The 108,677-nt window shown below is 39.3% G+C and overlaps 2 protein-coding genes across 2 annotated transcripts; one reads left to right on the top strand and one right to left on the bottom strand.

Annotated features, from left to right (window-relative positions):
- Window positions 1-25,639: 25,639 nt before the first annotated feature.
- On the bottom strand, window positions 25,640-58,671 carry OTC (ornithine transcarbamylase). Its single transcript, XM_064646867.1, has 10 exons — window positions 54,490-58,671; window positions 50,230-50,368; window positions 49,567-49,648; window positions 43,273-43,360; window positions 37,834-37,987; window positions 30,715-30,837; window positions 29,980-30,033; window positions 29,725-29,874; window positions 28,554-28,691; window positions 25,640-26,549 (listed from the first exon to the last, which is right to left on the bottom strand). Exons 1-10 carry the CDS (start codon window positions 54,564-54,566, stop codon window positions 26,490-26,492), a joined length of 1,065 nt encoding a protein of 354 aa, XP_064502937.1. The 5' UTR covers window positions 54,567-58,671; the 3' UTR covers window positions 25,640-26,489.
- A 55-nt stretch (window positions 58,672-58,726) lies between these two features.
- On the top strand, window positions 58,727-98,383 carry RPGR (retinitis pigmentosa GTPase regulator). Its single transcript, XM_064646866.1, is given in 17 exon segments — window positions 58,727-58,793; window positions 60,928-61,053; window positions 68,197-68,289; window positions 70,256-70,318; window positions 71,881-72,039; window positions 73,420-73,569; window positions 79,541-79,699; window positions 86,992-87,147; window positions 87,682-87,806; window positions 88,863-89,045; window positions 89,935-90,100; window positions 91,321-91,427; window positions 93,163-93,228; window positions 93,837-93,875; window positions 93,878-93,892; window positions 94,254-95,866; window positions 96,071-98,383. Coding segments are annotated over 17 exon segments (4,104 nt in total). The 5' UTR covers window positions 58,727-58,753; the 3' UTR covers window positions 96,915-98,383.
- The last annotated feature ends 10,294 nt before the right edge of the window (window positions 98,384-108,677 follow it).

Genomic DNA, 108,677 nt, shown 5'->3' with positions numbered 1-108,677 from the left:
TGAACCATATTTCCTTTGCAGAAGAGTGATGCTTGGGGATGTTATTATGTAAACCTGGGACCAGGAGGCAAAGAATCCACCACTCCTGCAGCCATTTAAAGCAGTATGTGCAATGTTCCCCTATTCCCCACCAGTGATAGTCTGTGCTCACCTTCCAGTGGTGTGAAGAACAGCCCATTTTGCTGACCAGTGGAGACAAGTTCCACAGATACCCACTTTCTGATCTTGCCTCTTCTAATGACTCCTCAGTAGCCTTGACTCCTCAGAGTCTTCCCTTTTTCTTATGTTTATAAATCAGGGATAATATTTATACACTCTTTCACCTGTTATGATGACTATTAATTGCTGTTCAGGCCCTACTCTGAAGTTAATGTACTGTGCAAGTACTAAGTGTAATTTAACTACTGAATATTTAAATTATTTGACTCTATAGACTATTTTTAACTCTTGTTTCTTAGTCTGTACAGAAAATTTACCTATTTCTTTCAGTCTGCAGGAGTCTGTGTTAATTGCAACAGATATATATGTCTTGAAGATGGCTGTTACAGAAATATGAGACTCTAGATGCCTAGAAAACAGAGAAATAGTTGTAACATCTTCTATAACCACTAATGCACCTTCTTTCTTCCTGTCACCTCCCTTCCTTTTTTCACACTGCATGATGTGATTTTCCCACCAGTTGCTACAATAAACCTACCTGGTGGTTCTGCCTATCTGGGAACATCTTTGTCTTAAGATTAACCTGTCCCTAGTCTTACTTTCAGAGCTCATTTCATTTCTATCTTCTAATCTTGTGCCAGTCTCCTAATTCCTTTCAAGGAAAGGAATTAAGGAAAATAAATTCTCTCTTTTTAATGATTTATGACTGAAAATCATCAAGGATTTGGCTGAACTCTATGTGCAGGGCTCAGATAGACTGTTTCTATGTTGTCAGTTATGTCAGTCATGGTTGGGCTGGATGGATGTTGCTCAGTCCCTGGCTGTCTGTGCTGATTCATGACATTGAGTGTGTGTGTGTGTGTGTGTATGTGTGTGTGTGTGTGTGCATACACGGGTGGAAACAGGCAGAGAGCTGCACTTTTCCATTTCATGCTGACCTGATTCCCAGGAAAATTGAGAAAAACAGTGTCTGTGCTGTGAGGGCCCTGGGGACCACCACTAAGAGAACTGTATTTACTTATTGAGCAGATTATTGTCATTATCGTGCCTCTTCTCTCTGATGTCTGCTGAGTTGTTTCCACGGTCTAGAGAAGAGCAGCACTTACTCTGTGAAGAATTCAGAAGGCCCTCCTTCCTCATGTCTATAGCAGTCAGGAAGAACAGGGTCCTGATATTTGTAGCCAGATAAAAGGAAAAAAAAGTCATACTCCAAAAGCCACAGTGAGGATTTAAGGGAATGGGTGAGAGTTGCATGCTCAGCTGCTTGTCTTTATGACCAAAGAGGATAAATGTTCAGACGGAAAAAAGTTGTAATAAATTTCTCTAATGGATATTTCTCTTCAACAGACACTTTTGGTGAGTTTACAGACACTAACTCAAGATATGTCCATAATTTCTCAAATTCTCAAATCTGTGCACTGCCAATAACTCTATTCAGGGAGCACCATATAAAATCCGAAAGACTCAATGACCATCCTCTGCCAGACAAATAGCACAACTGCTGCAAATGAACCTGGGGAGAAGGAGACCAGTGTTTATGCAGGAGTGGAAAGAGGACCAGGAGTCTTCTCAGGCAGTCTCCTAACCTAGCTGTTGCCCTTGAGATCCCCCTGCCTCAGGTAAGGCGTGGTTCGGGATGATATAGAGCCTTCAGTGCCTCAGGCAGTATCTTTTTCTGGAGGAACTGTAGGAAGAAAGCACACATGCAGTAAGTTAGAAAGCAATACAGAGCCATCAGCTGGTTCCTCTGGCCTAGTCCCTGAGGTAGAGGCCAGAGAGGCAGACCAAGATAAACGGCCATCCCTCCACCCTTGTCTTGATTCATGCACAAAGCCAAAAGTCAGCTATTTTTCTGGGAAAAAAAGTAAGCTGTACAATATTTTTTGTCCCAGAAAAGACAAAATATCTGGAAAGGGGTTTCTTCTCTTCATTGAGGGGTGTTTTGAGCAGACTGAGAATTGCAAGACTGGGGAGAGGAGAAGCCTGTAACAGGGGGATCATACTAGTTTGAAATACTCCATATGTGTCTTTTTCTGGGCCAGGTTAGTGGGTTCACCAAGGCTCTCCTGGATAAAAAGGGACATTGTAGTGGAGCCTCTGGGGAGGGATGTCAGCTCTCTCCTGTGCTAAAGGAGATTAAGACTCAAAAGGGACTTGAGTGAGGGGGAGGTAATTTCTCCTGTAATAACAACAGGGTAGTGGTGTGCCTGTGCAAACTGGCACTGCAACAGGTTGGACTCGGCAGCAGGGACAGGGACAGCACTGACTGTGCTGATGGTGCTGTTGAACATGGGTTTGTGTGTGTGTGTACAGACATATTCATGTCTTCCCTAAAACCAGAGTGGCTGGGCTGAGGATGAATATGTCTGAGGAAGGATAACCACACACTAAGGGTGAGGAGGGGAGGTCAGCAAGCAAGGCTCCTACTAAGGGAGCAGCAAGTGAAGGGCAAGTCAGCTGTGGAGAGGGGCAGCCCTGCACCCAGGAAAGGTGGTGTTTAGAAACTCATGGAGGCAGCTATGAATGGAGCCTCAAAATAGCAAAAACCTGTTATATAATAATGCATATCCACATGCTACTATGGCATGGAAGGTGTGAGACCCTCATACTGGATGAATAGTGCCAATTTAGGAGTAAAAACATGGAGAACTGACAGCAGACAGCGTGGGTCTATGCTATAAGGAGAAATGCATGGAAAGGACAGGAACAAAATAGGAGACAGAAATAGCTGTGTACTGTACCCAGTAGCTACAGAAAAGAAACAATACTTCGAAAAAGCAAAGCTTCTGTCTCGCTGGGAAGAGAAAACTGAGCAAAAGGGTTTTCCACTAGAAAAGGAAGAGAGAACCTGTTCAGAAAAGGGTATCTTCAATGCCATCTTTTTCTTGATATGACAGTTACTGTGTTGAGTTTTGAGGTAGGAATCATGCTACAGTAGGACAAATAGTTAAATGTGCCTGAATAACTAAGCACATCTTAACAGAAAGGAAAGAGTACTGGAGACTGGAAAATGGGAAATTGTCATTCCACAGAGAAAAGGGGTTGAGTAACAGTCAGAATGACTCTTTGCATATTCCCAGCATGTCCATACAGCAGCTACAGCAGTCATGTAGTAATCAGTTAGAGTCAGGGTGCATTTGAGCTGTTACAAAATACATGGTTTGATTTGGTTCCATGCCACAGCTCTTCTGCTATTGCTGTTATGGTTTTCCATCAGTATATAATACTCTGCCTAACTGTATTTTAATAGCACGCTATGGGCAGCTCTCTGCTCTGCTGAAAACACAGTATTTAAACAAAGAACTGTGAATTTTTAACCCCCTCATATTTTATGACTAAGATTATTGAATTTCTTATAGCACTCCAGTGTTTTTCTGCAGAGGTCACAGTGGCCTTTCACTAATAGGCAGTATAACTTGTTGCTCCATTATAACATGGCCTCATCTTCCAAAGTTTGAAACTTGACAGATGAGAAATAGAAAGGAAGACAATACCAGGGACTCTCCCAGAGGCTTCTTGAAGGGTCAGACATTAATTACAACACGGGTAGAAATGTGTAGGGGTTATTGTTTCAGGACATACACCAGAAAAATGTCCATCAGGAAAGCTGATGTGATCTCAAATGAGACTCTATAAAAGCCTGAACTCACAGGCTTTTAGGACGTTTGGACATTGGCTGAGCCTGGAGGAAGAATTCACAGGAGCAGTTAATGCAAGCAGAGATACCAGTCCTCCTGCTGGTGCCTGACTGGGCTCATTCACTCTTTGTCCTCAGCCCCAGCTTGAGTTCAGCATCATATAGAGACAGATTCATGGGTCATTCCAGCTGGATCAAATTGTCCAGCCTACCTCTCAGACACCTCTGAATTGCTTTCCAGCCCTGAGCATGTAGAGGCTACACATGAAGAAAAATAAAGCCATCCATACCTGGCATGCTGAGGGAGCTTGGAAGACACACTCTCTGACTCAGGCTGGTCTGCCACTGCCATGGCAGAGCCACAAGTCTGTTCCAGCTCCTGCACAGCCGCTGATACAAATGCCCAGCAATGAGGGTACCAAAAGCTCATTAGTAGCTCTAAACACAGAGGTTTGGAAGCATCATAGAAAACACAAAACCTCTGATTGCAGGAAACTAGGATGAAGTCCTAACACCCTGGGAGAAAGGAAAAGCCATGTTCTAACATCCCTTTCAGAACAAGTCACAGAGGCTTTCAGCTGCTGTGATCGTGTCTGGCTGAGGGTGCCATTAATAGAGAGGGTGCAACACCTCCCTGAAGTCACATCTCCAAACTGAACATAACTAGGTGACCATGTCATCTGCAGTAAAACAGGATACAAGCAAGAGTTTGTGTCAGGATATGTTTCTGAATGACACAGTCATGGAAATGACCACCTGTCAGCACATTTTGGGAACACAGCACCAGGTCTTCATCAGCCAAGAAGACATGTGACAGAACATCAAACTGTGTGATGCTATAGACATGCCTGTAGCATGATTGAGAAGGGATATCCATACACAAAGCTGGTATATATTAATTCAGGACAGGACCAGATTTGTATCAAGTCAGGTGGTGCCCCATTTAGATTAATTTTGATCCAATTTTTTTTCTCTAGGTAAACTTGAACTTCTGGTTTATGTAAATGTGGTTATAATTTTGCGAGACAGCAATTGTCTCTTCTATCCTCCTTGGGCTTTCCATTTTGTAATGATAATCCCAAAGCAAAATCTCATTAATGTCTTCTGAAAAGAGTTCACAGAGTTGTGGTTTTCATCAGAGCAGCTGATTTCTCATTCCAGACTCGGTGAGCATCACAGAAGCCAATGCAGGGACTTGGCACAGCAGTACTCACCAGTTCTGGGATGATTGGCCTGTCAGGCACGCATGTAAACAGCATCGTGTCTGTGATAAGCAACTTCATCCTCATTATCCTCTCTTAAAAGCCTATACCACTTGCTGATTGCTTTCAGAGGAGTGGGTAAGGGTCCTGTCATTTTGCATTGCTTAATGCTTTCCATTACAAAAGACCATCCTGGGGTTTCACCAGAAACTTTCGTATATTCAGTGTTTTTCCATGGGGTGGGTGGAGCTGGATTTTCAGCAGCAGCAAAGCCTTTTGTCTGGAAGAGTGGAATTCTTGTTAGGTTTCTGTGAAAAAGTATATCGTCCTCAAAAAATCACCCTTAATTTTAATCTTTGGGAAAAACTTGCTTCCTTGCCAGCATCAGCTTTCTGAGGATGGGCTGTGGCTGTAGCAAAACTATTCATCTTACTTCTCTTGGGATGCCTCGGTATCTCTGATGAAGCAATCAGTGATGGGAAGAGAAACAGGCCAGGGGCCTTCCCTCTCCCTGTACAATCAGACATTGTTCTGAGCCCTGTACACAGCAGCAGAGCACCTTCTCTTCGGGGACACCATGTTAAACACCAATATTCCCCCTCCTCCCTTCAGATCCTCGTTCCCCACACGTGCTGCAGGGACCTCCTATCTCCAGAAAATAAGTAAAGGAGCATTCTGAGCACGGCAGTCCTGGATATATCCATCCCCCAGCCTGGAGGGGCTCAGTTCAATTGTCCAAACACAACTGTCTTGTGCTATTTCAGCCACCCTCTCCTCTCCTGCAGATTTCTGTGGGGCTGAAGGAAAAGCAGGAGACCTGCAATCTTCTGGGGAAGTAGCTGGAGAGTAAATTGGATTCCCTAGAGTATTTAATGCAGCAACAGAAGTCCATGATCAGAGAACAGATTAAGATGCTCCTATTCATCCTCACTTTCAGACACCTACACATAGTTGTCCTCAGTATGGGTACCTGCAGGAGGAGTAAGTGTCTTACCTGTTATTGCTCTCACAGGAGAACCATTTAATACGACTGAAGAGCTGTGAATGCACCAGAAATCCCATTCTAGGGAAGCACAGTAGACCCAAATGACTACAGTGGTGGGATAGGTAAGTGGTTCATGTGTAGACAGATATTCCAGCAACACCCAAACTAGGGGTCTGGATCTGGAGCTGAGTCCCATCCTCCATGTCTGTGGCTTGAGTTCAAGTCCTTCTCACAATGTCGGCAGGTTGCTACACTTATGTATAATTTGTTCTTCAACATTCACCACTGTAGGATTAAAAATGGGGAATTACATTTAAAAAAACCAAAACATGCAAAAAAATGTATGTTAAGCAACAATATTCAAATTGCAAAGTCAGACACTTGAAAATTAAAAGTTCTGTATGTAATTACCCCTGCAACACCTAATTCAATTATCTTATGAATATATTGCAATTTTCTATATTTTATTTTCTATAAATTTTAATTTATATTTAAATTTTTTTCATATCCACCTCTCTCTTAATTTTGCATTTCAAATTACTTTCTTGCAATGTTTCATGATGCATTATTAATATAAATATAGCAATACAAATATATTACAAATACCTCTATACAAAACCTGTATTTATTTAGGTGGCAAAGTCAAGAGCTTGAGAGTTAGGAAATGCCAGATGTACACACCGCAAGCACAGCGAGAGACATTCCCTATCCCAGAAATCTTGTGAATCAAATTAACACATGATGAACCATCTGCTACAGGGATAGGATGGGAAGACAAAAATAATAGTGACCAGGACAAGTTATATAACCTAGGTATGAGCACTAAGAGAAAATGAGTGATTGCCTTTGTTTTCTTCTAAGTGGTTTCAGGAGACCTCTTGGCCCTGGTGCTGTTGACATTCCTGGAATAATATTCTGCATATTGCACTGATCCCTGGATCTTCTGAAATAGCATCTTCAGAAGCAGTGTGCCTGTGGGGACTCACAGATGCCTTCCTCAAATACTTGTCGACAGACACATTCCTGGTGTTAGGAACCTATGGTATTAAGTAGGAGTTTCTTTAGCAAAAGTACTGCAAGTAAAAAAAAAAGAAAGGGTATTTCATGTTACAGAACAAGACTAGGCTCCAGTGTAAGGGCAGCCCACCCTGAGTCCACAATCCCAAAAAGTCAGTGCTTTGCAGTGCAGATCCTGCCATGAGTGGCCTCACATCACTGTGAGCTGGCACAGGCTTGGATTAATCTTCTTCTTCATTCTGAGTGTTATTTTCAGGGGTGGATGTCTGAGCACGGGTGTGTGCACACAACAATGAGCATTGTATGCAGGGTTGTGATACCAATCTCTGGGTCTCTGTCTGTAAGTACCTCCTGCAGGGTCTAGTGACAGAGACGTTGACACTGCCTAGGACTCCACATGGATTACTTTAGACATCGAGGATGGAAAAAAAGGATATAAAATAGGATTAGGTTCTCAATTCCATTCCCTTACCAGTTGTTCCACCAGATCTAACACGAGTCCTGATATCTGTGTGATGCCTCTGTTTTCATGTTCATGCACTAACATCTTGACAATGGGAATGTAGAAAGAGACAGTAATGTGATTCCCTGTCCCTTTTGCTAGACTGGATGAAAGCCATTCTTTTGCCTCCAATGCATCTTTTCTCCAGCAGGCTCTGCAGGGCATCCCAAGCTGCTCTGTGCTACAGGTTTCTCAAGAAGGTACTGGTGGAAAAGTAGACTCCTGAGAACACTGGCTTTTCAAAAACTGTCAGAATTACTGGTTCATCAATCCACCTACTGATTTCAGTTTCAGATTTGTGCCTTTAAGGGGGGACCCAGGGGTATTTCCCAGCTTCTGGATCTGTGTGTGTGCCTTCTTCCCACCTCCAGACCTGGGTATACATCAGCCTCCCGCTCCCGCAGCCCAAATTCCAAAAGCCTGCATGAGCTCACTGCTGAGAGGAGCAGTGACGCCCTTTGCCTGTTTTACTCACTGAAAGGAGAGCAGGTGTGCAGGGCTCACCACAGTGCCAGCATGGCCTATGCTACCTTATCACTGCCCAGTCATAAAGACTTCACACTCTACCGCAATCTGTTCTCAATTTCTGGTGCATCAGATGATTCATAACACAGAGAAGAACGAGAGCTAAATATAAATGGCAACTCTCATCATGCAACTATTAATCATCTCAAGAGTATTATTGTCCCACCACATTCCTCCTACCAACTGATACCCCTCCAGAGTGTTTGCATCTCATATGCTTGTGCAGCAAAAGGTGGCTAAACACACGCGAAGCCCTGCCTGTACACATTTGCAGTTCTAATAACCAGTGATTCCCCTTTGTTACTCCTGGAATCTCAGCAATCCACTCCCCACCCACGTGCCTGCCATCTGCTTCAGGCGTTTTGGTGGTGTCACTGTACCCGTGTGAGAACAACTGCACACAGCTCGTCCTCAGAGACATGTCAAATGTTGCTTTCTTCCCAGTCTGGAAGGAGGAACTGTGGGAAGGATATGGAGATCCTCCCTTCCCTGGTTTCTGAGAGTTTTGAAAAAATGTCTTTTTTGTAATGATCACAACAAAATGCTCTTCTTCTTCCTCTCTTCCATACACACTTCAAAGTGCACCCCTTGTCCTGATCTTTCCTTGGAGCATGCAGTCTCTTGTTAGTGCTCTTTGTTAGTATTGATCATTATAGAGTTTCCAAAGTTTCCTTGTTCCAATAGGTGGAAAAAAATCACCACTTCTCTGACCTTTTGAAATGTTTGTTTTTCTTAACTATCAGCATAGGTTGATGTGCAAGACCTAAAAAGGGGTGGAAGAATATACATCTCTGCTGGTTTGTAAATGGGATCAAGTGGGTGGAAGAAAGAAATTATATGAATAGAGATGTATGGATGTATCTTCCTTATGCTGTTTCCTGCATGTATTCCACCCTGTTTCTTGTCCTGCACAGGAGCAGGCAGGTCCACACTTACCCTACATGGTGCTCTTAGCACTGGAAGGTTCTCTGAAAACTTTAGTTATGCTGATGACTTGAATCCAAGCTACCAAAGAGAGCTTGTTTCTGTAACTGGGGAATTTTTGTCTAGCTTAACTGACGCTACTTTTAAAACCACCCCTAAACCACCCCAAAATGTGCTTAGTTAAAAGTGTGATTTTTCTGTGTTTGGCACAAAAATGGAGAAAGGCGTGTTGTCACTGCAGGTGTGTTGGAGCTCATCTGTGGCACCTTCCATTACATCAGTCACTAGGAAACTGCACATTTCCACATAGCAAAAGGCTACATCGTTGTCACTGCTGAAACAAAATGGGAGGGGAAGGAAGAAACAGCTTTCTTTTAAAACATGTGTAATAGTTCAACTGGCTAAAATGGCTTTTGAGAACAATTGAGAACAATTCCCTTCCTCCTGAGGCTAAGTTAGAGGAATTGCTGAGAGAATTCATCTGAAAGTTTAGAACTGAATTCACAAATTGCACAGAATACCTCCCAGATACTTTGCAATGGAAATATTGGCCCCATGAGTGCTAATAAAATTTTTGCCATTGCTTTCTGCGCAGGCCAAAGAAAAGAGTAGGGAATAAAAAGAGGGATTGAGAATAGAAGGCTAAATGCTTCTGTGTAATGCAGTGTTGTGATGTCTCTCTTAGCTGCCAACAAAAGCAACACTTTGAATTTTGGCTGATAATTCAACTGGGAGAATTTCAAAGCAGTTTATGGATTAGCAGAAGAGCAACTCTAACAAGAGTAGTAACACAGGCTAAGCAGAACAATAGAAATAGAAAATGCAAGATCTCCATGAGAAAACACTGTGCATCTCGCTGGCAGTTAAGTCTCTGAAGTATAACGCGCCTGCCCCTACCTTTGCTGCCACCACACCAAGAAACACAAGCTTTGGGAAAGTGAAACAAGATGTGAACTGAGTTGACCATTGACATCCTGAGATTAGCTCAGTTGGTCAGTGCCTGGTGCTAATAACACCAAGGTTGTGGATTCAATCCCCTTATGGGCCAGTCATTTAAGAGCTGGACTTGAAGATCCTTGTGGGTCCCTTCCAACTCAGAATATTCTGTGATTCTGTGATCCCAATTTTTCTGGCAACACTTGGAAGTGACTTCCTCTGACCTCCGAACTTGCGTTGCCGAGCAGCAGGTTGTTATCCTTTTGTGATGCCTCATATGTATTATGAGATCTCCTTTCTGTATTTATTAATTTATGCCTGTATTTTTTGCTTGCATCATCCTTATCCTACCTACAGCACCCAAACAGATCATGTCCCCGTGGCTCCCTGGCTAAAAGTCTTCGGGTGAAACTGTTTGTGAGAAATGTTTTTCTGACGATACTCTATCCTGCAAGGGAGGGATGGAGGGAGGAAAGATAATGCAATACATTTTCTCTTTTGTTTCTTTTGCAACCCATTCATCATCTTTAATATCTCTGATATGTTGGGTTTTTTTTCCATTAGATAAGTTGTTGGTGTCCAGAAAAGAATATGCATGTATCATAAACTTGGAGATGTGAGAGACATGAAGGACTTAGTGGTCCCTAAGACTGTCTCTTGAGAAAGCACTCCTTAAAATCCATTATTCTTTCCAGCTAGTGAGCCTTCTGCTCTACCTTAAAAAAATAAATAAATAAATGCTCAGTGATATTTACTTTCTTTCCTAAAGGTAACAGCAGTTGGAGACCCAGACTGTTTTCAGCCCATGCCTAATATGGGAAAAATCGGATGGCTCCAGAGATTTCACCAGAGCAGTTTTCTCTCAGCTCTAATCAGTAAGAATGAGAAAAGGAGGTACAGCTTTGCCATTGCCTGCTGGGCCCATCGTTTTTCTTTGTTAGTGAACTATAGTATCTGTGTTCATAGCACAAGAATGCAGCCAACAGATCCTAGACATGCCATATATTTCTAGGGTTTAGAAACCCATAAAAGTTGAGAGTAGCATCTGATTTATCTCAGCAAATGGTTCCAGCTGTTCTCAGGAACATATTTTTTTCATCAAGGGAGGTGTTCCCTAATTCAAGTCTTGATTTGAATCTCCTTGCCCAGGGATATGTTTACAGAACTATTTGTAAAATGTTATCTACTTTGTAAAAGCATTTTGAATGCTTTGTTAATGTTGTGTGGTGTTATTTTCTGTAATCATTGTTTCTTCCGGAAGGAAACTAGCAGGATTATTAGTAATTGCTCAGTTATCAAACAGTGATAATTTAGGCTCATTTTCTGGCCTAAGCAAGTCATTAGAGTTTCATAAATGCTCAGTCACAAACATTATTCTATGTTGCTGACCTGAAGAGACCACCAAGGAGAGGACAAAGGACCCACTGAGGGAAAGAGAAATATTTACTTTCCTGAATGATCTGGGATTTTATTTGTTTGCTGCCTATGGTGTTTCTTCTTTCAGGTGTGAATGTTGTGGATGCCTGGCCCCAATGTCCCCCAACATATTGATAAGAGAATGATGACAAGGGATAATGTTAAAAAATATCTGACATTTAGCCTGGATTCATTTTAAATAGTGAGACAACCTTTGCTCATCTGTGACCTTCCAGCATGGCTATTTTACAGTCCCTCACTGCTCACTCCCCCACCAACTTTCCTTTTTGTCCCTGTAGCCTAAATCCTGTTATGACACAGAGATGAAAAATCTTCAGACTGTTCTCCATTGGAAAAAAAGTCTATTGGTCTTCATAGGCCCCCATAAATCATTAGATGTCCTTCTTTCTTCCAGAAAGGAAATCGAAAGAGGAGCATGACAGACACATATTTTTTATTGGTTAACTAGTAGTTGAATGTATTGGAAAGACAAGGCAGAGATATTTTAGAGGCTTTTTTTTTTTTCCAGGTGGAAAATACTGGTTTGAAAAAACTGAATTTTTTTACTGGTACATATGGCTTTCATTTAAATATTTGTAAAATATGTTGAAATATTCTGTTCTTCCCTTTTTGCTACAGCTTTTATGTTACACTGCTATTTTACATAAATGCAAAATGAAATCTAATTTAATAAGCCCAAGGGAAACAATTTGACTTCAGTGTTTGAATATTTCCCTCCATGCAAAAGAAATCATTGACAGCCACTTTTATTTATGATTCAGAATGAAACAAAATTTTGAAGCCCTGAAGCCTTTCTGAGGATGAGATGTCTGGTTTCTGACTACCCCTATTTTTGGTGCAGCTGTGAGACAAGCAGCAATGCTGATCATGGCACAGAAATGGGACCAAAGGGGTGCAGTACATGACATCATCTGAGGTTTCTGCTCTGTACCACAGCTCCAAGTACCCCAAAAGCTCCATTCAGCAGTGTCCCTAGAAAGCTTCCTTTCAATCCTACTCTGCTTGCTTTTTCTTTTCTAATTTATTGGGGTTTTTTCCTTTTCTTTATTTTTTTCCCCCTAGGGATTTTTTTTCACAATCTTGGCTTGCTTTTACTTTTCTCTCTCTTAAATGGTTTGGTGAGTGTAATGCTCTCTGTTGGCGGTCCATATGTAGGTTAGAGAATGAGGAGGAATGCTTTGCCCTTGCCCAGAGGTGGGTAAACTGCCTAAAAATTTCTTCATGGGGGACGTATTCAAATCCCTGCAGGAAGATGGAAACGTGAGTGATATATGACTACACTATTTCATGGTTTATGACTTTTATCAGTATGTAAATGAAAGACAGTGAGTGGCTCTCTCAAATATTCACAGTAAAAGTGTTTATTTGGTCACATTATCAAAAAATAAGCAATGAAAAAGAGATGGGAACATGATAGAGAAAGACAGAGACAGGTATGTGATCAGCATATGAACAGGGTCATCTGAAGCTTCACTGACGACTGTGTTGCAGACTTACTTTTTGACCCAAGGAAAGTAATTTGCACATGTTTTCAAAGCAGCCATTTTAAGTTCAGGAGCCCAAACTGAAACACTGTGAGAGGCATTCCTCTCACTGGAGATGTCTATATGTGAGATGGTCAGGAATAACCTACTCACAGCCAGGAGGAAGAAACAGCTGGGCTTAAGACATGTTATCTCTTGGACTGCTTTGATATCCACATCAGGACAAGATGCATCTCTCAGAAATGCCTGTTTCTACCCCCAGTCAACAAGGGGAGCCAACATGACTAAGCCATCCCCAAAGTATCAGCAGTGCAGAGGTCTGAAGTTAGGTAAGAAGCATCTACCCACTGGCATCTTGTTTGATGCAGATGCTGAGTGGTTGCAAACCTCTAACCTTAGGTGACACCCATATAACGGGTGTCTTGGAAGCAAGCAGCAAGTGTCTTGTGATCCAGCACATGAATCTTGCAAAAAAATTTCAGTCTGACAGCCTGACTTTTTTTTTCCCCAAGGGAAAATATCCTCTCAGGATCATGCTGTTTCTGCTTCAAGGTTCTAGAGAGTCAGGGCCAAATTAAAAAAAACAGAGTGAAAAAGATGCTGTTAGGAAATCACAGATACTGTTAAGGGTCTAAATCACTGCACTGTTCCATTCAGAACATAATTTCTTGAGCAAAAATTGCTTTGTTTTTAGAATTACAGGAAGACCCAGGTAAGAGCAGCATCTAGTGCATCTTACTAATGGAGGTTGGCAGCTTCCGTGCCTCCCCAGCTGCTCTTTCTTGTATTTATGCATAGCCATGAGGCTGTTGCAGATCTTAAATAAGGAACAAGAATCCCTAAAAATGACAAAGTGACAGAACGGAGAAAGAGAGTACAGGGAAAACCCAGACAACACTCCCTACCCATTCTCCCTATCTTTCCTGTGAATTACTAGAGAAGTATAAAAATCTTGAAAATATTAAACAGAAACTTCTAGCTTTCAAATAGCAATCCAGTGTCCTAATGTACTTCCCAGGCCAAATTCAGCCCCCATGTATGTGATTGGAACACTTATGAAGTCAGGAAATTCATGGAGTTAGGCTTATGCCTAAATTTGGCTTCATATTTTGTATAGGGGAGCTTATATGTTTTTTTTTCCCTTGTAGTGAAAATACAATTTTTGACCAGAACGTGATACGTCCCTTCAAAAATAATATACAAATTCCCTGTGACAGAAGCTCGGCCACACCAAATTGAGCTTTGTGTAGCACTCAAAAGAAAAAGAATAAAGAATTACTACAGCCCTAATACAAGCTGGGATGAACATGATGTATACCTGACTTCTGGTTTGAATTCAGCAGGCTTCTCTGTTCTAAAAGAACAAATGGATATTGCTTCCCCAAGCATATGGTAGCAACACATGCCATTTACATCCCATATGGGGTCTCTTCCAGACAACCGTCTGACTATAAAATGTCATGAGAAGTCACTTTAGATCTCCATTTTATATAGTGCAGACACTTACCATTCCTCTTCACTGTCCATAGGTCCAGGAGAGGTGTTTTTATTATAACTTTTATTTGTGCTGCATTACTACCTGTAGGTTAGGGAGCACTGCAACACCTCTGCCATCACACTGTGAAAAATGTAGGATTCCTTTGGATGCCTATGGACTAATTTAGCCACAGATGAAACCAGCTGGTGTGACACATAATGAGAAAGAATTGGACAGGAAAACCAACACTGGTTATTACAGTATACCATATTTTGTCACTTGGTCTCAAAGCATTCAGTAAGCAAGGTAAGTGAAATTATTCCTGTTTCAGAGATGGGGAAACAGAGGCACAAGCAGGTGACTTTTCAGAGCATGCCAAGGCAGTGACAGAGCTGGCATCAAAACCTCAGCCACAGTCCAGCTCTTTATGCACTTGCTCACACTGCCTCCTCCTCACATACTTGGGTCCCTTTTAAATAGGTCACGTAATATCTATGAATAGTTCAGGCACATACATGTAAATGTGGGAGCAAAAACCCACACAGAATAGGCCTTTTTATTTCCTTGGCTGCCTGCACAGTCATGCTTAATTGGCCCTTTTTTGTAGGCAGCACAATGAAAATGCCTGCAAAATGCAGATTTTAAAGACTGGTATCAGAAGGGCCTCCCTTCCACAATGAGGAAAGCACGTGTACACTCAGTGGGAAATTGGATATCCAGGCAAATGAGGCTGGGATTTCTGGCATAGGAGAGGATGCAAATCAACAAGGCATTAAAATAAATAAACAGGTAGAAGTCTGGAAAGGGAAAAGAGAAAATTTGTGCTTGATGTATTTATAAGGAAGTCAGCAGTGGAGAGGGATGAAATAGGGAAGGAAATTACTTTATTAGTGCCAATGCATAAGATTTAATGGTTTTCATACCAAGGCCAAGAGGAGGAAGGATTTATAATTTCCGTCACATTGAACTATTATGAACACCATACTGGGCACAGCAAGTAACTCAGGCTAGGGAATTCACCTTCCAGTGGACCTGAAAGGCAGGGAGAGTGGTCAATAAGAAGCTGTTGAGGTCAAAGAGAATGGTGATGACTAAGAGAAGGGAAGTTAAGATGCAAAGGATGTTGATGTTTTAGCCTAATAACATGACTTCCAGGTTAATGAAACTCTCTTATAACCACATAAGAGTATGTAGTCAGAATGTGGAGGGGATGACCAATGTACTGTGAGATTCTCTTTTCAAAGGGAACAAGAAGAAGAACGGAGGGAACCACTGACAAGAAGCGTTAAAGGAATAAACAGAAGAGAAGAAAGAGAACCTGAGAAGGGCAGAATGGACAAAGTAAAGAAAGAAAAGCTTTGAGCAAGAGGGTAAAACTGATATCACCAAAGCCAGTGAAGAGGTTTAGGACCTAAAAAAGACATTGGTAGTTGGGAAAGAAGAGATGACACCAAAAAGTGCACAAGCACTGGGCCACTGCTTGTCCCATTTCACTTACCCTTGTACAAGAGCATATGAGAGAATTTTAGTTGTGTGGCAAAAACCCTGTCTTGAAGGATCTTGTCTCTTTTCACAAATGCACTTTACATCATATCCTTCGGACATCCTGACAGTGACACCATTGTTAATACTGCCGACCTGACACGGCAGTGCCACAAACCCCAGATCATTGCACCGTGAAAACCCGAGTGTTTCACAGCACATCATGTAGCCAATCTCTCCAGGCAGTAGTTTGCCTGCAACATTGTCCCCTTAGCAAGGATTTGCAAAATCCAGAGAATTTAGGCTGGATAAAAAATATTCAATGCAGCCCTCTAGGTTTCCTGCAGTCATTAATCTGACGTTTTTACCTCTTCTAGTTATCTTGGTCCTTTTTATTGAGACTGTATATTGAGTCACCCTATGCTTTACCTTTAAGTTTGCATGCAGCAAGTTTTTGATGTATGCTTTTAATAAATTTTCTTCGATTTACTCAGGCAACAACTTCCCTGCTGCCAAACGCCCACACCCACCCTGCTGTCTTTCCATTTAGTCCCAGGAACCAGGTCAAGCCCCAGTCAAAGCCTCATTCCTGGGAGGCTCACACTGGGCTATAAAACTGATAATGACACGAGGACAGCAAGCCTAGTGCTCAAACACAGTAATTGCTCAACAGTCCATGAGAGAAATAATCACAGTATACAGACAGCGGCCAACATAGGGAGATTAAAGAGTCCAGAAAGACAAACATATTGTTCTCCAAAAAAGACCTCTAGTTGACTTCTCTCTGCCTTCATCTAGACTGGAATTAACCTTATGAATTCAGGTAATTATTCTCTGTCCTGAGTCTTGTGCAAGTGGCTTCAGAGAGCTGCCTCCCTGCTGTCTCCAGAAACAGCAGTCCACAAGGACATTTCAGATATTAATTGAAAGGGAAATGTTTGCCAAAGGTCAGTCCAAGTGGAAGAAAAGCCCCTTTCATTGTGGCTGGGGGGAGAGCAGAACAAATAAGTATCTCAAGGGAGGCACAGAGAGCCTTTGTGATTTATTTGGTAGAAGGCAGGTGGGAATCAGTGAATTTTCCCCCTCTTAATCATTTTTGCCCAGCCTTTACCAACTCCTCACCTTCTCTAGCCAGGACTTAGATGACCTCAGCACAGTTATCAAGACTGTCCTTTTTTCCCTACACTTATGCACACACATGATAGATCACACTGTTTATGGCTTTGTGTGGATTAGTGCACAGGAATATTTAAATAAATGTTTGGAGTGGCTCATGTCACTTGCTGATGGCCAACAACTAGTTTAATGCAAAATGGCATTCAAAGACCACAAGGGCATTCCTTTTGGATTTCACTGAGATCACAGTGCCATCATGGAAGCAGAGACTGAAGTTTAAGAAAAAAAAAGGATAGGAAATTACAAAGGACATGTTGAAGGCCTCCTGACAGTTCAAGGCAGATGCAGGAAATACATCATAATGATTTTAGCAAGGTCTTCTGCCAAAGTGGACATTTACCTCTTTGCTGTACAGACATTTCTCTACAGACCCAGATATCTCCAGTGTCTCTCATTCTGTTCCAGAATTTTTCATCTCAGACAAATGTAGGATCATTTTTCTCTTATTTTTGTGGTTACAGACAATATGTGACATAAATGGAGCACCACGTTGTATTCATTATTTAAGAGTGCTTTGTTTTTTTTCTCTAAAAAATTTCTCATTTCAGGCCTTTTTTCCATAGTGTTACACTCCTGGGTCCTGAGAAGCTGAGAGATGCATTGAGGATTCTGGGACTGAGAGCTGGGAATGGGCAGAGGAGGGGCAGTCAGTCCATCTCACAGATGAATTTGATAATTCTGTCTGTGCTGAAAGTTTTTGAAAAAGAGAAAGAAGATCCTGGCTACAGGACAGTCCCCTGACAAACACCTCAGTGCCAAACACCAGAGGTGGTTCCAGGGTGTTCAAATCAGGAGCCCAGGGTATCAGGCAGCCATGGACTCAGGTGCTTGGCAAGGAGGATCCCCAAAGTTTGTAGGCATTTGGGTCTCTGTCCCCTTGCCAGGTAAACACCTGGGTTAAAGGACACATATTCTCTTCAGGAGCCTGCTGGAAAAAAAAAAAAAAAAAGAAGTAAAGCATTTCCTATAGAAAAACTGAGATATGCCATGAAAAACTGACTTGGCAAAGTGTTGTGATACTGTCAGAACTGCAGCTGAAGAAATTGCCATCGGTTTTTACAGAGATTTTGCTGTCAAGCATGCCCTCCTGGATGAGCAGGTGCTTAAGCATATACTGTGTTTGCTTCCACAAACAGCCCCTGTAATACAACTTCTCCATCTTTATCATGGTATTAGGCAACCAGGCACCTCTGTGAACAACTGGTTGAAAAAGAGGGCTGCTTCAAGGAAAGGCACTTACTACCTCTTTTGGAGGCAGTCCAGACATTTAGGATGAAGAGGCTAATCCAGTTAAGCCATGTAAGGCAAATACTCTGCAGATTATGTTTTTTAGCTGCCTAGCTAACAGCGTACAAGGACCTTATTTTTTTTTTTTCTGTAATAGCCTTTGACACCTGTTTTTCACAGGCAGCAGTAATCTGGAGACAGGCAGTATGAGCTTGCTTTCAGAGATGCTGAGTGCTTAAGGTCCATGCAATTTCTGTGAATATATTTCTCCCAAAGGTCAGGTCCCATATCTATAAATTAACCTGGCAATTCAGCAGGGCTCTGACTAATGTTGCTTGAACTGTACAGTGTTCAGAACAAATGTGTTTCTGGTCCTTCTTCTGTCCACCTCAGAGATGAGGAAGACTATGAAAACCCACCGTGGTCCTGAGCATTAGCAACAAGCACAGGGAAAGAGCTTTATCCCATTGCAGAATAGGGCAAGTCCTGAAAGTTACAGCTGAAGCAACTGCCCTGTCTAATTATGATGATCTCACCTTTTTGGGAAGGATGTTCCCATAGTCATCCACATTGAAATAGTGGAATTCTCTGTAGCCACAGGGACAAGAACAAGGAACGGGTGACTTCCTCATGAAGTCAGAGTAAAAACCTTCCATGTGGCAATAACTGGCTGCCCCCATAATTCAGAATCCATTCTGCCCTTAGAAAACTCTCATGCAGGTTGGACTTGCTGCCCTCTCAGAACATCACAAAAGCTTTTCCTTGGCGGAACTGTTTATTCCTACTATATGGATACCTAAAAGCAATGTGTGCATAGTCACTATAATAGAGTTTCTCAGAGGAATTTATTTAACATGCTTTCCTGAGCCCTTAATTGCAGTCTTGTGAATCCTAGTTACTACCCTGAGCAAATCAACAGTATTGCAGGGAGAATAACTGTAATCTCCTGGTTTTCTTTTCCCAGGAAGACAACTAGTAAAATATATAGTTCTGCTGTACTGCAACTTCCTATAGGTGTTTTTGATTGCATTTTCCTCCCTAGTGCTACAATAAGAATTAAACTCTCTCTGGTATAGTTTTGAGATGCTCTCCTGCTGTGAAGATGATCTGAGATGCCCAGTGATTCACAGCTCTGATATTTCATATCTAATGGAATTATTTCTGGATGGAATTGTTACCTTTCCTGAGAGAGAGACATTCATAAAGCTGGTAGGAGACAAATTATATACATCTACCCTTGTCTGCTCTGCAGCACTTCTCAAAATCAAATTACTTGGCTACACTTTCAAAAATTCCTCCCATTGTAAGAATGTGTGAGAAATTCAAAGAAAAACACGGGGCATTGTAATTACACAAAACACAGGAAATTTAGGGTTACAAATGGACTTAAGAAAGACCCAGCTGTGTTACAGCACAGAGGATTAAGAGATGGGGATCTGAAAGCTCTCTCTTCTTCCTCTGTAGATCATGCTATCAGTAGGTCTCCATTATAGGATTATATGCCTATAAGGCATATGTATAGATCACCACATGAGGTATGTTCTGTAATTGTTGGATTGGGATTAAGACATTTTATTGCCTGAAGTCAGTCTGAGTTTAAACTGTTTTAGACATTCCTATGGTTGCTGCCTCTGCTCCCTTCAGAGGTGGCTGTGCCCCTTTGCTTGTAGCAGTGCCCCAGAGGAGCCTGCAGGGCTGCCCTGCCACAGGGGAAGCCCCCTGGAGAGGTTTGTGTGTCATTCACCCTCTACTGACCTGTCCTCAGGAATCCCCCAAAACTGCTCTGGGACTGAAGTCAGAAATCTGAGCTGTGGAGTGGGTCTTGTCAGCCTGCTGGTGACTCATGTAGGGATTCTGTGGTGCTGGGAGACATTTCTTTTCAATTAGTTAAATTGCCAAAGTAAGCAAATATCCTTCAAGTGATATCAATTACAAAATATTTTAGTCTGCCCGGGGTAAGTGCAAAGCACCGTCTGTGGGACACCATCCTTGGGGTGTCTCACTTGGCAGGTTTGCAGGACAGGGACAAACCTGTCTTTGCTAAGGCTGCAGTGGGGTGGGGGGCTCAGCCCCACAGCACCAGAAAAGGGGTCCTGGGGGAGCCTGGGACCCCAGCAGTGCAGGAGGTGGTAGGATGTGGATCAGCCCATCAGTGGGACAGCACGAACTGCTGTTGAGCAGAGCAGTTTGCAGAAAGCAGCAAGGGCATTCCTGTGGCTGCAGCCTGCCTGTGGGGAGAGCACGCCCCAGTCATGCAGGGGCTTCCCAGGGGATCAGAGCAGTGCAGATCCCATCCACACACCGCTGGAGAGCATGCCAGGTGCTCTTTGGAGGAGGGGGCATGTGAGTAGAACACTCTTGCACCTGCATTCCTAACCTGGGTTTTGTACAGCTCTGTGGGGACACCTAAGCCAAGGGTTTTGTGGAGCTGCCTGTACTCGGACCCAATACTGCCCTTTTTCTGTGTGCACACTACAGTTTGTCTCATTCCAGGTGCTCAAGGTTTCCTTTTTTTGTTACCCAAGCAGGAACAGCAGCCAGCTGTGAGCACTGTCTCTGTCAGAGAACCCAGGCAGCAGTGGCTGGCAGTTTGTCAAACATAACCCTTTAGCTCAGCAACACCCAGGCCACGTTCAACTGGGCACAGCACAGGGAGCAGGATGGGAAAGTTGGCCTCCGTTTCACACTGCAAACAGAATCTGGTTTCTGCCAGACAGCTTTCTGTGCTCTCTGGACCACCCCAAAAGAGGTGTTTTAACATCACTGAGGTGGTATTACTGTGATCAGCCTAGTCCTTACCTTCAGAAACAGGTGCCCCAAGCTGGAATGTGCAGAGGGGCTGTGGATCACACGGGCCATACGTGGGGGCACGGTGGGGTTCCCACCTTTCAGGGCCGGGACAGCAAACTGACTGCACATCCCACTCTGCTTCCCACTGGAAGGGAATTGGCCATGTGAGCAGCAAGGGAGCCATGGAGTGTTCCTCCTCCAAACTGACCAGGAGTGGGACCATGGCATGTCCCATGGAGAGCATTTACCTCACCTTCAGATAGTGAGTGGGAACACCAGGTGAGGCTGCTGGACAGGACAGAAGTCAGGCAGGTGCAACATTGTTGACCTTGCTGACTATGAGGTGGAGAGGGACCTGGGAAGTTTCATAACTTTGTGGGGCACTGGAACAGTTTCACAGAGAACTTGTAGATGCCCCATCCCCGGAAGATTCAAAACCAGGTTGAATGTGTGGGGTTCTGAGGAACCTGGTGTAGTGGAAGGTGTCCCTGCCCATGGCAGGGGCATTGGAACTAGATGATCTTTAAGATGCCTTCCTACCCAAACCATTCTATAATTCTGTGATTATGAGTAGTTTAGACTTCTCCCTCCAATTAATATTATTTTGTGCTTAAATCACTAAGGATGACCTGCATTTGCCCTGTCAGCTCTTCAGTACTCTTCTCCAGCTATCACTGCTGTCCCCCACAGCTGGAAGTAAGTTTTGGCTAAACTAAGTAAATTTTGATCATCAAAGTTTGCAAATTTTGGTGCTCGTCCCTCTTTCTAGATATATCATGCTTGTGTTGGAGCCTACTTTGCACGAGTGCCAATCCCCTGAAAACAGGCCCATTAGAGAGCAGCAGCATTCATTAATCCTCTAACATATAATGCAGACCACAAGGAGCTTTCCAAGGGATTTGGCAGGGGCAGGCAATGCTTTGACTGTGTTTGTGAAAGATCTGTTGTCTGAATGGAGTCACCTCAGATTTCTTGCCCCTAGAGAAAAAACCTCTACAGTACACACATGGAAGGGATCATCAAGCATTTACAGAGGCCACAAAGGTTTGGGATTTCTTCAAAAAGTTGGTAACGAGATTGTGTAAGAATCAAATAACCTTGCAAATAGCTGTATCCCATTAGTCATGAGAGCAAATGCTGGGCTGAATTAAATGTTTATTGTGTCTTATGAAGTGTCTCTGTACACATAACCTTGGGCAAGACCCAGAAATTCTGGGCTCTGCATTTGAAAGGCAGCTGGCTAAATAGCCATGGCAAAATAATCAAAAGAGCACTGTTTATTTGCTCAATACATTAACCAAGTGATTAGCTGAGAAATGGGAGAACCAGAAGAAAGAAGAAATATTTCCCTTTGTCAATGCAGTCTATTTTTCAGACTTTCCACCAGCATTACACATTCCTGGAAAACAAAACTAAGCTCAAAATACCTCAATTCAATCATAAAAGCTTTCCCCAAACTGAATGATCAGCTCGGTGCATTGCTCAGACCTTCATGTAGCTCTTACTCTCTCTGTCATAAAGTTTGAAAGGCAGTGAGATAATCATGCCTAACTTACAAGCCTGCCTTATGAGAAGCAAACATTAATTCAAGAGTTCTGGAGGACTTCAAGCAACCAAACCTTGGTACCTTCTTGTTATTTAGTTATTCCTGTATCTCTCTTTTAGCATCTGAGACTTCCACAGGTGACTGTACTGATACCAGACAATGAGTAAATCTGCTGTACATTGTGTCATTCTTGATGTAAGCTGGTTCAAATAAAATATTTAATTCTGTTTGAGAATTCTTACTTTCATTTGTTCCCTCCTGGTTGTCCAGGCTCCCCACCCAGTCCTTCCTAAGTTACTGTACCTCATATTCTCAGACACTAATTATTTGCAAATTCTTTCCGCAGACCTCCTACCTGCTGTGGTTACTGTGCTCTTAGCTTTGTAGCACACAGAGAAAGAATGTTGTTCTTCCTCTATAGGACAATTATAGAGAAATATTTTTCACCTGTTTATCTACTGAATCTCTAATTAATGTTATATCACTTTCAGAAGATCACATACAGGTAACCCAGGAATCCCCACACTGCTGGAAACAAGCTGGAAAACAAGTGCTTACAGAGTGTGTGAAATGCTAATAAGCAATCCTGAATTTCTCACTTCAGGTGTAGAACAGGACTGATCCTCTAAGGGCCATGAAGATAGTGAGGGATAGAGGTCAAAGCACTGGACTTAGGGCCATTTGAGGCACCGTAGGATGCCTTTGCTGTCCACCAATTTCTGCTCTCAGTGCTCCATCAGTCCTGTGTCATCTGCCAGGTCTGTGCAGATGTGCCCAAGACTCTCAGCTGTCTAAGTGACATTATAGAGTATCTCTGGGCCTTTACCCCCACCATGGCCTCCACTGGGTTCAAATCCTGATCGTATCAAAGCCAGATTTAGTACTACCTTTGGATCTGCACTTGGGCTTTGGGCACCAAATCAGCATGGATTTACTGTCTTGGGACACAGCACAGCCACAGCGCCTGCCTGTGTGTCAAGTCTGGATGTGCCCATACAAGCAGTAGCACACAACCAGACCTGCAATGAGGAGGGATGGGGCAGGGAGTGTCAGTCCACCCTTTGGGCCTGTAAGCAAGGGATGAATTAGGCTGGCAGCTGCCACCACCTGTGCATGGTCCTGGAGAGGGACCAGAGCACAGCACTGCAGATGTGTGAGGTGCGATATTAGATCAGGGGGTTATTAAATGAGTCAGATGTGGGTAAGACTTGATAGAACTGAACTGACCCAGGGCTGTTCTCTAGATTGAGGAAAAGAGCAGGACTCTTATGGGAAGAAGGTCTAGGCTACCAGGAGCCAGGCAGGAGCATCTCTGTAAAAACATGGAGAAAACAACACCCTATCCTTCAAGTACACTCAGCAATGAAAACAGCACTTCTACTGATTAAAGCATAACAAATGTAATGAAAAACATAGTAAGCTATTAGTGGCTGCTACCTGTTATGCATTTGCTTTAAGCCCTTTGAATGTTGATAACTGTTTTTCCCTTCTAGAAAATCTCTCTACATTATTGCTGTTTCCCTTACTCACCACATTTGCAGTCATCATTTGCAAATTCAAGTAATGAATTCGTGAGGAGTCTGGATGGCATAATAATGCTATCTTGCACACTAACACAGCTACCACCCAGCAATCCCAGGATGCTTAACCTTTGCAAGTGGATTAAGCCTTGCAGTGTTGTTCTGCTTTGTGGCAAGAGAGTGAAAGTCCCTACAGGCAGAACAGAAACCCTTTAGAGTACTGTATTTCTGGGTCTCTGGGGCATGAGTGTACAAGTCTATTTGGTACCAACCCAACGCCTCTAGGAAGTGTCAGATCTGCTCTGCATGACTGTGCAGACAGTCTGCACATGTTCTGTAAATCTGCCCCACCAGGATGTGTTTGGCTCCCAGCACACAGCACACAAACTGGGTGTTGCACACGCAGAAGGGTACAGTAGTTTGTAGTTTCACTGCTTCCACAAAACGGTCCAGTGCTCAGGATATGTGCATAAAGTCCACCCAGTACTTCCAAAAAACATCAGAGCAGCTGATAGGGTGAGCAGTTTGTGCAAGACAAAGCAGGACTATCATCCTTTGCTGTATATGTTCACAGAAGAATAGAACCCTATGAAATTACTCTCCTGGAAATGTTGAACCCCATTGCTCACGTGTTATGCAGCAGATCTATGCATGTGTTATAAAAATGTCAAGGGGATTCAGCTGTCTGGCATCCTGCTCAGATTCCTAAGTACAAAAAGAGCCATCAATAACCAAGATGCACATTAGCTCTAATCAGAGCACAGGGAAGCAAAGGAGGAGCAGGAGATTGTTAAACTGTTCACCATGAAACATTTAACAGTAGAGCTTCGTTATTATAAATCTGCCTGACTTCACTGATAGTACATCAATCAACACAATAAAACTGATATTAATGTGTTTTTTATGAAAGGACTAGCAAAGTGAGTTGTCTTACTCTCAGACAGCACTAAAATCAGGTCAATAAGGATATCTACAATTCTAAGCACTTGAACAGTTCCAAAAGGACCAACCATACTTTTACTTATCTTGCTGAACTGGAACCTAATTCAGAAAGCAGAACCTACTACTACCAGAAATATACAGTATTCTATGCATTTTCCTCCACATACTGAACTGGGAAGCAAAACATTGATTTCTAGCACATACCCTATTCCAACATCACTGATGCATCCAGATGCCTGCTGCAGTGTAAATGTTCACTGAATTATTGAAACCCTTGTAATGTTGTAAAGGAAAATGTTAATCTTAACAAGACCAACACAAATGCCTGCAAACCCAAGAAATCAATTGTAAATAGATAGATAGAAAAAAATGTGTCTTTATTTTCATTTCAGTGATCTGTGTGGCCCTGCAGTGAACTCTAATTTTGAAAGGAATTAAATAATGTTTTGCAGCTGGTCAGAAAACACAAATCCATTTCCAGAATTTTTGAAATATCGCAGATGTTGTCCTGGTATTACAGTGAGAAAAAAGCCAACATATTTTTGAAACTATTTAGAAAAAATAAAGGTGTTTTCTAATAGTACTCAAGGCTTTACCTGAAATATTAAATGCACATACCCAGCCATCACAAAACTTACAAATGTTTTGTGATGAATAATAAACAGATGAATCTGTTTATTACTGAGAAGGATTATCTGAAATGTACGCTGTCTTACAGTGCCAGACAAAATGCAGTAAATTCTTTCTGCAAGGGAGCTGCATAAGTTTCATCATGTGGTGCCCCTCATGTCTGCTTAGGAAAAAAAAAAAAGGAAATAGAAAATTTGCTTCTTTAGCCAGAATTTTGTTTAGGGAATGAGAGTCTAGGGCAGATAGGCAAAGATTGAACCAGTTCCTTCCAGCCATCCATCTCTGCTGTATCCAACTCTGGAAACTGCTGTATTCCAACTCTACAGCAATATCCCCCTGTGCCAGCCCACAGGAATGTCATGGAGGAAGATAATACTCCCAAGGTCTCTATATTTTTGGTGTCAAACAGAAGTGGGGTTTAGAGGTTGGCTGGAGGACAGAAACAGGAGCCAGGGTACCCAGGAAACCAAGGCAAACTGAAGCACTGCTTCTCCTGCACACTTCCCAAAATAGGCAGTGAAAGGCACAGGTTTGGAGAGAAGTTTATGTCTGTCATATCACACCACACAAGTTCAAACACAGCTACGTGTAAACTGTGCCATGCCTATGCTGCCAGTAGACCCAATCATTAAGGTACGACCTTGGAATGTTTTCCGTGATGCTGATCACTAGGACAGCCAGCTTGGAGCATCCAGGTGAAAAGCAGCTTCTGAAATTGTGTCTGTTGTCTTGAACATTTTCACGAATGTAATGCAACGTTATACATCAAACTATGTGGTTTTATTAAAATATCATTCATTGCCTTGATCCTTTCTGAAGAAGGTCTACGTGTTTGAGGACCAAAATATTCTGCCAATGAAGACTATTTTTCTCCTGGTAGGAATCCAAGCATCAAAATGTAGGTTTTTGTAGCTGTGGTGAGTAATCTGTCAGCAGGGAAACCATGGCAGCCTAGAGGAGGAAGAAAAGAAAAAATCCAATCACATTGGAAACAGATACTCCATAAAATAAATAAGGGGAAATATTTTCCAGCTCTGAAACCTTGTGTTGAAAATTATTGTCCTGACAAAAACTGCACACTTAGATTTATTTGCTAGAATTTCTGATGATGAATCAGGAAAGAACTGAAAATCTGTTCAGATGCTAGGTATTGTAGCTGACAGATTTTCTCAGTGTGCATGAAATATATTAATGGACAGCTTAGGAGCAATTCAGACAGGCATTTAGATCAAATGCTGGGGGGTTTTTTGTCATGTTGTGTTGTATTCTCAGTTAGTTCTAGGAGATGCTGTAAGTACCCAGACATCACATGGGCTTGCTTTTGGATTTCAGCAGAGCTTCCATTAGCATCAATGAGAGCCTCATTAGAATAAGGACTTTGAAATTTATCCCGGTTTAGCTATACTTTCTGTGGCAAGACATGGAAAATCCTTGCTGAGGTCGATTGTGTGTCATCTACCCCTCCTGAGCTCCCTGTCCAGCCTTGGGTTTGGCTGTGGAATGAGAGTAATGGGAATGTCAGCTAAGTGAAACATGGTGTTGCAGCAGCTCTGCTGCCCATCCCACACCTGTGTACATAACAAGCCCTGTGCTTGCTTAGCTTTGACAAGGTATTACCTGGTTCACACTGTTGTGATTTCACAGCAGTGTCTGACTGGAGATTGATATTTTGGCCCAGAACTGGATTTGTGAGTGTTCTCCAGGGGTTGTGATCTTGTTGCTTGTCCTGCCTTTCCCTTCAGCACTGCTCAGTGTGACAGGGCATCCCAGGCCCACTGAGGTGACTGAATATACAGCTGTGCAGCCCCTCAGTGCTGACCATGTCACAGCTGCGCTCAGCCCTGCTTGGATCTACAGCCAAGCAAATAATTTATTCTTCAATTTGCTCTCTGAGCTGAAAGTGGTAGAAAATACAATATAAAGAAGACCCATACATTCATTATTTTTATAGCTTGGGAAAAATACAGAGATGACATTTTTCTTACGCCCACAAAAAAAAGTGCATCTGGAACTTAAAGTAAAGGCTTCTTTTTCTTTTTTAAAAAATAATATTTAAAGCAATTAGAAACATTGTAAAATAAAAATGAAAAAATATGAGCATTTTGTTGAATTTGAGACCAAAGATATGAATTTAACACTAATTTGCTAGTAATTTTAACCATGTCCAAAATCTGAGTTTTTAGTAAACACAATGCTCAACCCGTTATTTCTTCCCTTGTAGCATATCTAGAATTCATCTCAGAGCTATGACAATGACATTTCTGGGTTTTTTTCCCTTCTGAAAGTTTTCACTATCTTTTGTCAACATGATGGTTCTAAAGCCAAAAATAAATTACAGGCTACTGAGATCTGGTAGTAATTTTATGAAATTCTAGGAATGCTGACAGGGGAGTTATGGTTTATGTTAATTGCCAAGTGTCCTCTCATGGTTCCCATGGATTACACAGTATTACCCACACTATAACTTTTCAGGGTCTTTCAAACATATGCTCTTCCAGCACTTTCTCAGGGAAAGTTCCCATTGGTGTCAGCAGCAGTTTTTCCTGAGAGAAAATAACTAGCTTTTAAATATATGGGAAACTAGTTTCTAAGGCCAGTCCCTGGGACCTCAGCATTTAACATGTTTTAAAATCGACCATTTGAGTTGGCAGTTAGAGTAAATCCAGTGATTTAAATACCAAAACATTACAGTTTATACTGTAGATTTCACTTAGTGGTAAAAGCTGGGTCAAGCAACAGCAGATCATTATTAAAATAGGTCACATTTGTTTCCAGAAGTATTTGTGCTACAGATAAATATGTTGCCTATAGTCCAAATTGTCATGTGCTCTGGGGTACATTTGAAACATAACTTTTAACATTTACTATTTATCAAGGAATCAAGCTGAATTTAAGCCTGTAATGCAAGGTAGAACAGAAGCTGACCCTCCAACTACTGATATCTTCTGTTTTTACCATAATTGTCCATTTTCTGTTTTCAGCCTCCTGAAAAACCAATGACCGTGGGGAATAAAATACTTCATCATCAACTTCTTCGGGTTTTCTGGGTAAACAATGTAAAAAAGTCCAGTTGGAAGCAGCAGATTTTGCAGTCTGTAGATGAAAAAGCATATAAAAATAAAGACATATGTGAGGACATGAATAAAATCTTTAACATGTAAAAAGGTTAAATTTTGTATTAACTCCCACTCTGGTTATTTGGATGATGAACTAAGAAGAATTCCAGAGACTTCGAAAGAATTCCTCATTTGTGAATAAGATGGGAATATGTCCATTCAAGTTGGTAAGAGTTCAATACTGGCTTGACATAAGTCCGATATTCACTCTTATTTCTTTGGCTTTAGAAGGGGAGTAAAAACTCTGGTGATCTAGAGGATCAATAGAGTGCAATCTTTTTTGAATGCCATACAGTAATATAACACTATTTATAATTGCAACAAGAACATACTAAACAATGATTTAAAAGGCTGTATATTTTTTCATTTTATATTATCACTCATTATGTATTGATCTAATGCCAAGGAAAAATGAATTAAATTTTAGGCCAGAGACATGTCCATCAACAGCATTTAGTGAACTTACGTTAAAGTGCAGACACTTAAACAAGTGATTTTATCAGGAAGGAAAATGTGCTTTTTATCTTGGACAATTAGTAGGTTATGATTTTCTCTAACTGATTTTGTGCTGACAAACATTTCAACTAGATGAATTTAAAGATATATATTTAATATATATATATTTAATGATTTATTCATTGACAGATATAGACAAATGCTATCCAGGCATTTAAGAGTTAATCTGTAAGCTTCTCATTCTAAATAAAATATAAAGGATCATTTCTGGTAACAAAGAGGAGATGCAAAATTAGAAACAGTTTTTAGGCCATAAAGAAATAAAGGATTAGCTCTGCTGCACATGTTCTGGAGCTAGGTCTCATTGGGAAGCTCTGAAAGAGGCCAGGCCTTGTGAAGTGTATAAGATAACTCAAACTTTGTTATCCTTGTGAGTTTTTTAAGCTGGAGGGAGGCCACACTCAAAAAAATACCAAACTCATTCTTTGTTGATGTTGATTCTTATAAATGCAAACTGTAAAAACATAAACAAAAACCTAAATCTCAACTTTTACCTGCATTGTAATTTGATAACCTTGAAAGGCCTTTAGTCTTTCTTTCTTTTCCTCTTCTTGTCCCATACTTATCCATGTGTCTGTAACTAAGACATTAGCACCGTCTGCAGCTTCTAAAGGATCTGTTGTCAGAAGAAACTTGGTACCATACTAATGTGAATAAAATAAAGAAGATCAGCAAGACAAGGAACTTCATTTATAAAGAAAATAAACTCTATTCAAATGATTCTACTAGGTTATTTTTTAGGTTCCTACCTCTTCAGAGTATTGTTCAGTTATTTTAGTTATTCTGAGGTCTGGTTCAAAGCCCTGCCAAAAGAGATAACATACCATGGAACATGTAGAAGATCTTTACTGCTTATTAATGCTGGTTAGAAAAATACTGATCAAACCATTTGCCATGGGAAAAAGAATGTATTTCAGAGCTGTAAAACTTGGGGAAATTATGTTGGTTTTGTTGAAAGTTTATTTTGGAGATAAAGTGGTGGAAAGTGTTCTGATAAGGTAAGAAAAATGTATTTTACTAGTTACAGAATGAAATACTTATACATAATTTAATTTTTTGTACTAAACTGAGTATTTGTTTTGTGTTTTATATTGTATTACAATGCAATACTCTAAGACACTACACCATCCATCTGAACCAAGCAAGATGCAACACTTCCACCAATCTGAAACAAGTTTCAATTTTCTGGGGGAGGACAGAGGGCACTGGATGACTTTGTAACACTTTATCAGATGGAATTTTAATTCATCATTGTTTATGCTGCTGTCATGAATTCCCCTCAGCCTTTCTGAAGTTGGACTTTGTAGAACTACTCCTGCTTTGCATCAAAATAACTGGATCAGGATTTTGAACCTTGGTTCTGAAAACTGGCACTCAAAACAGGTGCAAGCATCACCAGCTGAGGCTCTTGGCAAACACCTGAGTGGCCGAGACAAGAATGGGCAAAGTTTGCCTTCCTGCCTCCATGTGCAGGACTTCCTTACCTTGGGAGTGGCAATACGCAGGTGCATTCCCAGCTTTGCAGCACTTGTCATGATGGAGTGGAGGACATTGTTTCCATCCCCAATCCAGGTGATAGTGAGTCCATTCAGCCCACCATAGTGCTCCTGCCAAAGGAATCAGAAGCTCTGGGGTTATGTTCCAGATGAGCTCAGCAAGATGATGGGTGAGAGGGCTTGATCAGACAGGTCTGGTGCAAAGGCAGCTGGCTACCTTCAAATGCTGCCTGCATGGAACAGTACCTGGAGTTTACTGCACCTACAGGATGGTCAGGGAGGGAAAGCCCCCCATGTTTTACAGGAAGGCCCAAGTGTGGCAGCTTCCTCCAGTACTGGGAGCTGGAACAGGCTCCCCAGGGAAGTGATCACAGCACCCAGCCTGACAGAGTTCAAGAAGCATTTGGATGATACTCTCAGGCACATGGTGTGACTCTTGGGGATGGTCCTGTACAGGGCCAGGAGTTGGACTCAGTGACTCTTTTGGATCCCTTCCAGCTTGGCATATTCTGTAATTCTGTGACATGTTGGCACATATGCCACACAATGAGGGCCAGGCTGAGAGATACAGCACCACACACGCAGTAACTTTAACACCAAAGCTGTACTGCCATTTTTGGTGCTAATAAACATCAGTGAGTGGTAGACATTCCTAATTTAAAGATAGTCCTAATGCCTAGAATAGAACTCCTTCCAGCTTTCCCCCAGACTGTACAAATATCCCTATTCAGGTTTGCTCTGGCTTGGTTGTCTCTACACGATGTTCTCCATGGCCATGGCAGTGGCCTTGCCCTTGGAGTGCATTTTCACCATCACAGCTGCACAGGACAGAAAAGAGCAGCACTCTGAAAGCAGCTGTGCCACTCATGGCCTGCAGGGTTTGTTCTCCGCTGTAAAGCCAAAGAGGGCAGGGTTTTGTTTATAAGTGTGGATTGCCCAAACTTGAAACAGCATTACAGAATTAACTATAGCTTTGCCTGATGGCCATTACAGCCTGTTCATGTGCAGTTACTCTGACCCTCAAGTCCAATAGATAAGGCTTAAGGAGGAACAAGAATAACAGGAGTTTCGTGTTCCGGAGCAGGACAATTTGAGACTCTTTAACAATCTTTGTTTTAAGTATGCATGTTTATAGGTACTTAAGTTGATATCAAAAGGTTTGTGAAGATATAATCAAGTACTTCTATGTGCCTGCTCTGTATAACTCTACCTCATGGCTTGAAGGACTTTCTGGAGAGCCTTTTATTCTTAGTTCAAAACTGGGCCGTGCTACAATTGCATTGTAGTAGCTGGAAGCCAGACAGTGTTTCAACACTTTGTGTGACATGATTCAATGCTTGTCAGAGAGGATAAGCATCCACATTGTAGAGCTGTACTAACTGGCAACCTTGCAGGAGTTGCAGAAAAGATGCCAAAAGACTGAACAGGAAGAGGGCGGGGACTACCCCCTCCTCTCCTGGCAGCAGCTTCTCCTAAACAAATAGTTGTGAAGTCAATCCAGAACAAAGTTCTTGGCATTTCTGCCAGGGACCACAATTTTGAATCAAAAATATTAGTACTTAAGATACTGAATTATACTAAAACACTGTAAAAATCTAAACCTAGTAGAGTCCTAAGCTGACTAGGTATAAGGGTTAAAACTACAGTATTGCAAAACTATCACTTTTTCAGTTGAAGTTTCTTAGCAGCAGACTCATTGGCAAAGGTTTGATGCAAGGGCACTTACAGGAGGCCAAATCAGGACTTTGTGAACATGGAAGTTATTTCAGTATAATGGTTCTTCATGTCTCTAAGGATCTTTCAAAGTCCTTCCACATCTCCTAGCAATGGTACTCCTAGGAGAAGGTCAAACTGAAGCATTTATTTAAGGTGTTGTTTCAATTTAGGGCTCAGTGATAGCTGAGAATGAACCCACAGCCAGGAGCAAATGAGACAGTCCTGAGTTCTTTTCATCTTACTGTTTAAAAATAGACATCACAGCCTGTAATGCTCAAAGCATTGACTAGAGTCACAAATATACTGCTATGTTAAACAACTTCCACCTTATTGCCAGCTGCTACTCTGTATTAAAAGGAGCACAGTGCATGCTAAATACTTTTCTCTGTTTTTCCAAGCTACTAGCTGTTACAGATAAAGTATGAAGTACTGGAGATGTCTGTATAATGATCCTTGATATACATTGCAAATTGCAAAGTCACATCTGCAGTGATTACTGTGTAGAGTGGACGTAGCTGAACTGATCTTAATGAAGATGTTTTGCTAATGGCTGGAGCCACATACAAGGCAGAGTCAAGCTGTGTGTGTGCTAGCAGAGCCTATTTTATATCCTGTGCTTTGTGCCCTGGTGCACTGCTGCCGTAACTCAAACCTCTTTATCTAAGAGAAGCTCACTGTGACTGTGACTGTACTGCTTATATGCACACATCCTCAGATTCTGTGAAAGATGAGATAACTGTGTTGGTCAGAAACAGAAAGCATTGAGGCAATAAAAAGCTATATGAGACATACTTCACACACACCCCCCCCCCATTTTACGGTATGTTCTTATAAAACCACACAGATAAAATCCTGCTAAAAGTGTTTTGCCATGGTGGTAACACTCTAGGTTAAATCAGAACCTTTACAACACCTGCTGCTCACCAAAGCCTCTGAAGATATTTTCCCCCTTCCACCTCCTCCCAGTTTTTCTGAACTCTGTTATGTTGATGTAGGCTTTATACCTGCTTGGGTGTTCTGCAGTTTCTCTTTACACTTGGAAGATGACTTCAAAATATTTACACTCCTTGTAAAGCCATAAGAACTTTAACATATTTAGAAAGCCTAGAGTCCTTCTCCCTTATGGATGCTTCTGTGGCCAAATAGTGATTGCTGCTTAAGTGCCATAAAACATGGCTTTGCTATTCTCATGAAAAATCCCTGTTAAATGATTAATGCTGATTTTACATTCAACTTTCTTATCCTCATGTTGTTTTTACAATATTTCATTCTGTTCTTATCCATGGGTGCAGTGTATCAGTGTATTGAACCCTAGGAAAAAGTAAGCATGCTCAGTGTTTTGGCACTGCTGTATTTATGGAGAAGACTGGGTTAACTAATTAGGGACATTTGTGTCTGTCTCTGCCTGGACTTGCTTCCAGTGAGGCTGAAACTCTGACACCATTATAGATTAATTCTGAATTGTTTGACCACAACTGTCATAACAACCCTCAATTAAAATAAGCTTTTGAATAATGAATCAATAATCTGTCAAATTTTAAAATGGAAAGCTAGGGACTAATCAAAGCTTTAGCCCTTTGGCATACAGTGCAATCCAGCAAAGGAGAAACTGGGCAAACTTGGATCTACAGGCTCTCAAACTGCTTAAGGCAGATGCTAGGCCAGTTATCTTTCATAATCCCACACTGGTTTTTGTCATGGTTGTTGAAACAGTATATACTAGAGGGTCATTCCAAATCTTAGTTGGGATTTCTAATTGTTAGAATAATAATGATGATGATGGTGATGAATTTGAAGACTACAGTAATTTGAGGTCTTTGGATCACACATTGACGAGAAGTTGAGAATATATGGCAGCTCTCTTTAAGCTGGGTACCACTATTTTGTTATGCTGTTTAAAAAGAAAGCTCTGATGCATTTCTTATGCCAACCATTGCTTTCTGAAAAAGCAAATTCCCTCCAGACCAGTGACATAAAAAGCTAGTGGCATATGGATCCACTTTAATTATCAGTCTGGCCATCCTGCAGTCAGCTACAAGTTAGCTGATTTGGCCAGTGACATTAATATCTATTGAATCGATGTCAATACACAGCCTGTGTCTGGAATATAAATTGTGTGATGCTGCCCTCCAGCCAAGCTGAGCAGAGCAGAAGTTGTGAGCCACAGCTTCTGCCTGGGACACTAAGTGGAATCAGCACGTGGCTGTTATGTGTCTTCAGCGCAAGCAGAGAAGTAAAGTCCTCACTGTGTGCACACTACCAGCACACAAACTCATAGCCTTTAAAGGCCAAGTCCCCAAACACTCAAAATTATGTTGTTTACATGTTTACAGACATTTTTAGTGGGATTTAACTCAAAAGCAGACTCAGTTCAACAGAACTTTTAAGAAAAAAGGTGGTATATAGATTAGAAAAACATTTCTCTTGGCATAATAGAGGGTTTTAACCCAGACCACAGTATTAAAGGGCAGAGCTAGATTATAAATCAAACATGTGAGGGGCTCCAGGTTGCTCAGGAGGAAGGCACTGGGCAAGAGGATGTTGAACCTGAGCAATCTCACCCAGTATTCATGACGGGAGCACACTCTACGATCTGAAAAGAACACCCTGAATACAGAATGAGAATTGACAGCCCTGAAAATAAACCAGCTGCATTGTTTGGGGAATGCAGTGGACTATACTAAAATAACCACACTAAAATGCACTTATGAAAAGGGAATCAGAAGCTGTAAGCAAGAAAATATTTTGACACAAAAAACCAGGCAATTATGCAGTTTCAGACCAAAGAAAAAGCGCTTGAAGAGGATTCAAGAAGGCACAAGACAGGTATTACAGTATAGAAAATGGAAGAATAAAAATGTGCTAAGCATGAAGAGGGCCAGAGTGTATGTACTGCTCCACTGGCAAATGCATCAGAAACAAAAAGAAAAGAAAAAAAAACACATTTTGGTTATTTAGTGACAGCAGGGAGGAGCAGGAAAATATTTACAGGGATAAAAAAGAGACATTTGTTTAAGAGAAATAAGCTGCACAAAATCTGTAATTACATTTAAATATAAGGCTACCAGTCTGTGCCCCTATTGTCATGTATAAATCAAATAAATTGCCTTTGCATTGCAGGAAAGCAGTCCAAGTGTTATATATGGACTTCCAACTCACGTAGAGAAGCAGTGGGACTATTCCACATCCCTTTATTAATCTTCTTGCAGGCAGTACTTGGATAACATCTTGCTGAAAATCCCACAAGAAGTTCGATAATGGTAAGTAGCAACTAGACCCTACGGTTCACATCTCTTCAAGTGTTAATCTTACTTCTGTGACCTAGTAAAGTTCCTAATATGATTAAAATGCTGGTTTAGTACATGCCACTGATTGTAAGACCAGTCTTTTCCACCTTGCTGTACAGTGGAAGGAGGAAAACAGGGAGTAGACCGGCAGGTCAGGAAGGGAAAGCACAGGCAGTGCCAACACACACACTGAGCTGCTGAGACCTCCCCCCACCTGCCCCTCTCTCCTCTTAAAAAAACAAGAACGGAAAGTGTGTCAGCAACCAGCAGAGCAGCATACCCTTGGCAAAGTGGGGCAACCACCTAGTTGCCCTCTAAAGACCTCCTGACAAACTCTGGGCTGAGGAACATGATAGAGAGAATCAGGGAGAAATGTGCAGAGTTGGAGGAAACACTGCTCTGCTTATCAGGCTGTGAAAGTGCTGCAAATTTGGAAAAAGTTCCGTGGCTGTCCAAGGACTGTGCACCTGCTGTTGCTGCTGCTCAGGTATTCAAACCAAGGAAGAGTCCAGGCTGCGGGCTCATGTTCACCTGGAGCTTCCCCTATGGCTGCCCCATACAAGGACACAGTGGAGGAGGAGCAGAGGGTGAGTACAGGGTATGTATTCATTCCACTGCTCTCCATAGGTTTCCCTCTAAGATCGGTGGAAAAAGAGCTGCATTTCTAGAAGCTGATTGAGATGCTCAGTGGTCTCTCTTCATTGACTGGAGATGGAGTAGAGGACAACAGTGCTCTGAACCTGGGTGCTGTAATCACTGGCCTGGATAAAACCAGGCTTGGGGGCGGAGATATCCATATTTGTGTAGACTGTGAGTCACAGATTATTCCTGAAGCCTGTTATTCACAAATGATATGATGCTACTTAATAAGGTGTTTGCAAGACAGAACACATTGCAAAACAGAACCATAAGATTCTCCTGGTTTACAGTTGCACACAGCGTTTAGAATGAAATGATGACATTCTCATCACAACTTATTGTGTTATGTAATTTGAACACTGAGTCTGGTTCAATGTGATCTCACAAATCTCCCTTATCCTGGGGCATGAGAAGCATCTTAGTCTGAAGCTCATCAATTTTTTCTAACCTCTTCACCTTGAGTATTAAAATTTTACAAAAAATAATGATAATTAAAATTAGAAAAAAGCAATTTTCACTAAACACACGAGTCTTTCAGTATTTAAAATTTAAAGCATAAATAATTTAATATTACTCTCACCAGATCTTTCCCACTTAATGAATGTCCCATAGCAAAGTCTCTGACAGCTGAGAAACAGCCAAATGAATCAAGAAATTATTCTACCCTCCCATTTTCAAGCAGTGTGATTTTTATTCATTCAGAAAGTAAACAAGGTCAGAGGAGTTCTTCATAGTTGTCAACCAACACTGCAGTATAATAATAATAATAATAATCTTTTTTATAAGCCAGATCCTCAACTGATTGTAAAACCACATAGTCCTTCTGTTCACAGATAAACATCTGGTATTCTATGTGCAAAATGTTATCCTGCTGTCAAAGCAACTATTGCATTAGATAAAACTACAAAATAAAATCTTTTTTAACAGCTCTCTGATGTGAACAAAGTTTAAATTGGTTCAAGTGCCAGAACACTAAGATTTTGCATTGGTAGCAATAACTGACTTTTCAAAAAAATTTGTTCAACCAACCTCCTAATATATGGATACTGATTCTTTTTAAACTGTTCATAGATTAGTGAGGAATCAAGAATGAACTAGTGAGGTTTTTTAAGTCAGTGGAAAAACTTCCACTGGCTTTGGCTAAGCCAACTTCTCACCTTTATCTTAATATGTAAAGCTCCCCGCACATTTTTCGTGTATGTGGAATTGCAGCCTAATTCCAATGAAATAATTAATTTTATGCTTAACTTTACTTCCACTACAGCTGATAGGACTACATAATTATTTTAAACTAAACAGGTCCTTAATTATATTGCTGGATGAAGATTTCTTTAAATAACAAATGCCATGCAATTACCACTTAGAAAAACCTAGGAATAAATGGGTTTGAACCTGACTTCCCCAAATGCTTACCAAGGCTAAGACTTAGCAAGAAAAAAAAAAGAAAAATTGGTTATATTGTTACCTGAAGGGTTAGGTAATCAGCTAAAATCTGGAGAGGGTGATATAAATCGGACAGTCCATTGATTATTGGGATCGTGGATTCTTTTGCCATTAGGTCCAGATCATTATGCTTATAAACTCGAGCCAAGATTGCATTTGTCATGCTGGACAGCACCCTGGAGATAGCAGAAAATACTCAAACATAATAAATATAGCCCTGTTGCACTCTTCAGCATGCAGCACATGAATATTAATGAAAATGGTAATGAATCAATATTTTTCAGCTATCTGAATAATTTATCATGCCTGCAGAACAGACTCAAATGTAGTCATTTAACAAGCTGCTAAAAAGTAAGCAGTTTCACTTATTAACAGACTACAGTAAGTAAATGAAAACTGCTGCATTATTTTATGTTTTTTTTCTCTTTGAGGTTTGATTGTAGATGTAACATCAATGCATGTTGAGCTATCTGAACTAAGATAAGAGATTGTGTGAACTGTAACTTTTGAAGAATTCGATAACTTCAGAAAAGATAAGGTGCAAGATTTCTGCAGTCTTTTAGCAAAAAGCAAATGTAGGACTGACTCAATATTACAGACTTTGCACGGTAGCCTGACCTTTTCAAGGATTAGAATACAGATCTGTCACAGATTGCTACACTTATTTACTGATCTTAATTAACACAGAAACAACAGGCCAAAACACCAGCCTTTTCTTTCTCCTACCTGCAGACTTTTGTATTGACACACTTGGTATCAATATTAATATAATGCCCGAATTTGAAACTCAGTATAAAGGACAGGGGCAGGCTATGCCCTTAACCTCATTTGCCAAAATGTGAAAGACAGAGATTAGCATAGTGGATTAGCATAGTATACTCTGAATTCTTTAGATAAATTTAATATGGATTGGAGCTCTTAATTTCCCCGCATTTCTGTGTTTTAATCAGGCCCTGAAGCCTGACTTTGAAGTAGCATTTTTTGTGTTTTCATGTTATCTATAATATGACATTAAAACAAAACATGGAAGAGACTGAATTAGAAGAGCATGAAAAAAATCCTTGCAGTATCTGTCTTCCTGATTAGCCATGAGGAATTCTCGTATCTCTTCACGTGGATATAAGGCTGTTAATGCTGTGATCAGTGAGGTCTCCTGACGAAGTCAGTAACAAACATTTTCTATTGGCACCAGATATTCCTCACACAATTAAAACTCATAAAATGTTACAAGACTGCCTGTAGAGCTCTCTCTGAAGAAAAGGCTGCCAATAGCAGCTAAAGTGAAAAGGAAAGTCAAAACTGAACAAAGTATTTACTGATTACAGTGTACTGGAACAGTTGCTGTTTGTGCCATTATTTCTTCTTAGCTCATGAGTTCCCTTCTCTGTGCAAAACCTGTTCTGTTCTGAACTAGTCATCAGGGATGGGATGCATGGTTCCTTCTCACATGTGTCCACCCTAAACAAGAGAGCCAGTTCAATCAGCCAAGGAAAAGAAGCAACGACACTGGGAAATTGCCCATTTTCCTTAGACTTTTTTTTTTTTTTTTTTTTTTTAGGCTGTGAGGACAGCTGATTCCTATTTGACACAATTGATAAAGAATTTAAAGATGGTTCCTTTGCAAGGTCTGCCATTAGAGGAAATTCAGTCATAATCACCAAATAGTGTAAACTGCTAGATTTTCACCCTTAATCTTTTAAAAGGCCTATTACACACTTACCAGGAAGATATCAAACACTCCTTCTGCCAGCATTTCTAGATGTCACACCTTATAGTAGGAAACCCAGGTGGAAACTGGGTTTATTCTTTGTGAAATCAAAACAAAATTAAATTCAGGGAAAAAAAAAACCAAACCAAACCAAAACAAATAGACTTCACCTGGAGGTCTCTGATTACAGGAGAATGATGAAGTCTTCTGTAATCAAATCAGTCTAAAGCAAATCATGTAAGGCTGGATTTGCACAGAGAAAAGGACCTGAATAGATAAGAGTCTTTAGTAAAGATGAAGTTTTGGAAGGTGAGAGGGAGTAAGCACAGACTCATTAGGTGTCTTTTCATTTAAGGTTCTTATGAACTTCAAAATCCCAGAGCCTGGAAATGTATTGGAATATTGAGTGTATTGGAATGCTGCATATCTCTCTTTTCAAAGTAACTTTTATTTCTACAGAGAAAAATTAGATTTTTTTTCTTAAGTGTATCCTCTGAGGAATCCAAAATTAAACAAAAAGTATGCCTGTTTGGTTTGGCAGATCTTTGCATTTGAAAATGAGGCATTTACTTATATTTTGCATAGAATACTGCTATTTAAGACAGTTTTGCTTTTATTTTGAAAATGTATATCCATTTAAAAGGTTTAGACTTCTGACTACTTCACTGTCACTCAGTCTTACAGGGCCATATGATGGATGTGCTCTCAGCAAGCAGTGAGAAGTAAACCCATTCCCCATAAATGCAGAGATTCATCCCCTAATAATTCCAGTGGACTGCTAAAATCATTCTATGAGTTCTTCAGTGCTGTCACTGAACCTGATGGCCCCTGGGCTTTGCTGGTGCACGGTGGAACTGCTCTACAGTGGCAGATACAGATACAGTACTTGTATTTCATTTCACATAATATATCAGACATACTAAACAGATCTGAAAGGCTGAGAGCTCCTTAATGGGCGGTAACTTTTTGCTATGTGTCAGCATAAATGTAAATGTCTTGTGAAACATGGAACAACTGATTTATGAGCAGGTAATAAGTCTTAAAATATGTTCACAGCAGCAGTGCTTTCAACCCCTACCTGCAGCAACTCTAATAAAAACTGTGACTTTTATAGACCTGTGCTCCTTTTGCTTTAAGTCTCAATCTCAAGTACTTCTAAGGCCTTCAGAGCCCTAGACACATGGCTGTAAATATTTGAAATGCCCTCTGGGTCTACTACAGGCATTTTTTTTTTTAGTCTTACATTACCTGAATGAGGTTGGGATGTTATCTTTCATTCTCAAGAAATGCCAGGGAATTAATACTCAGGCTGTTCTTTTGGGTAAACTGCCCAGCCTTGATTATGCAAAGTCAATAATACTCTTGCTAATGAGAGCAGGAATGAAGCAGAGCACACAGCAATGAAGTAGGACTCTGTAAGAACTCAGGAAAGCCCCCAGTCTGCAGTAGCAGGGGAGTGTTGTGACTCAGCAAAGGAGCAAAATACCCAGGTCAGAATCATAAATAGGGATTTATTTCTGGAAGAGCAAGCAGTGACAAAGAAAAGGGGGCTGAAGGCTTGTATGGGAAGTAAGTATTGTGGGAACTTTCTCCACAGAATGGGGACACCTTCAGAATGGTTGAAAGATTTGCTTGCTTCTATTTATTGCCTTATTTCTCTTGTAGCTTACTCTCTGCCTCTTTCCCTTTTGCTTGTGTAAAAAAGGTCATTCAGGAGACTGTGAATGAAAGATTTTGTGTGCCTTTATTATCCCATTTGTGAAGAAGAATTGAAAACTGGCCTGTACAGTGTTTGTGTATCAGAATCATCCTGCTTAAACTGGGACTATTTCTTTTGAAGGAATGTATTTGAATCCTGTGGCAGTGTATGAGCTCTTCTGAACTGGACACAGTGGCCTAATGTACTTTAGACTTGACTGTTAAGCATCAGAAAAATCCGTTCCCTTTGCAGACCTACAAATTTACAAAATTTTTGAATCTCTTAAACTTGTATTTACTAAAACCAGGCTTTTGTTGAAACATCTGAACACTATCAGTATTGACGTACTGGAGCAAGCCCAGAGGAGGCCACCAAGATGGTTAGAAGGATGGAGCACCTCTCCTACGAGGAAAGGCTGAGAGGACTGGGATTGCTGAGCCTGGAGAAGGGAAGTCTTTGGGATGACCTAATTGTGGCCTTTCAGTACATGAAGGGAGCCCACAAGAAAGATGAAGAGGGACTATTTACAAAAGCGTGTAGTGACAGGGCAAGTAGGAATGGATCCAAACTGAAAGAGTAGGTTTAGATTTTACATTAGGAAAAAATTATTTACTGTGAGGGTGGTGAGGCACTGGCACAGATTGTCCAGAGAAGTTGTGGATGCCCCATCCCTGGAAGTGTTCAAGGCCAGGTTGGAGCAACCTGATCTAGTTGAAGGCGACCCTGCCCATGGCAGGGGCTTTGGAATTAGATGATCATTAAGGTCCCTACGAACCCAAACCAGTCTGTGATTCTATCATTGCAGCTTACTTTGATACTGGCAGTTATGTATATAACAGGGAGTGAGAGTTAAGTACTTTCAAGCCTCAAGGGACTGAAATTTTTAATTTCTACTAAAAACACCTATATGTCTTCAACTTCAGTACTTAAAAACAAGAAAGGAAAATTCAAAATGTTTAAATGTTTGATCTTTTTTCTTAAATTTTCCTTGAATTTCATCACAGAGAACAGCAACATAGTTCTCAAACAATCTCTCCCACTGACTGAAAAATGTGGTATTCAGCACAGGCGATGGAACTCAGCTGCCTGATTGCATATTTTGAATTAAGCCTGATGAGTTTGACACTGCATATCTTTCACCAGAATTAAAGGGACTGTTCAGACACTACTAACCTTCCAACAGCTGAGCCTGACTGAATCGACCTCAGTTTGCAAAAGGGCTGCCTAGAAAGCAGGACAATGCTGAGGTTGGATGAGTTTTAATATATGAATTGCTATGACAAACAGCAGGAGCACCTGCAAAACACAACCTCATGTTTTGCTTGCTTTCTGCAACATCAGAGGCAATCCACTGGAGAAACATCCTCAGTTCTTCCCTTCTACGGCAAAGGAGATAGGCTGCTACCCGTTCCTGCATGCCTGTGGGACTGGGCATGATTAAGATCTTCCATGGATGTCTGTAAGACAACAAAGTCATAGCCCAGCCTCCACAGCAGTCCTGACAGTGGGTACAATTGTGGAGGAGGGCATATGAAATCAGAAACTAGCTGCAAAGTGTTGTTCAAGTTTGATGCTGCTGAAACAGGGAATCAGAATGGCCTTCATGGCCACCCTGTCACTGTACGTAGGCTATAATGGCAGGCTAAGGCCCACCAGCAGCTGGCCTAACTAACATAAATAATGTTTTTTCTCTTCAATTTTGCTCCATGAGCAGCAGAACCAGAAGGTTTGAGTCTTGTTTGAGTATATGTGTTGTCATCACTGGAGTTTTACTCCTGAGGTTCATAAAATGTTTCTATTTTTAAATGCAACCCTGATTAAACACTCTGTATGGCAAAATATTTGTCATTGTGACAATGGACAGTTAGAGTGGATGGAATAATGGTGTACTGAACTACAGATTCTCTGAGCTGAGCTGTAAATATTTAAGAAATTTGGACTGCCTTCTGACATTTTCCATAAAGAAAACATTAACTTCCAAAATTCTGTAAGACAGGCTTCGGCCCAATCAATTACTGAATACATAGTGATCAATCAAGTAGCATTTTACCAACCTCACTGTATCTGTGAGACTCTCATTAGTGCCCAGATGTATGTCTTGTGTTGTAAGGAAGGAAGGATGTCCTCCAAGGAGAGCAAATCCTACAGTGAGGACAAATAAAAAAAAAAGAGAAATTTACCACCAGCACCTCATATTTGCAGCCAAGACTGATATCTTCTTCATGTAAGATACATTTACAGCAATAAAAATAAAACTCAGCAGGACATCCAAATGTTTCAAACACCTATTAATATATATGCTAAAATAATTAGCATCTGACACATGAGATAAAAATAAATGTACTTTGGAATAAAACCACTCAAATGTGATATCTTACTGAAATCCTTAGGAACAGTCATTCAAGCTCCAAGGCCAAGGGCATTACTGTGGCTCCCTGTTATGAGCCAGGTAATCCATTCATCATGCTGCATTTCAAGGGACTTTGCATCCTAGAAGGGTCATTTGAGTCACTAGATGTAATTTCACATCCTTGTACATATCTAGATTTTCTTTCATGTACGGCCACTCAGACAGAAAACCCTAAAACTCCTCATACACTGTAATAAACTTGACTTTGGTCACAAATGACTGAACTCCTTAAAAATAGTAATGCAACAGAGAGAAAAGGAAAGATCTCAGACACAGCCATCATCCCTCTACCCTGCAATAGTTAGGAATTTACAAGGTAATCCAAGGAACTGGATGGATTAGTTCCAAAGAATAAAATTCATTCCTGAACAGCAAAGGAGATAGGTTTAAGTCTAAAGCCTCCTACTGAATCTCAGTGTAAAGTCCATCATGGCCACATGTTGGGAGAATGGCTTGAGGGGGTCTGTTTTGTAAACTGTCACAGATGGTTTAGCATAAATCTTGCACAGGACACAGGGTCCTACAGCTGGGGACATACAAAGTGTAGTATTTGAACCAGGCTCTAGGTAGCCCTGAAAGGCATTTTCTGTGTGCTGGGGAAGATTTTCCATATAAGAACAACTCCCTTCTAGGACAGAAATTGTCAGAGAGATCTTGCCCTGTTGCTACTATTCATGACAGAGGAAATTTCCAGAGAACCAGAGACCAACCTTGTGGAGAGAATGCTGTGGGGAAAAAAAAAATTGAAGAAAAAAAAGGTAAAAAGCTGCTCGGGCTGGTTGTAGCCGTTAGATGGCACTGCAGACATCTTCAGCACTGCAGCTTTAGCACGGTGGGTGTACAGGCCTGTCAAAGATTAAAATCTTGATTCCACAGCTACTCTTCAAAAAAAGGATTAAATCAGGACTGAACATTGAGCCCTTTCACAGATAAAACCAGCTAGCTACAGGCAGCAGATCTGGGCCCCACAGATGGGCTCCTAACACAGAGCAACCCTTATTAACTTCCATCTCATGGGGGCAGCGGGGTTGAGGTGAGGTTTTCCATTCCATCAGTTCAGCCAGTGTCTAGAGTTTAAAATGCAATAGATTAAAATAATACTGGCAAATCATTGCCTTTAGACTGCCTCAATTTCCTTAGAGGACCAATTAAAAATAATGATGCTCCAGATACCACGCAAAGGGCAAATCTCTGCTCCGTCCAGCCAGTACACACTTGTTTTATTGAACGGACCCATTTTTGCTTTCCTATTGTTGTCATTAAAGATTGCTCTAAATCTCAACGAGGCTGCAATCAGACACAGCAAACTTTTAAGAATGAAGCATCATTTATTCTACTATTAATTTTTGCTGTTAGAAAAGGACTATTTACAGATTTTTTTGTTGCTTTAACCTCCTCTCTGCAGCTCAAACATGAACACTGTATTTATGGCAGTGTGTATGCAAACTGTTGCCTAGACATTGCATCCTATCTGTTCAATGCAAGTTTTTAAGTCAAGACCTCAAGGATGAAATGTTATTTGCAGTAACTCTTCATTCCAAAGTTCTTGTGGATTTTTTTGAAGGCATATACAACTATGACAGTGATTTATCCCTGCAAGTTCCACAGAAGCCAACAGCTCTGCATTTTAGGCATTAAATGCACACACTTTGATAGATTATTCACAGTCCAGGCAGGCTCCTATGGACATGTTCTGCTTTCTATAAATGGTGCTCAGGTAAAAAAATAGAAATCTGGCCATTTATTCAGAATTGCCAGACATCAGGCAGTGCAGTTGGAGCTGCCACCTGGAGAACATAGCAGAGTCCTAATGTGTTGGGCTTTCTGCTCATGAATTGGCCATCTGTGTAGGGCCTGGGAACATATTTCCATCCAAAACTTTCCATCTGGAAAAACAGGAATTCTGTGCTCTAGCTTTGTATATAGTTGCAGAGACAGAATCTTTGCTTTGGATTCTTTCATCCAGACTACTAGTAGAAAGAAAATAATGATGACTTTTGAAGATACACAGACAACAATCCAGCAAATAAGTGCTGTTTTAAACTGGGAAATCTTATCCTTTTTGTTTTCACAGCCTGGCCATAATCAAATCCACATGCTAAATGTTTATATGAACCATGGTATCTTCAACAAACTACTATATGTTCAAATTGCAGATTCAGAATAGATTATCATCTCATGTTCATCCTTCTCACTACTGTTAGTTTTCAAAATACACAGTTTTATGTCTCATGCTGTGATACATTATTGACCCCACTTATGCAGACTCCTTCATGTAGGACATGAGTGCTGGTGGTTATACAGACATAGGTGAAATCTCCATCCCAGTCTGTCCCTGCTATGTGGGGTAAGTGGGCCAAAATGAATCCTACAGTTCACATGTTGGATACACAGCTGTGGGGCTGCCTCGCTGTTACCTGGAGACATACGTAGTCATCTTCTCAAACTCAAAGGAAAGATCTTTTTTAATATTTCAAGATATATGGATTTGCATTTATTAATTCCCTCACTGCCTGCCAGGATTTATGAAATAGAAAGTATTTTTCAGTTTAGACTGATAGCAGGCATCAATTACAGAATATTCCTAAAGCAGAAGCCTAACAATTGATGGACAGTTTTTAAAAGTTTTTTAAAGCTACTCCTCCAAGTGGAAAGTAAGCTAAGCGTGCTTGGCCCCTTTGTAACATGGCCAAGCTAAGTAACAGTTGGACATTCCAACAGAAAACAGACCCTACATTCCTGCCATGCAGTACCATCCCTGCTACATTAGTACATATGAAATGATACAATTATTTCTGTGACTCTGTGTAGTAATCTTCAGGCATGGACATTGTGTTCCTCTCACCCCACTGTGTAAGAGGAGTGAGTTGGGAGTAATTCCATAAAAGCCAGTGGCAGTGAACCTCTGTAAAGCTGTTAAGATCTTGTATATTCCAGTGCACAACAAGAGAAGGCTTTCCTGCCTGTATTGTTTCCTCTCCATTTCTACCCTGTGACATATTGTCTGCATTCAGCATCTGTGAAATAGTTGGATTTATTTATGACTTATTCACTAAAACATAACTGCAGCTGTATATTTTAAGAGCAACAGTGACAATCAGAATATTTTACACCAAGGTTATAACAAAAACAGGGCATTCACCTTTATGCCATGCCTGAGGATGTTTATTTTACAAGTAATATATGAGCATGTGGAATATTTCTGTTTTTAAAAAGTACACAAGATTTTATACAGAATGAGTATGGGATTCTGACTGTGAAGAGGTGACATTTTCCAGTACAATAGTAGAGATGTCACATTTTCCAATATACTAGCCAGTGATAGCAATAAATCTAGTAGGCTCCACAAAACTGGATTTACTTTGCCAGTACTCTATAGAAGTTACTTGTAGTTCTGAATTAAACTTACAACATCACTACTAGTCTTAGAATTGGTAAAATAATATGAGCTTCAGAAATACACTTTAGGACAAGATTAAAGAGGCTGTGCATTATACCCCAAGGAACTGTACATTATTGAGTACAGTTGCAATGTCATCAGAATGCAACAGTTCAGAGGCACGGGATGTTGGAAAAACCACAGACGTCAGCTGCTCTCTTACAGTTAATGTTTTGATAATATTTGATCAATCTTGATGACTGGGAGAAATGCTCAAAGACTGGAGGGAAACAAATGTCACCCCTAAGTTAAAGAAGGGCAAGAAGGAGAATCTAGATAATACAGGCCATCCAGCCCCACCTCAATCCATGGGAAAATGACGGAGCAGCTAATCCTGGACACCATTTCTAGACAGATTAAGGACAAGAAAATCATCAGTAGTCAGCATGGCTTCACAAAGAGGGAGTCATGCTTGACTGACTTTATAAACTTCTGTGTTTCTATGACTGGCCTGGTAGATGAGGGGAGTGCAGTGGGTACTGTCAGCCTGGACTTCATCACGTCCCTTGACAGTGTCTCTCTCATAAGATCCTAGACAAAGTACTGCCAGCAGGTGGATTTCTCCTCTTTATTCAGCACTGGTGAGGCCAAACCTGAAATATTTGGCTTTGGGCTCTTCAGTATGAGAAACATGGCCATACAGGAGAGAATCATTCTGTGAATTTGTTTATTATTTTTAAAATAATGTTCTTTATAGGCATAGGGACAGCAGGAATTCAGAAAAAAACTTCCATGGTGTTAATATTTCACAACAATCTCCTAGACCCTGCACAGAGGAGATTTTGTAATCAGTGATTTCCAAGTCTCTACTCCTTTATAATGAAACCCACTGATTTTCATTTGGTTCTTCCTGAGAGTTACAAAGTTTGTTTACATTAATCTCATCACTAGAACCTTGTCCCACAAGTGACCTCCTTCGAGATATTGAAGGTGTAACTCATGGGAAGTGCTATTTGAGAAAACTCAATAATTTTCTAAATAAACACTCCAATCCATTTCAATGCCCACTTTCACAGGACATTAGAAAATTGGTTTTAAATTAGCTTATTTAGCTAAAAGGATCACGTGTGGCCCCACATTTGTTTTGAGTTAGAAATTCCAAGGGAGAAGTCATTTATGTTAAAAAAGCAGCTGAAATGTGTAGAGTTTTCATAGACAGAGTCTGCCTTTGAAACAAAGTCTTAGGCTTAAGAGACTTAAGACCAATTAACCGAAGGTGTGAAGTTAATGCACAGAAGTTAAACTGCATTAAACTCCCTTGTGGAAGCTCTCACTCAGAAATAAATTGGTTTTATTTCACTGGAGCTTAATCCCTCTTGGATGAATTTATGTGCATTAACTCCCATTCTTAAGTTAATTCATTTGAACTTTCCTGAGCTTCCCCCTTCCATAAGCCTTCAAAAGCCAAGGACTAAGTAGCACTTCCCTTGGAATACAGAAGAATGAAGGATAAACAGATTCAGAGAATTCATTACCTGCCTATGTACCGTTAAGGCAGGCAACTAGAAACTGGACTAAAAACTCAGGAATTAAAAGGTGTGTGGTCTTCAGAGAGAATGAATACACATTCATAAGTGCTGATTATCTGGAGAAAACAGAAAGCAACAAGTCTGCTTAAAGAACATGATCAACAGGCAAGTGGTTGTGGCAGAGAATACAAAGGCAAATTCAGAAGTGCTTGCAGTTACCATGTCCGCTTCTTCCTTCCATTATTTTTACCTTTGCCTTTACATCTTGCAAAGAAATGTGAATGCTCAATGGGTTTCCTGTCCTTTCACTAGGGAGAAGTCAGCCCAAGGGATGCTGGGTCAGCTTGAATGTGAGAATCTTCCTTGATGTATCACCAATTTATAGTTATTGCTTGCTAACATGTAAGTACATGAATGATTTATTTTAGCAGTCCCATTGACTTCAGAACAACTACCATATAAATAAAGACATCATATGTATGTGTTTCAGTGTTTCCAGAACTGTATCCTAAAAGAATAATATTCCAGTGCTTGATCTTATTAGGCTAATACCCTGGAGTCTCCATGAAGTTATCTTCCCCTATAGGTAATGACATTAAATTTTTCCCCTAATTTATATCAAGACATTACTGTGATTCCCAGCCTAAACACATGCTTTGAAATGTGACAATGGTAATGCATAATACATTAGAAAAATATTTATTAGAGCTTGCACAGAATTAAATTTGTGATGCTTACTGAAACAGATGTTAGGAAATGTGCATCTTGCTAGTACAACTAGGAGCTTGCACCAGATATGCTTCCTTCTGCCTGTTACTTTATTTCTGATCTGTTGTGTTTTGGAATAATTTGGCAAATTTTCAGTGACCAAAACAATGTGCTTGTGACCTTAATATGTGAGGTGAAAGACAATTGTTTAAGTTTCTCCTGAGAAGAAATTGCTAAATACAAAATTATGCAGTGTTTTTCAGTACATACTCACTGCATACAGTTTCATACAAAATCCAACTGTGCTATTGCTCAGACCTACCTGTTTCTGCAGATAATCTTGTTCTTGTGCTTCTCTTCTCAAAAATCATGGCCAAAGATTTTCCTTGCATCAAAGGTAAATACTGAAACACGAAAATTGAAGGTGTTTCAATTTTATAGTCATTATACACTTAAAGTATGAAATACTTATTCTTTCACATTTTAATTCAGCATTGGAAAAGTTGCACAGGTTGTTTTTTTCAACAAAAGCTTTGTTCTCCTGCCCTTCAATAAGTTTATTAGCAGTGGAAAGGTTAAAGAGAAAGAAGTAATTCTAAGGGCAAAATCAACTACATTTTGGCACTCAATTCAAGCTAGCATTAAGGAAAACTAATTTAATCCCATGCAGGGAAGTGTCTTCCATTTCCTATGTTTAGTGCTGCATGTGCACCATGTGTGGATGGATGGGGTTAGCTGACAACAGGGAGTTGGCTGCACAAGGCTGTTTAACCTTTCCACTGAATGAAGTCCTCTGAAGTATTTAAAGAATATCTCTGAACACTTTACAGGAAAGCTCTTTGATTTGTAGACATGATTTACAGTATTTAAGAGCTCAGGAGATTTTATCTAGGACAAGACAGTTGAATGGCTCATTCCCAATGCTCTTCAGAACAATATTTATTTCAACATCTAAGTGACCTAAATGACAGTTAAAGCATTTTACCTCTCCTTTGTACTTTATCCTTTGTTTCAAATCTGAGGCCATCCACAGCAAATACTTCAGCTCATCTGCTGTGTAGTTCTGTAGAGTAAGGAGGTCCTGACCTTTCAGATGAACATTCATTTGAGCTGGTCGCCCATACCTGTGTCAAAAGGGCAAAAATACATGCTTTTTGTCATTGATGCTGAGTTGTACTCATGCTAAAGCCAGTGAGCAAGCACCTGAAGTCTCTCCCACCCCTCTCATTTGACCCAGCTGGATCAGATTGATGGACTGTGTTAATTAGTTAAAATAACTCCTGCTGTCAGACAAACACAAAACATGGCACTAAGCGCTGTATCAATCACCACTGTAACAGTGTTTCAAATTGTATTATAAACTGTACATTAGATATAGTTTCTTTTGTCTTCTGAGTTGCATATGGCAACTGCATGCTATCAAATAAAGCCATTTAAAACTTGGTGAAACAACTTATGTGTGGACCACAAAGCTGCCCTTTTGGGGGACAGAATAACAGAAATGGATCTTGGTGCATCTCCTCCCTCCTTTGTGCTTTGTGGATGAGTAGACACTTGCTACATTCCATCCTCACTGTCACAAATGGTGGCATTTCTATATAAATGTGTATGAAATCTGTCAACTACGCTGGGGAAGAGGGTAAAAATCCCCAACAAAATAGCCACGTGATCTAGTCATTCTTGTAGCACACAAGAGATGTTCCGGGCATGTGCAGTGTGTTTATTCTGTGTATTCTGGTCTCCAGCCAGGTTTACGACTTCTGAATCACATGAAATTGGACGCTGATAATCACTCAGAGAAGTTACATGATCAAATTTCCTCTAGCTTAGATGAGGCATCTTAATGAAAGTCACATCCAAGCCCATGTTTCCACAGGCCTTATTAAGATTAATAAGGTAGTGTGGCAGCTTAGCCCTTTCTCTGGCATTGTACTTACAACCTCCTTAACACTACACAGCCTGCACTGTACTCTTGGTTTGGATGGGTGTGAGCTAAACATGTCTTTTTAATTAAAGGCAGCATTTTTAGGCTGATCTAATGGAATGGAGATCAAAACAATGCAAACAAGTGGATTGAGTACAGCTACTACTTTTGTGTTACAAGTAGGCTTCCCCACAGCTCGCCACTGAGACTGGGCTTAGTGACAGCACCTGCCAATTGCCAAGCCCTGGAGTCCACAGCTAGGAAAATTCAGGGGGAAAAAGATTTCTGTTCATTCTTCTGTTAATTACAATTAATACAATTCTTGGAAGTGGATAGGCCTGTTATAATTTCTAAAGATTTTGCATTCATACATTAGTTAAATCTGGGGGGAAAGCTTTTTTGGCAGAATTTTGTGGAATAGACTCCAACTGAAACTGGAGGAAGAGAGCAGCTCTTAAGGGAATGGTACCACGCATTATTACTCTCTGACGTCACAGAAAAAGCTGCATGAATTTTCGAATAAGGCAGCAGAATTCCTTCTTAAATTGGAGATATCTAAATGCTGTGTGTTTTCCTTAAAAGTACATTAGATACACATTATACCACTGCCATTATTAAGAGGTTTTTTCACAGCGAAAAGAAATACCTGTAAAAGCCGAAACATTGAGAATATATGAAGAAGCCTCCCATGCATGTGCTCTGCAGATTAATATTGCTGGAATTCAGTATATGCTATCATATATTAGGGAAATGTGCTCCAGACATTATACAGACTTCCAGAGAATCCACTACTAAGCTGAGCAGAAAACACTACGAAGATTCCCATCAATGTGCGCCATCAGAATCTGGTCTCTGCACAGGTCCCCAAACTGCAGGAGGGCTGGACTTTTCTGTAATACCATGCAGATAAACAAGTGGATTTCTTTTTTCCTAAGTTTAGAGTAATGTTGTCTGTGTACTTTCCAAGAGTGTCTCTGAAAATTGATTCTGAAGTGAAATACAATGTAAAGTCTGTGTGTGACTTAAGTAATAAATATTTGTGGCAGTGCCATTTAAAATAATGTACATTTCCAAGACAGAAAGACCTCTCTACATAGTATTACAATAATTGGGAAAATAAAGTTATATGTTTGTTATAAGTGTTATCCTTCTGTTCCCATGCTTGCTTCCTGAGGCAAACAACTTATAATCAGTTAGGAAGCATGCAGATGTCCATTTTTTTTTTTTAATTTGAAGTGGGTTTTAAAGATCTAGCAAAATTATATCCTGTACTTCAACGTTCAAAAGCTGCAGTATAGAATATACCTGACATTATAAGAAAGGCTGGGGATTCTTGTGTTAGGTAGTTTCCACCATAGCATGAAAAACCCCCACCAAGATAAGCCACTGAAATCCAGTGTAGAAGACAAAGGCTTTTAGATGATATTCAAGTGATTGGCTCTAAATTCATTGTGTATATTCTGAAGGAAATCAGTTCTATAATTGTGACTTTATTACTATTATTTTTCAGAACAGCGATTTGTTGTTCTATCCACTTTGGGGGAACAAATATAGACTTGTCCTCTTTTGAAATCTGTGGTTGCTTACTGCTTGGTCACCCTACTCTCCTTTGCTGCATTGTTTACAGAGCAGCTTTGGTGTTGCTGCTTGTATTTCTAATTGCAACCTGTGATTCCTTCCAGTGACTTACAGATTGTCTGATCTCAACCTGCCAAGCAAGAATTTCTGTTCATTGGTCTTGTTTCGCCACTTGGTATGACTGAGAAATATTCACCACTAATTTCTGTGCTAGTAGAGAGTAGAGCACTAAAACTGGTTACCCAGAGTGGAAATACCATCCTTGAGGATTTTCAAGATGTGCCTGAGTAAAGACATAGCTGATCTCATATGCTGTTTGACAGGCTATGAGCAGAAAGTTGGACTAGAGTTCTGCTCCTGCCATGTATGTTCCCATGATGATTCTGTTTTCTTGCCATGACCTTCAAGAAATGTGTTCTTCTCCCTGTTTTCCATATCCTCTGAGAGAGAGGCAGAAGTGGACAAATAAATTCCAGAGAAGAAGCATGAGACAACATACGAAAGTTAAAATGTAACAGGCAAATTGCAAGGTCAAGCAGTTTTGGTTTCTTGGTTTCTGAGCAGGGACAGCAGTAACTTTGGCCTCTTAGCACAGACTGATAGATATAAGGCTATCCTGCAGTATCAATCACAATGTGCTTAGCTAGTAATGCTCACAGCCAGTGGTGATTACATTATGTTAAAAAGCCCTAAAAACCCCAAACAATATTATGTGGGGAACATAACAAACTGTATTACTTCCTTGGAAAACCAGCTTCACTGCAGTTGTTCTCCAAACTTGCTTTTCTATCATCTCTTCTAACCAGAGAAAGTTCCCACCCATTGCCAGCGGTGAAAATCCATAATTCATAAAAAAGATTATCACCCAGGCTTCAGGACCACTTTAAAATTGGAGCAAATAAATAACATGACTTGGGAAGCATTTGTTTTTCATCTGATGCAATGGAGAAAGGCTGAATAAAAATTACTTATTGCATAGTAGGATTCCTGGGAATATGAAACTCCTGTACATTGTTTTCTAGCATTAATCACTTGTTACATAACCTGCTAATGTTATCCTTATTGACTCTGACCTAAAAACAGAAGAAGATGTGGAATTAAGTTTCAAGTCTAAAATTTTAATCTGATTCTGGAGATGTGATAAGCATAAGAAGTAGCTTGCTGAAACACAGTCAAAAAGGTACTTTTCTGAAGTCACAGGGGACAGGCACAGCTATGTGGTTGAGGAAAGAACCCAAAGGCAGGTCACAGAGGTAAGTCTACATGCTTAACTGTGAATCTTGTATCACATCATGTTTTTCCTGCATGCCTCCAGTGTATACAGAGACAAAAGTATACCAAGGCAGAGATTCAGCTTGCAGCTTCAGTGAGAGAATTTCCCCCCATACTGTCCATGATAATTGTCTAAATGAAGAATTTCCAGTTATTTATTCACATAGTTATTGGTTACAGTACCTACAGAGTACACTGACCTAGAGAAGAAACATTCCTTCCTGAACTTGCTGCTAAATCACACAGAAAGTATTAATGGTATTCCACAAACATTAAAAGGGATAATTCTCCAGTCTCCCAAAGTCACAGAGCTTGCTATCTTGAGGGGCAAAAGGGCACTAAAAATGCAGGGCAAAAAATGCAACACCTTTCTCTGAAACACTCGCTCCTTCACAGGATTCAGCTGGTTTTGTCTCCAGGTTTCTGACCAAATGTCATAGAACACCAAATAAAATCAAAGGATAAGCTTACCAGAACTGTCGCAGCAGCTGCTTCCTGGTCCCTGTTAGTTTTGCAATGCTGACAAAGCTCCTCACATTAAACAGCATCTTCGTTTGTATTAAGACTTACTCCAAGTCCCACAAAGTTGGGAGAAAGAAAGGAGTATGAAGTAGAGAGTGAGCTGTGCTGCTGTGCAAATGAGGGAAAGCCAAGAACCAAGGTCTTCACTCTGGCTGTCCCAGACAGGGCTGGGCCAGGCAGGGGCTGACCCTGAAACCCTTCCTTGGTCAACCCCTACAGATACAGAGATTTCTCACAGAGCCCATTGCACAACTTGCAGTTTGTGCTCTTCTGCCCATCGTATCACACCTGTATCAATACCATTTCATAGCTATTTTATGTTTGTTAAATATTTGTACAGGAGCACATGCTAGTAGAAAAATGCAAAAGAAGACTTGTAGGATGCAGCATTAGCAGGGAAGCTCCCCTAGGGATGGGACTGTGCCCATGGGGGCTCCTCATCTCTAGCACAGCCCAGGCAGGGACTGATGGCCCTGCACTGAGCCAAAAGGAGGGTTTTGGAGCCCAGGATGCGGAGCTGGGCAGGGCATAAAGGCTTATTTGTGCCCTCAGGGCCCTGACAAGAATGAAGAACAGCTACATTAAAAAATGTACATTTTCCTGGATTTTTTTTTTGGACAAAGTTTTCAACTGTGCTATGGTAGAATTAAACAGCCCTCAGTGGGGCCCAGAAACTGAAATATTGCAGCCTGCTTACCTCCTTATGCTAAACTGCTTGCTATATAATCTGAAGTTGGTCAATTGCTAAATACTAAAGTGATTTCATTTAAATTTCTACTTTCAAATATAATTGTCAGACAAGACTTTATGCCACCTGCACTGTAGGTGGTTTTGAAATATGACCATTACTTTCTCATTTCCTCATTACTTTCTCATTTCCTCCTCTGTGTAAGGAGAGATATATTAGTGTAAATCAAGGTGATGGTGTATCTGTCAGAGAGAGTGATATGTTGAAATTGCAATGTGAAGAACATATAATTAAAACATGCAGAAAAAAAGGTTTGACTTCCCCAGAAAGAGAGACAGCTGTGAAAAAGTCATGCAGGGTGATAGCTCCTGGTGGGATTTGTTCAGGACCCCTCACGCCAAACCAACACTGAGATGCCTGGAAAATGCAGCAGTTGCCATGGGAAATGTCAGGTAGAAGCAAAATCCAACAGAAATTAATAATAAGGAAATGAAATAGAAGAAAGAGAAGAAAGCTGGGCCGTGGTTTCCCTCCTGGTTTTCCTCTGGCAAATGACTCCCACGACCTTCAAGCCCAGCCCCTGCAGACTGTGCATGTTCTGTTAGCAACACTCAGGAGAAAAGACAGCAGAGAAAGGAAATGTGGCCAAAGTGCCAAGGCCTCCAGTCTCGTTTTACAGTCCAACAGGGAGGGGATACTGCCAGTGCCCCTTTTTCAGGTCACCCCTTGTATTGAGTCTGGCTGAGATGGAGTTCATTTTCCCAACAGCAGCCCTCACAGTGCTGTGCTTTGCAGCTAGAAAGGTGTTGATAACAGAGCGAGTTTTTTGGCTACTGCTGAGCAGTGCTGGCACAGCATCAGTGCTGTTACTTGAATTTTCCCCCCATTAGGAGGTTGGGAGTGGGCAAGATCTTGGGAGAGGACATAACTAGGACAACTAGCACTACACCCTTGTACAGGGACTGCCCAATCCAGTTTATCACATGGACCAATTTCCTTGTCAGCTCCTGTGAGCAAGTATTGCATCCCACTCCTAAGAGGAAGGGACCACCCAAGCTTTATAGATGTCTATGGTCAGAAAGGAATATGACATTCATATAGTCATCTAATGTAATGAATAGAAGGCCTCCTTCCTCTCTGAGCTTGCAGGAGACTGCCCCTTGACACCTCCTTTCCTGAGGGCAAGCAGCAGTCAGGGTAGGCAAAGCATTCATACATCAGTGGCTGCGGGGCGGTGCACCAAGAGTGCCCATGCTGCTTCCTTTTGGAAACACCTTGGGAAGGCAATGTCTTTCCACAGCTCATTTTCTTCCCAAACTCCCGCCCTGAGGAAGGGCCAGGCCTTGGTGCTTTTCTTTTGGAGAGTGGGGCTGCAGCAGCTGGGGCACCTCTGAGAGTGAGCAGCTTCCAACCTGCTGCACCTCGCCGTGCCCACAGCAAGATCATCTTCCAGCAATACATGTCTGCTTGGACACCTGGGACAACAGGGCATTACCAGACTCCTGTCAGCACAACTTCTGCTTCATCCACATGCAGTGGTCATCCAAACCCAAAAGCAAATGCCCACTCCATAAACAGTCTTTCCCATTTATCCTGCATGCAGTGGTGGCCAGTGAAGACTTCTGTCCTTCACCCATCATTCCTTGTTCAAAGACCTCCTTACCAGCCATCCTACCAGCAGAGATACATTTGTCCAACTTCGTGAGGTGATTTCCATCTCTCCCAACTACATGTTGATCTTCAAAGAGGATCTCACAGCCCCAGAAACCAAAATCCTGCTGCAGACACCTTCTTTCTACGAATCTTGCTTGTTGTTTCATAACCCATTTATATTCTTGGCAATCACACTATCTGGTAACTACAATCTCAGGCATCACTTTGTGAACAATATTTGTTCAGTTTTATTTTGAACAGCTTTTGATGGATATCCCCTCCCTTCAGAATCAGAAGAAGCAGTTAGGGCAGAAATCATCAGAAGGATATTGGGTTCAAAGAGATGAAATCCCTGCCTCATGTAGGAGCAAAAATCAAACACTTTCTTTTTCCTTTTGAAAATGTGGCCACCTCTCTTTGTGTGTAGTTATATGGATATATCATCTTATGCACAAACTACTCTATTGATTAAACTCTGCATAAAACAAGCCTGAAATTGGTTGTCCAGGCTGCCTGCTGCAGCCCTTGTTGCAGTACATCATCCTGAAAACAATACTTTTGTCTTTCAGCAAGGGATGACCTGGTGTATCAGAAATACATGGGAATAGCAAGAAAATAGAACTCCATAAATGACCATAGATTTTTTTGGCAGGAGGGAAAAGCTCCACTGGGAGTTTGGGACTACAAATGAAATATGGTTAAAAGTGTACAAGCCCCTGGGTTTATTTCAGTGGGATCTCGAACTGCCCTACCCAGAGTCGCTGGGTGGGTGATTGAATCTTGTGCACTTGATCAGAAGACTTTACACAAACATTCTGGTGAAAGAGATCATCAAACAGAGGAAATTTTTCTTTTAGAGCCACAGAATCGAGTGTTGACAAAACAAAGTTTCAGAACCATGTTCTGCTCCCCCAGCTGAGGCAGGGCAGCTTCGCCAATCACTCAGCAAACAAACAGCTGAGCCAGGAGCCTGGCAAAGCAGGGAGCACGAGACAGAGCCCCAGTGAGAGATGGCTCCTTTGGGAGCTGCAGGCACAGTCAGACTACAAAGCAGGAGGACATAAATGATGTCCAGCATGTAGGGATGCTGCCAAGAAAGCAAACTTCTGATAGAGCTAAGAATTGCAAGGGGCCTTCAAGGAGGGTAATTATTATAACTGAATCACAAAATGACTTGGGTTGGAAGGGATGTTAAAGCTCATCTAATTCCACCCTCCTGCTGTGAGCAGGAACATCTTCCACTAGACCAGGTTGTTCAGGGTCCTGCCTGGCCTTGAACACTTCCAGGGATGGGGCATCTACAGCTTCTCTGGGCAACCTGTCCCAGTGCCTCAATACCCTCATGGCAAAGAATTTCTTCCATGTATCCAGTCTAAACCAACCCTCTTTCAGTCTGAAGCCATTGCCTCCTGTCCCATCACTACAGTTACCCAAAAGAAGGGTGTAGCCAGGTGGGGTTCAGCCTCTTTCTCCCAGGCAACCAGCGACAGGACAGGAGGAGACAGTGTTAAGCTGTGCCAGGGGGAGTTTAGTTTTGACACTGGGAAGAATTTATCCACATACAGGGTGATTAAACATTGGAACGGGCTGCCCAGGGAGGCGGTGGAGTCACCGTCCCCGGAGGTGCTTAAGAAAAGACTGGACGTGTCACTCAGTGCCATGGTCTGTTTGACACGGTGGTGTTCGGTCACAGGCTGGACTCGATGATCTCAGAGGGCTTTTCCAACCTAATTGATTGTGATTCCGTGGCTTGCTCAGCGCCGGCTCCGGGCCCAGGCCGCTCCGGGGCGGGCTCTGAGGGCGCGGTGCCGCCCCCCCTCCGGCCGCCAGGCGGCGCTGCCCCCCCGCCCGGCCCGGCCTCCTCGGGCCGCCATGGCCGCGCCCGCCGCGGGGGACGAGCTGCCCGTGCCCGGTGAGTGCGGCCGGTCCCGCGGGGCCCGGCTGGGGGGGCTCGGCCGCCCGTGCCCGCCCCCGCCCCGCGGCCGCCGCTCTGCCCCGGCTCGCCTCGGCTGCGGGCGGCGGGCGGGGCTGGGGCCGTCCGGCGTGTGGGGAGAGGCGCGTCCGCTGCCGTCAGAGATCGGCACGGCGGGGGCAGGGGGCCAGCGCCGGGCACCGGGGGGGCTCCCTCAGTACCGAGAATTAATAATTAGTCTGTGTCGTGGTTTGCCCCGAGGTGATGTTCAAACGTTCGCCCGTTGCCCGGGACAACAAGCGCCTCGTTTGTGTCCTGTGGGATTTAGTGTTACGAGTTGAGGGGTTCGGTTTCCAAGCGGATGGTTTCACAGCATCACAGAACGGGTCGGGCTGGGAGGGACCACAGCGGGTCATCTGCTCCAAACCCCCTGCTCCACCGGGGTCATCCCAGAGCACGTGGCACAGGATTGCGTCCAGACGGTTCTGGAATATTTCCAGTGAGGGAGACTCCACACCCTCTCTGGGCAACCTGTTCCAGTGCTCGGTGACTGCACAGCAACAAAGTTCTTCCTCATGTTCAGGTGGAACTTCCTGGGCATCAGTTTCTGCCTGTTACCTCTTGTCCTGTTGCTTGGCACCACTGAGCAGAGCCTGGTCCATCCTCTGACACTGCCCCATTTAGCTATTTATAGACATTGATGAGGTCCCCTCTCAGTTATCTCTTCTCGAGGCTGAACAGGCCCAAATCCCTCAGTCTGTCATCATAAGAGAGATCCTTATGTCCCCCAATCATCCTTGTTGCCCTCCACTGGACCGACTCCAGGACCTCGATGCCTCTATTTTAATGAGGACACAGTAGTTGTGTCCAGTTTTGAAATGCTGTGGCTTAGTTATGAAATGAACAAAATACAAAGTTCAACAGCTTTTTGTATGCAGTGATGAAGAATATACTTATGTTTTCGTGTTAACCCTGCTGAAGAGAAAAGAAACAAACCACAGAGCTCTATGGCACAAATGCCAAATGTTCAGATGTGCTGCATGGCTGTCTGGCTGGAGATTAAAACATAAAACAGAGTTTTCAGATGACTTTTAGTATGTCTGTGGTTGTAGGTGTGTCTAGATAAAATAAAGAATAACTCAACTCTTTCTTTAAAAAGGTTGAGTTTGAGTTTGTTGAGCAAGTGAGGTAATAAATACAATTTATACATATCTGCTGCATCTGATCCATTATATAACATGTCTTTGGAAATAGGGGAAACTTTTGCACAAAATAATTACTTCTAAATGATATGAAATTTACAGTTTAAGAGGGAACGTTTGTGTTTTGGAGCTGGGGTGTACCTTATTGATGAGGTTGTTTTCGTTGAAATTTATTCCATTAAGATGTCTCCATGTAATTTTCAGAAGCAGTCTATTGTTACTATGTGTATTTGTTAACATTTGTTACATGTTAACAAAAAATTTACAGGCTTTGACATTTTAAAATAGTAGGTCTACCTGTCCTTTGCCATGTTTTCTGTGTGGCTTTTGGCAAATTATTTAACTTGTAAGTCCATTCATTATTATGTAGAATTAGTATTTCCTGTGTCAAGCCACATGCTTAACCAAAAGCTAAATGAATAGTTAACATTTTGTGTTTTGAAACAACATTGCTGACACTTTTGAAAGTGAGAAGAATTAAGAAAACCAGACAGATTACAAGAGCAGAAGAGCTGCCTGGACTTTATTTTGGTGTGGTTTCGTTAGAGTTTCTTTGATCGTGGTCTTATCACAGAATCACAGAATGGCTGGAGTTGGAAGGAACTTCTGGAGATCATTTAGTCCACCCCGCTTGCTAAAGCAGGGTCACCTGGAAGAGGTTACCCAGGATTGTGTCCAGGCAGATGGAGACTCCATAGCCTCTCTGGACAGCCCCTGACCCAGTGCTCTGTCACCCTCAGAGTTAAGAAGTTCTTCCTCATGTTCAGGTGAAACAACAGTTGTACCAACCCATGTTTTGAAGGCTGAGAGAAGAAAGAAGAGAAATACAGGAAAATAAAATGTTAAATTAATTTGATAGAACGTAGCTATTTCAAAATATACGAGGCAAAATTTGCTTTCACTGAAATTGACATTATATTTTTGTGTTTTAGAATCAGGTGCTGTTTTCACATTTGGGAGAAGCAAATTTGCAGAAGATGTTCCTAGCAAGTTCTGGTTCAAAAATGACAAGCCTGTACTTATATCATGTGGAGATGAGCATACCGCTATTATTACAGGTCAGTATTGGAAATGGAGCATGTAGAATCATAGAAGTGTTTAGATTGGAAAAGACCTTTAGGATCATCAAGCCCAGCCATTTAACCAGCGCTCCACCACTTCCATGGGCTGCCTGTTCCAATGCTTGACAACCGTTTCGGTGAAGAAATTTACCCCAATATCCAATTTAAACCTTCTCTGGCACAACCTGAGGCTGTTTCCTCTCATCCTGGTACTTGTTACCTGGGAGAAGAGACTGACCCCCACCTGGCTACAACCTCCTTTCAGGTAGTTGTAGAGAGCCATAAGGTCTCCCCTGAGCTGCTTTTTCTCCAGGCTAAACAACCCCAGCTTCCTCAGCTGCTCCTCACAGGACATGTGCTCCAGAGCCTTCACCAGCCTCATTGTCCTTCTTTGGACACCCTGCAGAACTTCAATGGCTTTCTTGTAGTGAGGGTGATCGATGTGATAAAAGGATATATATTTGGACAGCTCTGAAAGTTAGAAATCTTATTTGAATCCTGAGGTAATAAATGAGTTTGTGGAGAGGAGAGAGGACTGTTCTGTGGGAACTGTTGGATGCCTTTAGAGTTCCCGTGAGGTTACTCCAGGTTTTCACAAGACATGCCCAGGAACTGTCTTAAGCGAGTTTATAATAACTGAATGTATCACAGGATTTAAAGTAGGTATGACTTTGTTCAGGTTGAATGTATCTTGTGAATCTGACAATGTTTAGTCTGTTAGATATATTGTATCATGGAAGGAACAGTATCTGCTGAACACCTCAAGAAATTCACTAGAAATCTGCTTGAAACAAGAGATACAATTGTATCTCTGAGATGAAGGTTTGAATTACTGATAACTGTTAGTTGAAAATAACCCTTGAAAGAGCAACTCAATAAACTTCAGAAAATCCTACAAAAAAGATAAGTAAATGGAAAAAAACATTCAAAGAAACTCTGATGTAATACAGTGAGCATTATTAATGTTTATTTTAATATCTTTGAAATGATGGAGACAGTACAGATTAAAAAAATTTTTCATTTTATTTTACATGAAAGGGATTACTGTTCTGTTGGTGAGCATGTGTGTCAATTGTATTGACAATCTACTGCTGATAGATAATAAGACTTTGTAGTTATAAAATTTATATGTGTATTTTCAGAAATTTTTAAATTGGAATGTAGTTATTCCTCATCAATAGCCAACTGGTCATTGCTTATTAAATAGTTTCTCGAGTGTTTCTTGCAATGTTTGAAAGCAGCATTGAAGATGCTGGATTTTTAGAAAGAACTCTTCCAGGCATGATAGAAAAGACTGTAGATTTCATGGACTGCTGGACATCTTGAGGTGAAATTTCACAATGAATTTTTCAAGCCTAACTTCATAGAAGACAAATTATACATTAATAGTTTATTTTGAACAAAACTTTACACTTTTTCTTGGATTGAACCAGTAATATTAAACTTCCTGTCGCATAAAATTAATCCGGATGTAAGCTGGGGCACTGTGATATTTTCCTTTTGAATTTTGTTTTTGTATGTGCTTTTATATGCCCATACCCAGTTTGAAGTAACACTGGTATAGTTTTCTGTTTAAACTAGTTGATTTAAGTTGCCTCCTAGCATGTGCCTGTGCCACCACTGTTACCCTAATCAATCACTGTAATAGTGACCACTTAGATAAAGCTTTTGAAGAAGTCATCTTACATAGATTTGCATGGAGCAGCAGTCCTCTACTGTCTTCCCTTTTCCCTGTTATTTTAATATATGTTTCAAAAATGTCTCTTTAGCTCTCCTTGGCTGTTGTAGTGAGCAGATACATCTCCAGGGAAGCTTATAGATAATCGGCTCCTTATTTTCTCAAAGCTTTTGAGAAGAGGGAACTACAGAAGCATGAGTAAAAAGCTTTTTAGGTACCAAAATGTTTTCTGGGTCATTGTAAAGTAGAGGGAAAAGTGAGGGTAAAGTATGGATCAACGACAAGCAAAGGTAGAGAAACAGCAAGAGTCGTATGAAAAAAGTGAAGAAGGGGAAGAGAAAACCATTGTCCCTCATTTGTTCTTCACACCTGTGCATGCCCATGTGCACCTCACGTTTCTGCTGTTAGATGGAGTTGGATGATACAGTGGAATTACAGCCCTTGGTGACTGACACTGAACTGCAGTAACACCTGGAATTAAACACTCCAGAGGTGCATGCCAATACTGAGGTTACTGAGAAGGGAACAGGCCCTGTGGGAAACCAGGAGCTTCTTCAGCTGAACCTGGCCTGGAAGAGATAAAAAACATCACCGAGGAAGGAAAAGTGTCTCAAGCAGGTGTGTGTTAATGCATGCTTCATTTTATTCTCAGTCTTTATTTACAGGTCACAAAATTCTCCCTCTTTTTTTTCCACACCTTGGAAGAGGGAGTGGGACCTATATTTGTAGGATTCCATAGAAATATGAGGGAGGTTCAAATCTGATAGAGATGTATCAATTTGACACTAACATGTCTCAACAATCATAAGTAAAACAATCACACAAACTGATACAAGACATTCCTTAATGCTGGATTTGGGCAGGAGAGACAGGTATATCTAGCACTGAGTCTTGACTGAATACTAATGAATATAATGTACAAGAACTAGTATTAAGGATTCAAACAAAATATTCAGAGCCTTTCAAATACTCCTTTCATCTAATACAGCATCAATATTCCTGTTTGACTTCTATGAAGAAAGTAAATATAAAGCACTCTGGTTTTTGGCTTTCTATGTCAGGAGTTAAGAGTCCAAAATTTTATTTACATGCTCTGGCTGTATGTTGGAATAGAGAGAACCAGTGATAGTTACTTGCTGGCTTTGAGCTGGCTTGCTGAGTTAGTTGAAGAAACGTTTCCTTCTCCAGTTTTGGAGTTTGAAATTTGTGTTTCTTTATTCATTTGCTGTCTACTATTAGCATAAACATCATTGAAATGTTCAAGAAGGAATTTTTTAAAGCAGTGGTCTTCTTTAGGTCTGTAACACAAGTCATGAGCAGTACATCTTCCAGCATCACTTGTAACATGTTTAATAGTGGTTCTTGCCCCATTTCTATACTTTTTGGCCCAGGACTACTGACAGTTCATTCCCTGCATCTTCTATAACTGCAGGCTTTGTAAAGCAATTTATTCAGCCTCTTGGGAGCTGGTGTGAAGAAGTGATGATACATATACTTTTAAGAATCTCCTTCCAATACCTGTCTATTAATTGTCCTTCTGACAGAACTCTTAAAGTTAACAATTGTCTTATTGTTTATTTGCCTTGACTAGATTATCCTAGACAGCTTGCCCACATTTAATCAGAGACTGATCCTGTTCACAGGGGGGAAAATGGTGATGAACGAAGACACGTTTTCTGAACTCAGTGCTCTGGAGAGAATTGAAGCCCCAGTGCAAGAGGGTAGAAGGAAAGAAAGAAGTATCAATTGTGAAAGTAGGAGTGGAAAGAGGTGCATGTGGAACCACAAGAAGATAGTATACTCATTTTGGGTTTTGAAAGGCAATAAACCTTCAACAAGAGACCTTGGAATCTCTCCAGGTCTTTTGACACTGTATTTCTTCTCCTGTTTCTGCTTACCAGCACATCACCAGCACATGGCAGAGTATCTTTTGCATCAACTGCAAGGGGAGAATGAGAAAAGATTAGTGCACATTTGTGTTGACGCACTATTTTTGTTTGTGTGATTATAAATGTCCTAAGCATGACTATTCTTGTTGCTCAATAAAGTTTTTATTTTGAGAATATCATGACTTGCCTAACAAAACCGATGTCATTCCTGGTTTTTTTAGAACTATTTGAGTTGTATATGGCTTTTAAATTAACTGTTAACATAGTTTATTCACAAAATAGCATAAAAAACCCCCACAAAATTTAAAAAAAAAGCACAAAAAAATCATGGTGCCTGGCATATATTCTGGACTCTGTCCAAAATATTACCTTTTACGTTTTGTTTAGATATAGTTTCTCAATAGAATCTTATAGTAAATGCTCAAAGTCTCTTCGTGGTCTCCCCATCTTATTTCTCTCCCACACTAATATAATTTAGAAAGCAAAGGGGGGAATATGTAACACATACCTTTAAACACAGGTGATAGGAATACTTGGCAGCCCACTCTGATGAAGCATATGGGATTTCAGCTGGTACTTCCCAGCTGCCAAGTGAGTGCCTTTAGTAGCACTTCATGACCCCGAGGAGCACGTGACTGATGGGGTTCCCAGGAATCACTGTTGTGATAGCAGCTACTCATGGAAAGGTACTGGTTAGGAGACACTCTGCTCCTGAAGTCTCTCTGTTCCTAGCCATGTGTCTTGTGGCTTCCCTAAAAGCCCTGAATTGATGTTGGTGAGACATCTGCTGGTGTACCTGCCCCTGCATACATACTTTGGAGAAACTGGATGCTCCAGTTTTGCATCAGGATTAAGATGGAAACTGGTGTTGGATGTGAGTTTTCATCACCAAAACAGTCCGAGTAGTCCTTTTTGTTATATCCTGCTGTTTCCTGTCTGCTCAGAGTCATAGTCTTACTCTGCTTGACCTGTCTTGTGCAAGCCATTACAGCTGGCAGATGGCCAAAATCTCTGGATGAGAGCACCCAAGTGGAAGCAAAAAACCCAAGAGCAATCTTAATTTACAAAGTTTTGGAATATGGTCCTCGCCTTTTTGTCTACTCTTGGATTAACTCGCACTTCAGTGCATCTATGGTGATGACTGGAGTTATCTCAGTGTGCAGTTATGAAAATAGTGCCTTTTGCATACAACATTATGTCATATTCCTTGGCCAGTTTAGATTGCATCATATCTGTTCCAAAACCTGATTTGCTGCACAGACCCAGAAATGTTGCTTCATTACAGGCATTTGTTTAGGTTTCTCACCACTGTTACTAAATCAGCTTTGTGAATCACAGAATATTCTGAGTTGGAAAGGACTCACAAGGATCATCAAGTCCAGCTCTTAAATGAGTGGCCCAGACAGGGGAAATGAATGTGTGGCTTTGGCATTATTAGCACCAAGTATTAACCAACGGAGCTAATCTCAGGTTCCCCTGTATTGCCTCTTAGTTTTCATTCAATGTCTGAATTACCTGCCTCCCAGATTTTTTATTTTCTGTTATACTGGTAGGAAGCCTGAAATTATAAAAGGCTGTCACTCAGTTGTAAAAGAATGTAAAAAAATTCCTCTCATCTATTAAGCCTCTTGACTTACAAAGCAATGCCTGAGAATTTAAAGACTTGTATAAGAAACAGCAGATTATAGGATGAAAAGCATGACCTGTTTGAATTTTGCATGGATAAAAGAGAATGTGCTTAAATTGAATTAGGGCAGCTTGGCATCATACTCCCACAGAAGTACTGCTGTCTTATAAAAGCAGTTAGCAAGTATAAAGCAAGGATACAAGAAACCAATACCAATATAGGATGGATGCCATTTGGTAATAAAAGTTTTTTCTGTTAAGGTGTGTTTCCTCTCAGTGGCAGACAGCTCTGCCTGTGTTTTGACGTGATTGCATTATAAAAATTGAGATGGTGATATAAATGCTATTAGTAGAATTCTGTGAGTGCAGACGACCTCAGACCGTCTTCCCTTCCAGTTTTCTTGGAAAGACATAATATTGACACATAGCCCCATGTGCCAAGAATTGTCAAATCTAGCAGTTTGATTGGGACTTTAGATTGCAATTATTGTTAATGGTTGGTGGGGTGGGTTTTTTTGCTTGTTTTTAGTTTTTTTTTAAATTATGCAGTTATACTTAAGAAAATAAATGCATTAGAATAATGTTAGAAGATGAATTTTTTGTTACATTTAAAACATTTCAATGTCATATTTCAAAATCTCTGTAAATCACATTCAGACTCTTCATGGGAAACCTACACTACTGAAGTTACAAACAGACATAATTTTGGCATTACTATATGGAATTGCTGTTGTGCATTTGTGATCATGTGATAATTGTTGATAGCTAGGGTGACAACATTATGATGGAGTCTTAACTCACAAAGCTCTGCAGTCCATCAAAAGTAAACAAACGCCTTTTATCAGTTGTAGGAGGGTTTTTTTTGGTTGTTCATGGTTTTGGGGGGGAGTTGTTTGTTTGTTTGGGGGGTTTGTTTTATTTTTGTTTGGGGGGTTTTTGTTTGTTTTGGTTTTTATTTTGACAAATTAATTTCTATTGTTTTGCAAAGATTTCTGTTGGAACAAGGATTTTATCTTTCTGTGGGAATTTTACAGCTTTACAGCAGGTAATAGTTTACAAAATGAAATTAAATGCATTAATTTTAAGGTATTGTCAGTAGTCAGTTTTGGCTGTCTAATCTGCATGTCTGATGACAAAATTTTCATCTGTTCATGTACCACCCTCAAAAAATTCTGATTATTTAGTTACAACAGTTCATTGTTTGTCATGGTCAAACCTGAAAGTTCAATGACAGGTCACACAAATTTCTGAAAGACAATTCTAGCATTGCTTCTGTTCAAGATTTGTAACCTAATGCTCTTAGTTTTACAAAACTCCCTGACTGCACGGTGGATTTATGCTTTCTTTCTTTATATGCAGAGTAACAAATTAATACACTTTGTGAACACATCTGAATATTTATCAGAAACTATATCCCGTAGAAATGCAGCTCTGTAAATCATTTTAAGGGACAATATTTAGCAGTAAAAGAAATATCCCACCCTAAACAATCAAGCTGAATATTACAAATTTGTGCTCCTGTTAGTCATAAACCTGCATTATTCATTCCTGTCTTTGGAATAAAAGATGTGGGTGCTCAGTTAAATGTGCTGTTATTTTATAAAGAGGCCTATAGATACTGTGGTTTCTGAACTGCAGGGTCTGTCCAAGAGTACAACACGTTGTTTTCTGAAGAGCACTTTATCTGTGTTGGTAATTAAAGGAGAGGATGTTCATTCTGCTTTTTGTCCCTTCTCCTGGCTGGGGATTTCTTACTTAAACAATGCAATTAATGTTTTTGAACTGAAAAATCACAAGGATATTAATTATTGTTTACACTTAAGTATTGAATTGCCTAATCTTAAACTTTACATTAAAAAGGAAATAATTAATAGCACAGTGTGTGAATGACCAGCTTGTCTTGAATGAGGCATTCAAACATTTGTATGGGTTCTGTTTCTCTTTCAGGGAAAGGTAAACTATACATGTTCGGCAGTAACGACTGGGGCCAGTTAGGACTGGGATCAAAGAGCACTGTCAGCAAACCAACATGTGTTAAAGGTTTGTTTAATTTTTTTTTTTGTCTTTTTGAAAGGAGACCCCTGTGAAAAGGTACTTCATAAGGTGCAGTTCCAAAATAACTGATTCTGCCATTTTTACTCATAATTTCTAACATATTACTGCGCAAGATCATAAAGTATCTTAAAAGGATCCCTGATCGATTTTCCATCACTTCCAGATTATGAGTCCTTTTGCATCTGAAGGTTACTTCAGATACATAGAATCCTGTCATTTTTGAGGGCTCTGGTATGTAATATTAACCTTTTCTGACAAACCACGTCTTCATTGTTACTGCGAAGACAATAATTAGATATTGGACTCTGCATTGTTGTCCATGTGTTAAAAATCAGAGTTCCAACAGCATTGTGTAACCTTTGTGTCACTTTTGTCTTAGCAACTTTGTAAATGGAAAAAATCTATCAGAAACTTTCTACAATTACTACTACATTTTTAGCAAGCATAAGAAATGCCCAAGGGGGCATAAATGTTAATACATTTGTATGGAGCAGTAAGATAAATGCCTATATTCTTTTATGTGTTGTAAAATAAGTTTTCATTGCACTGTGATCTTCTTGATCTTTCCTGGCTGTTTTTGTCTTGTCAAACAAAACTAAGTCAATACTTTTTCCTATCCCCTTACTTATGTCAGGTCAGATCTATCCCATTAACACATTTCTTTTCACCATTAGATGTTTATCTTCAGCCTTTCTGCCAGCAGATCGATCTGTTAGCTTATTGTTAAAAACAAATTATCCTGCTTGTTCAAACTCTGTTCCTCCTGATTTAGTTTATTCTACTGTCCTTTATTTGCTCCTGTCTCTATTTCACTTCAGAGGGAGAATGCAGCTACTGTCAGGTTCACATCTTCTGTCAGCTATGTGAGAGATTGATTCTTACCTTGGCTTAAATGGATTGGGTGTCAAGTTTTGTTTTTACTGTCAAATTGCAATGGAGAATAAAAGATGAAGAGAAGATGACAGCAATTCAAACCAGACCTGGCATCCATTGAAAAAAGTCACAAGGGGGGTATCTTTCTTCTCTTGGCAATTGGCAGCAGGAGAAAGTCCTTGAGCTTTTCTCGCTAGCCTTTGGTCATCACTTGGCTTTGGGAATGGGGTTACAAGGACACATTTCAGTCTCTTCTTAGAGCCAAATGGTTGTGACTGGATATTTTCTGAGAAAATATCTCCTGGGATTTGACTAGAGACTAATGGAATTGGTTATGAAAAATTGCCAGCAATACTGTAAATACAGCACATCTCATCAAATACAATTGATTAGCCTAAGTGGGAGGCACCTCTGTATTCTTTTTTTCCCACCAAAATAACTCTTGACTCCTCTCACTTACATTCCCAGTCTTTCAAAATGACCAGACTGCAGAGAAGTACTTGCTACGGGTGGGTGGTAACTGAGCTGAAATTGAGACAGGATGGTACATGCAAAAAATGTAGGCACTAGTCCAGATAGGGCTGTCCTTAGGAATTGAGTTTAGTGATCAGTAAGAAGACAGTACAGAGTAAAAGTCTAGCAAAAAAGGGATGTGTGCATTAGAAAGGGAGGGTAAGACAAAAGAACAGTATGGTTTTAAAGATTTAAGATAGCGGGGGAAGTATAAGAGGGAGTTAAGAATAGAACAGTTAATGAAAAATGTAGACAACTTTAAACATGCATTTTACCCTGCAACTTGATGTATTCTTTGAGGCATATCCTGTAAATGGCAAATTCCAGGAACTGTGGCATTGGGTTGAAGTAAACATTGTCAAGTTAACTTGGGTGTCTTAAGTTATTAAGGTCTGATCTGTTTTCTTATCTTGGGGTAATACTAATTTAGTAAGTCATGCCAGGTTCAAATAGGCAAGAAATATTTTTACCATTCAGAGCTCCCTCTAGAACACAGAGCAGTTTGTTGTTGAAACACCTATTGGCTTGTTTATAACTTTCCCCCCCCTTTCACTTTAATCCATAGCTTTAAAACCAGAAAAACCAAAACTTGCTGTTTGTGGAAGAAATCACACTTTAGTTTACACAGGTATGTAATCTATATTGTATACATATTAAAAATAAGTTTCTTCCCTTGCTTTCAAGCCAAATCACATTAGGAGCCCCAGGACTGTTGAGGAAGGAAAAATAAATGAAAATGGGACTGCTAAAACTTGGGGGTTTGACATCCAATTCTTAGAATGTTTGATTTATTCTGAGGCAGTAATAATTCTGAGGCATTTATATACTAATGTTATATAGCAGTTTGCCAGCAATAGACGTAGGGAAAAATTTCTTGCTGGGACTTGTGGTGTGGTTAACAATTGTCAGTATTTCATTTAAGCCCTGTAAAAGTATACTATTATTTTTATATACATCTGTTCCCAAATTTACCTTTGACAAGTAATATTTATTAGTGTGAAGTTATATATTTGAGTAAATATAGTAGAACTGCGTGTTTTCAAGTCTTCAAATTTTGTTGCATTTTTGTTTAGACAACATAGTCTGCTACTTCAATGACAAGTTGCTTTATTAAGCTATAAATAAATAAAGTGTAAATTTAAACTTAAAAATAAATTTGTAGAGAGACAATATCCAGAGAATTTATGCAAACTCTTGTCGTGCTTCTATAATTTATGTAACAAAATAGCCATCTTTGTGGTTGCAATCCTTTAGCTTTTAGTAATGTTATAAAGAGGATTGTTTGATTATTAGGAGTTTTATATGCATGGAGATGCTGAGGACTGTAAATAAGACCATTAGAATAAAAAGAACATTTTAATAACAGTGAAGTATGCAAGACTGCACAGGGTAAATATTAGTCACTTTTGATGTACATATTGGGCAGATCGTTTGTGGCCACGTATATAGGAAAGGACCATTTATAAATTGAATGTCAGTTCTTATCACATTTCTGTCTGGATTTGTGTTAATAATGGGCCTTATCTGTTTCATCATAGATGAGCACTTTAGATGTGAAACATACTAAAATTAAAAATATAAATCTTAAAATTCTCTTAAGTTGAAGATATCAGTTGTCAGCGCTAATTTAAATTTTAAGATTATGAAACAAAATATATAGTTAATTAAATTGAAAGTTATTTGAATATTAAAATGAGTAAAATATTTCTAATAAAAAACTAAAAATATATTTCATTCACAGTACTCAAAACTATCAAGTTTTTAATCTCTTTAATTGATGTACTAATACAGCTCCAGTTTTCTTGTCTGTGACTTAATTCACCATTTTCCTTTAATTTTATCTTAAAATATACATTATTTGTGGAATAAGCTGCTTCTGGCTGCCAGGGTTACTGGTAGTAATTTCCTCAGAACTCTTGCAGAAACTTCAAATTATATTTATTTATTTGGTTAGTCTTCAGAATATTAAGGAATGCAGACAGTCTAACTACATGTAAGGCTTTTAGGAAGTTCTGATCCAAGTGTGTGCAGGAAGGCCTCCTTGTTAGCTACAAAAGAAACTGCTAATGTCAACTCAGGAGTAATTCAGGACAGTAGACCCAACACTTCTGTGATGTTTTTCCATTGAAAATTAGATTACTTGCTCCAGTTTCTTCATTCTGCATGTTACATGTGCTTTTCTGTATGCAGAAAAAGGAAATGTGTATGCTGCTGGAGGTAACAGTGAAGGTCAGCTGGGATTAGGTGACACAGAAGAAAGGACCACATTTCATTTAGTAAGTTTTTTCACCAGCCAGCACAAGATCAAGCAGCTAGCAGCTGGATCATACACCTCAGCAGCAGTAACTGGTAAGAGCAACTGCCAATAAAATCTGCTTACATGTGTCCAGCCTGGAGTTCCAGGGAAACACTCCAGCATTCTGTCTCCATATGTGGATGTATTTTCTATCCTCCCTATCTTCTTTCACTGGTAACCATAGTCATTTCTTGATAACCAATTGCCTATTTTAACAGTCTGGTAAGGGGTGGCAGTCTTACTAACTTCCTACAATTTTTGTGAAAGTAGACCTTTTCCATGAGCCATGGCCTGCAGTGGGAGCTTGACCTGGACTAGAAATCCTTACAAAGGAGAAACAGTATGAAGACCCTCAAAATGGAAAAAGTCTTCAGTTTATTTCCAGGGAAGCCAGCTACAAAACATGAATCTTGCAAAAACTAAGCATCTCTAATTCCAATTCTTACAGCAACTATTTTGGTCTACTGGTGCAGGCTACAAAGCTGTGTCGTTCCTTAAAAATTCTGAGAGAGTCCAAACCCATCACCTATTTCTCAGGTGGCAAAATTATACCATTATGTTGAAGTCCAGATAGTTATAATACTTTCAGCCATTGGATGGTGGTCCTATATCACCCCATAATGCAGTTTCTCAAAGTTTTGGTGTAAAGCAGCTGTTTCTGTACATGTTTAGGATAACCTCTTGAGGCTGTAATTTCAGAATGCTGGGCTGCTTGTTTGGTTCTTGCTTTTTTATGGCAATTGCTAACATTCTCCTGAGATTTTTAAGACAACTTTAAATGATCTTCCTTCCTAACACAGTAAGAAATATGCAGAGACAAGACCGTTTGTCTTCTAGAAGAGAGTTTTCATGTTGTTTACTACCTTTTTTTGGTGTGTGGTTTTTTTTTTTTTTTTTTTTTTACTGCTGCCATTGATCTTTGTGTCAACAGAGGCTGGTTTTAGTTAACCTGCAGCAGGTATTGTGATAGTTCAAGGAAAGCAAAATTAAGCTGTACAATATAATCAGGTGTGAAGGGAACTGAAAGATAAGGCATGAGTAAGTGGGAAGAATAAGAAAGGGGTGACTTGCACCTAGAAATTAGAAGATGCTTTACATTCACTGTGATATTTTCATACTGACTTCTGGCAACTGAATTGTATTACACACTCAATCTTCCTCTTTCTGAAGGAATGTTTTTACATAGTACTTTTGCTGTTGTTGTTTATGGTCTAACATCAGATGATGAATAAGTGTTCTCTGTCACTTTTGAAAGGCTTAAGGGATGCTTTCTTACTTCAGACTTTGTTGCACTGTGCTAAACATAATGTCCCTGGGATCATGACATTTGGTAGTATCATGCACAGTTTTTTCTGAAACACTCTTCAGAAGGTAGATTAACTTTTTATTAGTTTTTGTTTTAAATCTGTTAACTATCTGTGTCTTCGTTTTAGAGGATGGGCAGCTTTTTGTGTGGGGTGATAATTCAGAAGGTCAGATTGGCTTGGCCAATGAATCCTGTGTCAGTGTCCCTTGTCGAGTGGATGTTGGAAAACCTGTTTCCTCTGTATCCTGTGGATATTATCACTCTGCCTTGATAACAGGTAAGGGAATGGGAAAAGAGGTTAGTGGAGACAGGACAGTCGTTTTCAAATTGTTGCCTGTGTAAAGTCATTTGTTACTTTTAAAATTAGTTGTTAAAAACTGCCGTGTGACAGAAAGTCACTGATGTAGTTTTATATCACATTGGGGGAAAAACTTGCAGTTAATTTTCTGCATTGTTGTGCAAATGTACATTAGAAAGAATAAGTATCTACATTAGAAAGAATGAGTATCTACATTAGAAAGAATGAGTATCTTATCACACTTTATTTTCATGAAGGTTGTGACATATATTGTGGGTTAATACTATTGTTTCAAATATCTAACTTTTCTTGAGATTATTAATTTCTTTGTGATGATCAAATAATAGTCTCCCTCTTCTTTAGAAATATAAATATTGAACAGAGTTACTATGTTATGAGGAAAAATTAATCTCATGTGCTAGCAGTGCAAGGTTGTTGTCAAAGTTTGATGTTATGTCTTAAATTTTGAGTTTTGGAGTCAGTTAAACAGGCAATATATGGTATGAGGAGAAGCACATGCTACAGTGAGCTGTTGTCTGATCTCCAAACCAACCTACCTCTCTTTTGCTTTCCAATTCTCTTCTCCCAGCTCTCTGTTTGTTTCCAGAGTGAAGATTTCACTCTTTTTTAAATAATGCCAGCATGGGTGAATTTAGCAGCCAGTATTGATGCTGTTATGTATGAGCAGCCATGAAGTCCTCTCAGCCATATAGATTTACATTATTAAACTTTACAGTTTGGTCTCCTCAGAGTAATTAAAGATTTCAAAGGATCAATAGTTTTGATTGTAAAGCTTTTAATGGGTACCCAGGAGCTATTCCATCAGATACCTTTCTCAGGTTACTTGATAAATGTTACTTTTCCACATACAATATAATATTGCTCTCTGAGAACATGCTGTTAACAGAATGAGAGCTTGCTATGGTGGACAAATATTAATTAGGTGTTATGCTGGTAGTGTGCAACTTTTATTACAGATCCTTTATTACAGTAAATGAATTAAGTGCCTAGGACTGATGAGGAGCTCAGCACCTATTAGGAAATCTACAGCTTCTGAAACTCAGAATACATGGGGAAAAAAAGATGCTTACTTGAAGGATGTGGTAACAAGGTGTGTATCTCTGCCTTAGAGCCAAGAACTGAAGCTCTGAAACTGCAGTGGGATGTCACAAAAGCTCTCTTTAGTAGCAGGGTTGAGGACAAGCATCTAAGAGTAAAGTGAGAACAGTGTGTGCTGCCAAGTGCTCTAAGGAAGTGGAAACTTTTTAATGAAAGAGGATAAGAAAAAAGGCTTAGGGTTTCAGCTGGTTAAGAAAAATTGAGCCTCTCAAAATATTAATAGGAAGATGAACTGATTATCACCTGTGAAAATGAGGAGTTGTTGAACCTGTTACTACTTAAACAGGCCTGAATATGAGATAGAAAATCTTAATTTTGATCCTTAATATCTGCAAATCCTGCATGATTTGGGCTTCTCACTGAAACTACTATCTCACTGAAACTACTGACACACACATGACCTTTTTGTGGTGAAAGTATAAATTTTTTTTATTACTTTCCTTTAGGCCCTTGCAGACAGTTTTATTTGACTGATACTTCAGCTACCATAAAAATTTAGTATTGGACATCCAAGTACTTTTGCCGGTTTGATCTTCTGTTGCAGTAGTGTCAGTGTGTATCCAGAGTTGAACAAACTTTGTGCATTTAATCTGAGTGTACCATAGTCACACAGTGTGTTCCTTCTCAGTTACTCGATACCATACAATTACTATGGTTTGACTTTTAAACATCAAATAATATACTATGTTTAATAACATAACATAGTTGCAGGATGTAAGACCTAATACATGCTGTCAGGCTGAACTGATGAGCATGGCACCACATGGTTCCCTTTCTTAATATGTTTATGTTAGACATAAGGTGTACACTAGCTAAGTAATAACTGTTAGGATCACAAGTGTATCTGAGTTAAAACTAAAAAGTGGTTATGAGGATACTGGAATACATAGTGTGGACACAGAGTGCCCTCTCCAGGGCAGGATGTTCATTAATAAAAGACTATTGAGTGAAAAAAAAAATGGTAAAGTACAGATTCCAGATTTTTTTTTTTTAATAAACTAAAATTGTTATTTCTTTGAAATAGGTGTTTTTAAAAAGATTTTTTAGTAGGCTTTTGTCTTTAGAGTACTTAACTGCCATAAAGCGCAGTGCAATCTCACTTATCTAGTAGTTCCAAGAAGGCTTATCACCTTTCTCACTTCTGCTTCCTAGAAGGCCTTCTTTTCAGACAGTAATTCTGCTCCTGAATATGTCAGCCACCTGGATTCTACCATGTACATGTGGACCCCACTGGTGCCAAAGTAGTTGTAGAATAGAAGAACAGAATATATTCTGAGTATTTTTAATAAAAAAGCACTTCTGAAATTTAGAATTTTATACTCATTTCCATATGCAAATTATGAAAGAGTTCATGTTTGAAAGACGATTGTTCGCTTTCTTTCCCTCTTCTTTAGAGTTCCCTCTCTCTTTAGAGAGTTCCACTGAAAACAAGTTTTTAGTGCTTCCAGCCCTCTTCAGGACTTTTTCACAGTATGTTTCCTTTCTCTTTGCAGACTTAGGATGCTGGGTCCCAGCATTTGAGATATGTCTCAAACAAAGCAACATAGAAACAAAGAGCGGGAAGAGGGTAGCAACGATTTTGAGCCCTTACACAGATCCTTACTTGACGTGCCTTTGACCATACTCACTCAGGAGGGGACAGTTTTTCAGGAAGCATTAAGCTTGGTGAGCACGTGGAGCTCATTTGTCCACTGGAGGAGATGGAGAGCAGGAAAAGCCAATGTATCTAAACCACTGCTCTGGTGTCTACAGCAGAATTAGATTTGTGGAGCCAGAAAGGAGCTGAATATATTCTTATATCTTCTAGTGTTTCCCCTGCCTGAATTCTTACTGTAATCAAGGTCAAGATAAATTCTCTTTGAAAATATGTCTTTTCATAGAGACCTTTGCAGTTGCCATGAATTCCTTTCTTAATATATTTTGTCATTATTTCTAAGGACTGGTTTTAAAGAACATTCATCCCACAAACACTTCTGTACTCTGAATTTCAGTGTCTGAGATGGTTTTAACCAGTTTGGTTTTGAAAAAAATAGTTCTTTTCTTTTTCTTCCTCATTTATTCAAGGAATCATAGAGTGATCCAACTCTTTTGTCCACTGTTCTCATTTGCCACCAGCCAGGTCTCCTATCTGCTCTCATCTGCAGGATGCACATTTGCCTTTGGGAGACATTTTCCATTTGCTTGCCCATTTCCTTGACATGCTCCTGGGACCTAAAGTTTAGTGATACAGAAAATGTGCCACATAATGGAAAGTTCAACACCTGAGAATGTGACTCATGTGAGAGAAGAAAATCAAATAACCAGGTTCTGTTGTGAACATAATGTCCTTAAAATGCAGGTGTACTGCACACAGTACATCATGTCCTTAGCATGCAGGTTTACTACACACATGCTGCACTCAAAATTTGTCTGGGTTTGACTGGATTCTTTTTATGCTTGATTGCTATTCTTCATGGCTTTTAGACCACTATTTGCCTTAAAGGGATGCGTAATGTATTCAAAAATTGCTTTAGTAAATGGTTTTATCTTTGTTAGCTGGATTATTAAGTTGAAAAAATGTAGTAAACTTGATTAGTTTGGGAAGTCAATGGAAGCTTGGCCATTTGAATCTCTAATCCTATTAATTAGATTGTGATTGGATTAATTTTTTCAGTGCAGCAGTGTTTAAAAAGAACTGCTGGTCTCTTCAAAGAGAACTGCATAAGTAGTTATCTCCCAAGCGCTTTTGGGGGTTTATCAACTCATTTCTAAAAATATAAGGCTGATCTAAGAGTATTAAAACAATATTCGCCTTCCAAAAAATACAGGTTCTTTTTGTTGTTGGGTTTTTTCCATTGTTTCCACTTAGAATCCCTAATAAAATCTCTTTGTCAGCAGTATGCTTTGGTTACAGAAAACCACACATTGCAGTTGATTTTTTCTCTTTTTAATTGGGCTGCTGTTTTAGAACAGAAAATTGATGCTGCTGCAAATAACTGCAAAGTGTCAGCTTGTTCAGAGTATTTCTGCACATAGATATAAGAAAAAAGATCAGAATTAAAACAGGAAATCAAACTGAACAGAAAAGCTTAAACGCAGTTCATTCCGATTCTTAAAAAACACAGACAGATTGAAATGACTGCAAAACAACTCCTAGAGAAAAACTGTAGAAGAATGTAAGAAAGCCTCAAGAAGAGACAACTGAGAGGGGACCTCATCAATGTCTATAAATAGCTAGAGGGAGGTGTCAGAGCATGGACCAGGCTCTGCTCTGTGGTGCCCAGCAACAGGACAAGAGGTAACAGGCAGAAACTGATGCCCAGGAAGTTCCACCTGAACATGAGGAAGAACTTTGTTGTGCAGTGACCGAGTACTGGAACAGGTTGCCCAGAGAGGGTGTGGAGTCTCCCTCACTGGAGATATTTCAGAGCCATCTGGACACAATCCTGTGCCATGTGTTCTGGGATGACCCTGCTTGAGCAGGGAGGTTGGAGCAGATGACCCACTGTGGTGCCTCCCAACCTTACCCATTCTATGGTTCTGTGATTCTGTGAAAGGTACTTCTCCACAGACACATGCAGGTAACCCAAGTGTTAGAATATTATTGGGCTAGTTTGTGTGTGCAGGAAAGAAAATGTCAGAATGATAGAAAAAAATAAGGACTACTGGGAGGATGAAGTTACACCTCTGATCATGAGAGTTAGGAAATACAGCTGCTATCCTGTTTCATTGCCTTGCTGAAGAGAATGGATCTCTGTGAATAGATTTTGGGTGGCTATTCAATAGCATGAGTCCCATCAAACCTTGTAGAAAACTTGACATTAAGATCACATTAATCTCATTCCCTGAGTGCCTTCCTATGCAGTTAGAACATTCTGTAAAGGTAGCAAGTCCAGTTGCCAGCCTTAGTGGCCCAGAACCACGGTACTTGAAGAATCCTTTCTGTTGTGAGAGGCAGAAGTGATCTTGGAAAATATAGAAACCATATAAAACACTGTCCTAGTTTAACTCCAGCAACTAGGCACCACACATTCTCTCACTCACTGCCCCCCACCAGCAGGATCAGGCAGAGAATCAGAAGAGTTAAAGTGAAAAAAACACTTGTGGGTTGAGATAAAGACAGTTTAACAGGTAAAACAATAGCAGTGTGTGCCAGCAAAGCAAAACAGGGAGTTCATTCACTTCTTCCCATGGCAGGCAGGTGTTCAGCCATCCCCAGGACAGCAGGGCTCCATCACAAGTAACAGTGACTTGGGAAGACAAACACCATCATTCCATATGTCTAGATTAGAAACAAGTTATTTAAACTTAATTCTGGTGGAGTTATTGCTATGGAACCACTGCTGTATTTCTGTGGTTGGATATACAGTTCTTTTCTTCCTGTCCAAACCACACACAGTTTTGTGTCATTTACTGTGATTTCTTTATATCTTACAAGAAGAAAGCATGGATTTTCCATCAAAATTCCATGCAAAATTGTTTTTTGTTTCCATTCAAAATTATTTTCTGTTGTAATTCAGATTCTTAAAAGCAACTTCAGTTGACATAAATACTGGTTACAGAGGGAATTGTAACCTCTCAGAAGCAGGATGTATATGGTTTTGGTTTTCTCTTGGCTACATTTCTTGCACGCTCACTATTGTGATTCTGATCTTGGAGGGAGCTAAAACCTAGCACCTTCATGTCCCATCAAAGCAGAGTGCTTTGCCTATCTGTTTGGGCATTATACAAGTATTTTCAACTATCCTGTAATGACTTTTCTGACAGTGATTTGTGTCTGCAGCAGTCTTGACAACTCATCCTTGCTTCTGAGTGTATGCTGGAAACCATACCATGTTCCATATTTTCACAGGAGATGGTGAGCTCTATACTTTTGGAGAACCTGCAAATGGTAAACTGGGATTATTGCCTGAACAGCTGAAGAACAATAGAGTCCCACAGCCTGTACTGGGAATTATGGAAAAAGTTAATAAGGTTGCTTGTGGTGGAGAGCACACAGTGGTGCTGACAGGTATGTAATTTAACTGGCTTTTTTTTCCAGCCCTATAACTTAGTGTTAAATTTGATTTACTTTAAAGAATTTGCTTCCCACTGAAATTAGATGTAAATGGGATCCTGGTTGATACCACTGGTGACACCACTTGTGTGACCTTGCCTTTATCAAGCAAGTTGCCATGTAAATGTCCTTTTTACGACAGCATAAATTATGTATAGAGTTGTTTTACTTATAAGAAAATCCTATAAGAGCTCAAATGACCAAAAGGAGTAACTTTCCAGGGATGAGATTTGCACAGCACACTAAACCTGTTCAATTCCACACAACTTGGGATTCCCAGCATCTGAAGGGATAGAAGGTTATTGATACTATCTTGTTGGGTTTTTTTGGTTTTTTGTTTGATTTTTTTTTTTTTAATAGTCTTAGCTCCAATAAATAGCATTTTAAGTGAACTCTACCTAATCTGAGAGCCTTTCTTACTGGAATTGTAATAAGCCGGCACCTCCTAGTGCAACAGAGATTATTAATGTTTTTTTCCTCTAAGGAACTTGAAAGTGGTATTGCAGTGAGGGGGGAAATTTTGGAGGAAAGGTTCCATTCTGTAGTAAATTGAAATTACCTTGAAATTTAGTAAAGTATTTAGGAAGTCACTTTTCAAGTAGCTTCACTAAGTACTGGATGCCTAAGTGAATTAAGTATCTCTTGTTGTGATATGGATTTTTCCTGTGCCTTTCAGAAGAATCTTTAGCACACATATAAAACTAGTATAGATACAGACATTTGACATATCGTATAAGTTATGAAAATCAGCAAATACAACTGTTACATAATAGTTCACAGGGCCACATATATAGTACTTGGAAGATGGTGTATGTTACTGAACTGTTAAATAGTTGTCTGCCAGCAGTGACTCAGCTTTTCCAAGAGATATGTGCAAAGCATTGCTGGCTCTTTATTTCCACAAGTTCTCTCCTGAACTGTAGCAGAAGAGAAGCAGGAAAGGTAAGTTTTACTTTGCCCACAGAAGGTTTGAAAAATATCAGCTTTGGCTTGTAATGAATATAATATCTGTAAGGCTGTATAGCCTGTAATTGTTCTCCTACCAAAATACAAAAGCTATAAAAACAAGTTGGATGTATGGTTATCAGTCCCTAAATCTGTATTCTGAAAAGTCTACATATTCTCTTGTCAATGTTGTGACACACCTTTAAGATTATGTAACTAAAATTTCTAAAATATAAACTGAAAATCTAACTGAGGGAGATTGCAAGTAATATAATGTGGTATTGTACTGTAAGCCATTGGAGAGAGTAAGGGTGGAAGTGAAATGCTGGGAAAGGCTGTGTGTAATGATTCAAGCTGAAGATTCTGGGTAGGATAAAATTCCTTTGGGAAAACAATGAAGAGGAAATAGCAGTAGCCAATCCAGGAAATAACGCAAATATATGTCTACATTTCAATGACTTTGTCTCTCATCTCCCACCAACATGCAGTCTTACTCTGGCAGTATTCTGTGTCATAAAATAAATTTCTTTACATAAAATCAGATTATCATTATTAGCAAAAGAATTACCATAAATTGGAGGCCAACAAATGTGTAAATCATAGCACTATTTTATGTGTTATAAAGTGAAGTTCTGCAGAAAGAATTTGATTATCATTATTGATTGTTTTTTAACCATTAATCTGAGTTCAAACAATAGATATTTCATTCTAATGATATTTCATGTGATAAAAATTCATCATAACAAATTACAGAAATTTAGTAGAAAGATGAAGACCTGGATGCCATCATCATTACAGTGAAATCTGTACAAGAGCTAGAACAAAGAGGCAAAATATAAATGCCAAAAAATGAAAAGCAGTAGAAGAACATACCACAGTAAGGTATTTTCATATTAATACATAATAATGTAAGCCAGTGTTTTAGTATGTAAGATTTAGTTGCTTATGGAAATAGATTTTGTTGTAGAAGGCAAATAAGAAATTCAGTGCTGGCTTAGCTGTCAGTTGATGGTCAAAGGGTTGAGTGCCAGAAGATCTAGTTGAGTCACCAAAAGAGGAAAACTGTAACCTCCAATAAAATACATTTCCTAAAGATTAATAGTAGTTGTGATAAGAGTCAAAAGTCAGATAGTTGGTTTTTTAATGTGATTCAGCTGTTATTAAATAGGTTACAGCTGTGAGCTTCTGCCCAGGACACTGAGTGAAAGAGTAGAGGATAGTGGAAATACTGTCTCGAGTGAAAAATACTTCATCAGCAGTGTTAACATACAGAATTTTTTCTGTCTCAAAGCAAAATTTGGGAAAAAAATGTGAAAAAGGATAGTTATGGACAATAATAATTTTGAAACTGAGTGTTACATACATAGATTATAGTTTTAGCACCAGAAACTTAACTTGAAATCACTCCTGAATTACATCTTGAGATAAAGTGGTGTGACTACAAATTGAGAATTCTGATGATATATCTTTAAAGAGGAGCAGAAGCACTTATACCTGTTTTAAGCTCATTTTCATAGTTAAGAAATCAGTACAATTTTGAAGAAATTCTTAACTTTATGTGCATTTTCCATGAAAATAGGTGTTGCTTGGTTTTAGGAATACAACATAACACATACTGATGTGGTTCTCATCTTTTTAGGGTCTTTCCATTTTTTAAGGATGTGGCATTTCACTAAAAAAATAAGAAGTGAGTGTCTGACTATTGAATATTCCCCAGCTTCCTCTATCTCATTTAACATTGCAAAAGGATAGGAGGAAGTGTCATGTGGAGATGCTGTTGCACGTCTTGGCTCATTTCTTGCCATCATTTCTACTTAGGGTTTATCAAATTAGAAGAAATCATAATCCAGTTATCTTACAGAGTACAAGGCAAGTTTCTTCCTGACTCTCATGTGTAATTAGTCTATTCCAAAGCACTTCATTTGATTTCTTTTTTATGACTTATCTATACTATTGGCAATTTTGTATGGTAAGAACCACTGTTATCTGGGTTATTAAATGAATCTACTGTTTGGAATCTCTCCAACAAGAATCAGAGTAAGTGGTAGAAAGTACATATTAAAATAATTCCTTTTTCTTTTCCCTCTGAAATTCCAAAATAGGAACCTCAATTATTTTTCCCAGAGAGCAAGAATTAAATTGTTGAGACCAATTATTTGGAAAAAAACCCCAACTTTTTAAAAATAAATTTTAGAAATATTGAATATGGCATTGAAAGCTATCTTCTTTACAAGCCTTAGGGTTCCTTCTGCCTTTAGTATTTGCAGTTGTTCTAGAGAAACAACAGAACTGCAGTTAAAAATTCTAACATACAAAAGCTTTCTCTCCCTGAGGCAGCACAAACCTATGCATTTCATGGCAGTCAGTCAGCCAGTCCAAGAAGATCATATCCTCATCCCACAGGAGTTCTCTCAGAGACTGAAATAAATGCACCCACTACCCCAATGCTTGCAGCTGCTTCCTACTGAAAACGAAAGCTGTTGCTGTCATCACTCTCAAAAGAAATATGAGAGAGCAGCAATCACAATTTGTGTACTTTTTCAGTAGAATGTTTTAACAAGATAATAATAAATGTGAACCTAGACATTGGAGAAGAAGAAACAGATGATTTGGAGTGGCCTTAATATCTTCCAGTTTTTTTCGGATGACGGCAGATCCTCTGGGAATAATCTTGTCTATAGAAGGATATATTACCTCCTTTCATTCTCTGAAAGGAGGGAAAGCAAAGATAGTTCTTCAAAGGAAAAAGTGAAGTAGTCCTTTGAGAATAGAATGTTTGACACAACAATACAGCACATTAGTGCATTAGTATGTAAAATGTTGGATTTTTCATCTTCTGTCTCAAGGTCTTTTAGAAAGAAAGCCATGACACCCGTTTGAAAGAGGATAAAAAGGATGAAAAAGCTCTACCTTTTCCTGACAGAACCCACTGTTCAAACCACATAGGATTATCTAGATTTTTCAGATCATTCTTAAGTGTGTATATTATTTATACTGAAATCCCCAAATCTAATTACTAGCTCTGGTAACACTGAGTATTGTGTTGATAGATGATTTTTTGCAGTAACGTTTTTCATTATAAGGTATTTAAAAATAAAGCTACTGTAAGAGTGAATAGCCCATTGACATAATAGTTATAGTAGTGATAATAATAATAATGTTTGGAAATTAATTTGTGTGGAGAGGCCATCAAGATGATCAGAGGGATGGATCACCTCTCCTGTGAGGCAAGGCTGAGAGAATTGGGGTTGTTCAGCCTGGAAAAGAGAAGGCTTTGTGATGATCTAATTGCAGCCTTCCAGTGCCTGAATGGAGCCCACAGGAAAGATAGAGAGGGACTATTTATAAGAGCATGTAGTAACAGGACAAGAAGGAATGGCTTCAAACTGAAAGAGAGTACATTTATATTAGTTATGAGGAAGAAATTCTTCACTATAAGGGTGGTGAGGCACTGGAACAAGTTGCCCAGAGAAATTGTGGATGCCCCATCCCTGGAAGTGTTCAAGGCCAGGCTGGATGGGGCTTGGGACAACCTGGTCTAGTGGAAAGTGTCCCTGCCTCTGGCAGGGAGGGTTAAAACTAGGTGATATTTAAGGTCCCTTCCAACCCAGGCCATTCTGTGATTCCATGATTCTATGGTATAAGCATACCTCTCTGCTCTGTTTTAGTTCTGTGGGTTTTCAAACTTTGTCTGTAGCCTTAAATACATAGCAGGGAATACATAATTCTTAAAAACACTCTCAGAGCTCACATAGTTCTTTAAGCAAATGGCATGTTTTAAAAAAAATTATGAAAGCTATATAGATTTTTGCCTAGGACTATTTTATTGATAGTGCCAGTGATCACAGAGATTACAAAATATGCCTGCAAAGTTGGAGGTTAAGCAAATACAGGGAAATACCCCTGTTCTTTCAAAAAAGGAAATGTAGGAAGAAAAGGAGAAGCAGCCCCTGCGCTTAGGTGCTAGAGGTCACTTGGAAAAACGAAGCCATTGGCTTCTGTGCAAGCTCTGAAACTGTTTCTCTTCATCTGTCAAGGACCCTCCTATTGGCTCTTGCTGTGGAGAGAGCAGATCCTTCCTCAAGGCAGAGACAGGACTCGTGCTCTCTTCCTGCTGGGTGGTGTTTCTGTGTCTGAGCCTTCTTTGTGATTCCCCGATGCCCTGGAGGCATCTCTCATTCTCCTGTGGACGTATGTCCATCCTCTTCCCTTATACCACTCTGGTGCTGCCTTGACTGTTCCACAGGAAACTGTATCAGCAAAAACCCTCCAAAACTCCAACCTGGCTTGCAATCACCCCTTTCTCCTCATTGTCAGAGAAAGAGAGAAAAGAAAATATTTCCTGCACTTTCACATTTGAGAATCTCTCCCACTAGACACAAATGCAGAAGACATTGCATGTTTCATGCTAGAATTAAAGATATTGCGAAAAAACCCCTCCAACTTCACTCAAAGTAATTATGTTAATCAGATAAAGCCATATAATTTGGAAATTACAAGATCTGCCAGTTTCCAAAGAAAAGTTAAGACAAATGCCATACTTCTAAGTAGAATTTATGGAATCAGCCATCCTGAGAAAATAATTTGCTGAAATGAAGGTGAGACTTTTGTTTGCTTAGAAAAAGCTCCTGTCTTTCAGGAGTAGTTTTTTTATTCTGATGCAGAAAGTCTAAATGTTACAGGAAATTTCTTGTTTTACTTTCTAAAGCTCCTGAGAAGGTGTTGCTTTCTTGCACTAGAATCTCCAGCAGAGGGAGCTTTATCATTACATTTAGTTAAAAAAAAAAAAAAAAGACGTTTACTCAATATCCTTCATCTACAGTCTGGAAAAAAAGTGAGATCGTTGGAGTTTTTTTACAGTGGGAATTCATGACATCTTAATATGGCAAAGTTTTAAAGGAATAGAAAGGGCAAAGCCTTTCCTAGAAAGAACATTTCCATATGTAGTGTTACACTATTTCATCAAGGTTCTTTTAAAATCGGAAAGTTTAGTATAAGGGTACTATGGTAGTGATTTGTAACCTGGTCTGTTCTCTGCTTTCTCTTTCCCTGACAGCAGTGAAGGATTAGTTTAAGGGAATGGTAACATGATTAGTTTTTAGTATTTCTCCAGTCTGTGGCTACTGTGAGAATTGGATTGCACAGTGTAAGTTACTTTTGTGGCACTTAAAGTTATTTTGCTGTTCCAGTGGCCACAAAGAAGTGCTCAGAAAGCAAAGATTCTCTGTTGATTGGTGTTCCACACATTTCTCTCTTGCCTTTGAAAATGGTGGCATTTTTAATCCGATGGCATCTCTACAGCCAAAGTGGGCATGTTCTGCACTGAATTCATAACAATGATGTAACAATATATTTTGCTCCCAAGTTCTTTTTACTTAACATAGAATATTTTTTGTCCTTCCCAATCTTTCCAAGGTTTTCTTAATAATTTTTCAAGTACTTTAAATAATAGTTCTCTAGCTTTTCCTTCGTTGCCTACATGCAAAAGAAAAAGGAGCAGGGAATAAAATTCCAGGAAAAACTCTCGTTTTTCAAAAAAACCTTCTCTTTTCAAGTATGACCTCATCAAGATTTCCAAGCTTCACAGTCTTCCCCTGTTGTGATGGAGTGCCAAGGATGGACACACCAAGAATCTTTATTGCTTTGGAGAAGCTTTTATTCTTTTTCCTGGCACAGACAGACCATTAAACAGACAAAATATAAATGTGGAAAGATGATTATTCTGTCACAAGATAACACAATTATAGTCTTCTCTGTGTTTAGTGCAGGGCTGATTTGGTAGCTGAACAGAATACTAAAACCTCTTCTGTTCCAGTCTCTTCTTACATACAAATTAGTATTGGTTTAAAGAGGTCTTGTCTATGAAATTTAGGATCACACAAGGTAAATGAAGATAAAGAGAAATTAAGATGAGACTATTGCACTTGAAAATGCATGAATATGTAAATATTGTGGTCTTGAATTGATTGCAGTATGTAAATTTCATTATTTTTTTTTAACTGGTACCTCATGTACCTGTGATCAGTGGGTTATTTTGCAGTTATGTTAGAAAATATATTGCATATTGAACCATTCAAAATTTTCTATAAATATTTCCTGGTTATCTTTATTTTGTTATATGTTGTTATTAATTGATAAATGTAATTGATTAGGGCTAGTGCATTTTTTTAATTGATTAAACATTGCTTTTTTGATGCTGATGTCAGTTGCCTTCCATTTGGCTATTAGAAAGCCATTTACTATATAAATATATACATATATATTAGCATGTTTTTTTATTAACTTTGCCTGTACAATTTCAGAGACAGATGTCTATACTTTTGGACTTGGACAATATGGGCAGCTGGGCCATGGTACTTTTGTTTTTGAATCTTCAGTGCCGAAGTCTGTGAAACACTTGAAGAAGCATAAAATACGTAACGTTGCATGTGGGGAAAATCACACTGCTGTAATAGCAGGTATGTCAGTGCAAAAACCTGAAATGAACTTCCAGCAACTCGCTATTGTACTGGAAAAGCTTCTGTTACAAAATGAGCAATAGCAGAAGACACGTGCAAATGTACTGGTTCTGAGCCAGTGAGGAAGCCAGATTTGACAGGAATTCCTGATTCATATCCATGCCATGCATGACTCTGTGCCCTGTATCTCCTGGGGAATTATAGCCTTATAAGCATGCCTTGCTTTAACAAATATTCTTGTTTAGAAACCTTTGTTTTTCTATACAGTTTAAATCTTATTATTTTGTTAGAGTGGTTTTGGTTTTTTTTTTACAGATTGTCTAGACTAACTTGCATCTCAAACAGTCCTTTGTCTGAAAATATGCATATTTTTAAAAATCATATTCATCTGCTGAAGTTCTAAAAATAATTGTTCGTGTTTTCGTTTTGGAAGAAAAATATTTCTTGCTTTCATGGCCTGTTATTTTGTTTGCAATGGTTCTGTCCTGGTTTTGTATTGAATCTTGGTTATAACATCCTTTTTTCCACATACAGAGAATGGCCTCATGTTCACTTTTGGAGATGGACGACATGGCAAGCTGGGCTTTGGAGAAGAGAGTTTTACAAACCTGTTTGATCCCACTCTGTGTTATAATTTCTTGAAGTTCACAGTGCTATTGGTAAAACTTTTGTTCATGCTTCTCAGACACCTTTTTATGAAACACATTATTAATGAGAATTATTTATTTCTTTAATATTTAATTAGTTGACAACATAAATTGAAAGAAAAAGGAAATTATATATGCTTACCTGTTTAGAATTTCTTTGGTTCGATCTGCACATATAGACTCTTTTTTAGGGTTTTATTCAGTAGTCTTGTGCTATAGTGATTTGGTCTATAGAGCTGTGGTAGCCTTTAAGATGAAATATTTATTACTCTTAGATTGTTGGAATGGGGGAAATTGTTATCTTTTCTGAAAACACCAGAGTGTTACCTTTTCAATTGTGGCAATTTTTGTACAGTGGGATGTTTTTAAATATTTTAGAATATTTGAGGTTTCGCTTTTTAGAATTAAAATGGGATGAGAAAGCAGGAATACTCTTTCATTTTAAGGGAATTGTTTTTGTCTGTTTTTTGAGGTACAGAAAAAATAAGTGTCACAGAATTGTCAGCTTCAAAAATGCTAACATAACGCAGGATTGAGCAAAATTTGGGACCAAAGTCTGTTTGTCTTCTCTTTGTTTACTGGAAATAGAGTTTAAGGAAGTCTAATCAGAAGTGAAGTTTTTAAACTTTTTAAAAAGTGAAACATCTGATCTTTATGTAATAATACTACGTATATTGGAGAGATTATGATTTGCTTTACATTTTGTGGATTTTGGGATAAAACAACTAGATTTGTGTAACTGAAACTATTAATATTGACCACATTTGACTTATATCAAAATAAGTAGCTCAAATCTCTCGAAAATCAGTGGAAATGTCTGCCTGTTGTTCTGTTCAATACAAATATACTGTATTTAGCTAAGAAGAAGTGAAGATAGATCACTAGTCATTAATAAACATAATTAAGTACTTTTATTTTGCTGATGTAATTAGGAGCAAAATTTGAAGCAATTTGGTAGTCTTACCTTTATTACATTTTTCTTATAATCCAAGCCCCTTGAGATGATTATAAGAAAATGCCATCCTTCTATTGATACTTGAAATAATCAGACCCATTTTTGAGCTGTAGGTTGCTTGTGGTGGTTGTCACATGCTGGTTTTTGCTGCTCCAAGACCGAAAGGATCAGAAGAAATACCCTTAGAAGATTTGTATGAGAATCCTTTGACTGCTACTATCCCTAAAATGAGCGGGGACTTTGTACTGGCAGACACCTTACAACTGTCAGCAGCACGAATGCGACGTCGGGAGAGGGTAAATCCAGAGCTCTTTAGAGCTGCCATACTTCTTTTAGGAAACAAAATCACTTTTAAAGCTAAAAATCACAGCATATACCCAGCAGATAAATACATCTTCTTAAGATAAGTGTTTAAGTTTAATGTATAAAAAGAAAAATTAATATTTACTCTGATCCCAAAAGCTGATGCAGGAAAAAAAGAGGTATTGGTCAGATTTTCCTTGTTTATTTCTGGGAAAAAAATTCAAATTGGGTTTGCAAAATAGAGAACCTCTTCTGTTGCATTTTTAAAAATATATTTTTAAATGGTGCCAAGAACCTGACTCTTTCGTTGTTCCCTCTGAGTCCTTGAATATATTAAACAAGTTCATAGTTTATAAAATATATAAGGAGAACATTTCACCATCAGCTTAAAATATCCCTAAATCCTGTAGCTACCTAAAATAGTAGTTTTTTCTCCTTTATCTCCACTGGACATTCCATGTGATTTCTTTAAGTAGCATGATGAGTTGGATTATTTTACTTACCTCTCTGAAAACTAACTCTACCAAAACCTGCATTTATTTCGTAAAAATGTATTGATGTTGTGGGTTAAATATCTCAGTGTTATTTGAGAGAGTAGTTTTTCATTTTAAATAGAAATCTTAAATAGAAGTTCTTTTTGCCCTTTGTCTATATTTTAAGACTGCTTGAAATTATTGTGTAGAAACAATCTAAAAAATTCCTTCTATGTCCACTTTTTAGGACTATAAATAATTAAAATATTGAAGATATTTTTTTCTGCTTTGTGTAAAAGTTCAGCATAGTATCATCGACTAAAAGAAAATACTACTATTAAATATGAGAAATTGCTTACATTTTGTTCTTCTACCCTTATTCTCAGTATATTTTTTTGATCTTCTAAAGGAAAGGTCACCAGAACAGTTTATTCGAATGGCACGAACTCTGCCTCCACTGGGAGAAAGCTTCTTAAAATCTTCATTGCCTGTGACAAGCAACACTACCCCATTCAGTTTTTCTGCAACAAGTCTTCCTAAAGCTGAATCTGTGGCAGATGGAGACAGTGAAAAAGGTGAATTGTCCCCACATCTTGCTGCTGTTTTCTGATAAGTATGGTTTAGCTCTCATCATTCATAAATGATGCTCAGTTTGAATATGAAAGGAAGTTTAAGTTCAGTCTTACCTCAAGAGTGTCTGGCAGCATACAGAAAGCTGAGAAATGCAGACAAGAAATCGCCTCACAGTGTTCATGTTTGGAAAACATGCTTAAAGATTCAGGGGAGGCTTGAGTGAAAGAAAAAACAACTTCTGAATTGCACCTGTGGTTAGGAACGATAGTAGAGACAGTAAGGTCTATAAGAGAACTTGGATAAGAGAAGAGGTCTACTAATTCTTACAGGACCTTTCTTCTTTACTTGGAAATGCAAAATGCTCTATTAGCTAAGATAATAAGGATTTATAATATTCTAGCTAATGCAAAAGCCTGGATAACCATAATACTGATACAGCACTGGACTTTTGCACAGATTCTCTAGAGCAGATCTGCACTTATCTGTGTTCCTGGGCATGTGTGATTTCCTTGGAGAAGCAGTGCTGAAGAGTGCAGAATGCAGTGCTTCTCTGTGAAGGTTAGCCCAGATTTATTGGACAGTCAAATCTCATTTGAAAGTAATTAATTCAGTTAAAATTAAGATGATTATTTGTAAAGCAGCCAGCATGTCCATTAGCATTTCTCATTCTAGGAAAGCAATGCTGTGAAATTTGAATTGCCTTTAGAGTCTTCCTAGGCTTAAAACCTCAGGTTTTGTGCTGTATGGAATAGTCTTATACCTGATGGACTTGAGGTGAACCTGAAAATGACAGAGGAACATTTTTATGATGCTGCATTGGAGTTAAACTCACTGTCTCTCCATCCATTGCATGGGTAATGTGCAATGTGCATAACATGACTGCAGCTAATTTGGTCTAATTGTTACACAGTTATTAAAAAGATTATCCAAAAGAATCCATGTCCCATGTAATATTTATGCTTTGAAAGCCTGCAGAAATGGTCAGAGATCTACAGTGCACTGATTGCTGGTCTCAGTATTAACCTCTAATGTTAATACTGATGAAAAGGGATGGAAGTTTTTCTTCTGTGTCTTAGGATGGGGGAATGAGGAATCTCAATACTTCAGTTCTATGTCAGAAAATTAGAAATACTCTCTATTTTATAAGAGTGGGGTGTTTTGTTTGCTATATATTGCTTCTTCCTATGGAATTTGTTTGTTTATTTATTTCCCCCTATTGTAGAAAATGATCATCAAAAGGATAAACCTGGTGAAGCCTCTGCAGAAGAAGATTCAGATGATGACAGTGCTGAGAGAAACCTTGGAGATACAACTGACATCCTAAATATGGTAATATATTCCAATAATGAATCTATAATTCAATCATTTTTTATGCAGAAGAAGACAAAGAAGCTAAATCATGTTTCAGGTCCTAGTACAGAACTCCTGACTAGCCCAGAATGTCCTATGTGACACGAAGAAGTACTGAAAGTAAAATGGGCATGCATTTCATATCATCATTATCCAGTGCTGAAATATGTTATAATTTCCCAAGTAATGTTGTAGGATGAGATTAAAGCAGTCCAAGTGATGCAGCCCCTCCCCACATTTTAGCTCTGGCAATCAGAAAGTAAAGGAAAAGCATGCTGGATACCACATGGTATCTGAACTTGATTTTCTTAATGATTTCCAAGAGAGAATTTCAGGAAATGAAGCAGAAGAGCTATCTTTTCCTGTTTCCAGAAGAGGTTTAGTACAGGTGGAGCACGTTAAAGAGAAGACCGAAATGCAGACATTTTGATTATTTGGTGATCCTCAAGCTTGTTCCTACATACTTCTTTTATTTAAAAAACATGTTCACCTTATCACTTCTACACTTTTTCAAAACAATTTTGTTTGCTCAGCAGAAAGGACATATCCAGGCCTTAATGCAGTGCACTGGAAAGAGAGTTGGGTTTTGTCTTTTTTTTTAGCCTTTGATGGAATCCACTCTCTGTGGATTCAGCTCTGAATATGCTGTCAGTTATGCTGGAGGGATTGCACATTTTACAGGAATTATTATTTGCTTGTACTTAAAAGTACTAAATAATTTAACAGTCTGTTTGTACATACCATTTATTTCACAGTTATAAAACTTGATTTACAAGAAAAAAGATGTTTTCAGATACAATGCACAGCATGGCCTTATTTACATATTGCACACTTTATGAGCTAGACTTCCTTCTCCTTTTAGGTTTTGTACTTATCGTGAATCAATTTTAAAACATTTGTCAGAATGAAACAGTAAATTTGAAAAAAGCCCATCAGGCAAACTTGTCAAACTTGTCAAAATACAAAATAAAATGATTGCTCTTCTTGAATCTAAATGCAAATAACCTGATACAGCATAGTTGCCTCAATTTTTCTAGGCTGTGGCAACATATATCTTATTGACAAGTGTGACAGGTGGAGGAAAACCTTTAATGTCATATTGATGATACGAATTTTTGGACGTCTGAAGCCAGAACTGTGTTGAAAAAGAATATGGTGATTAAGCCATAAGCAGTTAACAAACAGCAGCAAAGAACATTATCTGGTCATTTGGAATATGTGGGAAAGGATGACCAAAATCTCACTACACATGCCAACCTAGTAATATTCTACATTGCCTTGCCTTTTGGGGTTTTGCTTTATGTAGAAGAGAGATTCCAAGGAAAATTTCTGCTGTGTAATGTTTCTTTGAACATATTCTTTCAAGGCTGTGGTATCAAACTAAGTGTTGAGTTGAAGGTTATGATGATCAGGTGTCATATTTGTAGCCTCAACTTTGTGGTGGATGGAAGGTGGATCTCAAATGTGCTTGTGGACTGTAAGAAAGGGCTTTCAGTCTCTACAGACCATCTAGGCTGGTTACCACTCTCTTTATAAGCAGTAAATGAGGAAGTGGAAGTGAAATAGAGTTTAATGATCATACAGATTTGTCTCAACCTAACTGCAATAATATTAAAATGTTCATGAAATAGCTCTGTTTAGTAGAACTGGGCTTTGATGCTGCTTTCCCTGTTAGTTATATTTATTTTTTTAATAAAGATCTTATTTTTTGCAGACACATGCAATGAAATTGAATCCCAGTGACTGGTCCATAGAATTATCACCACTCCAGAAACAGAAGGTACTGTAACTAATTATATACATGTATACTTGTAATGATGTTCAAAAAATCTGCAATTCTTGTGTTATCCTAGTACTTCATTGTTTTTGCAAGGCAAAAAAAAAATAGGCAAATTTTATAGGCCTCCTCTTGCAAATTTTCTGAATATCCAATTCTAAGATGAAATTCTAAGAAGCTGACTGAAGTCAGAATTTGTGCAGGCACATAGAACTCCTCATATCCAGTGGGGTTTGAGATGAGAGTATATAATGTTTCACCAGTTTAAGGAGCAAGAGACTATCATATACACATTTCATATACATACATTTCTGCTGGTTCGTTGCTACAAAAAGATTTCAATTGACTTTTGGGACATAGTGTAAGTAAACACTTTACTGACAAGTATTCACCACAGATTATATTTAAAGGAGCAAAATTACTGGTTTTAATCATGAAGTTAAAATACTTTGTATTACCTTCTTGTTTCACTCCTAAAGTGATCCTAGCTTTTTGGCATTTTGTTATATTTCTTTATAATTTTATTTTAGATTTTAAAAATTATTCTGCAAAATTTGTTAAATAAGTGTAAAATTTAAAGCAGAAAGGCAACAGACTTTCAGACTTCTTAGAAAGAGCATAGCAGTGAGTGCCTCAGAAGATTTTTCCAGGGAGGAGGTGGAGGAAGGTGTAAGAGAACTGTGCTTGTTTCCTTCTGTTTGCAACAACCTCATGCATCGCATCTGCTCTGGCTCATGGGATGTGGTACTGGATGCACAGTCCTTCCTGCATTCCCTTGCAGTGCTGGGTTAGTGAGAAAGGTGTAGTAGCACATTAATCATTAACAGAATGTTATGTTCTTCTCATATATGCACTGGTGAATTCATTTCATGTGAGATATTCTACTTTTTATGCTATCTTTTAATCCCTTCTCACAAATTGTTTCTTTTCTTGTTCAGATGCTTTTCTAACCTTTTTCTTTTGCTGTCATTTGTCTTTAATGATTTTTTTTTCTTTCTTTTTAATTTTCTGCTTCTCGTGTGGAATAGAAGAACAATAAAAATGTGAAACTGAAAAGAGATGGTAAGGGTGGGCTGAAAAATAAGGATTCTGATTCCACAAAGGAGGTCTCAGAATTAGACTCTGGCTCTTTACAAAAACAGTCCTCACTTTCTGAGTCACCAGGACAAGATTTAGAAAAGAGTAGTGCCTTTGTAGGGAAGTCTGTGGCCAAAAAAAAAACAACAAAAGCTAAACCTGAGCATACACAAAGTGTTAGTACTTTGAAGAGGGGTGTTCAACAAATGACTAGGGACAAAAGCAGATTAGTGAAAAGGCAAGAAGAATATATGGAAAATCCTGAATTTTTCAGAGAGGATGTAACTTATAATCTTCCAACTGAAAATCAAATTCTGTCTGAAAAACCAAATTCTTCCAATAAAAAATCAAAAGCCGTTAAATCTAAGCAATCACTTAAAATAGAGGTACTTCCTTCTGCATCCAGGGATCACCCCCAGACTGATGATTCCTTAGTTGTAGAAAAATACAATCTCGTTCAAAAGCAAGAAAGTCGAGAAGCAATAAAAAGTCAAAACAAAATAAAGGATGTTGCTGAAAAATCTGAGAAGTGTGAAAGAACACACGTCAAAGGAGAAGAAAGCAGTACAGAGAAGACAGAGAAGATAGGGTTTAAAATATCTGTAACTATGTCATCGTCTTCAACTGAGGAAAGTAGTTATGATCTTGAAAAGTATGTGCTTAAGCGTAGGAAAAAAGAAGAGGACTACAATGAAGGCAGAGACATCCAGAGGGCAAGGAGAACAGTAGAAAACGTGGAAGATTTGGACTTAGAAAAAGAAGACAGTGAGATTGAGGAGATGCAAATTAGAAACAATGAGAAAGAATGTGTAGAAGAGACTGATTTAAAAAGCCAGAATGAGGAAGAAACAAACTCTGATGCTAAATCTGATGAAGATGGGCAATTAGAAATTAAGAATGGGGAGGATTCTGATCAAGAGCAGGAGGGTGAAGGTAGTGAAAAGGGTGAAAGTGAAAAAGAAAAATTAGATGAAACAATTGACAGTGAAGGTAAATTAGGGGAGGAAGAAGAAGACAGTGAGTATGAGAAAGGTAGAGATGAAGTTTCAGTAGAAAAAGATAAAGATGAGGAGGAAAAAGATAATGAGGAAGAACATGAAGGAGAGGAGTCACAGGCTGAGAGAGACAGTAAGAATGAGGGTGCAGAGGAGATTGAAGAGGTTAATCAGGAAGATGGAAAAGATCAGGGAGATGAGCAAGGCAGGTTGATGAAGGAAGAAGAAATGCTGAGTGAGGGAGAAAAGGAGGATATGGAGAAGTATGCAAAAGAGGAAGGCACTGAAGAAGAAAAGGAGGAACAGGTTAAAAGTGAGGGAAGAAATGAGAGCGAGGAAGGAGGTGAACATAGAGAGGGGGAGGAAGAAAAAGAGACAGAGGCAGAAGAGGAAGGAGAAGATGAGAAGGAAGATGAAGAAGAAAATGAAGAAAGGGAGAAAGAAAAAGACGAAGGTGAAGAGAAGGAATTAAGAGAACCATTGGCAGGGAAGGAAGAAGATGTATCTGAAGAAGAACAGGAAGAAGAAGAAGATATGAGGACTAAGAAGGTGGAGGAGGATGGAGTGGAAGAAGGAGAAGAGGGAGAGGGGGATGATGAAGTGGAACAGGAAAGAAAAGATGAGGAGAAAGACGGAACAGAGGCAGAAGCAGAAGGGGAGGAGGATGGAGTGGAAGAAGGAGAAGAAGGGGAGGATGAAGTTGAAGAGGAAAGAAAAGATGAGGAGAAAAAAGAAGGAACAGAGGCAGAAGCAGAAGGGGAGGAGGATGGAGTGGAAGAAGGAGAAGAAGGGGAGGATGAAGCTGAAGAGGAAAGAAAAGATGAGGAGAAAAAAGAAGGAACAGGGCTAGAAGCAGAAGGGGAGGAGGGTGGAGAAGATGAAAAGGAAGAAGAGGGGGGAAATGAAGAAGAGGAAGAAGGGATAGAAGAAGATGAGGGAGTGGGGGAGGAAAAAGAAGAGGGAGTTGGAGAAGATGAGGGAGAAGAGGCAGTGGAAGAAGAAGAGGGAGATGAGGAAGAAGAGGGAGAAGAGGCAGTGGAAGAAGAGGGAGATGAGGAAGAAGAGGGAGAAGAGGCAGAGGAAGAAGAGGGAGAAGAGGCAGTGGAAGAAGAGGGAGATGAGGAAGAAGAGGGAGAAGGGGCAGTGGAAGAAGAAGAGGGAGATGAGGAAGAAGAGGAAGATGAGGAAGAAGGAGTGGAAGAAGAAGAAGAGGAAGAGGAGGGAGAAGAGGGAGTGCAGGAAGAAGAAGAAGAGGAAGAAGAAGAAGAAGAAGAAGAGGAAGGGGAAGGAGAAGGGGAAGAGGGAGAAGAAGAAGGGGAAGAGGGAGAGGGAGAAGAAGAAGAAGAGGAGGAAAGGGATGTAGGAGAGGAGGAAGAGGATGAGGGAGAGGAGGAAGAAGAAGAGGAAGAGGAAAAAGCAAAACATAAAAGAAAAAATTATCATAATAAGCTTCCACAAAAGAAAAGCAAATCCAGGAAGTCAGAAAAGACAGAAAGTACTGCTTTACCAAACAGCTCTAAACAAACCATGAAGTCCAAACAGCGTGTAGCAAATGGTTTACATAATTCAGAACAATTTTGGAACAATGTGCTACCTCATTATTTAACACTAAAGTAGAATAGACTACTGGACATGCATTTTAAACCTCTTCAGGAAACTTCGGAACGATGGCAGGTTGATTTTTATTACTTAAAAAAAATTCTAATGTAGTCAAAATACATTATCATGCATTTAAGTGCCAATTTCTCCAAAAAGACTGAAGAAAATGTTTAGATTTGGGAAGCTTTTATAAGAGAAATCATAAGTTGTTGATATAGTCATTTTTACAATCACATTTATCATGTATGACACAGATTTAAAAAATAATTGCTGAGGAGGTAAACTGTGTTTGCCTCTTAATTAAATTGTAATGTTGTGTTGCCAACATGAATTATACATTGCAACAGTGTAATCTTCTTTGCCTTTGAATCAGCAATACATGAATATTAGTTGCAGGACAGCTTACTTGTTACTGTGCCTTATATGAAAGGCGTGTCGGTAAATTAGCAAATATACATATTTTTAAATTTTGCTGTCAGTCCATATTCATTCCCCCTACTTTTCTTCTGTTCATACATTGGTAAAATGTTTGAGTACTCAGCATCAATTAAAGAAAAGATAAGTTGCCAAATTTTGGGTCAGTTGATGAGAGGTAAATGGAAATACAGGCCTGGGTAAGTGATGGCCTGGCATTTTTCAAAGGCCTTAAGGTCGACTTTTTGTTTTGGTGTTTGGCACACAATTATGTGCAAATGCACAAGTCTCAGAATCTGTCCTAGCTTAAGTTAGAGTCAGAATGTGTCTGTTCAGGGATAATTTTTAGCTTTCACCCTTGGTGAAAAGAATTTGAAAATACACTTGTAAACTTTTTTTACTTGTTTATACTGTGCAGTACACAGAAGATTATATATCTGCCTACAAAACACTGCATTATATTAGTCATCTAACTCTAAGGTTCTCAGGAAGGGGAATATATTCTGTTGCTGTGTGAAGCATATATATGTTTTCGGTATCTGAGCCAAAGCTTCTCCTCATTGGAGGAGATCTGTGCTTTTCCCTTCTAAAAAATCACATCTGTGATCTCTCAAAAGAGGTAGAGCTAGAAGCCAGATGGAATAGTAAAGAAAGTGGCAAGAAAGTCTGAATTCTTTTGGGAAAAGACAAGGTTAATACTTCTGGAGTTTCCTTAAAATACACAAACAAGTCTTGCAAGTTATTTTTGTAAGATATTGCATTACTGTTTCAACTACTGGGGGCTGAACTGGCAAATGAAGAGATAGGGACTTGTCATATAGCACTGTTACTTAAATTCTATGCTAATGGGTGGTCTGGGACATTTTTTTAAACAGAACTCAGTATTGACATTCATTTTCCAGCAAGATAGTTACTTAAATCCTATTTGAAAATGAGAACAGGAGAAGAAAGGAATCAAAATGAGTAAATGTCATTCAATAAAAATGTTAATGGAATCAATACTTACGTTGGGATTATGAAACATTTTTAATACTGTTTTGTAAGATACTGGCATTAAACTATCTTTGATACAATGTCTCCAGAATTCATTTTCTAAAAAGCCTGTAGCAGATTAGTAGTTTGCCAGTAGATTGTAGTCTAGTTTGATCCTTCCTGCCCTACTCACCCCTTCCATATACTGCATTTGAAGGTAAGATCACTTTGGTCATGTGCCATGCCTAACTACAATGAAAAGTTAATCCAGTGACTGTTTTTTGTCCCTGTGAAATGTGTTTCAAGCTTTGGAATTCTCTGGAACACATTGCCTTGTGCATGTGTCTTTGAGACAACGTAAGTATGTTCACAGTCTGATAGAGTGCAATATTTTAACAGTTAAAGGCACTTCCCAAGAAAACAGCTCAAACAACAGAACCCTCAGAAGTGCTGCTTTGTCACTGAACTCCTGTGAAAATACTTCCTTCTGAAACTAAGTGAAGCTATGATGTGTTATTTTATCCTTCTTGGGAAAGATTAGGATGTCACTGTGATCAAACTTTGAATAATATTGAGAAGTATTTTTATAGGCCTAAAACTGGGTTTCTTGGATATGACATCTACATCTTTGTGATTCTAGAATTCATCTTCGGAAGAAAACTGTGCTGAGAAAAAGTCTGTTATTTCTTGTTAAAAAAAGTTTGTTATTTCTTGTTAAAAATATTTCCTAGAGAGAGGGAGAAGAAGGTGAGAGCACTTTAAAGCAAGTGGTTTCCAATTCCACATAGGAATGGCTCTTCATTCACTGTTTGGCTGTAGCTTTTAGTCTTAATTCTTAGGCAAATGGAGACCATTTGTTGTTCCTCTCTTAGCATGTGCTGATAGCATAAAGCTTTCTGAGAGTGAAGGGAAGCCAGCTCATGGGCATCTCCTCTTCTTTGTTTTGTCTGGATGAAAATTCATTGATTTGAGAACTAATTTTATGTAGTTTTGTGGATCATTCCTGTGGTGGGGGAAAAGCAGAGCATTACTCCAGCACTTCTAAGGGTTTTCCACTGAATCGTTACATAAATTGTACATTGTGCCAACGTTTCTGGGCTTTGATGGGACTTTGGAACTCCATTAGCATAACGGGTGGAATTTTATTTAGTTTGACTCATACTGGTTTATAAAGTTTGTTACTTGTGGTTTTGTGAAAATTCAGTATGTCCTTGGTATTTATTATGGCATACAGAAAGATTTATGTGCAGCACTGAAGCAACATGGCAGAAATGCTCCTGAACTAGTTTTTAGTAGAGAAAAGAAAATCCTGCAATAGAGAGAGAAAACAACAGACAACTGCTCAGACATCTTTATTTCTACCAGTGGCTACTGGTGAATGCCTGGGAAAAAAATATTAGAATAGCACAAACAAGTAGTGTTACTTCTCCTGTGTAATTATTCAAATAGTACATTTGAATGTACCAAATACATTCAATATACTAATATACATTCAGTATAATCAAATACCAAATACATTCTGTATAATCAATAATTTGTGGTTCAGCAGGTATAAGTATTGTATTTAACAGCCATTTGCCTTCCATGAATTTCTTTCAATTGACTTTTAACCCATTTAGCATCCAGAACATGTTTTGGAAAATATTTATTACATTTCTTTATACATCGTTTGAAGACGTAACTTATTTTTTTATTTGAATCCATCCTTTGGTACTGTCATTTAATGTCTTTGTGTTCTTGTTTTCTTAGAAAAAAAACCCCAAACATTTATTTCCTCTTCATGATTTATTCCCTAATGATTGTCACATGGAAAAACTGTTCAGGTCTGTGGTTTAAGTCAAATAAAGAATTAGTGGTTTATTGATTTATTAATTACAGTTAATCAGCAATCAACCAGCTACACGTTCAGTTCAAGAGCAGCAATACAGCAGTGACAGCAACATTCGACATCCAAAAAAATGTTAATAAGCAACCAATAATTTCTAAGCACTCCTCTGCTGCTCATCTCAGAACTTTTAATCCCCCTGCACACTTTCACAGACTTGTTCACAGAATTACATATGCATATACTACCTTTTACAGCAGGCATGGATTACAAGCACCTCTGGCACTTTCAGTGGGGCAGGGTACAAGTCTGCTCGTGCCTCACAGCTCTTGTTAGAGGTGAGGGTGCTCTAGGTGACTTTGGAATATGCTGTAGCTCAGCTCTTCTCTTACGCTTGCAAAATTTCAGCAGGTAAGTTTTTCCATTATATCTGAAAGTATCAAACCATTTATTCAGATAGTAGTTCTCTTTGCATAATTGATGCTGAATAACAAAAATGTCCTTCCCCAAGCTACAGAAAATGTCTGAGTTTCATTCACTATTTTTTGTTCCAGTTTCTTATCTGAATAGATACATGGATATTTTTTAAAATGGGGCCTTTCAGAATCATGCAGAAAAGAACATCTAGTTTTTGTTTTCATTGCTTTTAGATTTTTTTTCCTAGTTTTTATTACCTTTAAGTAATAAAACCTAGGGGGAAATAAAACCTAATACCTTTTTAAGATAGAATTTCTCCCAACATGATAATACCTTCTAGATCTTACCTCTCAAATAACATTATGGGAAGCAGAATCAAACTCAGAAATAACAGGATCTTCAGATCTGTAAAAAGGTAAAAAAAAGGGCAACTAATATCTAATCACAGAATTCAAAAAACTGAGAGTGTTTAGTACCATGGCATTCTGTGAGCAACTGGGCAAATACTTTGCTCACACAAAAGGCAAACCAACAGTTTTTGTCCTCAGCGAAGTTCCAAGCGTGTTCATGATCTGAAGTCACTCACTGAGCCGTAATATTTTCATACACTTCTTCATATGTTTTAATGGAGAGAGGAGAAGTTAACTTTTGCATATTGAAAGGATTTTGGAGAGATAGCTTTGGCATAAGAAAATTGCACTGCTGAGAGCAACAGAGGCTTTATTTTTCTATTACCAGAAGAAGAAGCAAGTACAGTTAATCACTGTCTTTTTTCTAAGAATTTATGAGAGTGCCCCTTGCTTTTTTGCTTGGCAACCTCATGCTATAATAATTTAAAGAAATATTAATACCATTATCTCAAAGCCCCATACTTAGTTACAAAAATATTTATTGTCAGGGCCCTGAAATGTCAACGTTAAAGATATTTGCCATTCTGCCTTTCACGTTTTTCATATTTTTCCATCATTGAAAAATCAGAAATTACTCTTTCTGAGCTGGATTGCAGAACAATCTTCTGGAACATCCTAGGTTCAATGTTATGGGTTTAGAGCTTTATAATTTGTCATGACTACTACACCTTTCACACAGAGTTGCATTTTTGGTTTCTGTGAAATAGAAAGTATTTGTGATGTCATATGGAGAGTGTGAGAGAGAGCTAAAGAATGGTAGCTCTAAGCAGAATTTTATATTAAATAAATACTTTATCTGTGCCTATTCCTTTAGGGATATAGATCACAGTAGTATTAAAGAGTAATGTTTCAAATTCCCTGTGTACCCATGTTAGCAAAAGAGCCTGTGCTGTGCTGTTCGACTGAAAAGTGAACAATAATGACCAACCTAATAAGAGTTTGGGATTGTGAACCACCCTGGCAGAGGCTGGCTTTCTTAAGTATAAGATACTTTCTTAAGTATAAAATACTTTACTTTCATTCTATCCAGCATCTATCCAAGGCACAAAGCTACATTCATAATTAGAAACACAGCAGCAGAACTGCTGCAAAATTTAATCTCCTTTACTAGGCACTTCATTATCATCTGTGAGGAGAAAAAGAACAAAGCGAACCTGAATGTGTCCTACATCCAGCCATGCTTTAAAAACAGCCTTCCTGTGGCTGGGGGAGAACTCCCACAAGTGCTGGCATGGTGTGGAAAACAATTGCATGGCGGAGGTGGTGGGACTTGCATTACCAAGTTGGGTGTGCCTTGAAAAATCTACAAGGTGAGAACGGGCTTAAAGGTTAGTGATGGTTGTGTAGGATTTGCTACTTTTACATCAGAGTATTTTGAAGGGAGGGCTTTCCCCTTAGAAGTCCAGTCTTGCAGGCTGTAGAGGTTTTAGCAGTGAACCATGGGACATCCCTTTGAGGAATGTACAGAGTCAAAGAATCTTAAAGAACGTTCCTGCCTGCTCTGGTGTTTTGGTGAAAATTTGCCTTTACCATTATTTTTATCCAAGCACTGAGTAATAATCAGCATGATTAAGGCAGGATTTCAATGGAAAGTACAGGATTTTGGAGAGACTCGCAGTACTCTAAGCTATGTGCACAATAAAAGCAGAAAGAAGTGACTGTCCTCGTTCACTTGCGAATACGTGGGAGCTGCATGACAAACTCCAGACACCAAAACTTTTTCTATAAGGATTTGGAAAATATGCACAATATGCATCCCATTGTGGGCTAATATTCCCAAGTAATTTTTTTTCTCCATGTCTGTTAGCATTAAGAATTCATTTTTTGCAGCATAGTATCTTCCAGAGACACAAAAAGTTTTTCAGATAACATCAACATATTCTAATTTGCAGTTGCTCATTATATTTCATCTGTTTGGCTTAAGTACCCAGGAGTTATTTTGGTATGCTATTTCTGAGTAAGTGAATATTAGAGGGTATTTATGTTACTGTGTAAAATAGCTCATAAGAGATTATACTTGATGTAAACAGTCTCCAACTTGTTTTATGGTTTTCAGAAAACACCTTAAAAATTCTTTCTAGTTCCGTAGAATGTTTTTTTTTTCCTTTTTGCCATGGAAATTTATATTATTTGTTTGTTCTCCAGATAAAGAAAACTTTCATGAGGAGGTAACAGTTTTGTATATGGAAGCTGCAGTATATCTGAGCTATTTCAGATGTTGATTTATTTTGGGGAATAAACAAAAAATTCATTCTGAGTTGCTGGGGAAAGAGAATCCTATAGACAACTCTTTTTAAATTTGTAGTGAATAGTCAAAATCTGACACAAAACTGAAAGTACAAATACTTTTTCAGAATAAAGTTTTACATTAAAATTTTATACATTGATAAGTAGTTATTTTTACTCAAACAAGAATGCAGAAATATATCTTTCCCCAAGTACACCTACAGGAGCAAGCTGGCAAGCTACAGAATAATTGCACCAAAGCAAACTCAAATAATCTTTAGGATAATGCCCTCAAAAAATTACTGTCTGCTACTCTGAAATAAATATCTATGTGCAGTCTCAGAATGACAGCTAAAGTCTTGATTAATAAGTGTGATCAGATTACTTCTCTTAATGCAAAGTGTGTGCACTGCCAGCCTGTGACAAAAGTGCACAAATGGAAACTTGTGGAAACTTGTAGGTCCTTGTATTTGGCATTTAGTAAATAAAATATGTTGCATAGCAAAGTATTGGCAGAAAAAAGCTTAGTAAAACAAAAATGGAAAATTAGTCTGTCCAATCAGTTTCTACAATGCTGTTTACAGCTTTGTATACACTTTTTTATTCCATTTTTCTCAGAATGACACCATCCTGTTGAAGGGCACTATTGTGATAATTGATCATCACATGTCCAGCATAATCATTGTATCACTATGTGGACATCTACTACTTTGATATGGTTTTTTCCATCATATTTACAAGAAGGTATAACTATCTTAAAAATTCATTTTTTTATCGACATTTAGCAATGGAAACTCCTGCCTGACATAAAACTGATTTGCAGTTGTTTCACTGCACTATGTGCCTGAAATTACAAGTTCAGTGTTGTATTAGTATTCCAGGATACTTACAGAACAGCAGCATTAAGGGGCTGATATAAGTATGAGGTAATCCATGTCAAGTGCTCTTGACATAGAATTGTACAATTAGGAAACCAGTATAACTGAGTTGAAGTCTAGTTATGGTGCAAGGCTCAGCTCTTCACTCAAAATTCTTTTAAGTGTATTTAGCTGAGCTGTTTGTCTCCTTGACAATGTGTAAGGAAAGCCTAGTTTGGCTTGTTGACTACCTCCCTTGTTCTTCACAGAAAGAGTGATTGGGCATTGGAATGGGCTGCCCAGGGAGGTTGTGGAGCCACTGTCCCTGGAGGTGTTTAAGGAAAGACTGGACATGGCTCTCAGTGCCATGGTCTGGTTTACACGGTGGTGTTCGGTCACAGGTTGGACTCTGATCTCAGAGGTCTTTTCCAACCTAATTGGTTTCTGTGATTCTGTGTTTCCTTTTTGTAATTGGAAGGATAAGCTGTTAAATCTCTCATTTGAGTACTTATGTCTTTGAATTTTTGTTAGTCATTAAACTGGACAGCTTTATTTAGTCATCCTGAAATTGAAAGATAATTCTCTGAGGTTTAGAGAAACTGAGCTAATAACTTTTCAGTGTAAATACCTACAAAATGAAAGCCCAGTTCAAATGCCTGATGCCAAATGGCTAGCACTATGTGGATTTTAAGGTATTAAGCTTTCACTGTAACTGCTGGGTAAGAAACTACAAGGTATTTATCTTAGCTTTGCTAAGAGTTTTGTCAGGTAGTATTTCCAGTCAGTTCACATCAGACACCTTGACATCATGGTCAGTATCAAGAAAATGTTACATGCCTGCCTGTCCATATATCTCCAATCCATAAAGGGTAAACTGAGTTATTTGGGAATATTTTTTTCTCTCTCATCTTCATGTAAGATCATGGTTAACACTTACTTTCAATGCTGTTTTAGTAAAATATTAACCTAGCACATTTTCCCAGCATGGACAATTCAGAAGTGACACTGATGTGCACTAGGTTTTTGGAGAGCAAAATGAGAGGTAGCATAGGATATGATTCCTCTACCTATTCCTCTATTCAGTCCTGCATCAGAGCAGAAAGATAGTCCTAGAAATGTATTTTGTAGTTGTCTTTACTAGTGCTCTACAAAGGGAGCATTGTTCAGTCCCTTATGAAGCATTATGCCAATTGACCAACCTCATTAGACATAACACCCATCTACTAAGAGTCTTCTACTTCACAGGGAAGCTCCTACTTGGTATTTATATCATTCAGTTGTTGTATAGACATGTTAGAGGGCCATGGCATGTTTTTTGGGCATTTGAAGGTAATGGGCTGGGCAGGTCATCGGAAAAATCTGTTCCTTAAATGATTAAAACCTCAGCTAAACAATTCCTGGTTTATGGCTTCTTAGCAGAACACCCCCAAGGAAGAAACATGTAGCTACCTACCTCATTCTTAACTCTCTTTATTAATCTTCTGTCTGGATTTTTAACAGTTTCCAAGGCAACTAAAAACAGAAACATCTTTGTAAACCAGAGCTTTCCAGAACTCTCCATTTCAAGTGGTACACAAATTAATTACAGCTTTCTCTTCATCACTGAGTTTTTACCAGATTTTTAAAAAATCTGCAACTAAATTTGTCTCATCAGTGGCTTTGAGATTTTCTTCCCTAGAAATATAAGGTGGCAGTGGCAAACATTATTTTGACTTCTTGAGGAGACATGGAAAGATACTATAAGCCCTCCCTTCTGAAAGGCTAATTATGAGCAGCTTGTCTGCCAGAGCTGAGTTTCCATAAATGATGCAGGAGGGATCCACAATTAAATAGTTACAGCACTGTAGAGAAACCCAGTTTGCAGCTGTCATTTGAGCAAGGCCTACCATGAGACATCTTCAGTCTTCAGTGACACTGTCTTTTAGCCAGAACATGACACCAGGGGAGGCAACGATAGGGAAGACAGTGAAATTTTTTTCTCTCTCTCCTGTAGACATAAGAACATATTTTTATAGAGTATTCTGAGAAGAAATGTCATTATTCTGTATAAATCTGCCCAAAGAAAAGCCAGCTGCAGCCACTTTAGCAAAAGACTGTTATACCCACTAAGGCAATACTTTTGCCAAAACCAGGGCAAGTAAGATTATTCATCCCCTAAAGCCTGGAAAAAGCAAATTCATCCTTAAGAATGTCTTGTTATGAAGGTCTGGATTTACAGGAAAACCAGAATAAAGGCATGCAAAAAATTAAGCAAAGAAGACAGTTATACAAAATTCTGTATATGTGTTAAATTGATATTTTCTAGACTGTTGTTCTGCTGTACTGAGGTACTAGAGGTACAAAATGTTTAAAGCTGTTTCATAGTACCGACCACTGTTTTGCCCTTGAAGAAACTGGAACCTCAAGCTGAAATGAAAACAGTTTGAAATATGTCACTTGTATTTTCTTTACTACTTTTTACTTTCTGTGTGTGACCTTGGCCAAGTCAGCTTCCCTCTGTCTCAACTTCAGAAGTAAAACTGTTGAAGGTATTCTTAGAACACCTTTTTATGAGAAAGAAATTTAGAGTGGAATAAGAAAACAAACCCCCTAACGTATGATGAAGAGAATAATGAAGAGATTTTATACATGTATATAATATATGCATGTAACATATATACATGATACATATATATACATACTATATATATGCCTTAATTAGCAGCCTCAGATTTTTCAGATATTCCTTTTAATGATCAGGTGATTAATATTTTAAAATAAAAACGTATCTGTATTATGACATTCTCATATAATTCATCACCACTGGTAAAAACTCTCGTAAACATGCCTGTAAATGGGCAAGCAGAAGTGGCAGTAATAAAACTGTGCTTTAAATTATGATTCAAAATGGGCTATTTTAGGAGTTGAACAGATGAGGTGACAGCCAGAGACATCTGTGGCTGAAAATGCAGTAAATGGAAATGGGGTTAGTCTGTGAAGCTGCTCTGTTAAACAACAGTAGGTGTCTTCTTTGGAGTACAAGGAGTGTCTCTCACTTCCACCATTTTTTTGGGGGGAATGAGGAGCACGGCTCAGTTACCAAAACAAATTCATCTAGTGTGATGTTAGGTGTTGTAGGCTGTGAGATGGGGTCCAGAATAATGCAGGTCTCCATAAATCATATGTAAGGGTGTCTCAGATTCCTGGGATGTCAGAGTGGTGCTTAGCAAAGGAGTTCCACCAAAGAGCTCTGTGCTCCAACCTCTAGAAACATTAATTCGTGGTCTCCTCCTGACCAGGAAGTTACCTTCTGATGACCATGAAAACAGTCATTGTGGAGATAACAGGCAAAAGATCAAAGAAGTAAGAGAGAATAAGGGAAACATTGACAACAGATAGGAGACAACATTTGGACTCAGGTATACAAAGGTGTTCAATGTAAGACCCATTCCTCCACCACACTTCCAAAAGACTGTGCAGATACTTCCCACCAGTCACCATCGTGACACGGGCTGTGGTGGAACAGATGTGTTCCTCTTTTTCTGGACATTCTGATGTACTGATAAATCTTCGCTGGATTGACATCAGAAGTCCGTCTTGGACTTGGTTTAGGCCCTTGTATTTCTGCAATGAGAAGGAGAATGTTTCTGTTTCAAATATTGTATTTCATGCCGTTGTAAATACATAATGGCATGGTAATGACAGTCTGAATGGAGTAAGAAGGATATAATTGATTCTTTACAAACTTTTACAAAAATAACATTTGCGTCTTTTAAAATTTGTTTTATAATACCCTTGGCTAATTTATTTGACTATATTGAAGTTTTATTGTAAGCTGAAACTAACTTAAATTCAAGTTATCATGTCTGTATTGAATCACATGAATCAAAACGTATCTGGTATTTTTTAACTTTCTTGGGAAATAGGTTTTAAATTTTTTTTTCAGTGTTGGAATTACTACTGCTTGTGTCAATTATGCATATTTCAAACATTTAAAAGAAATATTTTTTTTAAAAAATAAGTTTGTTTTCATTACTTTTTCTCTAAGGAGACACATGTTGGTGAAACATAAAGATCAGTTGCATTCCTAATGGTCACTGGAGGTCTGTTTTTTAAAAATCTATTAAAATTAGCAAACCATGAGTGGAGTCTCCTGTCTTTGTCCTCATTCTATTTGCTTGGAACATTCTCTTTTGATTTTTCTTGTCCTTAGTCAAATCCTAATAATTGATGAGCTGGTGTAGGATAAGGACCATGATATCACTGTGCACCCTGAGTTTCAAAATTATGTTTTGGCAATTTTGTCAAAGGAACAAAACTTATCTGGAGATGAAGAGATAGATGATGAGGAGGAGGAGGAGGAAGAAGAAGAAACAGAAGAAGAAGAAAAAATAGAAGAAGCAGAAAAAGAAGAGGAAACAGGAGAAGAATCTAGAGAGGGAACAAAGAAAGAAGAGGAAATAGAGGAAAAATATGCAAAAGAGAAACCTAGTAAAACGCCTGAGGGAGAGAAAAGCAGTAATAGCACAATGGAAACTGGAGAGGTAAGAGCATTTAGTCTTATTAAGTTACTGTTCTCTGAAAGAATCTGGTTCTATGACCAGCATTAGTTTGAATATGTGTAGCTACCCTGTAAATGCAAAGTGGTTGTTTGGGGTGGTTTTGGTAGAGAAAGGAACAC

Source organism: Pseudopipra pipra, chromosome 2 (genome assembly GCF_036250125.1).
Source record: "Pseudopipra pipra isolate bDixPip1 chromosome 2, bDixPip1.hap1, whole genome shotgun sequence".
Taxonomy (NCBI): Eukaryota; Metazoa; Chordata; class Aves; order Passeriformes; family Pipridae; genus Pseudopipra; species Pseudopipra pipra.
The sequence above is the reverse complement of the archived record's forward strand: the minus strand, read 5'-3'. Positions and strand labels throughout refer to the sequence as shown.

Coding starts and splice junctions, on each gene's coding strand:
- OTC (XM_064646867.1), bottom strand. CDS start 54,566: ATGCTGTTTAATGTGAGGAGCTTTGTCAGCATTGCAAAACTAACAGGG. Junction 37,988..43,272: donor AGTCTCACAGATACAGTGAG/GTTGGTAAAATG, acceptor TGCTATCTCCAG/GGTGCTGTCCAGCATGACAA. Junction 26,550..28,553: donor ACAGAAAATGGACAATTATG/GTAAAAACAGAA, acceptor TTCCTCCTCTAG/GCTGCCATGGTTTCCCTGCT.